The 144,179-nt window shown below is 43.3% G+C and overlaps 5 protein-coding genes and 1 pseudogene across 8 annotated transcripts in view; 3 read left to right on the forward strand and 3 right to left on the reverse strand.

Moving 5' to 3' along the window:
* The window catches only part of rpa2 (replication protein A2), a 17,639-nt gene extending 11,658 nt beyond the window's left edge, over window positions 1-5,981 (reverse strand). Inside the window, exons 1-3 of the mRNA XM_055656569.1 lie at window positions 5,850-5,981; window positions 751-869; window positions 176-277 (exon numbers count right to left, since the gene is read on the reverse strand). Coding sequence (XP_055512544.1) covers window positions 176-277; window positions 751-869; window positions 5,850-5,868 — 240 coding nt within the window. The 5' untranslated portion in view covers window positions 5,869-5,981. The remainder of the gene's footprint in view (window positions 1-175; window positions 278-750; window positions 870-5,849) is intronic.
* Window positions 5,982-8,281: 2,300 nt separating this feature from the next.
* On the forward strand, window positions 8,282-19,511 carry smpdl3b (sphingomyelin phosphodiesterase acid like 3B). The gene is made up of 8 exons (XM_055656574.1): window positions 8,282-8,884; window positions 10,476-10,686; window positions 11,530-11,627; window positions 12,410-12,553; window positions 15,026-15,195; window positions 16,909-17,089; window positions 17,953-18,086; window positions 18,480-19,511. Exons 1-8 carry the CDS (start codon window positions 8,824-8,826, stop codon window positions 18,837-18,839), a joined length of 1,359 nt encoding a protein of 452 aa, XP_055512549.1. The 5' UTR covers window positions 8,282-8,823; the 3' UTR covers window positions 18,840-19,511.
* Window positions 19,512-20,653: 1,142 nt separating this feature from the next.
* Window positions 20,654-28,382, forward strand: LOC129709894 (XK-related protein 8-like). The gene is made up of 3 exons (XM_055656576.1): window positions 20,654-21,320; window positions 22,371-22,561; window positions 25,373-28,382. Exons 1-3 carry the CDS (start codon window positions 20,992-20,994, stop codon window positions 26,092-26,094), a joined length of 1,242 nt encoding a protein of 413 aa, XP_055512551.1. The 5' UTR covers window positions 20,654-20,991; the 3' UTR covers window positions 26,095-28,382.
* Window positions 28,383-30,629: 2,247 nt separating this feature from the next.
* eya3 (EYA transcriptional coactivator and phosphatase 3) lies at window positions 30,630-70,051 on the reverse strand. Of its 4 annotated transcripts, none has more exons than XM_055656571.1 (19): window positions 69,761-70,051; window positions 58,773-58,879; window positions 57,387-57,436; window positions 53,933-54,048; window positions 52,634-52,711; window positions 50,864-50,930; window positions 49,483-49,619; window positions 44,826-44,948; window positions 43,870-43,949; window positions 43,586-43,766; window positions 42,176-42,321; window positions 40,248-40,331; window positions 37,555-37,644; window positions 36,831-36,889; window positions 36,174-36,334; window positions 35,954-36,068; window positions 33,776-33,894; window positions 33,479-33,579; window positions 30,630-32,864 (listed from the first exon to the last, which is right to left on the reverse strand). In XM_055656571.1, exons 2-19 carry the CDS (start codon window positions 58,803-58,805, stop codon window positions 32,784-32,786), a joined length of 1,821 nt encoding a protein of 606 aa, XP_055512546.1. In that variant the 5' UTR covers window positions 58,806-58,879; window positions 69,761-70,051; the 3' UTR covers window positions 30,630-32,783. The 4 variants fall into 4 exon arrangements, with proteins under 4 accessions (XP_055512546.1, XP_055512545.1, XP_055512547.1 ...); XM_055656570.1 differs by having other exon boundaries at window positions 33,776-33,897; XM_055656572.1 differs by lacking the exons at window positions 49,483-49,619; window positions 50,864-50,930 and having other exon boundaries at window positions 33,776-33,897.
* A 3,323-nt stretch (window positions 70,052-73,374) lies between these two features.
* Window positions 73,375-87,185, reverse strand: si:ch211-195b13.1 (STKc_SGK domain-containing protein). The gene is made up of 13 exons (XM_055656577.1): window positions 86,968-87,185; window positions 85,500-85,575; window positions 84,238-84,304; window positions 84,107-84,150; window positions 83,258-83,315; window positions 82,995-83,078; window positions 82,149-82,280; window positions 80,963-81,075; window positions 80,039-80,162; window positions 78,827-78,922; window positions 78,211-78,366; window positions 77,297-77,386; window positions 73,375-75,085 (listed from the first exon to the last, which is right to left on the reverse strand). Exons 1-13 carry the CDS (start codon window positions 87,035-87,037, stop codon window positions 74,921-74,923), a joined length of 1,275 nt encoding a protein of 424 aa, XP_055512552.1. The 5' UTR covers window positions 87,038-87,185; the 3' UTR covers window positions 73,375-74,920.
* Window positions 87,186-107,388: 20,203 nt separating this feature from the next.
* On the forward strand, window positions 107,389-107,494 carry LOC129709975 (U2 spliceosomal RNA; annotated as a pseudogene).
* Window positions 107,495-144,179: the final 36,685 nt, after the last annotated feature.

Genomic DNA, 144,179 nt, shown 5'->3' on the forward strand with positions numbered 1-144,179 from the left:
GATAATCTAGAAAGGCTCTGGAACGAAGGGTGCTGGAAAATCGGTGGTGGACCTGTATTTCAAAGCAACTGTTACTGCAAAGATTATGTATACTCACAAACTGAACGACATTCGAATAGTACTCTACGGATATCAAATCAGAGTATATTTAATTAAAGTTAAAGTTCTCATTCACCTGCGATAACTCCACTTCTCCAATTCTGAAAATATCCTCTGTTTGTATAGCCGACATCAGCTGTGACACGGTACATGGAACAATTTGCTGGGTCCGGGATCTCTATTAGAGTGAAAATAAAGTTAATGCTACAAGGTCTTGGCTCATCAGATCCATTATAACATTTTTTTTAGAGAAGGTAATCACGTTAAAAGATTACTATTCACAAACAGTTGTCCACGTAAAAGATGATGAATTTGGTGGGCAATAAGTGTGGAGGAATCCTTCGGCTGTCCGAACAAGGGTCCCAACCCGAGATCTGACCATTACTTACTCAGATGCTGCTTCACCCACCAAATTCCTCTAGCAATTTGTTTTGCTTAAATTTCCAGCACCAGCATGAACCATTTTTGATGCACAATATGTAAATGTAATAATTAAAACTGTGCATGCGCAGTTTAAGATTTTTTTTAAAGCCGACTGACTGCCTATGCTGAGTAATTACTGTTGTAAACCAAAGTTAATGCAGCACCTATGGCTGCCATTTAAACGAGAATTTCCATATTTTTAAAAAGTGCACCTTTTGATGAACTTACATTTTTTTTGTCACTCTGGCTACCTCCAGCCTGAGAACCAAATCCTCCAGGCGATTGCATGTATCCTCCTCCTCCTCCAGCACCATCTCCAGAATTTCCATAACCACCATCAAAAGTACCTAGTAAAACAGTTTTAGAAATCAGCCACAAAAGTAAAATAAAAGCCATCTCCTTATCTCCTTATTTTTCTTTCCAAAGAGAAATGTTATCCCCCCCAGATGATACTATCTCTGGGAAAGGCCAGTATATAAACCCTATCTCTAATTTTCCTGGAAGAGTAGCTGGCACTCCATAATGCTTCCAGGAAGAGTTCCAGGAAGTGGAGCCAGCAACAAAGAAATTATAATGTATTTTCATGCAAGGATGATGTGGAACTGGGAGGGAGGTGGTGACATTCCAACATCCTTGTCCTTGGTGGAGACTTTACTAGTTTTAGAGATGCTGTCAAGGCAACCTGGAAGTTTAATCACAGAGCATTTTATAGATGGTATACACTGCAGCCACTGTGCCCAGTGGCAGGTACGAGATGCTAATTAAGTGGACAACCTTCTTCTGCAAGATGTTGAACTATTTGAGTGACACCTGTAATGTTTGAGACCACGCAAGGCCCTGTTGTGACTAGCACAAGCAAAAGGAGAACACGTCCGACATCTTGTAAGTATGATTTATTCTGGCCCACCCAGGGACACTGCTCCAAGGTCACCTGCTCTCGATCACGAGGCAAAGCCCTTTATATTAAAGGGGCACAGGCATTTACATATTCATCACATCTCCCCCTTTACTTTAATTACAATTCTCCCCCTTCCCTTAAATTACCTTACATCCCCCCCCTTCAACGTTGGTCAAAATTAATAACTTGAACCTTAATGAATTTAATGTGGATAAAGTACCACAAATAACACAGTGCTCGTCATACTACAAAACTATTAAAAAAATTGCCCAACAATTTTACATAACAAGTCGAGTTGGGGGTTTTGACAATCGCCCACTTCTCGTGCAAGTCGTCTTTCCAACTCGTTCTGTGTCATATTTCTGTTCTGTGCGAGTGTGGCTTGGCTCGCTTTGAGCCGATTCCCCCACCACAGACCCTTGTGGTGCGGCCTGTGATAGTTCGCTTGAGTTTGGGAGACTAGCTCCTCCTGGGTGAGGGGTTCCTCCTTGTGGGAGAGTGTTCGCACTTGTCTGCTGCGTGCTGTCAGGGCATGGCTCAGCTGCTTCGTGCGCAGGTCGTATGTCCTTCCTGTTCCTGCGGAACTCTGTACCGCTCGGTGTAGAGATGACGTAGCTCCGAGGGGACAGGTTTTCTCTTGCAATACGGCCACGTTGCCACTCAGTTGGTTTGGCATGAAACCATACCTGTTGTTGTTGTTCCAGGCGCGGCAGCGGCTCGACGCTTGCCTTCGCATTGAAGTATGCTGCCTGTTTTTCTTGTCGGATGGCCAGTTGTGGTCCCATGGGAGGGACATGATGAGGCAGTAAGAGTGATAGAGGCGATGGCAATTTGCTTCTTAACAGTCTACTGTTCAGTAACTGTGAGGGGGCATAGCCGCCTGTCCCATCAAGTGGGGTGTTGCGGTATTCGAGGATGGCGTACATCGGGTCACGGCCGCTGCGTTTGGCTTTCCTCATGATACCTTTTATAGTTTGCACACAGCGCTCTATCTGCCCGTTGCTCTGTGGATATATGGGACTTGAGGTGACATGGGCAAATTCCCAGTCATCCTGGAACCTATGAAATTCAGCACAGACAAATTGTCTCGCGTTGTCAGTCATCACCAAGTCAGGAATGCCATTCCGGGCAAACATGCCCTTCATCTCACGTATCACCGAATGTGACGTCATGTCTATCAGTTGCGCTATTTCTGGGTACTTGGAGTAATAGTCCACTACAAGCAAATGGTCAACTCCATCCAGATGGAAGATGTCTACGCCGACCTTAGACCAAGGTCTGCTGGGGATGAAGTGTGGTTGGAGCGGCTCGCTTGCTTGTGCTTTCCTTGTCGCCTGGCATATCGAGCAATTTCCAACAGTGTCCTCAATCTGTGCGTTCATTCCTGGCCACGCAAATAAATTGCGGACTCGTTGTTTCAGTTTCACTACTCCCAGATGTGATTCATTTAGCGCGTTCAGCATCTGCCTCCGCATGCTTTGGGGGACTACGATTCGGTTTTCCCTCAAGACTAATCCGTCAACTTCAACCAGCTCGTCATGGTATGTATGAAACGGAGTCAAGTCCGAGGGCAGATCATGCCTGTTACTAGGCCAACCCTTCCTTATACACTCGCACAACAGTGTTAGGGTTCGATCTTTCTTTGTTTCAGCCTTGAACTGCGCAAGGCGCTCGTCTGACATGTGTAGGATGGCTTCTACAGCATGTATCACGTTCGGCAGTGCGGTGTACTCTTCCGCAGGTGTGTTTGCACTGGGCAGCCGGCTCAGGGCATCGGGGACAAACATTTCACGTCCCGGCTTCCACCGTATTTCCAGGTCGTACCGTAGCAGGTGCATTCGCATGCGTTGGAGCCTGGGGCTTAATTTGTGTAGTGGCTTGGCGAGCAAGCCTACTAATGGCTTGTGGTCAGTAAGAATTACTGTGCACTGACCAACAATGAAGTCATGAAACTTTCTGCATGCATACAGTATGGAGCACAGCTCCTTCTCTATAGTTGCATAGTTGCGCTCGGCCGTGTTCACACGTCGTGATGCGTATGCAACAGGTCTCTCGTCTTGCATCAGGACCGCTCCAAATCCGCTGTTGGAAGCATCTGTGGCAATTGACACGGGCGCGTTCACATCGTACAATTTGAGTATGGGTGGTGAAGTGAGAAGACATTTCAGCTTGTCTACTGCATGTCTGTGCTTCTGCTCAAAATGCCACGCTATTCCCTTTTCTGTTAGCTGTCTAAGTGGGGCGGTGATCTCTGAGAGGTTCGGAATAAACTTAGCCATGTATGTCACCATCCCCAAGAACGTTTGCACTTCAGCCTTGTTTGTCGGGTATGGCATTTGTAGCAGCCTTTTGGCTGATTCGCCGATCATATTGTCGGGGACGTGGGCGGCTGTTGGGCGCTCTATTTAACGGGCAGTCGGGGGATCTGGAAAGATGTCCAATCTCTCCGCAGGTATAACATCTCATGTACTGAGCAGGGCAGTAGTTGCCTTTATGCGCGCGGGTGCATGACCGGCAGACGGTATCCTTACCAGAATCACGGATTTCTGTCTGTGTTTGGCTGGGTCGCGAATCCCTGCCTCGGCCCCAAGGCCGACTGGTGCTGTCCCGTTTCACATACTCAACTGTCTCTTCGGTGTCGATGGCGGTTGGGGCAATCTGCTTCATCTGTTCGGCTGCTGCTTCAGCTATCAGACACACGTCACTGCATTTTTCTAGTGTTAAATCATCGCATTGTAGTAGTTTTTCCCGGAGCGGCTGGCTGGTGATGCCGCAGACAATTCTATCTCGTAGCAATGAGTCATGGATAATGCCAAACTCACAATCTTTGGCTAAAGACTTCACTGCAGTCAGGTAGCTGGAGAAGGTCTCCCCTCGCCGCTGATTACGTGTATTAAAGACATATCTTGAGACAGTTAAGTTCTTTTTTGGATCACAGTATGTCTGAAACTTATCCTTCAGGGGTTGTATTTTGTCAGTTTCCTCCTGGGTAAACTCAAAGGTCTCATAAATCTCCTGAGCTGCCGGCCCGGCTACGTGGAGGAATGTTGCACAGCGAATATTATCTGGTTTATTTGTTAGTTCTGTTGCCGCCTCGTACAGCTGGAATGCCCTTATCCAGTCCTTATAATTCTTGGCCACGTTTCCTTGCATGGAGAGTGGTCCCGGTGGGCTTGAGTCCTGCCATTCTTTTCTTTAGGTTTTTTTTTTTTACTTTGACACCATGTAATGTTTGAGACCACGTAAGGCCCTGTTGTGACTAGCACAAGCAAAAGGAGAACACGTCCGACATCTTGTAAGTATGATTTATTCTGCCCCACCCAGGGACACTGCTCCAAGGTCACCTGCTCTCGATCACGAGGCAAAGCCCTTTATATTAAAGGGGCACAGGCATTTACATATTCATCACAACACCTATGTTGTTCTCATACATGCAATTGCAGAGTCCAGTTAGGTAATCAGCCCCAGTATCCCCTCCACCATTTCTGTAATCAAGAGATTTGTCTTTCTTCCACCCAGGCCAGCATCCCTTCTTTACTCCAGAATGGTTAATTGTCATAAGTACCAAGAACAGAACAATGAAATTCTTATTTGCAGCAACATAACAGGCCAGTAAATGCAATGCACATGGATAATAAACTCCAAACGTGCAAAAAAAAAGCCCAAAAGTGTTTAGTGCAACTAAATACAATCCATAGTTCAAGTACACATCATGTCATGCTCAGTGGCCTGATTGCTGCCTCAGTTTTTAGATTCCAATACTTTCTTCCTGGAGTGAAATGTGAGCATGACCAGGCTAGTGTGGGCCTTTAATCACATTGGCTGCTTTTTTTTCTGAAGCAGTTCCTTCCTAAATAATGCATTTTTCACTCTGAATCCCCAGTTCGCTAGATGACTGTGTGTAGTCATACAGCGTGGAAACAGGCCATTCGGCCCGACTTGTCCACACCGGCCAACATACCCAACTACACGTCCCGCCTTTGGCCCATATCCCTAAACATGTCTTACCCATGTACCCGTCTAAAGGTTTCTTAAACGTTGTGATAGTACTAAATCATAAATTAAACTGAACCCATGTGTAGGAAGGAACTGCAGATGCTTACACCGAAGATAGACACAAAATGTTGGAATAACTCAGCGGGAGAAGGCAGCATCTCTGGCGAGAAGGAATGGGGGACATTTCTAGTCGAGACCCTTCTTCAGACTTCACAGCTCAGTGTGAAGAAGGGTCTCGACCCGAAACGTCCCATTCCTTATCTGCAGAGATACTGCCTGGCCCGCTGAGTTACTCCAGCATTTTGTGTCCATGCTCCACAAAATGCTGGAGTAGAGAGCATGGAAAATGTTAGCACAACACTTTAACGTTGGTAAAGACGGCAGGTCGATTGCGATGAGACAGACCCAAGCCGAGCCGGTGTGCCGCACTCACCCGCGCTGTTCCACATCATCCCTTAACCGAGCGCCCGGCGGACGAACACTGACCGCGGGGGCGCGCCCCGCCAGCAGAAAGCCCGCCAAACAGGCCTCGTCCACTCGCTCGCCTTCTTACTCAGAGCCCCCGGCCCCCCTTCAGCCAATCGGCGGCCAGGATGGCGAGAGGTGCTGTGACCACCCCCCACCGGGAGCGCGCACCTGCTGCCAGCAGTGAAGCATCTTTGGCCGCTGACATGTCTCATCCTGGCGGAGCCGCTGCCTCCCTTAAAGTGGCTTTAGTTTAGTTTAGGGGGTGGAAGATGGCAACCCTCACGTGGACCGCCCTGTTTCGACTAGTGCAATCAACTCGACGTGCACAAACGGAAGATCAAATAGAACAAGTTGCCCTACAACTGTAGGGTGTGCACGCCACACAAAATAAGAAGTTTAGAGATAGAAACATAGAAATTAGGTGCAGGAGTAGGCCATTCGGCCCTTCGAGCCTGCACCGCCATTCAATATGATCATGGCTGATCATCCAACTCGGTATCCCGTACCTGCCTTCTCTCCGTACCCCCTGATCCCCTTAGCCACAAGGGCCACATCTAACTCCCTCTTAAATATAATAATAATAATAATAATAACTTTATTTGTTAAGCACCTTAAAAACAACCAAAGCTGACCAAAGTGCTGTACAGAAAAAAGAAAACAAGCAAGACATCATAAAACAGGCAGAACAACAGAACATACAACTAACACGAGGCGCATAAATTACATACAAAAATCCAAACAATAAATTAAAAAACATAAAACACAAGTACAAACAACGCAGCAAAACCAAGCAAATAAAGTTAATAAACAATTCGACACCTCACTGTTCTACAAAGGCCATGGAGAATAGATATGTCTTCAGGAGTGATTTAAAAACAGCTAGAGAATATAGCCAATGAACTGGCCTCAACTACCCTCTGTGGCAGAGAGTTCCAGAGATTCACCACTCTCTGCGTGAATCTCTGGAACTCTAGATACAGCGCAGAAACAGGTCCTTCGGCCCACTGAGTCTTCACCGACCAGCGACCCCCAAAGATTAGCGCTACCCTACACACACACACACTTGATACAATTTACATTTATACAAAGCCAGACACGTCTTTGGAGAATGGGAGGAAACCGGAGCACCCGGAGAAAACCCACGAGGTTACTGGGAGAACGTACAAACTCCGTACATACAGCACCATTAGTCAGGATCGATCCCTTATCTCTAGCGCTGTAAGGCAGCAACTCTGCCACCGTGCTGGTTTGCTAACTTTTCCGATGCTCTGTGGAGAGTGCACATACATCTAACGAACTTGTGATGCAGTGTGAAAAATGCATAGAAATATTTAGGAAGGAACTGCAGATGCTGGTTTACATCGGAGACAGACACAAAATGCTGGTGTATCTAGCAAAATGCTGGAGCGTCTATGGGGAGAAGGAATAGGTGACATTTTCGGGTCGAGACCCTTCTTCAGACTCAGTTTGTAAACCTCCAAGCCAGGAATCAATCTTCGGATGTAGACAAAAAATGCTGGAGAAACTCAGTAGGTGAGGCAGCATCTATGGAGAGAAGGAATAGGTGACGTTTTGGGTTGAGACCCAAAACGTCGCCTATTCCTTCTCTCCATAGACACTGCCCCACCCGCTGAGTTTCTCCAGCATTTTTTGTCTACTTTAGATTTTTCCAGCATCTGCAGTTCCTTCTTAAACATCCATCTTGGGAACCTTTTTTGCATCCTTTTGTAAATAAATCCTTAGCTGGGGTAACCAGAACTGCACCCAATATTCCAGAAGAGGTTAAAGACCAGCCACAATCGTATTAAATGGTAGACCAAACATGAAACCATAAAATGATCTCCTCTTGCTTTTACGTTTTATGTTCTTGTGTTTTTTAATAAGAAGACATATGCTTAAATTAATTGGCAGAAACTCAGGGGATTTAAAAACATCACCCGACTGGTCACTGTCTCAAAGGGTGGTACAGGCAGAAATGCTCAACTGCACTTAAGAAAAATGTAAAAGCCAATACCTGCTGAAATTGGGATGAGCAAACAGTACTCTTTTCTAACTGGCATGGACCTCCTCTGCACCATAGATTTTTATGGTTTGTTGATTTTTTTCAGTTGATTTGTGTTCTGGATACAGAATCTTCATGAATTCACTGTCGTTCATGATAGTGAATACAAAAGCTTTCAATAGTTTTACTGTGGTGGAACTACTTATATTTTAATAGGAGATAGTACAGCATGGGAACATCTTTCAACCTGCTGGGTCCATATCGGACATCAGCTACACATTTATACTAATTTACATCAATCACATTTTTTTGTTTCCTCCACGTTTTTATTAACTCCCAGCAGATATCTAAGAGTGTTTCCAGTATTTTTCTATTGTGATTAAAGCCATAATAAAACTGCTAATTAACTGTGATCTTTATCAAAATATAAATATTGGCCAAGACATTGGTCCTGCTGATCTTTGATATATCATGAAAAGCGTAAATTCTGGCTGTGACACTGAAACTCTAGCACATTCTCCGCTGTGTGGTCAGATAACGTGTCAGTTTAACATCGGATCCAAATTTTGCCACCTCTAAAAATGCCACACCTTTGTTACAGTTTTGGATTCCAGTGTCAATTTTGTGTTGAAATCTCTGGACTGAGATGTACAACCTTTGGGCACAGAACCCAAAGTGTATCCACCCAGCAAGTAGTAACTAACAGTAAACTTTTAAAAGCCACTACATTATTCATTAATAGACAATAATCAGGGTGGAGGAAAACGAGATTAGTTTCTGCTGACAGTAAAATGAGCTTTATCTTGAAGTGCAATAAGACTTTCTTGACCTTTCAAAGAAGATATTGCCCAGGAGTCACAATAAAACTTAAAACTCTAGAACGTTGTTCATAATGCGGTCAAAAGATCAGTGCTATTGAAAAAGCTGCCACACAACAATGGGATTCCTGACCAATATTCTTTTCATTATGAACTGTGGAATAATTTTCAGTCAGCAAGGTAAGGGTATCTGATGTTTAATACAATTATTGTTGAAATCTCTTAATAATAATAATAATAATAATAACTTATTTGTCTAGCACTTTTCATACAATTGAATGCAACCCAAAGTGCTTTCCACATAGACACAGGTCTAAACAACAATACAATTTAAAACAGTAAGAATATAGGCATAAAAAGCACAGATTTATACAAAAATATAAAATGTAAACTTGAGAGTGTAAAAGGACATTGGAAGTAAAGTCAATTAAAAGCTTGATTAAAAAGATAACTTGCCGTTTAAAAATGTCAACTGAGTTGGCGTCCCTCGTAGCACTGGCTCGGGTATTCCACAGCTTGGGGGCGTCATTGAAAAAGGTTGCTTCACCAATTTTTTAATTGCTGCAGCATTGAGTGGCTAACAGGCCGGCATCCGCATACCTGAGTGCTCGAGTAGGGGCATAGGGAAGGAGGGACTCTGTAAAATATGCTGCTCCTCAGCCATTTAGGAATTTATAGACAAGAAAGAGGACCTTATAGTCTATCCTGGATCTCCCAGGGAGTCAATGAAGGGAATATAATACTGGGGATTATATATTCCCTTTTCTTGGTATTTGTTAAAAGCCGGGCTGTCGCATTTTGAATGAGCTGTAACTTGTTGATGGATTTTGAAGGCAGACCAGTAAATAAGCCATTACAATAATCAAGTCTGCTTGATATGAAAGCATGTATACGTTTTTTACAGTCATCTTTATCTACCCTTTCTTATTCATGTCAATGATGTTACCTGCAAACCCACATGCTTTGATTTTGTATCTAAATGAGACTTTATCACAGGCCTTCTGAAAAATCCAAATACATCATGTCCACTAGTTCTCCATTATTTAATCTACCAGTGATATATTTTTTAAAAAAAGCCTCAGTAGGTCATGAAATCCAATTTTGCTTTTATTAAATCCAGTTTGATTTTGTCTAATCCCATCAATCTTTTCTTAGTGTCTGAGTTAACGCAATCTTTACAATAGATCCAACCTTTACACTACTACTATTTTCCTGTTTACCCCTCAATTATTAAAAATAGTGCAGTAAAAAATATTTGCCACTTAAGAATTCCTCCAAATGTGGATTCCAAGCTGGGGTTTTCTTGTTTATAGGTGGTAAAACCAATAATATCCAAACAAATACTTTAAACTGCCCAATGATAGTATTTGGATTTTCTGATATGATTCTTACTTATTCTTTCAGGTGATGTTGGCATTACTGGTGAGACTAGCTTCATTGAGCGCCCATTATTGCCTTTGAACCAAGTGGCTTGGCCAGCTATTTCAAAGGATAGTTAAAGACTCTGATGTCACAAAAAATATCACAATTGCATCAAATTTGTTTAATCTATATGACATTCGAGAACTAAAAATATCATGGTCAATTGACATTGTTATTTTATTTGTATTCCTGATTTATTCAATTAATTGATTTTAAATTCCTTTATTGCAGTTGTGTGCATTGAGCTCCTATCTTTGGATTATTAGTCTAAGAACATTATTGTATATCGCAATCTGATTCATTCAGACTACATATATTCATTCAGACTGCATATATATTTTTTTGTCAGGTTACTTTTGGCATATCACAGACCTTCATTGGGATCCTGATTACAAAATGACAGATGACCCAAATGCTGTATGCCCTTCATCCTCGAAACCTGTACCAAACCCAGGGAAATGGGGCAGCTACCTTTGTGATTCTAACTGGGAACTTATTAACCTATCCATTTATACCATGAGAGACATTCACCCTCAACCAGACTTCATTCTTTGGACAGGGTAAGTATTTAACCATAGTAGAAATCAAAATTTAATAGCTAGATTGTGAAATCAATATAACTAAGATTGCCCTCATGATTACCAAAGGTTATGCTGATTAAACAGATGGTGTCAATGTGTAATAGTGGGCAGCAAACATACTTTGCATGTGGAAAAGGAAATAAGAACCCAAAAGGCTGTAAATACTCAGCAGACCAGGCAGCACATATGGACTAAGAAACAAGGTTAACAGTTCATGATGCTAAACTTTAATCATCATCTTATTACAGATTTCCAGCACCTGCTGGACTTTGTGTTTGTATATCATTGAACATGACTACATTTCTCCTGAATGCCATAATGAATTTATCAGTCACATTTTATGGCACCTAGTTTTAGCTTCCATTCAAGTGAAAACATTTCCCCGTCTTATTAAGACCTTCATAATTTTAAATACCTTCATCAGGGTTCCTCCTCTGTATTTTGTCTTTTTTTGCTTATGGAGACATGAAAAATGCACAGTACTCCAAATTACAAATCTATTTTGAATAAAGTTGATATACCTTTAACATGAATTTTCGGTTTTTAGTTCTATCCAAGAGGTATTTAAAATGGAATTGTGGAATGGAATGGTTCATTTTTGTTATTGGAGTTTGATACAGTGTGTATGCTATTGCAGTACATTTCTACTACTTTTTCTTAGTTCACAATCATCAAAGGGACCAAAATCTGCTCCTGCAACACTGCCTTACGAGAAATTAAGCTAATGTAGTCATAACCTTAAAGTTGTGGGGAGCACAAGTAAAGGGGAATGGATCTGCTGCTTCTGGTAATTAATCATGTTCTCCTTTATGGAACATTCAGTGATGACACCCCTCATGTTGCTGACAAGAACCTTGGTGAGGATACAGTGCTGAAAATAATTGGAAATTTAACCCATCTGATACAAGGGGTGTTTCCAGGTATGCGTCAAAACATAAAAAGTTAAATGAACATTAAATATAACTGTCTGAACTGTATTAGTGTGTGTGCATAGCCGGTGTGTAACAAATGGAACCATCTGGCAGAACAATTGTCATTTTCATTGTCCAAGGTACTCAACTCATCTTTGGATGTTGCTGGCAATGCTGGCATTTATTGTCCATCCCTCAGAGTTAATCACATTGTCAGGTCTGGAGTCACATATATATGTCAGACATTGATTCAGAATGGCAACTGCTAGGTCAGTCATTTAATCACGATGCTACCATATCACACTTACATAACATAGTACTGTATTTGCAGAGCAATTATTTTGTCACAACAAGTTGAAATCCACAGTTTACTCTCTGAACCTACTTTCTAAAGACGTTACTAATACCTTAGTAAAGGGCCTGGATAGACTGGATATGGGAGGATGTTTGCACTAGAGGGAGAGTAAAGTCTAGGACCAGAGGCCGTAGTTTCAGAATAAAAAGACATACCTTTAGAAAGGAAATGAGGAGGAATTTCTTTAGCCAGAGGGTGGTGAATCTGTGGAATTCATTGCCTCAGAAGGCAGTGGAAGTCAAGCCAATGGATATTTTTAAGGTGGAGATTGGTAAGTTCATGATTTGTACAGTTGTCAGTGGTTACAGGGAGATGGCAGAAGAATGGGGTTGAGAGGGAAAGATAGATCAGATAGAACTTATCTACTTTTTATAAGCTATTTTTTTCAATTTTAATTAAAGATATTTGTGATTGTAAACTGAGCATCTGTTCACAGGTACTAAAGTCTACTCTGCAATGGGAAATCATGACTTTCATCCAAAGAATCAATTTCCTGCTACCTATCATAGGATTTACAACAAAACAGCAGAACTCTGGACACCTTGGATGAACCCTCAGTCTATCCTCAGGTTTAAGAAAGGTATGGATGGTAGGTCAAGACCACTCTCTAGTTGGCGATAGTTCAGTTGCCTGATAATGGTTGGGAAGAAACTGTCCCTAAATCTGGAGGTATGCTTTTTCACACTTCTTTACCTCTTGCCTATTGTCTATTGGGGTACTGATTGGGGATGATCAGCCATGATCACATTGAATGGCGGTGCCGGCTCGAAGGGCCGAATGGCCTACTCCTGCTCTTATTGCCTATTGTCTATTGCCTGATAGAAGAGGGAAGAGAGGGGTGAGACTCATCCTTTATTATGCTGGTGGTTTTGCTGAGGCAGTGTGAAATTTCGATGGAGTCAATGGATGGGAGGTTGGTTGGTGGATGGGAGGTTGTGACCTTGCACTAAACATTGTTCCCTTACACTGTAAAGGGCTCGAATGTAATCATGTATTGTCTTTCTGCTGACTGGATCGTACGCAACAAGAGCTTTTCACTGTACCTTGGACCATAAACTAAACTGAACTGGCTTGTGTTATAGACTGGGCTCTGTGGTGTTCACTATCCTGGTCCATACTGCATGATCACAGGGCTGCCTTTTCTTTGGCCACAAAGAGTCCATTAGAATGGTAAGAGCCCACTGGTAAAAACACAAGAAACTGGATGCAATGCAAAATTAGAAAGAAACTAACAAAGGACGAGAACCACATTTCTAAATGGCCCTCTTAACTGAACCGACCCCCGACGCATGTGGCAAGGCATCCAGGCCATCACAGACTATAGACCCACCAACACCACCCCCACATCCAGTGACAAATCCTTCCTTGAGGAGCTTAACCACTTCTATGGCCGCTTCGACAGGGACAATCTAGAGACAGCCATCAAGGCTGTGCTCCCTTGTGATCACCAACCCCTCACACTCACCCCCTACGACGTGTACGTGGCACTGAGTAGGACTAATGCACGTAAGGCTGCTGGCCCTGACGGCATCCCCGGGCGCGTCCTCAGGGCCTGTGCTGCGCAGCTGACAGACGTCTGGACTGACATCTTCAACCTGTCACTTGCCCAAGCAGTTGTCCCCACGTGCCTTAAAACCACCTCCATCGTGCCAGTGCCAAAACACTCCACTGCGGCAAGCCTCAACGACTTCCGCCCAGTTGCACTTATCCCCATCATCACCAAGTGTTTCGAGAGGCTGGTCCTGGCACACCTCAAAGGCTGCCTACCCCCCACACTGGATCCCTATCAGTTTGCCTACCGCAAGAATAGGAGTACGGAGGATGCCATCTCAACGGCACTTCACTCCGCCCTCTCCCACCTCGACAACAAAGACACTTACGTAAGAATGCTGTTCATCGATTACAGCTCAGCATTCAACACCATTATACCATCAAAACTGATCACCAAACTCGGTAACCTGGGCATTGACCCCTCCCTCTGCAACTGGATACTGGAATTTCTAACCAACAGACCCCAGTCTGTTAGGTTAGACAAGCACACCTCTTCAACCCTCACCCTGAACACCGGCGTTCCACAGGGCTGTGTGCTGAGCCCCCTCCTCTACTCCCTCTTCACCTACGACTGCACACCTGTACATGGTACTAACACCATCATCAAGTATGCAGATGATACAACGGTGATTGGCCTCATCAGCAACAACGATGAGTCGGCCTATAGGGAGGAGATCCAGCACTTAGCAGCATGGTGCGCTGACAACAACCTGGCCCTTAACTCCAAGAAGACCAAGGAGCTCATTGTAGACTTCAGGAAGTCTAGGGGCGGCACGCACACCCCCATCGACATCAACGGGACGGAGGTGGAAGGTGTTTCCAGCTTCAGGTTCCTGGGGGTCAACATCTCCGATGACCTCTCTTGGACCCACAATACCTCAACTCTGGTCAAGAAGGCTCACCAGTGTCTCTTCTTCCTGAGGATACTGAAGAAGGTCCATCTGTCTCCTCAGATCCTGGTGAACTTCTACCGCTGCACCATCGAGAGCATCCTTACCAACTGTATCACAGTATGGTATGGCAACTGCTCTGTCTCCGACCGGAAAGCACTGCAGAGGGTGGTGAAAATTGCCCAACGCATCACCGGTTCCTCGCTCCCCTCCATTGAGTCTGTCCAAAGCAAGCGTTGTCTGCGAAGGGCGCTCAGCATCGCCAAGGACTTCTCTCACCCCAACCATGGACTGTTTACCCTCCTACCATCCGGGAGGCGCTACAGGTCTCTCCGTTGCCGGACCAGCAGGTCGAGGAACAGCTTCTTCCCTGCGGCTGTGACACTACTCAACAATGTACCTCGGTGACTGCCAATCACCCCCCCCGGACACTCCTCCCACAGGAAAAACACTATGACTGTATGCATGTAAATAGATTTATTTATTGAAATCAATAAATGTCGCTCTTCCAGGGAGATGCTAACTGCATTTCGTTGTCTCTCTACTGTATACTGACAATGACAATTAAAGTTGAATCTGAATCTGAATCTGAATCTTTTGATTGGCTTTAGGAGCTTTCTACACTGAGAAGCTGCTGAATCGAACAGACCAGCGTGTTATTGTCTTAAACACAAATCTGTACTACACCAGCAATAAGCTTCATCCTGGACTCCATGATCCCGCTGGTCAGCTCCAATGGCTTGATGAAATACTTTCAAAGGCAATAGCATCAAAAGAAAAAGTAAGTCATAGCTAATGTTTTGTTTCTGAGTTCAAATACCAAAGTGAATTATCTGTGTTTAAATGAATGAGTTGTCTCTTTAGCTCTCTTTCCTTTATTTTTTTTTAATCAAATCAAAATTAGTTATAAGGTCATGGTTAGTAATTTTGCCATAATGCGAGAGATCTCTAAAGGAATCTTATGGGAGGGTGGGTGTGGCAGCAGTTCGATTTTTCCAGCATCTGCAGTTCTTTCTTAAGCAGTATATTTTCAAGTCAGATTGGTGTGTGACTTGGAAGGCAATCCATAGATGATGGTGTTCCCATGTGCATGTTGCCCTTGTCCTTCTTAGTGATGGAGTGCCAGGTCTGTGTGATTCTGTTGATGGCTTAGGCAAATGATTACAGTGCATTTTGTAGATGGTACACATTGTAATAGGTGCTGGAGGGAATAAATGTTTAAGATGGTGGATGATGTTCCAATTAAGTGTTCAATGGTGTCATATTTCTTTCGTGCTGTTGGAGCTGCACTCATCCAGGCAAATTCGGAGTATTCCATCAGGCACTTAAGTTCTGCTTGTGGGGGCTGGACATACTTTGGGGTGTCAGAAGTCGAGTCACTCACTGCAAGATAGCTGCAGTACCAATGTAGATGATCTGCATGAGTTTCACTACACTGCGCGTTACTTGGGCAATGGGGCCAAACGTCCATGCACAAATGTTTGAATGCACGACACACTTTTTTAGTGTGATGAGGGCATTAGGTACCAGTCAGGGAAAGGAATAGTGGGATCCTGAAATCTTCCTAGGCTGACTATGACAGTTCCAGCATTGCCACAACTAAGAACGTCCGACTCATCAATGTGTTTCACAGGGGAAAACGGTATTCCGAGCATTTTCTATGTTGTGTTTGAGGTTTTGAGTGTCAGCAGAATTTTGCCTGGGTAAAGCTCAGCAAAGATGGTTTAATAGGATCCTCAGGGGCAGAGCAAGTTTATTTTGAGCCAATTTCCTCATATTCCAGGGACCTGGGTGATGTCTGTGTGTGATTAGCATATTCTCTTCAAGATCACATTGATTCCCTTCAGGTGCTTGGTTTTATCTCGCATCTCAAGATGTGCTGGTAGTCAGTTGTCTAAATACAGATAAAACCTTATTGTAGTCCTTTATTCTGTCCTGGGCCTCCTCCATTGTCAGAGTGAAGCCCAGTGCAAATTAGAGGAACAGCACCTCATATTTCACTTGGGTAGTTTACACCCCAGCGGTATGAACATTAACTTCAGATAGCCCTTGCTTTCTCTCTCCATCACCTCCCCTTTCCACTTCCCCCACTAGAATACTGTCTCCAACCATTCTATCTTTGTCCCGTCCCCTCCCCTGAGATCAGTCTGAAGAAGGGTCTTGACCCGAAATGTCACCCATTCCGTCTCTCCAGAGATGCTGCCTGTCCCGCTGAGTTACTCCAGCATTTTGTGTCTACCTTCGATTTAAACCAGCACCTGTAGATCTTTCCTGTACAAACTGTATTGTAGGTTATTCCTAAAAATAATCAAAATTATGTTGAAGGGCATGAATGAGAGAAAGTTGCAGGAAATAAGGAGATCGGCTTTTGGAAATTGGTGTGATTTGAATGGACTCATTCTTTGTCATTATGAGTATAACCTGTTAAACTACATATGAAATGGTAATGTTATTGAGACCAGCTGAATATTATCCATATGTTCTCTACATATAGGTTTATATTATTGGTCATATACCACCAGGCTTTTTTGAAAAGAGGAGAGGAGTATCCTGGTTTCAAGAGGACTTCAATGAAAGATACATCAAAATTGTTCAAAAGTATCACAGTGTGATAGCTGGTCAGTTCTTTGGACATCACCATACTGACAGCTTCAGGATGTTCTATAGCAATTCAGGTAGTGAAATGTATATTTGTATCCCTTTCTTTCCTATAAACAGGTACCAGAATCAATTGATTAACACATACTAATTGATCAGGTTTAATATTTAAAATGTTTAAGAAGGAACTGCAGATGCTGGAATATCGAAGGTACACAAAAATGCTGGAGAAACTCAGCGGGTGCAGCAGCATCTATGGAGCGAAGGAAATAGGCAACGTTTCGGGCCGAAACCCTTCTTCAGACTGATGGGGGGTGGGGGGCGGGGAGAAGAAAGGAAAAAGGAGGAGGAGGAGCCTGAGGGCTGATGGAGAGATAGGAAGGGGAGGAGACAGCAAGGGCTAACAAAATTGGGAGAATTCAATGTTCATGCCCCCAAGATGCAGACTCCTAAAATGTTCTACAATGCCATTCAGCAAAGGATCAAGAATGGAGAATTCGGAGAAGTAAAGACCCAGATGATAAGATGTTTTTTTGAGACAGTTCATACAGAATGATGTCAATGGTGTTCAGGGAGAACATTCCAAAGACTATAAACTTTGCCACTAGTAGTACGACAATGGAAATGAGGTGGGGAGGTTTGGTGATGCAGAGGTTAAGGGGGAGTGGGGAGGCCAGAGCTGCATAGTAAAGGACCTTGCTATTGAGAATATAGGAAACTACAGCTGTAAAGGAGTTTCAGAGATAGTAGTGAAAACATGTACATGCGTGAAGAGGAGTATAAGGAAAGGAGCAACGAGTAAAGGTTAAGAAATACAAATGTCCATTTCCTGACAAACAGTGTGATTTCACTTTTGAAAATCAAAGACGTTTGATAATGTGCCTTAAGTTTTGCAGCAGGTAAACGGAATGTGATACTAAAATGTACATGTTTCTCTCAGGTTCTCCTTTAGGAGTTATGTTTATTGCACCTGGCATTACTCCATGGAAGACAACGTTACCCGGTGTAAAGAACGGAGCTAACAATCCAGGGATGCGATTATTTCAATATGACACAAAAACTTTGGAAATTAAGGTAAGAGGGATCCACACATGCTGCAATACATTTGAGAAGGTTCATATACTTGTGAATACTACAAGATGTTTAGGTGACATATCTAGCTGATCACTCAGCAGCTAAAACTGCTCTACTTTCAATATCAAAACGGTCAGACCAGCAGGTTAAATCTCATTCACTGTCTATGTAGGGTAAACTGCGTGTGCTGCAAATAAACTAGAACCCACAGAATGGGTAAATAACACCAACAATGTGCGATTTTTCATTTGTGCTATAAACCGGAGGCATTGCACCACACTATGTTTTAGTGGAATTGCGCATAGATACTGGCAATGAAACATCGAGCAAACATTTTAGTTATTCTCACCAATATTTGACATAGACTCACTCTAGCTTTTGACTTTCCTTCAGAATATGATGACATATTACTTCAATTTAAGCTATGCCAACACTGTGACTCCACTCTGGAAACAGGAATACAATTTAACAGGGGCGTTTGGAGTTCCAGATGGTACATTTCAATCTATGCAAATGGCACTGGATAAGCTGTGCGATGATGATGAGTATCTGCAGAAATATTATAAATATAATTCTGTCAGTTATGATTTAAGCAAATGTGATGAGAACTGTAAAAATGATCAGATTTGTGCAATCAAAGCAGTTGACTTTGTTCAATATAAGGAGTGTGTTCGAGGTGAGAGTTCTAATTGTGCTGCTACTTTGTCTATCATTCCATTACTGCTTATTTCTGTGTTGCCTCTTCAATTCTAATCAAGTCAAGTCAAGTTTATTTGTCACATACACATACGAGATGTGCAGTGAAATGAAACTGGCAATGCTCGCGGACTTTTGTGCAAAAGACAAACAACAAAACAACCAAACAAATTATAAACACAGAACTTAGAAATAAGTTAAAAAGGAACATAAAAGTTAAAAACACACACAATTTTCGCGGAGCTGCCACAACGGCGACTGGACAGGGCCGCGCCATTTTTTTTAATTTTTTTTTTCCAGCAATACATATATTCACCTGAATAAGGATTATAAGAATGGTTGCCAACCAGCATAAGGGAAAACTAGCTTGTGGTAAAGCAATGGTATGGCCTATAAAGTAAGAAGGGATTACCAAAGGGATTTAGACAAATCATGAAACTGGCCATCTAGTTCTCATCATTTGAACATCGTCAGTCTCCTGGATGTGCCTCAGGATTTTAGCTGCAAGTAAAGGATCAAAATCATTCTGATGATTCAGGAGAAATTGTCAAATGCTTAAGTCACCAATCACCTTATTGTCAATGTTACTTGGATTCTCTTTATTGTATCTTTTTTTAAAAACCTGATGTACACCATGATGATATGGACACTAATTTCAACAGATTTTTTATTAAAAATTCTTTGATACTTCTTTTTGGTTTGTCGTGAATTGGATGAACAAAACAATTATATACACACAGCATGGTCAATTGGACCTATAAGCTAGAGACTGTGCCAACAATCAAACAACCATTTTCACTGATCTCATTTGATCCTTCTTACCTTACCTCCAAGTCTCTCCAAATTCCATCATTCACTTAAACTCAATGGTGCAATATACAGTGGCCAATTAATATACCAACTTGTACACCCTTGGGGTGTGTGAGGAAAACAGAACGTCTGGATGAATCCCACATATTCACAGGGAGAATACACAAAATCCATGCAGGCAGCACCGGAGATCAGGAATGAACCCAGGTTCGCAGAGCTGTGAAGCAGTGGATCTAGTAGTTATGCTACTATAGTTTACAGCTGATAGATGAGCTAATGAAAGAGAACCTGCACAGATTTATCAGAGATAACCCATGTATGACCACCAAATGAATTTTGTGGGGTCAAGGAAAGAGCGTTCTCATCGCGACCCTGTTTCCACCAATCTTTCCACCGCTATGCACAAAAAGCACAAGACACCATTGTACGCAGATGTCGAGCTCTGGCTGAACGATTTTTAATCTTGTGATGTCTCGACAAGAAGAATTGAATTTTGTGATAATGGCTTTGCAGTAAATGATGTCTACATTGGAAGTGCTTTATACAGTTAGATATAGATTCACACAAAAGTAAGGGGAAAGTTGCAAATCAAGGCCGCCACAGAAAATACAAAGCAAAATAAGAGAAGTGCACAATGTACAGAAAGGGACCAAGAAAAGAGTAGTAGGACATAGTGAAAAAGTTGATCCTGAGGTTCCTCTTAAATCTTTCCCCTCACACCTTAAGCCTGTGTCCTCTAGTTTTTAGAACCATCTGCCCTAAGAATAGGACAGTGAGCATTCACTTTATCCTTGTTTAATGCCCCCCCCTCCCCTCCCCTCTCTCTCTGTCATAGTAAAGGGTATTAATTATCATGGAAAGTTGCAACCAATTCATTGAAGGGTGGGGTAACATCCTTCCTTTCAACAACTGTGTGTACCAAACGGGAAACATTAATTTGTACTCCAACCGCAGGCAGCAATGTGTAGGGGGTGGGGTGAGTTTTAGAAGAATTCCATTGCTCTGTCTTTGAGCCGTTCGATTGAGAACATCATTGGAAAAACCCTGAACTAGCGAGTTAAGAGATAAATGTGGCATTAAAAGTCACTGAGACTCCGAGCAAGAGGTTTCTCATTAGGCGAGGCAAAGAACACTAGAGGGTGCCACTGAAGGGAGCACTGGCGATGTGTCCACTCTTGCCTGCTTGTGCGTTTTCTCTATAAATATTATACAATTAAAAGAGGGAAGTTCCTTGAAGACCACAGAGAGTAAAGTTAGACAAAATGTAGTGCGGGGCGGGGGGGGGGGACAAAAGTGAGCAGCAACGACGCAAAAACCAACCAACGTGTGCTGGGGAGGAGCAAATGTTTCAAAGAGAAGTGAGGGACCAGCGGCAACGTAAACTTTTTCCAGCACAAAGATGTTCCCGGCCGATGAGATCCGCTTCTCTGTCCTCGACTTGGTCTTTATCTGGCTGGGTCTGGGCACTTTCCTCCTGGACCTCGGGACAGATGCCTGGGTCGCATTCTCCTTCTACTGGTCTGGAGATTATTTTTGGGGCAGCGCCGTGTTGGTCTTGGTGTTTTTGTGCTCGGCGGTGGTGCAGCTGTTCAGCTGGTTTTGGTTTGCTGGCGATCGGCAGCAACTGGAGAGTTATTCCAACTCCGGACGCCTGCCAAAGTTGAAAGTCACCCCGGGAGACCGCGTCCTGGGCCTGTTGCACTGGCTACAGCTGGGATTCCTGGTCAGGTCAGTAAATGGTGAAGCTGGAGGCAGTGAAAAGTTGGGCGTCAACGCAACGGCACATGTGACAATTCAACACTGACAAACAAGCAGAAGTTTGAATTGTTGATTCAGAGTCAGAAGTTTGTGATCGATGGCAGAGAAATTCCATTAACGAACATTTTAGTAACATTATTAATGAGTGAGGTGGTTGATAAACCCAGCATGGCCGGTTCTTAACTCTCCTCTCAAGTTCATCAAAGATACAATGAATGTTGATCAACGATCTGTGAGATAATTAAACTAAAATCAAAATGTAAATAGAGACAGAAAAAAATGCACATTAATATATCCAAGGATACATTTCACGATGGTTGGCAACATTGTGGTTACATTTCCTTTGGCAGCTGATACTAATGTATCTATTCTACATTTTCCTTGAACATCATCTCTTTTGATGTCTCGTTCTCACAACTTAGCCTTCCTTATCTCTGTCTCCCTCTCCCCTGACTCTCAGTCTGAAGAAGGGTCTCGACCTGAAATATCACCCATTCTTTCCATCCAGAGATGCTGCCTGTCCCACTAAGTTAGTCCAGCATTTTGTGTCTATCTGTAGTGTAAACCAGCATCTGCAGTTCCTACACACACCACATATACATATAATGTATTATATAAATAATTTTTTTTTTCCACACAAACACACACATATAATATAATATATTATACAAATTATATATATTTATATATACACATACACATATATAATACACACATATATATACAGATAATATATATTTATACACACACATATAATATTATACAAATTATATATATTTATATATATACATATATACACACACATATAATATATTGTACAGATAATATATATTTATATACACACACACACACATAATATACATGCCACAACCTCCATGTAAGCTCTGAGCTACATAGAGCAGGCATTGGTTTTGTTAAGTCACACTATTATTCTTTGTGTGACCAAGGTGGCTTTCCTCATGTATATGCTTTATGAAACAATGTGTTGTTATTTTTAACATTTGTGTTTTGCTCCATCAGGTACATAACAGCGTTGGAGCTGGGCTTCCGTGTGTACAAAGAAAAAGAAACTATGGGCTTGCAGTACGCCATTTACCTGGCCTGTGATATCAGCATGTTACGACTTTTCGAGAGCATTTTTGAAAGTGCTCCACAACTCACACTGATGCTCTACATCATCATGCAGAAGAATCAAGTGGAGATTCACCAGTGTAAGTGCAGAGCTAGCTGGGTTATTTACCAGCAACAAACCACCTGCTGGAGGAACCCAGCCTGTCGGGCTTTGGTAAGGGTGTCAGAGTTTATGGGGAGATGGCAGGAGAATGGTGTTGAGATAGATCGAGATAGATTGAATGGACATGATGGGCCCAATGGCCTAATTCTGCTCCCATTACTTATAAGTGTCTGTGGATGGAAACAAAATGACAAAAAGAACTATTGACAACTGTATTTCGCTTATCCTTTACAAAGATAAAGTTAAGATTACAAAGGTCTCAGAGGCACTTCATATAATGAGAAGGGTCCTGACCCAACAAGTCACCTATCTATGTTCTCTAGGGATGCTGCCTGACCCGCTCAGTTACTCCAGCATGTTGTCTGTTTTTCCTTGGTAAACCAGCATCTGCAGTTACTTGTTTCTACTTCAAATGACGATATTCCCTTTGCCTATGGATTTTCAAAGGGGCCAGTGAACAAACTAATGGTAAACAAAGTGGTGAAGATAGAAAGCTTCTGTGAACCAATTTGTATTACAGAGACGGATAAAGTAGAAGATATTCCAATTGCATGGACCGGAATTTCTATCCACACTGGAAAGGAAGGAGGGTGAACGGCTTTTGACTTGGACCTCCATGCAGAGAGCTAAGCTTCTGAGGAGCGTCCTGTCTTCAAGAATCATTCAAAATCAGCTTGGTTCTGTAATGAAATATTTCAACAGCTGCTCCTCGACCTACGATGGGGTTACGTTCCGATAAACCCATCATAAATCGAAAATATCGTAAGTCGAAGCATCGTAAATCGGGGAGCATCTGTTTATCTTTCACAATAGAACTAATGTGGTTATTTTCTAGGGGCTGTCACAGTGGTTAGTTCTGTGGTGCCATTTCTTCGCTCAAGCGACTGACCTACACATGAATTCCTTGAAATATGCCCTGTCGGTCGTTTATTGACCTGTGACACATCACAGCAAAAGCCACTCTGCGCGCACATAGTTGCCAACCATCCAAGAGTCGCTGACTGATCATCTTCAGATAATTTTCAACCTTCCTCCATCAAAATGGAGAATTAAAAGACAAGTTTGTTAGCTAATTGGCTTGGCAGGATGGATTTATAAATGTGTGGGATAGTGTTTGTGTACATGTTGTTTTCTGGTCAGCACGGACCTGGCAGGCCGAAGGGCCTGTTTCCGCACTATAAACAAAATATTAAAAATATGCAATCTGCATATTTAGATCTTTTTTTCTTCCTTGACTGCTAGGAGCTGTCACAATAAATATCAAAACTAAATGTCACAAGAACTTGAATAAAATCTGTATCCAGTCACCTTTATTTATAGTATTTAAGAAGGATCTGCAGATGCTGGAAAATCGAGTACACAAAAAAGCTGGAGAAACTCAGCGGGTGCAAACACCTTTATTTATATCTGGGCTTCTTACAATAAAATTACTCATTACTGGATGGCCTGAGGATAATATGCAGAATGTCACAGAACTGCTCTGGGTGTAAGAATGTTGGCTTCAATGAGTTATCTTATGACTGTGAGTGGGACTATTTTTAGAAATCTGTGGAGACACACTAGACTGTAGCTGCTGGAATCTAGAACAAAAAAAAAAAAACAGACTTCTGGAAGAACTCAGTGGGTCAAGCAGCATCTGTGAATGGAAATACGCACACAACGCCTCGGGGACCCATCTTCAGACTGCTGGTTTAGACAGAAGAAAGCTGGTAAGAAGTAGTGTGAGGAAGAGATGGAGCAACACCTGGTAAGTGATGGGTGGATACAAGGATTGATTGGCAAATGCTAATCAAAGTTACATTTGCACCCTTTCTCTTACCACCCCAATCCTCATTACCATCTCGCCGACCTAATTCATCTGCCAGTCAACCCCTCCTTACCTGGATCCACCTATCACTTGCCAGCTCTTGCCTTGCCTGTTTCCCTCATCTCTTAATACCAGCTATCTGCGCCCCCTATTTCATCGGTTTGAAGAAAGGTTCCCATCCAAAACACCGTCTGTGCATTTACAAAACCTATCTAGGCTCTGTGGCAATTGAATATGTTTAACTTGCTTAAATGTTGTTAAGCTGGAAAGGGTACAGAGAAGATTTACAAGAATGTTGACGGGACTAGAGGGTCTGAGTTATAGGCAGAGGTTGAGTAGGCTGGGACTCTATTCCTTGGAGCACAGGAGGATGAGGAGTGATCTTATAGAGGTGTGTAACATCATGAGAGGAATAGATCGGGTAGATGCACAGAATCTCTTGCCCAGTGTAAGTGAATTGAGGACCAGAGGACATAGGTTTAAGGTGAAGGGGAAAAGATTAAATAGGAATCTGAGGGTTAACGTTTTCACACAAAGGGCGGTGGGTGTATGGAACAAGCTGCCAGAGGAGGTAGTTGAGGCTGGGACTATCCCAACATTCAAGAAACAGTTAGACAGGTACATGGATAGGACAGGTTTGGAGGGATATAGACCAAATTCTAGCAAGTGGGACTAGTGTAGCTGGGACACGTTGGCCGGTGTGGGCTGAAGAACCCGTTTCCATGCTGTATCACTCTCTGACTCTATAACGTACAACTGTTTGAAGCATCTTCTGCTTGGTCGCACTAGGGACTTTTGGATTTGTTGTTTTGTACTATATTGGGGTTTTTTTTCCGTTTGCTTATTGTGTTATCTATCGACTACTGTATTTACAAACCTGTCGTGCTGCTGCAAGTTGGAATTTCATTGTACTGTTTTGTTACATATGACGATGAAACATTCTTAACTGCCTCTTGGTCACTATTGATCCAATTTCCACAGATTTCTCCCTTGTGGCTTCTTTCCTCTCCATTGCTTGGGCTCTGCTGGACTTTCATCAGTCCCTGCGCACATCTCTTTCTGACAAGATGCGTCTTCGATTCAAGTCGACTGTGCCGTACTTCCTGTGCCACCTGCTGCTCATCTGGCCCAGGATCATCAGCATTGCCCTCTTTGCGACCGTATTCAAACAGTATATCTTCTTGCACCTGGCTATAATTTGGCTGCCGATGTTCTTCTGGGCATGGCAGCAGGACACAACCTTTATGAACAGCTTTCCGGAAGAGGTCTTCTACAGAGGTACTGTGGCAGTGATCTTGTACTTCACATGGCTTAATATCGCTGAAGGAAGAACATTCATCAGGCAGATTATCTACCACTCATTCATGGCAGTGGATTGTGCAATCCTGGTTGGCTTTTGGTGGCTCCACAGAGACCCAGATTTAACTGACCCCTACGCAATGCAGTTACTTATCGGAACATCATTATCTTATCTTATTGGTGTGGTTGTGAAATGTGTTTATTACAAGTATCTCCATCCCTTTGTTACGGCAGAGCACCTGCTCAGTACGGACGAAACGGACAGTTTACAGGAGGATGTATTTCGCTCAATCGGCGAGGACAGACCTTTGATGAACGAGAGAATGCAAACCTTTTCCAATAGTTTTTACTCTGTACCTGAGGAAGACAGTCACGTCAGTAAAATGGAGGAAACTAAAATCTAAATCTATAATATTTTCTTACAATGCCAGTTTACAGGAAGGGACCTCCTCTGCCGCTGAATACATATTTATTTCAGGGCAAAATGTGCCATGTGGGCACATTTCAGCCGGAGTGTGCAAAGTTGAAGCTGGTCCTTGTAATGTTATTTTTGTTCCAAATGCCATCTCTCGAGGGCCACAATGCTGCAATGGGAGTCTGTCTGCCAACAACTGTAATATAACAATAAGCAAGTTATAGGTTCTCACTGTGAACCTTCAGCTTTGGATGTGCAATGGGGCCCGTGTGTGGAGGTGCACTGAACGGCTACAAAGATAACCGGCTCGTGATGGATGTTGACAATATGTATGTGATGGTGACTCGACCCACTATATTCCTCATCTCAACCTCACCATCAGTTTTTAACTTTCAAACCCCTGACCTCACTGCGATGCCCAGATAAAGGGCAATGTGGAAATCTGGTGTACGTAAGGCTAGATATTCGATTGGAAGACTCAACTCATGATGTGACACCATCAGGAGAAAGGACACGTTCAAGTTAACTTGTACATTTGGAAAAATCAATGTGTTTACAACATTTCCTCTTTGTAGTAATTGTGAAGGCAATTGCATTATTGATTGACATTATTTATTCACCAAACAACGAGAATGTTCAACATTTGTTGTTGGGCTATTTAATAGCAAATTAATATCAGTATTAAGCCATGGGGAAACTGCTTTGATCACATTGCACTGTGATCATCAGTAAACCAGAAATTTGCAAATCACTCCGCCTGCATTCAGCGGAACAATGAGTGATTCTAAACCACTTCCCAAATTCCTTAATTCCTGTCATAGTCGTATAAAGAAAATGAGTTAATTATACATATTATATAAAAATATTTTCTTTAAATCTAGCCTAGTGCTCTCAAGTGACACTGACATACTTTACATTAATTGATGTAGATCTGGTACTATGCTTCAATTCTAAAATCAAGGAGATAAAAAAAGAACTAATATTGAAGTATACATTTACAGTGACTGAACATGATAATTTAGTTTGTGTCAGTGTTGGCCAAGGAAGAGTTATCCAGTCTTGCCTTGCGAGGATAATCTGGATGGATCATTAGCAAAGGACATCTCTCTATCGCGATATAGGGAAAAAGGAAACCAGCCTTTGGCTTCTTCGAATTAAACTGATCTCAAATGGGGAAAATACTAGCAGCAAATCAAGTGGCCATGACTGAAACACTTTGGAAACTGAAACACTGTAGAAATGTATGAATGGGATGATGCAACAGGTGAGGAAACAATCAAGCTGAGATATGGTCTGATTTTGTGTTTTGTGATAAATTGTGCAATTAATATAGTCTTTAAAATGACTGCAAATTGTGAAGTGCAGAACACTATATGTAGAAGTGAATATCAAATGGGAAGTATTGCTAAGATTGGATTTCACCCACTCAGGGCATAATAGACGTGCTCTCTGTATAGCATCAATGCTAAAGAGAAGCCGTGCAGATAAATGGGACCTATATTAATTTTTGTAAGGAGCTGTATTGACAGCCACTACTTGTCTGTCAGCTGATCACTGGGAATGGTGGCAGAGCTCAAAGAAACATGGCTTCTAGTGGGTTTTTTTTTTTTACCTCCTGTTCTATATTACACTCCAAATCTGTCCGTAAATGTGGAAACATGTTATGATAACTTGTGCTGTCTAGGGACAGTCAACATCGCAACAATGTCGGAAGCACTAAGGCAGATTCCGCACGGTTTGTAACCAAGCCAATTTCCTGAACGGCCAAACTACTTCTGAAAGTGACGGCCAGATCACATTTATTTTTGATTTCCATGTAGAAAATGGGTGATAACGATGTTTAAAGTTTCAGGATGCCTGTTGAAGTTTCTGTGTTGGTATTTCATTTAGAGAATGTGACAAAGGTGTGTGTGTGCAATGATTGGGAAAAACATGATCCAATTTACAAATCAATGTGGAAACGGTATTGAGTTGGGAATCGGGTTAATATTGATGTGCAAGTTCACATTGGTATAGTCGGGATGGGAAGCTGTTCATGCAGTGGAAAGCCATTCTCCAATTTCTTATGAATACTTGGTGCAGAAGAACGTACTGTGTGGATATGGACCATTCAAAGCAGATGTGTGTCTGGATATTTGAAGACCAATGTGTTTGTTATTTAGAGTAACACATTCTGTGATTGAAATGTTGAGTTACAACAATGTAACCTAATGGAAAATGTTCTGTTATTCCACTGGGCTAATTAGCCATCAAAATAAAATCAACAAGTTGTAGTGACTTATTTTAATTTGCTGATGCTTTTGGAAGTGTTAGTGCATACTGGCTTTAAATCTGTATATTCACTCAATCTTGATACCCATAGCAGTAGGGAGTGCTGCCTTACAGCGCCAAAGATCCGGATTCAACCCTGTAAAGAGGAGTCGTAACACACTGTGTCTTTACTACTGTTTATTCATGATACACATACGTTGCTGCCCTAGCTGTTCGTGGTCTGTCACCGGGACTAGAGAGAGATCAATGGGTGGGAAGGTTGTAATTATACTTGTGATGTGGGGAGTGGTTAGTAATGGTGAGGTCACTATGTTAAAGGTACATGCACATGTCATCTACAAACCCTGACCATGGGTACTGTCTGGATGGAGTATGTATGTTCCACCTGTGAGTGCGTGGGGTTTTCTTCGGGTTCACCAGTTCCCTCCCACACTCCCAAGACATATAGGTTTGTAGGTAATTGGCTTTGGTAAATGTGTAGGATAGTGTTAGTGTACGGGGATCACTGATCATCCCCAATCAGTACCCCGTTCCTGCCTTCTCCCCACATCCCGACTCCGTTATTTTTAAGAGCCCTATCTAGCTCTCTCGAAAGCATCCAGAGAACCTGCCTCTCTGAGGCAAAGAATTCCACAGACTCACAACTCTCTGTGAGAAAAAGTGTTTCCTCGTCTCCGTTCTAAATGGCTTACTCCTTATTCTTAAACTGTGGCCCCCTGGTTCTAGACTCCCCCAACATCGGGAACATGTTTCCTGCCTCTAGTGTGTCCAAGCCCTTAACAATCTTATATGTTTCTATGCTGTAAGTCTAAAGTCAACTAGCTTCATGTTCCATATTGAATACCTTAACATTTCCAGCCCTTCCCACTTCTATACGTACCATTTATTAACATTTTCAGATGTATTTATTCTCTAAAGCCACTCACCACAGTAGAGAGGTCCTTGTTAGCTCATGACAGCTGTTTTAATGCTGCACAAGTGCTGACTTGCTAGTAGATACTCTATAACCAGGCAGCTCTTCATGCAGATCAAGGCCATCACCTCAATCCCACCTGCAACAGTCCTCTGCCATTTCCAGATAATCACCCTTGGTTGCTAAGAGCTGCCAACTGCAAACTATCAGGGTTTAATGGGTCAGGGGATCAGGCAGAAGAAAGGGGTTAAGAGGGAAAGATACATCAGCCAATGTATAACACATTGTGGTGAGACTGCATTTAGAGTATTGTGTTCAGTTCTGGGCACCATGTTATAGGATATTGCCAAGCTTGAAAAGATTCAGAAAAGATTTACGAGGATGTTGCCAGGTCTAGAGGGTGTGAGCTATAGGGAGAGGTTGAGAAGGCTGGGTCTCTATTCCATGGAGCGCAGGAGGATGAGGGGAGATCTTATAGAGGTGTGCAAAATCATGAAAGGAATAGATGGGGTAAATCCACACACTCGCCACAATTTTACCAAGCCAATTAACCTACAAACTTGTAAATCTTTGGAGTGGGAGGAAACCGGAGCACCCGGAGAAAGACCACACAGGTCACGGGGAGAATGTACAAACTATACCCGTGAGGTCTCTGGCGCTGTAAGGCAGCATCTCTATCGCTCTGCCACCGTGCTGCCCATCTGTTCCAGACCCAAGTACACACTAAAGATCAGTTGGCACCACACCCATCACCACTCCCCGCAGGCAATCCAGCAACCGAACCAGATTGGCACAGACAAAAAATCTGCAAGTCTGAAAGTATCCGAGACAACCAGGGTGTCAAGATTGTTTGTGTTTTACACTAATTGTAGATTTGATGGACAGAAATTATCTCGTGTCTGCCTCAAGGAGTTGTGAATTAGACGAACTGCAGCAAATCAAGGCTGTGTTTAAATCTGCTCTCCCTGAAGATACATTGGATCACTGGCCAATTTTGAAGGAGAGAACACTGGCTGGGATGCAATAGATGGCCTTTCAATGAATTGCTAAACCAGTGAGTAATACACTGAGGAACTAATGCGGCGGGCTATACAGGGAAAAGGGATGTAATGTCAATATGCAGAAGTGACAGGTCATAGAGTGATATAGCGTGGAAACAGGCCCTTCGGCCCAACTTGCCCCAGCTACACTGGTCCCACCTGCCCGCGTTTGGGCCATATTTGGCTTATACGTACATGGTAGTAGTCATTATCCAATTGAAAAATACCCCAAACAAAAATGGAGAATCTAGAAAGGTGGCTTTGAACAACACCCCAATCAGCCAATCAAACTTGCAATCTTGAATTGACTGGTATTAATTTTTTATTAACATCTTTACCACTACAAATTGGACAATTGTTACTTCTTACATAATTGTATCCCATGTGGCCACATAGCTGCCTGTATTGTATGAAACAAGTATTTAAGCAGATCACTCAATTATAACCTAAACAATCGTCAGATGGACCACTCAATGTCTCAATTCATGTAAGAAAACCACAGCAATTCACACGGCAATTGCATTTGTATTATTGCGTTACGGGAAAGTATGGACAGTTCTGCTGTTGACATCCGTGTATTATGCTGTGGTTTGTACCCGTGGTACAAACATTATGGACATTGGGCAGGTAACGCAGAGTGAAAAAAACATACATACATTAGTTTACAAAGCATAGAAAGCTTAAGAGAATAATGTCAAGTGCATTACGGTGACTTTTGCCAAGATGTCATGATACTAAATATTTATATCACACTCCCAACTATTGAGGGGGAAAAAAGGCAAAATGGTCTTCACAGTTGCTTGCGATAGTTTTTGTTCAACTACTGGCAAGGTCGCGGGAGATGACAGAACGATGACCACAGCTGATCCAAGTTGATCCCAAGGTGTACTACCTTGAACTTAATTTGTCGCGTACAAATCATTCATCTTGGGAATGACACAGAAGATATTCATGTCACTATCTTTCAGATGATATTCAACACATTCTCTGCGTGAAGCATCATATCCAAACCTCCTATGAAATATTTCTGGTATATATTCCATAACTTGAACTCAATTTAATTTAAAACAATGGATCATGGTGCAAAATCCCAAATGCAAGGTAAGCACTGGATCAAAGAGAATTCAAACAAATTTTCAACATACAATTGCATTCCATATTTACGAATAAATAGTTCATAAATATTTTAAATAAACAGCAGTAGGTCCAGCAACTATTTGTTTTTCTGTGTCGGTTTATTTATTCAGAGATGAACTAATACATGTTATTATCCGCACCTCAGATACCAGAGTTGCTCAAATCAAATATTTTCTAGGTGGCATTTGACTAAAAAAGGGAAAATCCACTTGTAATCACATAAAAATATGCCTGAACATTGAGTACAGCCGTTAACAACAGAAAATCACTAATATAGTGACTCTGTTGTTGCCAGAGGATAGAATGAAGCATTTCAAATTTTGGAGGGAAAAACAGGATGAGGATCAGCATATTCCTTGTACCATTATATCAATTTATTGTCAAATTGTACAAAATATCAGAGACCTCCCTTTGATCTTTCCTCCTCCATCTCTCCCCAACCCCTCCAAACAAACCTCCCTGCTGCGTCAGTTTCATCTCTTAGCGTTTTCCAGTTTTGATGAAAGGCCCTTCACCTGAATCATTAACTCATTTCACAAATGCTACCTAACCTGGGTATTCCCACCATTTCATTTGCTTTTAGTCGAGGCCATCATCTTCATCCTCCTTAACCACCAGGTAGCGTTAAAAAGGAAAATTAGCTGCTGATTTTGAGATGCTATTTCATGCTCAGTCTACAGCCCTGCAACAGCACGGCAACATTCAGAATTACGTACAACCCAAGGAAAGCGTTTATTTTAAAAAATCTACCAGAATTAAAAGACCCCAATTAAAATGAAGTCATATTTAAAAAAAAGTAGATAGGTCTGCTCCTTCAAATTTGTCAAAAAAAAAAATCTCCAATGCATTTCTGCAACCAATTTCCCAATGTAACACTGCTGGATCCGACAATGCTTAAGTATAGATGTTGAGGAACATTTACACAGCAAGATTTCCAAAGAATGTCTTGCACACAGTCTCCTTATTAATAACAACAAAGGTTTCAGTGCATTTAAAAAGGAACAGGCACAGGCTTGACTACAGATCAATGCAAGATATGGTCTTATTTTAAAGATCCAATTCAAAGGATTTTTGCATTTGAGCACATTTTAAAAACAGGGCAGTAATTTCACCCTATAAAAAGCTCTTGCACCCCGTGCATGTCTGTACTTAAGTTAATGCCCAACATTAATAAGCAGATCACTCCGATATCTGGACTGCTCACTGCCCTAACAGTTTTTGTCCAGGGTTGACAAGAATCATTATGAACATAGTTAGTGGTCCACACTGAAGCAAGATGCAAGCCACATGGAGCTCAGCTTTGTGTTCCTTTCCAGTTCACAGATAGTCCAATTCCAGAGCTTGATGCAATGACATCAGGTCACCGTGATTCAATATCCTCCAAAATGGCATGTTGTGCTGGAATTGAAGAGGAACCCAAGTCATTGTCAAATTCCAAAATAAACTTCTGCAAGACAACTATGAATCTTATTAGCATGAAGACTACCTAGGAAAAACGGTTCACAATAATCAACCTGCTCAGCACTTCAACTCCCCCTCCCATTCCGAATCCGACATTTGTGTCCTGGGCCTCCTCCATGGCCAGAGTGAGGCCCACCGTAAATTGGAGGAACAGCACCTCATATTTCGCTTGGGTAGTTTCCACCTCAGGGGCATGAAAGGTGACTTGCAGATGCTGGTTTACATTGTAGACACAAAATGTTGGAGTAACTCAGCCGGTCAGGCAGCATCAACATTTTGTTATATTTCCAAAGACGGGTTTAGATATTACAACAAATCTTGCATGTCCTCTCCAAAAAAAATGTTGCTCTTTCAAGTGATGCTGCCCGACCCGCTGAGTTATTCCCGCATTTTGCGTCTATCTTCAATGTAAACTTGCATCTGCAGTTCCTTCCTACACTTAGGCAATGTTTTGTTGAGCTTCAGTGTTCCTATTGCTATTTATGATACTCCTCATCTGTGCCACAGAAGCACAATTACTTTCACTGTGAAACATCCCAAGTCACACTCACCTGTTTAGCTGCATACTCCTCATCCCGACCATCTCCAATGACGACATACGTAACCTTCTTTCCAAACCTGGACATAATGCGCTCAAAACAGCTTTCTTTACCTGTAAAGTCAGTGAAGAGAGAGTGTTTGTTTGCTTAGACTATGATATTGCCTCTATACAATGATACCACATCAATGTCTCTTTACATAGTGTCTCAAAGTAACCTCCCCAATGTGAGGTCTCAACATTTTCTAGTTAGCAGCAATACGATCAATTATCCAGTGGGAAATATCTGAAAAATAAACAGAATCCTTACCTATTTTTGTGGCACTATAAATGTTTTCAATAGGGAAAGTTTCACCTAATCCATACAGCAGCACCTTAGCCAGCGCTGGAACTAGTTGGGTTGTGGTGACCAGGATATTAATGCAATTTCTTCTGAAATAAAAGGAAAGACTTAAACTGGTGTCTTTCATGTTTTAAATATTCATTGCCCTTGTTAATCAAAGGGGAAACTACATAAGTTAATATTATATACAAGGTGGTCAAACCTTCATTTCGTCAAAATAAAGCAATTGGATTCAACATTAGACTCTCAGCAAAACAGCAGATAATCAGACTGAAAATGTTTTCACATCAACATGACCAGGAATCATTTTCACTTTTAATATTTTGTCACTTTTAATAACAACTGCGCAAATCTCCTACATTTCCGGCAGGAAAGAACTCCTGCGGGCATGAAATATTTTCTCTATAAAACGAACATGCAACAAGACAGACAGAATAGCAGGAAAGCAGTCGTGGCGATTTAGGAAAGTCACTCAGTGTATTTGTTTCTAGGGGAACAAACAGCTTAGATTACATAATCTGCAATATCACATAACAGGAAATGCCTAGCCTTTCAGGCTTCTAACCTGATGTTATCTGAATGGTGGCCGATTAGGAAAGGGGGAGATGCAACGAGACCTGGGTGTCATGGTACACCAGTCATTAAAAGTAGGCATGCAGGTGCAGCAGGCAGTGAAGAAGGCGAATGGTATGTTAGCATTCATAGCAAAAGGATTTGAGTATAGGAGCAGGGAGGTTCTACTGCAGTTGTACAGGGTCTTGGTGAGACCACACCTGGAGTATTGCGTACAGTTTTGGTCTCCTAATCTGAGGAAAGACATTCTTGCCATAGAGGGAGTACAGAGAAGGTTCACCAAACTGATTCCTGGGATGTCAGGACTTTCATATGAAGAAAGACTGGATAGACTCGGTTTGTACTCGCTAGAATTTAGAAGATTGAGGGGGGATCTTATAGAAACTTACAAAATTCTTAAGGGGTTGGACAGGCTTGATGCAGGAAGATTGTTCCCGATGTTGGGAAAGTCCAGAACAAGGGGTCACAGTTTAAGGATAAGGGGGAAATCTTTTAGGACCGAGATGAGGAAAACTTTTTTCACACAGAGAGTGGTGAATCTCTGGAATTCTCTCCCGCAGAAGGTAGTTGAGGCCTGATCATTGGCTATATTTAAGAGGGAGTTAGATGTGGCCCTTGTGGCTAAAGGGATCAGGGGGTATGGAGAGAAGGCAGGTACAGGATACGGAGTTGGATGATCAGCCATGATCATATTGAATGGCGGTGCAGGCTCGGAGGGCCGAATGGCCTGCTCCTGCACCTATTTTCTATGTGCAGACATTTCTGAGCATGTTGCTCACCATCAATAAAGCATTATGGTCTGATGAGATTTGTGCAAGAATAAGGGCGGCATGGCTGGAAGAGTTGCTGCCTCAACTTCAGGAACCTGGGTTCAATCCTGACTTCTGACACCATGTAGAGTTTGCACGTTCTCCCTGTGATCGCTTGGGTGTCCCCACTTGCTCTGGATCCTCCACTGGGTTTCCTCTCACAGTGGACGAGGTTAATTGGCCACTGTAAATGGCCTCTAGTGTTTTGGTGAGAGGTAGATTCCGGGGGTCATTGATAGAAATGCGAGAATAATAAAAAATATGACAAGTGAAGGTTTACACAAAGTGTCGGAGTCACTCAGAGGGTCAGGCAGCATCTCTGGAGAAAATGGATGGGTTGATATTTTGGGTTGGGACCCTTCTTCAGACTGAAGAAGATAGACACAAAATTGTGGAGCAACTCAGTGGGACAGGCAGCATTTCTGGATAGAAGGAATGGGTGACGTTTCAAGGCCGAGACTGAAGGAAGGCCCCGACCCGAAACGTCACCTATCCCTTTTCTCCAGAGATGTTGCCTGACCCGCTACATTACTCCCGCACTTTGTGTCTATCTTTGGTATAAACCAACATCTGCAGTTCCTTTCTACACAAGTGAAGGTTTAGCTGGGTTGATATGCAAGGACATAACGGGTTGAAGGACCTGTGTCAGTGCTGAACGATGATATGACTTAAACCTAATTCAATACCTAGATGTAGAAGGCAGCAGAATGATATCTTAACAAAATCCAAAAAAACATTTTAAATGTACATATTGATCAGCTACCTTGATTGAATTAGCATTAATGATTTCAACGCAGTTGCTAGCCAGGAGTCCGTCAATACCTCTATATCCGCTCTTAATTGTTGTAACGAATCCTTCTTGGCTGGGTTAAGGAGCTCTGTGAACAAAGAGCAGCATTTATTTCTTTGTTACTTTCTGTGCAGGTGGCTGTGCAGTCAACAAGAGCTCACAAAATAATTCCCAAATGTGGCATGTTGTTTACCTCCAACGTTTGTACTGTAGTTGTTGTAAATTTTTTTTACTTGTCGATATCGAAAGGCCAGCTTTCTCATCCAGTCAACACCTCCCTGGCCAATACCTCCCGAGGAATGGCTGGAGCCAGGCACTGATCCGTGAAACCCATCAGTAGCAAAGTCATAGTTACTGAAAACAGAATCAAAAATCATCACTTTAAAAAAAAAATGTTTTATTTTATTAGAAGCAATTGTACAAGAATAAAGCAATCGGCATAACAATTATACAATTTCCGTACAGCTTCATTTTTAACATTTTATAAATTGATACATGAAATGGAAAAAAAAAAGTTAAAAGGAAAGAATGAAGAAAAAGAAGATACAAAAAAGAGAAAAGAAAAGACCCCATAACTGTGAGAAGAGAAGAAAAAAAAAGAAACGAAAAAAAAAGAAGATGTCCCACTATCCTCCCACCCCCTGAAAATGAAGTTTTCATTTAACTTCAGACTCAACACCGTTTTGGGACAAGTCTACTAATCCTGCAATTGTTCACAATTCAAAAATGAACAGTTCACAATTCAAAAATAAAAGCATTAAACCCGAATTCCATGATTTATTTAATATATATTTTTGCAAATGTGTCGCAAAAGACTTTAAACTGAAAAGTAAAAATGATAGTTTGTTACGTTAAATCTTGTCCATTGTCCTCAGCTGCAACATCCTCCACGTGAACTTGATCACACTCCTGTTAAATAAGCCGGACAAAAGGCAAAGATATATATTTTTTTTAAGTCAAATTTTGGCATTCTACTAAAACCATTGTACAATTTACCTCTAACCATACTTGGAAATGTGTGTTGCAGAGATCACTAATCAGACTTTTGTTTTAAGTACTTCCCCCAATTATACATTTGTGGAATTCCTGCCACAGAGGGCAGTGGAGGACAAATCACTGGATGGATTTAAGAGAGAGTTAGATAGAGCTCTAGGGGCTAGTGGATTCAAGGGATATGGCGCAGACGGCAGGCACAGGTTATTGATTACGGACGATCAGCCATGATCACAATGAATGGCGGTGCTGGCTCGAAGGGCCGAATGGCCTCCTCCTGCACCTATTTTCTATGTTTCTATGTACATAGGATTAAAGCACTACCCCTTGCCTTCCAGCCACTGGAAACTAGTGTAAAAGCAGACTTAAAAAACTACAATAAATGACAATAATTTTTTTAAATAATTTGCATTTTTTTGTTTTGTACCAATATATAATTGGAATCCATCCAAAGTTAACTGATTCCAACACCAGTAAAGATTAGAACAGCATGACACACCCAACAGCAAAGTTTAAATGAAGAGACTTGAATGTCAGTATTTCTGGCACATGATATTATGCAGCTATCCAATAATCATTACCTCTAAGTCATTGAAGAATAAGTGAGTGTCAGCAAGATCAAAGATCATTTCTTCCATCTGCAACCCTAAGGTCAAAGCTGATGCCGGGTCCTGTAAATTAACAACTGATATAATGATATAAATCAGGCTCAAGTTTTATTTAACAACGGTTTAAACCCTAGTATAAAAATATTAGCTCCTACAATTCTCGACTGCCAATGGAGTGATTGAAATGTGTCAGAAAAATAAAACGGGATTTCTCGTCATTAATCATTCTGCAGTGACTGCTGCCGATCGATTCATTCAGTATCAGACAAGGCCAGGAATAGGCTCGACCACAACACTAGAGATCAGAATATAACATGTTCAAGAAGGAACTGCAGATGCTGGAAAATCGAAGGTAGACAAAATTGCTGGAGAAACTCAGAGGGATGCGGCAGCATCTATGGAGCGAAGGAAATAGGCAACGTTTCGGGACGAAACGTTGCCTATTTCCTTCGCTCCATAGATGCTGCCGCACCCGCTGAGTTTCTCCAGCAATTTTGTCTACCTCAGAATACAACACAAGTCAAGTTTATTCGTCACATACACATACGAGATGTGCAGTGAAATGAAAAGTGTCAATCCTCGCGGACTTTGTGCAAAATGACAAGCAAGCAAACAACCAAACAAACTACAAACAGAATGAAACTACAAACACCACAGTTAGATTAATGCAGGGAAAAATGGCAATGTCTGATTGGGACAGTTGAACCCAACAAACAGGATATGGTTTCAGGAGGGAAAGGAAAAATGCAAGAGTAGCATTTAAGATGATTACTTTTTCAATGGCAAATCATGTTCTTTCTGTTTTCCAACAGTTTCATCAGATACATTTCACAAAGGTTGTGCCATTTATGTTCTATGCCTGAGGCACATAAAAGGAAAGCTGTCAGTTGGTCATGTTTCTGTCATGTTGATACATTTTAACCTGATTTAAACTGATAAGGAATTACCTTTAAGCAACCATCTGGATATGCAGCAAACCAACAAGCTGGTGCACTAACTAGTCTTGTAGTTAATAAAATCTGAAATTGACTTGATGGGTTCAATGACCTCCAATGTCATAAGAACATTTAGTTTTGTTTATTGTCACGAGTACCGAGGTATGGTGAAAAGCTTTTTTGTTGCGTGCTAACCAGTCAATGGGTCTCGACATGAAACGTCACCCATTCCTTCTCTCCAGAGATGCTGCCTGTCCCGCTGAGTTACTCCAGCTTTTTGTGTCTATCAACAGAGAGACTATGACCAATGCTATAAAATACTCAGCAGATCTGGCAGTTTATGTGTAGAGGAACAGAACTAACATTTTAGACCCTTCATCGGAACTGGGCAAGAGAGCTTGTTGCAGAGTGGGTGGGGAAGTGAGAAATGGAGGGATCAAAGGGAATCTCTCTCGTAATTTCTTCAGTTTGTAGAGGTGACCCGGAGCTCCCCTTTGCTGCCACTTTAATTCTTTGTTCCACTCTGACCCATCCATCTGATGCCTCCTGCACTGTAATACTGAGATCCAAAACATAGCACCTTGTCTTCTGTCTAGGTACATTGCAGCCATCCGGACTCAGTAATGAAATTCACAACTTCAGCTAACTCAGTCTATGTTGAAGGTATACAAAAATGCTGGAGAAACTCAGCAGGTGCAGCAGCATCTATGAAGCGAAGGAAATAGGCGACGTTTCGGGAAGAAACCCTTCTTCAGTCTATGTTGATATTGGTTCAGTTTCTCCCTCTCCATTAGCACATGGCCTGCTGGGCACATCCGACACCCAGCCATGTTCCTTTGCATTCTCATTCTCCCAACAGCCCACATTCCGTCGCTTTTGTTCATTTTATCTCTTTAACTGCCCCTGTTAACCCATCAACCAGATCCCTGCAACTTATCCTCACAGCAACTCTGGCCTCCCCATTCCTCTCTCTCCTCCTCCCTCCCCCCCTCCCACATACACATCCCATTCTCTCTACAACTTAAAACTAAGCTGTTTTCTTTCCCACCTCTGCTGATGGGTCCTCAACCTGAAGCATTAACTGTTTCTCTTTCTACTTTTGTTCCAAGTCTAAGTGCTTTCGACACTTTGCTTTATAATAGATTTTCAGCACCTGTAGTTTTTTGATTCAAGGTTCTGTTGAAAGAGTATCGATCTGAAACATTAACTCTCCGTTAACCCTGTTTCGTGCAAATGACGGCCCAAGTGGGACAGGCCCTTTACCACTAGCATCAGTTCATCTTTGTATTAACATTGAATTTTAAATGTAATGGCATTCATTTCACTATGATTCTGTTTCTATTGCAAACTTACACAAATCTATTAAAGCTTATATATGAACAGATCGTTTTAGCAATGATCATAATAAGGAGAATGTCACAAATAAACACAATTTAATATGGATCATGTAATCTGATCTGTAAGTGCAGTTGTTTGACTTTTTCTGGTATTTAGCAGTTAGACTGGATTTTTAAAACAAGCCCAACATTAATAATTTCCTGTTAATGCATCTATATTTTGGTTAAAGAAATATTTTTTCTCTTAAAAGAAATTTCACTATTTCAAAAAAGTCATATCTAAAAGTACACATGCATTCTCAAAATTAACGACACATTTTTTTTAATGTTAGCTGTGTGCACTGCAGTTAACTATTCAACCAGCTTAACATTACTCTGTTTAATAATTCCCTACCTTTCCAAATTTTTGTGCGTATGACCCAGTCAGTAGCGAATGAAAGATGATAATGGTTTCATCCAAATCCCAAACAAATACACGCTGCAAAAGGAACATGTAAAAACCATTATATATTATTTTCCTATGTGAATCTGGGACAAGATGCCATCTCCAATCTTCTAAAGCATCCGGTAAAACATCTGACATAGCATATCTCTTTAACAGTTCCCCCATAGTGAAGATGGCAGTTCCATTATCACTGATTTTGGTCACCCTATTTCTATGCTTCCATCTCTAATAATTTCATATCAAGTTCACAATTTCTCGGAGCAGAATAAGGCCATTCGGCCCATCAAGTCTACTCTGCCGTTCAATCATGGCCGATCTATCTTTCCCTCTCAACCCCATTCCCCTGCCTTCACCCTGACACCCTTACTGATCAAAAATCTGTCAATCTCTGCCTTAAAAATATCCAGCTGACAAATCCAGTCGACAAATGCTTGTTCATGTCCTACCGATGTGACTTCGGGAACTAAGGAGAACCTGTCGTGGGATACTATGTAACCTAGTCGGCGCCCTTCATGGGGTGACTATTGCAATACCATGGGTATGCAAGCAAAGAAGTTCACTTCGACTTGTTGTCACATGTGACAAAGTATTCATTCATAAAGTTTTCGTACGTTCGTTCGTTCATTCATTCATTCATGCATTCATTCATTCATTCATGGATGAGAAAATACATTTTTGGGACTACTGTAGATGGGCCATCTCAGTTGACATGGACAAATTGGGCCCATTACATGCCGAGTAACTCTAAATTGCTTAAATTGCTCTTTCCTTGGAGTTTTGCTTTCATCAATTTAACCTAGTTTTAATGAATTTAGTTGATATTTAGTTTGGATGTGCATCGTAAAATTAAAGGAAAAGATTTTTTTTTTTTTAAATATAAGGTGACCCAGATGTTTAGAAACGTCACTGACATTCAATAGACAAATCACATTTTTACAGGCTACAAACTGGGGGAGAGAGGCTTTCCAGCTGTCAAAGTGATTCTAAGAATTTCGCTGTACCTAGGTACAGACAACCATAAAGTATAATTGAATCAAAGTCCACCAGCTGCTGATAGTGAAGCAGCCTGCATGCTGTGCTGTGACACAGTTCTGGTAATTAGGTCTCTAAAAAAGTTCCTCTTAGATCTAACAATACTTCTCAAATACCATTTGAAAATGGTAGTTGGTAAGGTAACTTGGTGTTTTCCAAGCAAATATGGCAGCTGCCTTCTATCTGGCAATGTGTCACACAAAGCAAATGCAGCTTGTTTTCATGCTATTAACATGGAGATGGTTTCAGGCCTTCAGTTAAGCCCCTGTCTCACTGTACGAGGTAATTCACAAGTTCTCCTGAGTATTCCCTTGATTCGAACTCGGAGAATGTCCGTAGTGGGACGGTAGGAGTATGTGGATGTCTCGTAGCGGCTCGTAATGCTAACGTTAGGTACTCGGGACATCCAGTAACTCGTGACGTATTTTCATCCCTGCAAAAAATGTCAACGAGTAAAAAAATACTCGTGATGAAAAAAATTGTTGCTTTTTATACCTACCATTAGCATTACGAGCCACTACGAGACATCCACAAACTCCGAAGGACATTCTCCGAATTCGAATCAGGGGAAAACCCGGGAGAACTCGTGAATTACCTCGTACAGTGGGACAGGGGCTTTATCATGCAACATTTCTGATCATTGATTCTAGTGCTGCAACAGTAACCTGCTGGTTTCTCAATTCACTGTAAGATAACCAATTTTAGTTAATAATATTCACATGTGTATTTTTTTAAAAACTGAAAATCAGAATCAGAAAGCAATTTCTCAAATCTATTGATATGCCACTATTGGCCAACTCCCAGCCCCATTCCACCATAAACGTTAGTTAAAAAACTGAGCATACCTCCAGTTCGTTGTCGGGTGGAGGTGATGAGCTACTCTTCTTTCCTTTCCCCCTAGATTTTCCACTTGGATTTTTCTGAGATTGTTCCTTAAGCTCCTTCACTCCTGCGGTTGACCGAGTCTGGCCTGCATCTGCATCCGGAGCTCCTGAACAAGAATAGAAATTAAGCCACAATATCTGATAATTACTACGTAATTTTAATATAAGCAATTTCTTCAAAGTGCTACAATTTTACATTTCATGCGGTTATAAAATCTCAGTTGCTGCCTTGCAAAGCTCTTCTGCTTTTTCTAAGTTCTGTTTAAAACTGAACATGTGTTACGAATAGCTGGATTGGTTTTCCATTTTTGTGCAGCCATACAGAGTTTTTACATTTTGAATACAGCACTTTCAACAATATTTCATTCGCAGTGGACTTATTGTGGTGGCCATTTGGCTTGTTTTGTTTGCCATTGACTATGGCAGGTGTCTTTAAATTTTAGACTGCTCGTTATACTGTGGGTGGGATTTACGACGTATTTTAGGGCTTGTTTGGAGCTACGTTTCTTGCGCAGAAGCTTAGTTTTTAGTTTAGTTTCGGACCAGCACGGGGAAGGTTTACCCTTTTGACCATGCGGAGTGTAACGGAGACACGAGGAGTTTTCTAACCTTTAAAGCGAAAAGCTGGAGTTCGATGAAGATCATAGTGTACGAGTCGGAAGAAGTTTGGATGTACCTTATTGTTTTTCCTCAACAATAAAAAATGTATTAATCAAAAGACTGTGTTATGAAGGTTTATCTGTGAAGAAGCTCTGATGGTCCCTTCCATTGAAATTCTTCTCTCAGGTTTGATGACTGGAACTACTTTTAAATTTTAATCCATGGAAGTTGCAACATTGGGAAGTAAACAGGATTATAAATCTACATTTAAGAAGGAACTGCAGATGCTGGAAAATCGAAGGTAGACAAAAGTGCTGGAGAAACTCAGCGGGTGCAGCAACATCTATGGAGCGAAGGAAATAGGCAACGTTTCTTCGCTCCATAGATGCTGCTGCACCCGCTGAATTTCTCCAGCACTTTTATCTACCGTATAAATTGACATTGGCTGGTGAATCTTAGAAATTCATTTCAACACTTAATTCAATTAATTTGTCATCAGTCTAAAGTGCAACAAGTATCACACCTCTCTCCCCAATTCTTGATAAATTACGAGCTTAAATCGAAGAGACACAAAATGTTGGGAGTAACTCAGCAGGTCAAGCAGCATCTCTGGAGAGAAGGAATAGGTGACGTTTCGGGTCAAGCCCCTTCATGAGACTAAGAATCTAAATCCTTGCTCAAAACTGTATGTGATTGGCATATTAAACGTAAAGCAATAACGTTGTACAACACCACAGCCTGGTTTTGAAAGGAACCACATTGCAACATTACCTGATTGAAAACCCTGATCCTTGGAACTGGACACTTCAGCTTCTGATTTTTGCAGTTGGTAGGTGACAGCAGTGGTGCTGCTGGCAGGCGGAGAGTTTGAAGACCCCGTCGATGCATAACTTGAACTGGGAAAATATGGCACATATTGGCTTTGTCCAAGTGATGTGTAGGAATGATACTCCTGTGTAAATGAAAATGAAAAAGGATAATTTAAGTTTAAAAAAAAAAAAGTGATTTCAAAAGTTAAAATGACGAACCTAAAAACAGAAACAAAAATCATATACCTGATTTGAACTGCTAGGAGCTGCAACATTGGCAACAACAGCTCCACCAGAATAAATACCAGTTCTTGGGAATCCTGCACCTGTCAACAAATAAAAATGACAGCAATTTCAAAATTATAAACAGTACAGTCATACTCTGATAATCCACTATCCATTATTGAGAGATTGGGATGGTTCGGCTGATGTCTCACCAAGTGATGCTTGCTGTGCACCCATTCCATTCAGTGGAGCATTGCTTCCCAACCCCCCTTTCAACTTAAGATAGGACTTAAGAGTGCTGGAGTAACTCAACGGGCCAGGCAGCATCCCTAGAGAACATGGATATGCAACGTTTTGGGTCGGACTTAAAGGGATGCTGTCTGAACTGCTTAGGTACTCGGGCAATTTGTGTCTGTCTTTGGCATAAATCTGCATCTGCAGTTTCTTGTCATTCCCTTTCAACTTACCTGGTTGACGGGAATATTTATCACACTGCGTAACATCCCGAAACCAAAAAGGTGAATTCGCAGAGTGTTGAGACATTAGTAACATAAGAGGAGCCTGGAAATCCAACAATTTAGCACCGTCAAAATCCGAGGGTGCTGGATTAAGTTTTACTGTTTAAGAAGGAACTGCAGATGCTGGAAAATTGAAAGTAGACAAAAGTGCTGGAGAAACTCAGCGAGTGCAGCAGCATCTATGGAGCGAAGGAGATAGGCAACAGCCGGAACCCTTCTTCAGACTGATAGGGGGTGGGGAGAGGCGGGGGGAAGAAAGGAAAATGGAGGAGGAGGAGCCCGAGGACTGAGGGAGAGGTAGGAAGGGGAGGAGACAGCAAGGGTCAACAGAATTGTGAGAATTCAATGTTCATGCCACCAAGAAGTATGGTAGTCCAAGTTTAATGCCATTGAAGCACCTGCATGCAGACACCCACACCAAACGCTCATTACAGTGGAGAGGTACGGAGAGACATTTACCTTGAACAGGATATGTATAATAAGCTGGACTGGTTTGGTCCGAGCTAAATCCCGTACTGTAACTGAGGTATCCAGGGTGACTGTGTGTGCCATCTTCAGTTTTCACACCAGGCCACAATGCATCTGAGATTAAAACGATGAATCCAAATATGTGTTACACACTTTTTACATTTCACAAGGTTACCAAAAATAATAAAATATTAAATCGCAGATTGGTCAGTACAAATGTCAAATCAAAGGTATAATCAACATTATGGGTTCTAAAGCAACCGGAACCATTTCAGATATCAGTCTTCACAATTGCATACTATTTCTATCCTATCAGAAATTGCAATAATGTGACCCCATTTAAAACAGAAACCAGTCAGCAGCAGCTGCATCTAGCTATGGCCTTGCTCTTTATTATAATCCCTAAACCAAGGGTTCCCAACCTAGGGTAAATTGTTTGGATCTGTTCATCATTAGTTGTTCATAAATAAGTGAAATAACATTGTGATCAGCCATGATCACAATGAATGGCGGTGCTGGCTTGAAGGGCCGAATGCCTTCTTCCTGCACCTATTTCCTATGTTTCTATGTTATGTGCTATTAAAGTTGCAAGGGGTAAACGGGACAAAAAAGGCGGTGAACCCTTGCCCTAAACACTCAAGTGTGGCAAATTCTGTAGTAACTTAATTTACAGTTTTTGGATGACACCACAGCAGCAGGCCGGATCTCGAACAATGACGAGACGTAATACGTGATAAACAGCTCAGTAGTATGATGTCAAGTTCCTTAATGTCAAAACAAAGGAACAAGTCATCGATTTCAGGAAGCAAGGTGGTGTTCAAGTGAAGATGGTTGGGAGCCTTACGTTCCTTAGTGTAAATATCACCAACAATTTAACCTGGCTCAACCACATTGTCGCCACAGCCAAGAAAGCACACCAATGCTTTTACTTGCTCAGATGATGATGGAAATCAGCATATTCTCAATGACCCTGAACAATTTCTACAGATGCACGGCAGAGAGCATATCGGGATGCATCATAGCTTGGTATGACATTTGCTATGCCCAAGGCCACAAGAAATCGTACAGGGTTGTAAAAGCAGCTCAGTCCATCACACAAACCAGCCTCCCACCTCCCCCATCCACTCCACCAACACTTCATACTGCCTCAGGCAAGCAACCGACAGAAACCAAGGACTTTCTCTCTTCTCCCCTCTCCTGCTGTTATCAGACTTTAAATTAAGGAGGTATTCCTGTTCTCCCAGTCTACCTTGATGCCCTTGCACTTTTTTTAAACCAATACTTTCTCTGTAACTATATTCTTCACTCCGTTTCTGTTCTCTGTCTGAGCTACCTGTTGTACCTATGTATGGTATGACTTTATTCATGTATGGTATCTGCCTGGATAGTGGGCAAAACAACGTTTTTCACTGAATCTCGGTACATGTGACAATAATAATAATAATCCAAAACCAGCACCAATCATGCCAATGCCCAAGTTTTAACAGAGCCCAATGTGCAATGTTTATCTCATCAACAGAAAAGTACCATGAAGAGAAAATGAAAATAAAAGATGAATTGGATAACAGGCCAATTAGTATACTAGTATTTCAATCTAAGATGGAGACACAAGAGACTGCAGATGCTGGAAACTTGAACAAAACTATCTAAACCCAGTCCAGACCCAAAGGATGCACACTTTCTCGCCCCAACAAACAGTCAGCCGAATTCTAGTGACTCGAAACAACTTTGTTCCTCATTGAAAAGATATTTCTCATGTCTGCATCCGTTCAGGTAGATCACAGATACAACAGACAGGAAGAATTAATGAAAATGTGCACAATTCTAAATAAAGTCGTAACATGGCCAGAATTAATATTTGGGTCTATGTTGTGCTCTGAACCTTGAGTTGAATACATGTAGTGCGTGGATTGTTTGCTTTCAGCCAAATTCTGTAGTGGAATCCAGGTTAATTAGTTGTGAGTATCATGTATATTGCTGGTTAGATACAGATTAGTGCAGCAACAGCCTCCTCTAGTGTAAACTGACTTGGAGGGAGATTTATTTTCAGTTTTACATGTCTGCCTCTAACTTGCAGAAGTTTCATCAAGAAAGCAGTGATCTAGCTGAATGAACTCAGGGTTTTTATTTGTCATATCCAAATAATCATCTGCTGATGAACATTATTGACCATAACAAAGCTGATTTAAAATCATGGGATAATAATCACAGAAGGCTCATCTACTGAAGATTAATCTACATGCTGGCTAGGATAGACAGGCAAATTATACTTCAAGGGTTAACGGTGGAGATGCAATGGCAAAGATTCATTTAAAGACGGCATGAATGAACTCCAAAAATTGTTCATCCCTGTCTGGCGAAAAAATATAACGGGGAAGGCGGCTCAACCGCGGCTAATGAGGGAAATCAAGGATAGTGTTAAATCCAAGGAAAAGACAGATAACTTGGGCAGAGGAAACCAGAGGACTGGGAGAAATTTAGAACTCAACAGAGGACAAAGGGGTTAATTAAGAGGAGGAAAAAGAGCATGAAAGAAAGCTTGTGGAATATACTGACCCTAAAAGCTTCTTTAGATATGTAAAAAGGAAAAGATTATTGAAGACAAATGTAGGTCCCTTACAATCAGAGACAGCTGCATTTATAATGGGACACAAAGAAATAGCAGAACAGTCAAACGAGTACTTTGGTTCTGTCTTCACTAAGGAAGACACAAACAATCTCCCAGAAATACTAGGGGACCGAGGACCTAGTGGGAGGGAGTAACTGAATGGAATCCACATTAGTCAGGAAATGGTGTTAGGTAAACTGTTGGGACTGAAGACAGATAAATCCCCAGGGCCCGACGGCCTGCATCCCAGAGTATTCAAGTAGGTGGCCCTAGAAATTGTGGATGCATTGGTGATCATTTTCCAATGTTCTCTCGACTCTGGATCAGTTCCTGTGGACTAGAGGGTAACCCCACTTTTTAAGAAATGTAACACCACTTTTTAAGAATGGAGGGAGAGAGAAAACGGGGAATTATACACTAGTTAGGCTTACATCGATAGTGGGGAAGATGCTCGAGTCGATTGTTAAAGATGTTACAGCATCGCATTTGGAAAGCAGTGACAGGATCGGTCAAAGTCAGCATGGAGTTATGAAGGGAAAATCATGCTTGACTAATCTTCTGGAATTGTTCTGAGGATGTAACAAGTAGAAAGGATAAGGGAGAGCCAGTGGATATGGTGTAACTGGATTTTTTAAAAGCCTTTGACAAGGTCCCACACAAGATATTAGTGTGCAAAATTAGAGCACATTGTATTGGAGGGCAGGGTATTGACATGGTTGGTAGACAGGAAGCAAAGAGTAGGAATTAACGGGTCCTTTTCAGAATGGCAGGTAGCGACTAGTGTCCCAATTCTCAATTTAGCCTCCAGTTTTTTATCAAGTATTCATTCGCATTTATTCAATTCCAAACCATAACCTAATTAGTTAAGTAGTGCTCATAGAGCTTTAGGTTCTTTTGCCAATTGGTGGGGACCCGGTGGAGAGTGATTTGCTGCCGGCTTTTCTTACCATCCACAGCAACTGCTTTCCACATAAAAATTAAGAGTTGAACTATACCTCTCTCAATACAGATTTTCACATAACAAAGGGCTTTTTTTCAGCAACCTAATCCCTTCAACCTGGGCCAATGTTGGACGTTCAGATCATGTTTCAAATCGCAACAAATTGAAAAACATTTTCACCCAGACAATATAAAATCTTTGAAACGTGTTACCAAAAGAACTGTGGAAACTCAGTTGCTGAGTCAGACTTTGATGGATTTTTTAGATATTTATGAATTAATTTTTTCAGTCGTTGAGTGTATTGGTCAGAGATTCGTGGATTTTTAGAAATTTATGAATTGATAAAGATATTCAGAGGATCAAGGGACGAGGTTATTGCATGAACGAAGTGATGTTGAGTTGTGTTGTGGTGCCTGGAATTGAGCTTCATGTTCCAAGAGCGAGAAAATGTATTTTATAGATTTAGAAATTTAAAACCATACTTAGAAAGCCAAAGATCCCATTTCTTTAAACTATTTGTTCACTTGTCCCAATGCTTCAAAAGATTTTATGCACAATTTAAATAGATTCTATCACTGCTGATAGTTAGTTTCAGTTCAGTTTATTGTCACGTGTACCGAGGTACAGTGAAAAGCTTTTGTTGCGTGCTAACCATTCAGCGGAAAGACAATACATGATTATAATCGAGCCATTCAGTGTACAGATACATGATAAGGGAATAACATTTAATGCAAGATAAAGCAGTAAAGTCCGATCAAAGGTAGTCCAAGGGTCTCCAATGAGGTAGTTAGTAGTTCAGAACTGCTCTCTAGTTGTGGTAGGATCTTTCAATTGCCTGATAACAGCTGGGAAGAAACTGTCCCTGAATCTGGAGGTGTGCAATTTCACAACGTGCTATGTGAGATATGTGCTGTAGTACAAAAACAATGTGTAAACTTTATATAAGCAGCCTTCTAGATCTAGAGCTTTGGAAAGGTTTTTAACCGTTTAATTTCAACTCAAGCCAAAATTAGAATAACTAGACAGCAAATGAATAAAGCATCTTAGAAAATAATTTGATACATTTTATGTACATGAAAAGGGATGGAAGGTCCCCTTACCAAATGGAGGTAGTCCGTAAGGCTGACTTGGTTGAGGATATGCAGTGTAAGATGCTGACTGCTGCATTGCTGAGTATCGTGCCTCTCCTATGTAAGAAGCTTGCACTATTGGTGGAGAGAAAAGGTGCGGATATGGCCTAAAAAGATTAAAGATTGACGAGTTCTGAAGTGCCTTTAAATCATTGCTTACAAGTCTGAAGTAAATTTTAAAGAGTTAAAAACTGTTCTTACTTAAAATTCGCAAATGTGTCAGTACCTTGACAAGTCAATAATCAACAATGATTGCAGGATAAATAGTACAAAGTACTAGATCATCATTAATTCTCTTCTTTTAAAAAAAACAAGAAATTGAACTAAGAATTTATTTCTTGTCAATGATGAAAAAGTATACTTTGTGGTGCCGAAATGGAATGTTAACACATCATACATGTCTGGCAAAATACTAAATGCTATTGCAAAAGAAATGTCCACAAATATTTAGTACTAAAGTCCTCCCTTTAGGGTGCAACCTCAAATAAACTCCAAAGGTGTTAAATGACAACACACTATCTACACAATCCCATTTAGATGGAATTTGAAAAAAAATGTATTCGTTTTTCAGAATGCAGACTTCGCTGGTAAGGCGAGCATTTATTGGCAAGGTCAGCCACCATTTTGAACCATTGGAGAACTTTGAAGAAGATGATTCTCGCATGAATGTTGGACAGGAAGTTCCTGGTCATTGACCATACAAGGAACAGCAATATATTTACAAGTCAGGATGGTTTACTACTGCAGTAAGTTGTGTTCCCATGTCATGTATACATTGGTGGTAAAGTCCACACAGTCAGCAAGATGTTGTAGCAGTAACATCTGCAGGCGACTAGGTGCATTTCGTAGATCAACCACACAATTCACAAACTTTCAGAAACATTATGATCTAGTTGTTAGGACAGCTCATACAGAAAATACAAGAGGATAAAGCAAAGGGAGTAGTATATAGGAGGTAAAACCAAACAAAAAAACAATTAACATAATTATTTTAGAAATCTATTATAAATATAATTGTTGTAATGACAGCACTAGGAATTTTCAACTTTTAACAATTTTTTTTGCTCACTCATCCACCAGGGTTAGAAAGAATGAAAAGTAAAGAGCAATAATCGCATGGCATGCATTAACACAGAAACATTTAAGATTTAAGAGACAACTAGAGGTGAGAAATTGAGGGATACAGAAGAGAGAGAGGATGGTTTGATCTTTTAAGTCAGTTGGGTCTTTCATTTTTTCTAGAAAATATTACATATGTTTATGTGGTCATGGTTTAAAATTATTGAATAACCAAAACTGAGAAAACCTTAGCAATTTCAGGCCAACATTGCATACTTAAACTGAAACTTACTTTGTAGGAAATAATAGGGCATTGTCTTGATTTGGCACTCGTGGATTATAACCCGTGCAGGTTATAACTGCAAAAAGAAGATATGTATTTCAATTATGTGGAGTAGATGCTAAAGATATGGAACCTCATTACTATATTGCTATGTCAAAGGTAGATGTATAAAATCTGTGTTTTTGCAAATCAAAACCACCAGCACTGAGTAAATGTTTTGTGATCGAGTCATTCTTGGTTCCAGCCCACTTCTTGCCTGCACAAACCTGTGAAAGGCCAATTCACACCTGGAAGGTGCCCAGCAAAATGCAAAGAGGCTTCAGTCAACTCATTAGCAAAATCCCACAGCCAGAACCACGTGACAGCTTTTAGCACGAAGCAAAGCAAGGAGGAAACCTTTGCCACGTGTCAATAGTGTAGTGGCACAGCTGGTACAACTGCTGCCTCACAGCACAAGAGACCCAAGTTCAACACTGACCTCGGATGCTGTCTGTGTGGAGTTTGCAGGTTCTCCCGCAAAATAGAAACATCTGAAGATTGCTTACTGACAATAGAAAATCAATTACCCCCTTAATTTCCGCAGTTCTGTGGCAAAAGTTCCAATTTGTAAGCTCCCCGCCACCCCAACCACAGTAAAAAAAACTCCATTAACTGTTTAGAAATCCTTCTAGTCCAGCATCTGCATCACTCAATGTCCAGAATGAGCCTGGGAGCGGGTGTCCAGAGTGCAAACACAATGTGTGACTACAGCCAGGGTGGGGATCTAGAACACGAGAGGTCAAGAAACACGAGTAGGTTTGTGGTTGGAGCCAGGGGTCGGATTGCTTATGTCCTGGAGTCATCCAGCATGGAAAAGGGCCATTCCACTCACTATTTCCTGATCGATTTATGTACATTTAATTCACCAGATATCATACTCTTCTGCAGGTATCAATCAAGGGAATCACACTACCATTCCGACAAATGGAGAGTTAAGAGATGCAATGCCTTGTAGAAATTTAACTTTGTCCTTCACATTTTCCATTTGAAAATGTGTTGTTTTTAAGCTGAAATATCCATGCCTCTGCTTCAATAGTTCTTAGTGTTTCCCCCCCCCCCCCCCCCCCCCCCCCCCCCCCCCCAATCTAAAACACACCTTTCAGATACAGATCCCTCATCTTTTACTCACTCGCGTCTTATTCTCCCAAAACATTGCCCTGCAAATTTCTGTGCACTGACCATGAAGTGACCCTTAGCCACCCAACAAATCCCTTCTGCAGGACACGCTATCTTTAGGGATAGGACCCCCAGGAAGAATAAGAGAAAACACACTCATAAAAGAAAGGACTTTGGAAGTATTTAGCCTAGATTTCAACGCGACACACTTGACTGAAAGCATTTAGAGTCAAAGAGATATTTAGCACGGCCTGACTCATCCAGGTCAATCAAGTTGCCTAATAGCTATTCCCACTCGCTTGCACATGGGCCCATACCCCCTCTGAACCATTCCTATCCATGCGGCTGTCCAAGCATCTTTTAAATGTTGTTATTGTACCCACCTCCTCTGGCAACTCATTCCACATCTGCAACATCCTCTGTGTGGAAAGAGCTGCCTCTCAGGACCCTTTGTAATCTTTCCCCTCTCACCTTAAACCTATGTCCTCTAGTTTCAGACTCCCCAACCCAAGTGATGGGTCTAACCTATGCCCCTCATTTCTCTCATCTTCAACCAACCTACAATCGGAGTCTTAACTTGTGTAAACAGCACATCTTTGCACAATAAAACTACAAAGGTCTTACCCGAGCCAGGAAATGTATCAATGGATCTGTTCCCTGTCGCAGTCTCAGATTCACTGCTCCGAGTCGCTTCACTTTTAACTACATAAAGAACAAATATTATTACAACCAATTTGGGTTCAAAGGAATTCTTTTTTTTTTTCCATTTTGACATAGTCACAATTCTCAAGAAATACTTCATATTAGGTGGCAAAACAGCAAAGGATTATTCCTCTGAAGTAGACAAAGGGAAACAATTTAATATAAATGCAAGAAGTTTAAATCTATTAGGCAGGAAGAGATAGATAAGAAATAGCTTGGGGGGTAATAATGCTATACAGAAAATGTATTGAAGAGAACTAGGAGATTAAGGGAAAAGTGGATCCACAAGTCAATAGAAGATGAAACTAGAGGCAGGCACAAAATGGTGGAGTAACTCAGCGGGCAGGCAACATCTCTGGAGAGAAGGAATGGGTGGCGTTTCGGGTCGAGACCCTCTTCAGACTGATGTCAGGGGAGTGGGCGGGATAGAGATAGAATGTAGTCGGAGACAGTAAGACTGGTGGGAGAACTGGGAAGGGGGAGGGAGGGAAAGCAAGGACTATTTGAAGTAAGAGGTCAATGTTCATACCGCTGGGGTGTAAGCTACCCAAGCGAAATATGAGGTGCTGTTCCTACAATTTGCACTGGGCCTCACTCTGACAATGGAAGAGGCCCAGGACAGAAAGGTCAGGATGGGAAGGGGAGGAGGAGTTAAAGTGCTGAGCAACCAGAGTACTATTCATTGTTTGAGCCATAGTGGTGACTGAACTATTTGCATTTGGAAAGTCAAATAAGGTAGAGAATATTTAATAAATGGTAGGGCACCAAGGAATATGGATGAACAGAGAGACCCCTAGGTGCACGGTTCCTTGAAACTGGCAACCCAGGTTGATAGTGGAGTGAAGAAAGCGTATCGCCTCCTTGCCTTTATAGAGTGAGTTTGATATCTGGAATATGCTGCCAGAGGAGGTGGAGGAATCAGATACAATTACTAAGTTTAAGTGGCATTTACTCAGACACTTAGAGGCAAGGATACAGTCCTAATGCAAGCAAACAGAATTAGTGCAACTGACTTACTAAGGGCCCATTTCTGTACTGTACAATTCAGACCACATGTGGTCCTTGTTTAGAAAGATTCAGTCTGAGAGAGAAAATAAGATAACTATCAGAATCTCCATTTCTAGCAACCCTATTTAAACTGTACGAGGAGATACCGGTCTTCAGGAGAATATAATAAATCAAGAGGCCATTGAATACTCAGTGATCATCAATTCAACTGACCTTCTGCTTCATTCAGCACAGTTAAATTAACAGCTTGACTACTATCCTCAAACTTTTGCTCATCAATTCTGTCAGGTTCACTCTGCAGTCTGATAAAGTTCTGTAGTTCCCTGGATCTGAAGAAAAGAAAAAAGTTATTCTTGGGAACTTACATTTATTATTCTTTAAAACTTTGATTTTAAGTAAGGTATAATTGAAAATGCCGCTGCCAGAGTCTTGACCAACACCAAGAAAATGGACCACATTACACCTGTCCTTAAATCTTTGCACTGGCTCCCTGTGTGTAAGAGGATAGATTTTAAAATTCTGTTACTGACCTACAAGGCACTGAATGGTCTAGGTCCAAAATACATCTCTGACCTACTTGTTGTAATATGAGGCGCCTAGACTCCTCAGGTCTTCAGGGATAGGTTTATTCTGTGTTCCCAGGGTCAGAACTAAAAAGGCTGAAGCAGCATTCGGTTTTTATGCTCCACACCTGTGGAACAAGCTCCCTGAACACCTGAGGTGTGCACAGACTGTAAGCGCATTTAAATCAGGCCTAAAAACACTGTTGTTCACTATAGCTTGTCCATAACCCGACATGCAGGTAATCTTAACCGTCTAATTTTAACCCTTTTATGTACTTTTTTAAATCGTTTTATTGTTTCATTGACGTTGTTTTATTATCCATATATTTGTCGTATTGCTTATTTTGCAATTTTTAATTATTGACTTTTTTTTTTCTTTCCTGTAAAGCACCTTGATTGCTGTTTGCACGAATGGTGCTATACAAATAAACTTGCCTGCCTGCCTGCCTGCCTGAAGAACCACCTCCACAACAAGAAATAACTGTGATTATTCTAGCTGATCTCCTTCCCCACTATTGAACAATTCAGTAACAATATAATTTAACTGCCAAGTAATCAAAAAGCTACAAACATTAGATCCTGGAAATCAATAGACAATAGGTGCCAGAGTAGGCCATTCGGCCCTACAAGCCAGCACAGCCATTCAATGTGATCATGGCTGATCATCCACAATCAGTACCCTGGATATATTGCATATATCAGGAGGTTAATGACCTGAAATGCAAACTTACACTCTTCACAGATGCGGTCTGACCTACTGACAATGACCAGGTTTTCTGATTTTGCCAACAATGGAGTAAGATCGTCCCGGCAACGAAAGGCTCAAGGCCCCCCGACCACGGGAGAACAAAGAAGGGAAGAGATTGAACTTTTTTTCACCTTCCATCACAGTGAGGAATGTGGAGTGAGTAATCATCAAGTATGCAGATGATACAACGGTGATTGGCCTCATCAGCAACAACGATGAGTCGGCCTATAGGGAGGAGGTCCAGCTCCTAGCAGCATGGTGCGCTGACAACAACCTGGCCCTTAACTCCAAGAAGACCAAGGAGCTCATTGTAGACTTCAGGAAGTCTAGGGGCAGCACACACACCCCCATCCACATCAACGGGACGGAGGTGGAACGTGTTTCCAGCGTCAGGTTCCTGGGGGCAACATCTCCGATGACCTCTCTTGGACCCACAATACCTCAACTCTGGTCAAGAAGGCTCACCAGCGTCTCTTCTTCCTGAGGAGACTGAAGAAGGTCCATCTGTCTCCTCAGATCCTGGTGAACTTCTACCGCTGCACCATCGAGAGCATCCTTACCAACTGTATCACAGTATGGTATGGCAACTGCTCTGTCTCCGACCGGAAAGCAATGCAGAGGGTGGTGAAAATTGCCCAACGCATCACCGGTTCCTCGCTCCCCTCCATTGAGTCTGTCCAAAGCAAGTATTTTGTGTGTTTTGTAGCTTTTTAATGATATGACCGAATGGCAAATCAAATTCCTTGTTTGTTGCAAAACATACCTGGCTAATAAAGTATGATTATGATTTTTTTTTTTCAATTATTGTGCAAAATGCTTACATTAACATTAAAAAAATTATTTGGAAATTTGCGCCAATTGCAGCCAATACAACATATCAGTGCACAGAACCTAAATGTAATTTCAGAAGCCCAATAAGCTCTTCGCAGACTTACTCAAAAAAGGTAGGCAAGAGACGGTGAAGCAATGCATTTTTGATAGTGGAGGGGGGAGGGGGGTTTCAAGGAGGTGCAGTGGATGAATCTGATATGGGGAGGGCATCTACTATAAATGGTGGGGTCCGAGGCAGTATTGAGCAATGAAAGAGATCTTGGTGTACAAGTCTAAAGATTCCAGAAGGTGGCAGTACAATGAACATGGTGAAGAACACATAAATGATGCTTGCCCTCATTAGGCAGAACATTAAATATAATGCAAGGACTTGATACAACTTTACTAAAAATTAGTTAGGACCAAGGTGAAATTGTATGCGCACTATAGGAATAATGTGGGGAGGGTGCAGGGAAGAGTCACCATAATGTTGCCAAGGATGAATCGTTCAGTTATGAGAAGAGGCAGAGAGGCTGGGGTTTTTCTTTGGAGCAGAGAAGATTGAGGAGTTCCTGAGAGAGGCATACAAGATTATGAGCAGCATAGGTAGGGTTTACTATTTCCTATGGCAACCTACCTAAGACCAGAGGGTATACGTTTAAGATGACAAGCAGGATATTCAGAGAGGATCCAAGGAAGATATTTTTTCACGATCAGGTTGGCAGCAATCTGCAAACATTGCTCACACAACACTGAAGAAGCATTTGGACAAAGATCTGAATTGCACGATAGGGCTGGCAACAGAAATTAAATAAATCTCGATGGGTAACTGATGATCCGCATTGACATGGTAATCAGAAAGGCTTCATCCCATCTTATCTACAAGATGTTTTGCTCTATCATGTTTCAATAACACAATTTGGATGAAACACAAGCGAGGAATTAAGGAACACTATTTGCATTACATGGGCCAAATTGGTTCATGTAATTTTGATTGGGAATGAGAGAGCCACTTTGATGTTATATTTTGAAATTGTCACGCAGACAAACAGTAAGAGGAACAAAATAAAACCTGTTCCCAATAACATCTCCACCTTAACAGATACCATTGTCTCTTAAGAGCACAGTTGTTACTTTAACCACCCCATGTCATTGAAATTGCAAACAATCGCTTCTAATGACACTTATGCAATAATACTCAATTACATAATGTAATATATACTCTTTGGAATTTTTAGCTTGCACTAATATAACACTAATATTATTTGCTCACTGAGACTATCTGGAGAGGAACCCGAGACTAGCCATTTGAGGCAAATCTGAGAGAATACAAGCATCAAACTGGGTTACTTTAAACCAGGGACTTCCACATAGACAAAAAAAACAACCCGACCTTGACGATTCACAAAATATTTGCAAAATATTGGCAGAGTGTTCAAAGACTAATTAAATAAATGGGCGAAGGCAAGCTTGCCAGCTAGATCACATGCCCTGCAGTACTGCAAAAAAACCAAAACAAAACACATGTATGAACTAATTTACACACCTTAAACTTTGCTCATCTGAGTTATCCACATCATGGCGAATTTTTTTCACCTGCAAAAATAAAGTTTATCATACAATGACAGGGTTTAACAGTTTTTAAAATAGGGGTATTTAAGATATACATGCATTGTAAGGCACGGGTTATATTCCCCCCATCACATTAAACAAAAGTTATTGAAAGTACAGAAAGCATACACAAAGCTGTCATTGTGTGATATATATTAGAATTAAAAAGGACAAGTATTACAGAAGGTTCAGCCGGTGCTACACCAGTGCATCCTCTCTTGCGTCTTTGTTGACACCACCGTCAACATGATTACTATTTTCTGCCTTGTGCTTCTCCTTAAATGTATCCACAACCATTCCCTATGGTACAGAGATACACTTCCTCATCACTCTGGTTAAAAACTTTCTTGTAAATCCCTTGTTGAATTAGAGTCATAGGTAACAGGCACTTCAATCAAACTTGTCCACACCGACCAAGATGCTCCATCTAAGCCAATCCCATTTGCCTGCGTTTGGCCTCTATATTCCTCCAAATCCTTTCTATCACTGTCCCTGTCCAAGCGTCTTTTAAATGCCACAATAATACCCGTCTCAACTAGCTCCTTTGGCAACTTGTTCCATATACCTACTACACCTTGAGGGAAAACGTTATCCCTCAGGTTCCATTTGATCTTGCTTCTCTCACCTTAAACTGGTGTCCACTGGTTCTTGAGTTCACTGTCTTGGGTAAAAGACACTGTGCATTCGCCCTATCTATTCCCCCCAGACTCCTGCGCTCTAAGGAACATGCCCTTCAGCCCACCGTGTCCGTGCCGACCAGCGATCTCCGCACACTACCACTATCCTACACACACACTAGGGACCCCCAATTAAGGGACAACTTAGAATTATACCAGGCTAATTAATCTACAAACCTATACTTTTTTGGAGTGTGGGAGGAAATCGGAGAAAACCTACGCAAGTCACGGGGAGAACGTACAAACTCCATACAGACTACTCCGTAGTCAAAATCGAACCCTGGTCTCTGGCGTTGTAAGGCAGCAAATCTACCGCTGCGCCACTGTGCGCAACCTCTCCCTATAACTCAGGCCTTTGAGTGCTGGCAACTTCCTTGTATATCTTTGCTGCACTCTTTCCTTGCTGAAACAGGTTTATCAAATTTCTTAGATCGGGCATTTCTTAGTCAAGGAGATAAAAGGTAGAGATGGAGGAGATAAGACTGTGAGCATGTTAGCTTAATTTATAGACACCAAAAACATACTTTAAAATTCTGAACACTAGTAGTACCCAATGAATAATATGTAACTTGTCTCACTCACCACCCCCATTGAACAAAACATATTAAAACATCTCAAAAATAATTGGTTATATTGACACTTACAGGTCGTTCCTGTGAGTCCTGAGGACCTTCCATTAAAGTGGAGGACTGGTGCTTTCTCCCCTTCGCAGATCAAGACAATGTCACTGGTTTGTCTTGAAAGGCAAGGTCTGTCAGAAAATTAGGAGTCTTATATAGTGTCATAGCAGTTATCTGTTACAGAATACACAAGCTGCAGATTTATTTCAATGTCAAATTGCATGTGATGCCGAACCAGCAGAGTAAAACGGTATTAACTGCCTGGAATGAAATTATTAAGTGTGCTTTATGGTTAAGCCTCGAAATATCCATTAACTAATTGCAGAGCATTATATGTTCCATGACCATGTGCACCAAGTGAAATATCAAGGTCAACTACAATGTGCAAGTCCAATTCTAGACAAACAATCCCCCAGACTTGAGATCAATTTACATGACTTGACTCATGCTTAATAGATAATCTAGTATCAAGTTAGCCACAGCACCATAAAATCCAATTTTCTAAGTACACGTGAGTTGTGACCCCCACAAATTCAGGTGATCTATATTAAGAGGGAATATTTTGTGAAGCAAGACATAAAGCAGTAACATACAAGCTGGTTAACCTCAAATTTCGGTGGGATTCCCACCAAATACTGACATGCATGCACATAAACTTTCCTCCAGCACTGTTAAAGAAGTCTGCTGAGAAGTGGGGGTTAAAGAGACACACCCTGTAATCTTCTAATCTAGCCTGGATATGGCAATGGTGCCAGCGAATGGCAAACATTATGCAGAAGTTCAAAAAACTAATGCAAGATCACGATCAAGAGAGTTTATTGTCATGCAAGGATAAATCCATCAACTAGTGGCCTGTGATTTTTTAATAAATGTTAAAAGGAGGGAAAACCTGTTAGTGTGAGAGATTATAATTAAAGGAAAGACGGTATAGATCAGCTGAAAGCAAATTAAATTTCACTAACTTGAATGCTTGTGATATGTAACTACGAAGGTAGAGAAGCGGGTGATATTTATTTTTAATGTTAGAAGCCCCCCAACAAGTCTTATTAGAAAACGTGACAAAATTGAGCGCATGAAGGAAAAGTATGCTCCCACACAACTCCTTAGCACGTCAGCGAAATGGCCTTCAAAATGCAAAAAAAATGAATACAGATGGCAAGAAGCAACAAGTGATTTGAAATGGTCATCCAGAATGGGCAAGATTCAGCCATGTACAGGTTTCGCGGGTCAACGAGAATGCAGGAACAAAGAGGTGTTGGTGCTACTTTGAAGATGCCTGGAAAGGTTAGACTTTAAAGATACAGCGTGGAAACAGGCCCTTCGACCCACAGAGTCTGTGCCAACCAGCGATCATGCAATACACTAGGACTACCCTGCAAACTAGGGACAATATACAATTTACAGAAGCCGACTAACCTCAAACCAGTATGTTTTTGGAGTCGTGCTTGTAGAATTCGGGAAAGAGATGCAAGCGGGCGGTGCAGAGCTGGGGAACTATATGGTTGAAGGCTGTGATGGGGAGATTGCCAGAGATGATGAGATCAGTAATGGTCTAGGTAGGGGTTGATGGCCTGGTGTGCACGTGTAGAGCCATGGTCAAGGGGTAACATGCTCTCCTTAACCACTCTTCCCACACTTCAAACCTTTAACTTTCTTGCTAAATCTGCTGCTCTGTCCTTTTCCTTCTCCGGCTTTTTCTTTGTTTTACAGCTCTTCATTGCTCTTTCATACACGTGTACACTTGCTGAGCTCCGCCACCCTTGCTTCCCACTTAATATGAAAGTTGAAACCTTAAGTGGAAGCAGTTAAGGTGTGTAATTAAATGGGCTCAGCTGTCAAGGGAACAGAATCTGCCTTCAAAAAGCAAGATATTTGAGCATTACTCTCTGCCCATTAGCTAATTTCGACTTGTTTACTGATTTAACAATATAGATCTGCAGATAATGTTGAGATTTTGCCTTTTAAGTTCATGTTGTACATAGCAATTGTGAACACAGAAACAAACACTTCTAATATACACAGCATAACATCGGCATACAACCTAATGGTATGAACATGAATTCTCCAATTTTAAGTAACTAACCTACAACACACCCTCCCCTCTCTTCCCTGTGCCCTACCTGTGCTCACACCCATTTCTTCCCTTCCATTGGCTTCACAATTCACACCACTTTTCACCTTTGTCTCACATGTTTTGCCTTTTCACCTCTGACCTTTGTCCAACCATTTGCTTATCAAAACTCCTCTCTCGTCTGCATCCATTAATCATTCACCAGGTATTGTTTTTAAAATTGATGCTTTGGACTCTTTCCATGGAATACAAAAGATGTACTTTGTAAAGAACTGGAAAGAGATTGATCATACCAAAAAACAGATGGATATTCCTAAAGAATTTGCACAATTTTCTTTGACTGCCTAGATTTTGCCAGTTGCAATAAAGCACAAAATGCTGGAGTAACTCCAGGCCAGGTTGCATCTCTAGAGAACATGGATAGGTGATGTTTCTGGTCGAGACCCTTCTTTAGATTTTCCGTCCAGAACTAGGCCTGGACTCAAGGGTGAGTTCATAAGTTATAGCAGGAGAATTAGGCTAGTTAGCGCGTTGTCTACTCCGCCATTCAATCTTGCCTGATCTATCTTTCCCTCTCAACCCAATTCTCCTGCCTTCTCCCCATAACCCCTGCCACCCGTACCAACCAAGAATTTATCAATCTCCACCTTAAAAATATCCATTAGACTTCTGTGCCAATGAGTTTCACAGATTTGCCACCCTCTCTGACTACAGAAATTCCTCCTCATCTCCTTTCTCAAAGTACGTCCTTTTATTCTGAGGCAGTGGCCTCTGGTCCTAGACTCTCCCACTAGTGGAAACAACCTCTCCACATCCATGGAGGTGGTTGACTGCCCCGACCTTCTGGCGGCTGGGGGAGAGGCGAGGATTGGTGGAGTCAATGATCGTGGCCCTCGGGCAGCTGGAGTGCAGGGAAGGGGCATGGCCTGGAAGCGGCTGCAGAGGCAAAAGGTCCAGCCTGGAAGCAGTGTGAGCCAGGGGGGCAGCCAGGGCTACATGTGGTTGGGGAGGTGGCAGGAGCCGTGGTTGGGTGGGGACTGCTGGGGAGGTGGTGCTAGCCGGGGATGGCGTCGGCAGCCATCAGTAGGTTCATCCACTATAACTGAAACTCATTATAAAGAGGTCCGTTAAAACAAGGGTTTACTGTACATATATTCACTCCCACAACCAACAGAACTAGTTTCCTCTTTCTCTCTCCATATTTTAAAAATGTTCTTTCGCTTTTGTGCTTTAGATACAATTCATTATAATACTGTGAAGCTATGGCCACCGTGATTTGTGTACTTTCTGACGCAGGGACCGAATCTATTTATGGTAAAAACAGAGCTCATTCATTACCAGAGGATGGCCAGTATTTAAATTTCAGAATACAAGAGAACTCACACAGCCTCAGCTGAGAGCTACCAAAAACAACTGTCCCCACCCCCATCTGAAGTTCTAAATAGTGAGTACAAACAGAACATATCCACTTGTTGATATTCCAGTATCACAGTAAAACAATATGTTCATTTTCAAACTAATGAGGTACAAAGAGGATGCTCTATTTTCCTAAACAGACCATTATCTCTGGACAATAACCCTTCTACCACCACCCTCTGTTTCCTACCTTCAAGCCAATTCTTTAACCACTTCGCTCACTCACTCTGGATCCTATTTGAAGCAACCTACCAGACCAGACTACCAGCTTGTCAAAGGCCTTGCTTAAGACCAGACAAAGTCTACCATACTACTCTCATCATTCTGCTTGCTCACCTCTTCATAAAACAAATTGGCAAAACATGAATACCTATGCACAAAGCTATGCTGAGTATCCCCATTGAGTCCTTGCATTTCCAAATGCATACAATCACTCCCACCACTGATACAAGAGGGTGAGGCAGCATCTATGGAGCGAAGGAATAGGTGACTTTTGTCTGAAGCAGGGTCTCGACCCGAAAGGTCACCTATTCCTTCGCTCCATAGATGCTGCCTCACCCGCCGAGTTTCTCCAGCATTTTTATCTACCTTCGATTTTTCCAGCATCTGCAGTTCCTTCTTAAACACTGATACAAGAGTACTTCTTGTTCCCAGGCTTTACCTTACAGCCTTTCTTAAATACAGGCACAACTTTAGTCACATTCCAGTCTTCCGGCACCTCACCCATGACTATCAGTGATATAAATATCCCTGCTAGTGGTCCTGCAATTTCTTAATTTGCTTCAGGGATTTATCTACCTCCAGCACTTCCTCTACTGTAATGTGGACTCCCTTTAAGAGATGACTATTAATTTCCCCGTTCCCGAGCGTCCAAGTTAAACCATGGAAGGACATATACAGTAAATGGCATGGTTCATGGAGTGTTGTTCAACAGAGAAACTTAAGGGCATATGTATGTAGCTCCCTGAAAGTGGCAACATTGAGTAGTGAAGGTGCATGGCATGCTTGCCTTAATCAATCAAACCTTTCACCCCATCAGCTGTCGCACATAATCCTCCAAAATTTCCGCCACCTCCAACAGGATTCCACCTCTAACCATATTTTCCCATCTCCACCCCTTGCCGCCTTCCGCAGAGACCGTTCCCTCCGCAACTCCCTGATTAACTCATCCCATCTCACCCAAACCACCAGGTACCTTCCCCTGTAACCGCAGAAGATGCAACACCTGTCGCTATACCTCCTCCCTTGACTGTCCAGGGACCCCGACAGTCCTTTCAGGTTCACTTGCACCTTCTCCAACCTCATCTACTGTATCCGTTGATCAAGATGTACACTCTTATACATCGGTGAGACCAAGTGCAGACTGGGCGATCGTTCCACGGAATACCTTCACTCAGCCTGTGTGAACCAACCTGATCTCCCAGTTGCTGGACACTTTAATTCTCCTTCACATTCCTATACAGACCTTTCTATCCTCGGTCTCCTCCATTGTCAGAGTGAGGCTAAACACAAATTGGAGGAACAACATCTCATATTTTGCTTGGGCAGTTTACAGCCCATGGTATGAATATTGATTTCTCTCACTTCAGATAGCCCCGCAATTCCCTCTCCATCCCTCCCCCACCCAATTCGCACTAGCTTCTCATTTTCACCCTACAAACAGCTTTCCTTTATAATCGTTACTTTTTTGCATATCGTTCATTCATTGTTCTTTATCTCTCCACATCACCGTCTATATCTCCTATTCCCCTTATCCCTAACCAGTCTGAAGAAGGGTCTCGATCTGAAACGTCACCCATTCCTTCTCTCCAGAGATGCTGCCTGTCCTGCCGAGTTACTCCGGCTTTTTGTGTCTGTCTTCGGTTTAAACCAGCATCTGTAGTTTAAACCAGCATCTGCAGTTCCTTCTAACACAAAGCATTAAATATAATAGTTGGGGCATCAAATTACAGTTGTACAATAAGTTGATTAGGTCACCCTTAGAATATTGTATGTAATTCTGGTTGCCAGACTACAGAAAGATGTGATTAAGTGAGAGAGGGCACAGAAAAGATTTACAAGGATGTTGCCTGAATTGCAGGGCTTAAGTTACTGGGACTGTTTCACTGGACAAATGGCCTGTTTCTAGTTTAGTAGCAGTAGATTTTTTCACAAGATTAATGTGGCATTGCACACTTCTGAAAGGACAACAGGTTTGATTTCCAACATTGCTAAATGGTTGACAACTTCAGGATGGGTAATCCAATTGAACTGCATGATTCGTTTAGACTGAGCAAGACGATAGAGGAAAGTGGAGTCATTGCAGAGAGAGATAGCTCCCAAAACTTAAGATCATTGCAGTTGAAGAAAATGTGGGTATTTCCACTTAAATATCTTCAATTAATTCTACTTTCTACTTCTATACAAAGAATGGCAACAGCAGTTTAAATAAATACTGAAATACTGAATATTCCTTGTATGTGAATACTTGGCCAATAAACGTATTCATTCATTCAACTTTCCCATGGTTGGTGTACTTGTTCTTGCTTTCTGTTGAAAGAGCTTTGAGATAAGCTGAAGGGAAACAAAATGCTTATTTTCTTTGCAGTTAATTTTCAAGACCTGAACATAATGGCAGATTTATAATCCACAAAGTGAGCTTTTACAAGAACTCCCAAATCCACCAATTCAACCCCCACGAACGACAAACAAAGCTGGTGCACAAGACCACTACCTGTAAAATAACGCCTCCAAATCTCCCACCATTCTAACTCAAAAATATAACTACAACTCCTTATTGCTGGGTTAATCTTGGAAATCCCCAACACAATTGCAGAAGTCATTTGTCCACAAAGTTACCAATGGTTGAAGACAATTCTTCAATGACTACTGGGTGGAAAATTAAAGCAAGACCACACAGGCAATGCTCATTTTTGTTGGAAAGGAAAGAATTATAATTTCATCGTAACTAAAATTCTGTCAGAGATAATCAGATCCAAATGCTTTATCAGCACGTACATTATGTGGCACCCATCCCCTTTCTTCTATAATTCCTCAAATTTCCTTAATATGCAGTGAAACACATACCTGTACAAAAAAAGGTGTTCTGGAGAAATTCGTACATGAAGTATCAAGTATGTTGCAGGAAAGGACTGCTAATCTACATTCATTATTGTAAATAAAACAGATAAGCCAGGTTTGCACATTTGATTTGCTAAAACCAGCAGAAGATCTAAAGCACTTGGTTACATCTATCGCAGTCGCTGCCTCAAAAAGGCTGCCAACATCATCAAGGACCAACACCATCCTGGCCACATACTCATCTCCCCGCTGCCATCAGGTAGAATGTACAGAAGCCTGAAAAATCTGGTACATCCAGGTTCAGGAACAGCTTCTTCCCCACAGCATCAAGCTATTAAACACAACATCAAACAAACTCTGAACTATAACAGCCTATTGCACTTTATCTGTTTATTTATGTGTATATATATGGTCTATGGTATATAGACACACTGAACTGTTCTGTACTTATGCCTACAATATTCTGTTGGGCTGCAGCAAGCAAGGATTTCATAGTCCTATCTGGGACACATGACAATAAACTCTCTTGACGCTCGACTTGATTTGTCTTAAAATGTTATAAACCGAGAAAAAGAACCATGATTTTTTATCTGGGGAAGATGCTGTTTTAGCCATGTACAAAATGTACATGGCTAAAACAGCTTTTTACTCCCTGGACGATCCCGCCTCCTTCTCTATGCCTTATATACTCATGACGGTGCAGCCACGTATCAAAAATGTATTAATTTGCAGACAACGCCACCGTACTTGGTCGGATATCATATAATAACGAGACAAGAGTTCAAGAGTGAGACTGAGAGCCTCGTAACCTGGTGCCAAGACAACAACCTCTCCCTCAATGTCAGCAAGACAAAGGAGACTGTGATTTATTTCAGGGAGCGGAGCGGTATACACACACACCGGAATACATTGATGGCACCAAAGTAGTGATTGTTGAAAGCTTCAAGTTCTTAGATATAAATATCACCAGAAATTTGTCCTGGACCAGCCACATTGAAGCAAATGGGCAAGAAAGCACACCAATTCCTTTACTTCCTTTGAAGGCTTAGGGAATTCAACATGTCCCCAACAACCCTCACCAACTTCTACAGATGTGCTGTAGAAAGTTCATTACAGCCTGGATTGAGAGCAGCTCCATCCAAGACCACAAGAAAGTTGTGGTCACTGCCCAGAGCATCATGCTAACCTCCCTTTGACTCCATCTAGATTTCATGTTGCCTAGAGAACCCGATGGAAATCCACACACTCCCAGAAAGAACATGAAATTACCACACAGGAAGCAATGGAGTTGAGAATCAATCACAGGTTGCTGGAATTGTGAGACAGCTGAAATACCCAAAACACATTACTGCCTAAATCCTTCGCATCCACACTATCACCATTTATAAAAATTTGAAAAACATATTTAATACTTCCTTCATCACTTCATTTCCTATAGAATTGCATTTTTCAATTATAAATTGACAGAAATCTTTTAACTTTTTTTCCTAATAGAGAAACAAGAGCCGTTAAACTATAAACCTTTAAACTTAGCATTATACTGTGGTGAAATAGCGTCAGCATGTGTAGAAACAAGGAACTGCAGATACAGGTTTACCAAGGAAAGACAAAATGGTCCAGTAACTCAGCAGGCGAGGCAGCAGCTTTGAAGAACAGGAATGTTCTCCGGGAATACTGTCTGACCCACTGAGTTACACCAGCATTTCGTGTTTATCCTATACAGTCATTCTTTTTCCCAGATTGGAAATGTCAAGCACTAGATAGCATAGATTTAAGGTGAGAGAAGGAAAGTTTAAAGGTTTATGAGATATTTATTTCGCACGGGTGCGTTCTGCCAGCGGAATATTAAGAGGCATTAGACGCATGAGCAGACAGGGAATCAACAGATCCCGACCATGTGCAGGCAGATGGGGATTGGCTGGAATAGCATCATGGTGGGCACTGACATTGTGGGCCAGAGTTTATGTTCCTGTGCTGTTTGTGTGTTCATATGATCAAGAAAAGCTTCATACTACAGTCTATTCAGGATGATTTTTGAGGAAGTTACAGGAATGTCTGTATACTTTGAAAATATTTCCATTTAATTTACTAACACAAAGAACAATATTATTAGCCCATTACCAAAATACTATGAACAAATTTCAGCCAAAAGTTTCAGCTGAAAAACACTGATTTATTTACAGCCAATGTTTTCGAAAGACGTGCTTTAAGAAATTCCTGGAGAACATCTCTGGAGAACATGGAGAGATGACATTTCAGGTCAGGATTCTTCTTGTTGTCATGATTTTCTTAACTATTCAAACAGCTTTTATAGCTTTTGATAACACCGCATCTTAAATACGCAAAGGCTGAAGTTAGATTTACATGACTACTGTGTAAAAGCTACCCATGTTGCAATGTTCGTAGCATGGTGGATTTTTAAAGACACAGGTTACAAACAACCTTATGAATATATGTGTGAATATGTCCCACATCTCCTGTTGGCCCTAGTTAACAATGCCTCCTTCACTCCAACCCCACACCAGCATTCTACTCTGACCTTTCCATTATTCGTGTTCAACATTCTTTCAAATAAACAAAAATGTTTCAGGAACAGCATGCCAGCCCTCCTCTAGGCTATGCATATCTTTCTCAAATATTGATGTGCTTCAGTTAAAAATCAAGCCATACCAAATAAGGCATTGTTAACATGGTTATTAACTAGTTATTAAATGGAGAGATATGGATACGGACTACATGCCAGGACATATGTGTCTGAAAGAACTGCAGATGCTGGTTTAAACCTAAGGAAGACTCAAAAAGTTGGAGTAACTCAACGAGACAGGCAGGAGGAATCACAGATGGGGAGCAGCAAGAGAAGATGTTGCAGAACTCTTGTCAGAGAGAGAACTTCCTCAAAGTAGATATACCTTGAGGAGATTTCACAGTGGAGCAGATGAAATGTGTAGGAAGAAACGGCAGATGCTGGTTTAAACCGAAGATAGACTCAAATAGCTGGAGTAACTCAGCGGGACAGGCAGCATGTCTGGAGAGAAGGGATGGGTGACGTTCTGTGTCAGACCCTTCTTCTTTGCAAGTGCTACAGTTAGTTTAGGTTTACGTTAATTATTGTCACGTTTATTAAGGTACATAGGAACATAGAAATTAGGTGCAGGAGTAGGCCATTCGGCCCTTCGAGCCTGCACCGCCATTCAATATGATCATGGCTGATCATCCAACTCAGTATCCTGTACCTGCCTTCTCTCCATACCCCCTGATCCCCTTAGCCACAAGTACAGTGAAAAGCTTTCTTTTGCATGCCATCCAATCGGATCAGATAATAGTTTAGTTTAGTTCAGACTGAAGAAGGGTCTCGACCCAAAACATCATCCATTCCCTTTCGCCAGACATACATAGAAACATAGAAAATAGGTGGAGGAGGCCATTCGAGTCAGCACCGCTATTCATTGTGATCATGGCTGATCGTCCTCTATCAATAACCTGTGCCTGCCTTCTTCCCATATCCCTTGTTTCCACTAGCCCCTAGAGCTCTATCTAACTCTCTCTTAAATCCATCCAGTGACTTGGCCTTCACTGCCCTCTGTGGCAGGGAATTCCATAAATTCACAACTCTCTGGGTGAAAAAGTTTTTTTCTCACCTCAGTCTTAAATGACCTCCCCATTATTCTAAGATGCAGCGTAACAAAAAATTAAAACGCTAGGATAAAGCATGGATGTTCCTTTCCTCCCTGTAAATCGCAAACACCCTGTCTGAATCATCCTGCCACAACCAGAGAGCAGTCCAGAACTACTATTTAGAAGTCTGAAGAAGGATTTCGGCCCGGAACGTTACCTATTTCCTTCGCTCCATAGATGCTGCTGCACCGGCTGAGTTTCTCCAGCATTTTTGTCTACCTTCGATTTTCCAGCATCTGCAGTTCCTTCTTGAACACTACTATTTACCTCACTGGTGACCCTCAGACGATCTTCGATCGGACTTTACCTTCAGGAGGTAAGTTCATCAAGATTGTTCCCGATGTTAGGGAAGTCCAGGACAAGGGGTCACAGCTTAAGGATAAGGGGGAAATCCTTTAAAACCGAGATGAGAAGAACTTTTTTCACGCAGAGTGGTGAATCTCTGGAACTCTCTGCCACAGAGGGTAGTTGAGGCCACTTCATTGGCTATATTTAAGAGGGAGTTAGATGTGGCCCTTGTGGCTAAGGGGATCAGGGGGTATGGAGAGAAGGCAGGTACGGGATACTGAGTTGGATGATCAGCCATGATCATATTGAATGGCAGTGCAGGCTCGAAGGGCCGAATGGCCTCTACTCCTGCACACCTAATTTCTATGTTTCATTGGCAGTCTTTCGTTTGAACTTTATATGAGGTTCAAATGACAAATAAACGGTATTGTATTGTCAGTGTGGATGGAGCAGTATTTAGCAGGAAGCGGCGCCCCCTACATAGGCGGCGGTGGGTACTCACTATTTGGCAGGGCGCACTCGGGCCCTGCGTCCTCGCTGCCCCATCGAGCCCGCTGGCCCCGCGCTGAAACTCCGTCCGTCCGCCCGCTCCTATCGCTTCAGCGTCGCATGGAAGGGAAGCGGACAGCGTGCTCAGCGGCGCCGGCGGTCAGAAGCGGAGAGGACGAGCGCAAATGAAGACACACCAAGCGGCCCCGTGATCGCAGCCTCGTCCATCACGCCGTTGGCGGCGGGGCCCGACCGTCGCTGGCCGCCATTGCAGCGCCGCACTGCCCGCCGGGACTTCCGCTCCCCCCCCTCCCTCCCTCCTCGCCGGCCGTGAATGGGAACCACGTGGTCCCAGCGCCGCTTCCCGCCAACGCCGGCCGTAAATGGGAACCACGTGGTCCCAGCGCCGCTTCCCGCCAAGAAAGGCAACAGCATGGGGGCTGGAAGTTGCATTGCTGTTACGCCCAAAGATTATATCCTCTAGTATCTTTAGTTACATAGACAATAGGTGCAGGAGTAGGCCATTCGGCCCTTCGAGCCTGCACCGCAATATTGAATTCAATATGATAGAAACATAGAAATTAGGTGCAGGAATAGGCCATTCGGCCCTTCGAGCCTGCACCGCCATTCAATATGATAGAAACATAGAAATTAGGTGCAGGAGTAGGCCATTCGGCCCTTCGAGCCTGCACCATTCTCCATTCAATATGATCATGGCTGATCATCCAACTCAGTATCCCATCCCTGCCTTCTCTCCATACCCCCTGATCCCTTTAGCCACAAGGGCCACATCTAACTCCCTCTTAAATATAGCCAATGAACTGTGGCCTCAACTACCTTCTGTGGCAGAGAATTCCAGAGATTCAACACTCTGTGTAAAAAATGTTTTTCTCATCTCCGTCCTAAAAGACTTCCCCCTTATCCTTAAACTGTGACCCTTTGTTCTGGACTTCCCCAGCATCAGGACCAATCTTCCTGCATGTAGCCTGTCCTACCCCTTAGTTACACCAGCTACTTTTGCACCCCCCCACCACTCCCCTGAACTAGTTTTGTTTGTAACATAGTCACCGATGCAAAGTTGATAAACGTCGTCAACAATTTGCACATGATTCAAGAATGCTTAATTGTCATATTTACCCACAAGTTCTTTATTATTACAGATAATTAGTTGTAGAAGCATAACTGGACTCTAAAGAAATACACATAGGCAGTATATAACACAAGAAAAATCATGATCAAATTGTTAAAAAATTATGTTTTTAAGAAGGAACTGCAGATGCTGGAAAATCGAAGGTACACAAAAACGCTGGAGAAACTCATAGCGCAGGTGCAGCGAAGGAAAAAGGCAGCGTTTCGGGCCGAAACCCTTCTTCAGACATGGCCCCATACAAATATAGCAGTGCAGTATTAGAGTTCCTGCCTTACAGCGTCAAGGATCTGGGTTCAATCCCGACTAAGAGTTTGTACATTCTCCCTTTGACCGTGTGTTTGGTTTCCTCCGGGTGCTCCAGTTTCCTGCCACATTTGAAAGACATGCAGGTTTATTGGCTTCTGTAATTTGCCCCTAGTGTGTTGAAAGCCAAACCCTAGAAGGGCTTCGGCCCGAAACGTTGCCTATTTCGCTCCATAGATGCTGCTGCACCCGCCGAGTTTCTCCAGCACTTTTGTCTACCTTCGATTTTCCAGCATCTGCAGTTCCTTCTTAAACACTTGATGTCAGGAGAGGTGATCTGGTGTTCCTTTGCCGAGATAGGATCAGGATTATGCAAGTTGGTTCAGGAATCTTCTGGTTGTAGAAAAGGTGATATTCCTGAACTTGGTGGTTTGGGAACATCGAGGAAACACCAGAGAACTCAATACCATCCTGAAAGCTCTTCCTCCACTGTTCCTGAACTCAGCGGTTTGGGACTTCAAGCAAGAATTCAAGGAGGTGCTCACGGCATGCTTGAAGGAACACAATATGGCCACAGTCACAGAGGAATTGTTGGCCTTTGACTGCTCAAAATGCAGGGAAGAGCTTTCAGGATGGTATTGAGAACTATAATGTCCATTAATGGGATCACACGGAAGCCTGTTGCACGCAACAGAGGCTTAGCTGTAGAGGTGATGCCTCACTGTGCCAGAGATCTGGGTTTGATCCTGACTATGGGTGCCATCTGTACAGTTTGTACATGTTTCATATGACTGCATCAGTTTCCTCCCACATTCCCAAAACATGAAGTTTTGTAGATCGATTGGCTTCTGCAAATTGTTCCCACTGTGCAGGATATAACTAATGTATGGGTGATCATTAGTTAGCACAGATGAGGTTGACCAAATGATCAGTTTAGGCAATATCTCTAAACTAAAAAGACAGCAGGCATGGATTGTCATACACAACCCACTGCCAGCTCCATCAGACACAACCTGCAGCGGAAGAGTCTATTGGCCCCTCATTGAACTTGGAACCAGAGTGGAAGCAGGTTATCCTCGATCCCAAGGGCCGTCTGAGGAAGGAGGAGGATGCGATTTCAAATCTAATTGGTTTGATGCTTTTCACATGAAATGAATCCATCGAACCACTTAAAATTCTGGAATACATTACCCCTGACACCCTGACTAACCAAAATTATTTGACTAGTTACTTTAATTTATTGCTCATAATTATGTCGCTCTTCCAGGGAGATGCTAACTGCATTTCATTGCCTCTGTACTGTACACTGCACAATGACAATAAAGTTCGAATCTAAATCTGAATGGTGAATGATTATTGACATTGATTTTATGAAGCAATTTATTTCTAGCCCTGTGTTTCTGGGCCCCTCACCTCTGAAGAAAACTAATCCCAGCCCATCCATTCTCTCTACTAGACAGAATATTGTCTATCTCCATCCACTCCACCTTTCCCTATGTTCACATTGCTTTGATACTGGCCATTAGTATGTTCTAAATAGATCAAAATCTGCACCTCAAGTAACTTTCCCCATTTTTGGAACAGGTTCAGAGACAGACCGTTTTGAAATTAAAAAAAACAAAAAACAGCTCATGGTTATTGAAATAGATTGTTTATTGTCAAGTCAAAATTTTATATTAAATTTAGAAATAAGTTTCAGTTATCAGTAAACTCTATAATAAATAGTCCAATCTTGCACTGTGAATATTAGTCGGTCAAATTGAACAAGGCTTCACAAACTTGTGTAAAACAACCTAAATGGGCTTCTAATTTAGAACAAGGAAGAGCTATGCCGTGCAAAGCCTTTGAACAAATTTACAATTAATTCTATCAATACAAGCAGATAGCTCTGCCTAATTGGCCGATACTTCCATACCAGGCCATGGACTTAAATTGGTAAATCCTACACTCTGAAGATAGACACAAAATGCTGGAGTAACTCACAAGTCAGGCAGCATCTCTGGAGAAAAGGAATAGGTGATGTTTCGGGACAAGACACTTCATCTAATTGAGAGCTACTCCAGCATTTTATGTCTATCTTCGATATAAAACAACATCTGCAGTTCCTTATTACACAAATCCTATACACTGTTGGGTTAGGGACAAATGAGAGGATGGCTCAATCCTCTGAATTCATTACCTCCAACAGAAATACTTAAGCCCAATGTTAAGTGATGATGATCCACACTCCAAAAGGCTTCATCGATATTCTTTAATAAGTCATGCATATTACTGCATGAACAAAATTCCAGCTATAACTGAAACCATTCTTAAACTTTCCACTTTGTAACACATTGACAATGTAACTGAAGCAGCATGTGACATTTACTGTACATTCCTGTCAAATTCAGTACATCTGAGATTACAAAATAGTTTTTTTTTTAAAACTAAAGATCTGCACCGTGCCCTTTAAACATCCGTCTAAAATGTGTAAATAGAAATACAATCTTCCAAATATGAAAGAAATATCAATTCAGTTATCTAACATTGTGCACTGAATTTTCTAACCGAGCAGTATTGGCTGATATGCCTGTAGATGCCTGGGATAATATCACTTCTATCTCACACAGGAGTGTATCAACTGGTACTAAATACACATTTCATTTTATCACATTTAGTGGCTTCTGATGGAACAAGACTTCAATTTCACTGTATATCAGATGCTGCCTAACCTGATTAATTCTGAGCAGTTTTTAATAAAAAACTCAATTTCCAGCATCTTCAATACCTCTGCCCTTCACTATGCAAAGAACTATCCAACCCCAAAATGCTGACTTGCTCCAGTTCAAAGTTCCAAGTGAAGAAAATGCAATAACCATCCAAGTCTTTCCTCCCAGAAACATAACCAGCCATTCCGATCAATCAAACCGTTGTCAGTCATGCAGTTAAAGCCTCTACATCATACTTGGCCTTCAAATTTTAATTTAAAATTAATTGACGACAATTCATTCACAATATCTCATCTGAAGAACAGGTGCGTTCAACTTTGATGCAGAAACTAATTGGTCTGGGACTAAGAACTCACATTGAAAGCTGGGTTGGAAATCCATTTATTTGCTCGGTTAAAATGAAGACAAACATCTTCAGTTAATACTATGCCACAATAGGAAAATATATTCAGAAACTAACTGCTGGAAAAAAGATTCATGTCCCTAATGGTCCCAACTGTATGACCCTTAATCACTGGAGACCTTGACAGTTCAGACCTTGCATGGAATGTAGTACTTTGGCAATTTCAGATATTTGAAGATTTGATCTGTATCGGGCAGATGTCCGAATCACCTCCAAGTTCTTGATAAATAGCAGCATAGTTTACTCTCCATGCCAGAAATCACTTCACAGGAGCAACATCTCAACTATTGATGTACATGTTTGTTTTCATAGAAATTTGTTCTTAAAACCAGAGTTGTTAAAACTGAGTAGAGTTGCTGGAGATTGTTTAATACAGTCAGGATTGGCTCTGAAGAACGAGGTCGAGGTTTAGTTGGTTAACATTAGATTTGAGTCTGCCACAAGACCTTACTGAAAAGTATGGAAAAGCCGACAAACAAAAATTAACATTTTAGAGTCGACCTGGATCTTTAGATGTTCTCTCGCAACTTCCAGGGGAATGTGCCTTCCTCATAAGAAGATCTCATCATGGATGGAGCAACTTGTGCATGAAGAATAAGGTGCACCAATGTGCAGGCTGGAACCTCAGCTGTCCAGTGTTGTTTGAATAGAGTACAAAATTGTATGGCATTATATACAAGTATCAGGGGGTGCATATGAGAAGCCAAGGAAAGCTTCAGCAGCCTCTTGTATACTGGCTGTAATTGGAAAATCTTCAGGGGAGTTTGCAACAGAGTTTGGAACTGGTTGCTGAGTAAACTCAGTGTCGAAGTGTCGCAGGTCAGTGGGTCCAGTCTGAAAGAAATGTAGATCAGAAACCAGTCAATTTTGTAACACTCGTGGGTATTAATATACAGCATACATTCATACAGAATTCTTTAAAGAATTCAAGTGCAGAGTAGTCCAACAGTATCAAACCTGCTCCATCTTTCCACAAGATCTTGCAATATTCAAGCATCAACTACAGAGCAGCCCTGACCAACCATCTACCCGATTGGAGACCCTCGGACTATCGTTAATCAGAATTTACCTTAAACCAAATGTTATTCCCTTTACCCTGTATATGTATACTGGACAGCTCAATTGTAATCATGTATAGTCTTTCTGCTGACTGGATAGCACGCAACAAATGCTTTTCACTATAACTTGGCTCAAACCAAACTTTGGCTCATCTCATTTTCATATCTTGCCCACAGCCCTCAGTCCCCCATTTGTTTCACCTCTACCCCATTGTAGACATTGGACTTCGTCTATGGAACTGATGTGCTAGTGCTGTGAACTATATTCGGCACTATCTTCCCCTTTGGAAGATAGTTATCTATACTCCCAAGCCTTTCCTGAGCGAGGGCTATATGTATATATGTATGTAGTTTGTTTGTTTATACTATTCTTATAACAAATGTAAAGCACTTTGGCCAACGAGAGTTGTTTTTTTAAATGTGCTATATAAATAAATGTGACTTGACTTGACTTTGCTCTATCTATTGTACTAGAGTTCAACTTAATTTTATATGTATAGCACTTTCCGATTAATGAGACATTATGCAAAACAAAGCTTTTCACTGTACAAGTAACAATAAATCTAAACCAAAATATCAACCGGGAATACATAATCTGCACCTACAGCTCTGGAATACAATGTTAACACACTTCATCCATTAATAGGCCATATTTTCTTGGGAAAATCCACATTCAACTTTTGTCCATCTCCTTCAGAATCAGTCAATATTTTCTTTAAAAAAAAAAGCAGAGTGTGGAGTAACAGTGGGTCGCGCAAAATCTCTGGAAAAGATGGTCAGGTGACACTGCTTATACATGTTTTCCAGAGATGCTACCTGATCCCATTGAGTTATTCCAGCGCTGCCCTTTTTGCAGTTCCTTGTTCTCACTATTCACTTTACTGAATACAGGCAAGTGCTCAGTTCCTTTCTGCCAAGAATGAGCTAGTGAACACTTCCTGTACTGTTTTCAATGCAAGTATATTTCTCCATCATTATGACGACAAACTTTGTCCCCCACTCTGGGTGCACTAACTTTTTACCTCTACATTTGATGCAAAGTTCAACATTTTTGGCTTCATAATCCCTGTACTTCCATACCAAATCTTCATTTCATGTGCAAGAAGCAAGATGTTTATCCCACTACATTACTCTCCTTAAATGATAGCGACCATTGAAAAAAGCAAATTGTAATATTGAATGTTAATTTTGTTAAACACTTGGGGTTAAAGCTGAACTATCAAATAGTCAAACCAGTGAAGGTCACAGTTCCTAGAACAATCAGCACTATTCTCACTAAGGGCATGGCAAGAGCATACTTATCAGGGATCTGCAGACAATTCACGTTCCCTGGAGACTGACGAGTGACAAGCTGAAAGCCCCAAGATTGTTCTAAGAAAGTACGTCAACTGGCCAATTTACACTATCAGGATCCTACTGTTGTTTCTCAGCAGCGGGCTGCTGATCTTTAAATGCTCATTCAAAGTTCTTTTTTTTTTTGGATGACTGGGATGGCCAGGTCATTCGTACTCTGTGCCTCTTAAAATGCAAACGTTTTACACAAGTGTAACGTACCATTAATGTCATAACTCATAACACAAAGTGTTGGAAGAACTCAATCAGCAGATGTGAAGGGACCCGGTCCAAAACGTTGCCAGTCCATTCCCTCCTGATCTGCCAAATTTCTCCAGCACTTTGAATTTTCTTGTGTATAGCACGAAGGTCCTGGTTTCTCTTGCACTTCACAACTACACAATTAGAAGTGGGGTCTCCATTCCACTGCAACATCTCCTCCAAGTAGGTCTACCTCTCTCCAACAGGACCTCTCTCAGACCCCCTCTCATTTCTGCCATCTAACCTGCTGAGTTATTCCAGCACTTTGTCTTACACAATTAGAATCAAGTATCTTCTGAGGAAATAGCAATCGCAGAATTGTTTACATTAGAGCAAAAAGAGTAGCCTTTGAAAGGTCCCAATTGAACATTTTGTCAAAGTTTATAATACTCACCACTGTTGGTACAAATGGAGGAGAGATCTTCCTGGCCATGAGATCGTCCCAGTTAATTGTTGAAAAGAACGAATGGAACTTCAACTCCAGCTGTGGAGGCAAAGATGGAAAAAGTTAAAATCCAGTTGGAACTTGATAGGGTTACCCAACCATTGACCAGTTAGCTGGCTGACCCCAGGATAGGAAGCAAGTGTGGAATTCCCCTTCACCATTCAGCAATCAATCTGTAATGCACCACTATGTGTAGGTAGTGAAAAGGAAATGTAGATGCTGATTTATACCAAAGAGCTGATTTAACTCAGTGAGTCGGGCAGCATATCTGGAGAAAAAAAGAGAGTCAGGCAGCATATCTGGAGAAAAAAGTGGCTCTGAAGGCTGAGAATACATGAATGGAAACTGGAGATGATAAACTTGAAAGTAATTGGAGATAAACTGGATGATGCCACAATGCAAATTTAATATAGTGCAGGCACATGGGATAATTGAATTGCTCAGTTACTGAACTAATACCTAAACTAGGATCCATCGGGTAGGGAGAACCCAATAGTAGGCACCACTGTCCTGGGCCCAGCACATAGATGCAAGTAGACAGCATGATAGCACCTCTAGAAAGGAGAAAGTGCAGATGTTGGCTTGCAAAAAAGTGCTGGAGTAATTCAGCACGTCAGACAGCATCTCTGGATAACATGGATATGTGATTTTTGAGGTTGGGAGCCCAAGGAAAGATAACACATCCTGTTCTGGTCAGACCCACAGACCTTCACCTGCCTCCAGTTTGCTTGGGGAAATTCTGAATCAATAAACAGCTGTCTTGCCCAAAGATGGTGTACCAATGAATGGTGGCTGCTATGAAAAATATATTGAAAGGTTTGGGCAGGTGAGCAAGTGGCAATCTCCTTTAAAGAAGCACTTACAAAGTCATCCTTGGCCCCCAGTCGTTGTAGCCGGTCCTTTTGCAGCAGACCCTGCAGGAGATCTTGGGCAGAGTTCGACACGTTGGGTTTCAGGACCAGTGGCTTGTGCAGGATGTTGTTATACATTTCAGCCATGTTCCGACTGTAAAATGGAGGCTGAGAGAGAGAGAAAGGACCAGATTACCAACACACCAAAACCATAACCAACTCGATTTGGAACACAAACAAAGCACGTTGCAGTATAACAACGCAAGGAGGAATATTTCCAAAATGCCATAAGAATAAGAATAAGGGGCAAGCCATTTAGAACAGAGACGAGGAAACGCTTTTTCTCACAGAGTTGTGAATCTGTGGAATTTACTGCTTCTGAGGGTGGTGGAGGCAGTTTCTCTGGATACTTTCAAGAGAGAGCTAGATAGGGCTCTTAAAGATTGCAGGGTCAGGGGATATGGGGAGGGCAGGAACGGGGTGCTGATTGGGGATGATCAGCCATGATCACATTGAATGGCGGTGCTGGCTCATAGGGCCTACTGCTGCACCTATTGTCTATTGCCACATTACATGCAAAGCTGGGCTTTCAACACACCCCATTGTAGGATTTAAGACAGATACCTACCAGTCCATTCAACATTTCATAGAGCACAGATCCCAGGCACCACCAATCAACTGCCCGATCATACGCTTGCTTCTGTAATACTTCAGGAGCCAAATACTAAAAAAAAAAGCATTGATTAAATATATTTGAAAGCAGCCTGACCATGTACAAAGTGATTTTAAAGTGAATAGATTTTTTACTTAATTACCACTTTCATGGTTTATAATGTTCCAATACATTTCTATAAGCAGTGCATACAATGCGATTTGAGAAACTATATTTTGTACCAAGATTGTTCCCTTCCCTCATGTTAGGCTTGATTGTCTTTATGTTTCGTATTATCCCCAGTTTGATTGGGTAACACAAAAGCTTAGCACCATCTCAGTAGATGTGACAATAATAACGCTGCTCGGAGGCTGTCTGTGAGGAGTTTGCACGTTCTCCTTGTGACTGCTTGGGTTTCCTCTGGGTGCCCCCGGTAAATTGTCCCGTGTGTAGGGGAGTGGATGAGAAAGTGGGATGGGAGAATCGGTCTGAACGGGTGATCGCTGGTTGGCGTGGACTCTGGGCAAAAAGAGTCGTTCCATGTTGGATCGCTCGTTCCATGTTGGATCGCTCGTTCAAGTAGAAAAGCTCATAAGTGATAGGAGCAGAATCAGGCCATTCGGCCAATCAAGTCTACTCCGCCATTCAATCATGGCTGATCTATCTTTCCCTCTTAACCTCATTCTCCTGCCTACGCCTCATAACCCCTTCTTGATTATTCTGTATCTTCTCTCTTTCTATTTTTTTTTTCTTTAAGTCAAGTCAAGTTTATTTGTCACATACACATACGAGATGTGCAGTGAAATGAAAGTGGCAATGCTCGCGGACTTTTGTGCAAAAGACAAACAACAAAACAACCAAACAAATTATAAACACAATCATAACACACATATGTACAACTACTACGGACTGACACAAAACTGCATTTCGTTGTACTCATACTTGTATTTGTGCGATGACATTAAAGTTGAATTGAATTGAATTGAATAACCCCCCGACACCTGTACTAATCAACGGAATAAGGGGAAGACAGTCCAAGAGGAAACAATTGCATCCTGTTCTCCCCCAACATTATTTTTAATAACTGGTGCAAGGGAACTAATCTTGGTCCAATTTTTCCAAAGCTGGCCAGATGCGAGGCTGTTCCCTAGCCGAAGGTCACAACTCAACATCCATCGTCTCGCTTACCTCCGGCGTGCCACAAAAGGTGGAGGTGGTCCCGTCTGGTTTCACCCCTTCTTTGCAGAGCCCGAAGTCCGTTAGCACAATGTGGCCTTGAGAATCCAGCAGAATGTTCTCGGGTTTCAAGTCTCTGTGTTAAGGACATAAATACCAGTTAATGCAAGATGGACTATCTATACAACTTGAGGAAAAAAAACAATCATCTTGAGCGGTAGAAACAAAGAACTGCAGATGCTGATTTATACCAATGAACCTTCTGAATTTTGTAGTCGGCAGGGCAGTACTTCACATATCACCAACTTGGACCATTTTACATTTTATCAAGCCAATTAACCTACAAACCTGTACGGCTTTGGAGTGCGAAGGAAACCGAAGATCTCGGAGAAAACCCACGCAGATCACGGGGAGAACGTACAAACTCCATATAGACAGCACCCGTAGTCGGGATCGAACCCGGGTCCCTGGCGTTGCATTTTGCCGTTATGCCCCTGTCCCACTTAGGAAACCTGAACGGAAACCTGTGGAGACTTTGCGCCCCACCCAAGGTTTCCGTGCGGTTCCCGGAGGTTTTTGTCAGTCTCCCTACATGCTTCCACTACCTGCAACCTCCGGGAACCGCACGGAAACTATGGGTGGGGCGCAAAGTCTCCAGAGGTTTTCTAAGTGGGACAGGGGCAGGCAGCAACTATCACTGAGCCACCGGGACAATGATATGGGTGATGTTTTGGGTCGGAAAGTAGGGGGTGATAACTAGAAGCAAAAGACCAGGACTAATCTTATCTTTTCTCATCTCCAATCTTCACCAGCCCTCCCTAGACTAGGCCAGGCTACATCTGTGGGTACCAACCCCAATCTGAATCATTAACTGTCCCGACCCACAGAAGGGGCCTGGACAGTGTTGCAAGCTAGCATTATTGGTTGCACACTCACCTGTAAACAATGTGCAAGGCATGCAGATAACCCAGGGCACTGGCAATCTCAGCAGCATAGAACCTAGCTCGAGGCTCCAGGAACACGCGCTCCCGCTGAAGGTGGTAAAACAACTGAGGGAGTAAAAAAACAAAAACCAGATTTATTTTAACTGGTTGCTTCAGTTATTGGTACTACAAAGACCACACCTTGAATTGTGTGGAGCCCATTCTATCAATGCTAGCCAGCAAATTTGCAGGTTGGAGGTTAAACAGGAACTGGCGGCATGTTTGTAGAATGCCAGAGACTGGGAAACAATGGCAGAAGTTCCAACCAGCTGGAAAATCCAACAGTTAGTTTACACAATGTATTCCCTTTAACTGCAAGTGACAAAAGTAGCAGAAACCCCATTTGCCCAGGAGAATTTGCAATGAATTGACACCAATTTGGAAGTGATGTCCACATCCAGATCCTATGCTGATTGATACAGCAAGGAAACAGGCCCTTCAGCCCACATCAACTGGTGATCACCCATTCACATAGTTCCATGTTATCCCACTTTCTCATCCATTTCCCACATGTTAGGAGCAGTTTACAGAAGGCCATTAACCTGCAACCCCAAACATTTTTGGGGGATGTGATGGGAACCTAGAACTAGAGCATCCAGGGGAAATACATGCACACTCCACACTACCAGCACTAGAGGTCAGGATCAAACCAGTGTCTCGGGTGTTGTGAGTTTAACTTCTAAATATATCCCCTTGCAGCTCAGTTCAAATGAGTTTTATTCAATCAATTCAACCGAGAATCATGGCTTCTTCAAAGCAAGAGGGGCAAGATTTAACAGGAACCAGAGGGTGCTGGGTACATCGAATGAGCTGCCAGAGGAGATGGTCGAATTAGAGACTAAAATAGCATTTGAGCAGTTACATTTTGTAGGAAACGTTTAGAGGAATATGGGCCAAATGCTGGCAAACAGAACTAGCTTAGATTGGGCATCTTGGTCGGCGTGAACAAGTTGGGCCAAATAGCAAGTTTCAGAGCTGTACGACCGACTTGCCAGTAGTGCTCTGTGTACTAGCAACAGTAACAAAGGGAGTTGAAATCACGATCAGCCCCAACTCTGCACACAGAGCCCAGAGAATGGACCACTAATAATTAATCAATTTTTAAATTTCAGCGAATGTTGCAATGAAATGTTACTTACTTCCCCGCCGTTCACATAGTCCAGGACAAAGAAGAGCTTGTCTGTGGTCTGGAAGGAGTAGTGAAGCCCCACCAGGAAAGGGTGCTTGATGTTTTTCAAGAGTACACTGCGCTCTGCCATGATATGCTTTTGCTGAAAAAGAAGACAAACACTTAGCCCAGCACTAGACCAGTGCAAGGGCAGCCTTGCCCATGGTGCCCACATCCTGTGAGGCAACAAAATATTTCCAACTGCAAGTTAAAGTTTCATTGTTAGTTGATTTTGTCGTCACATGTACCGAGGTACAGCGAGAAGCTTCTTTGTTGCGCGCTATCCAGTTAGCGGGGGGGGGGGGGCGCTCGGGGAGGTGGAGCTCTTCTCCATCAGAAGCTACAGAAGCTTGATGGATGCACCACCAGACTCAGGAACAGCTTCCTCTGTTATCACACTTCTGAATGGACCTTCCATAACCCAGGGCACTGTCCAATTCACCTCCACCCTATTGTGGACATTGAGTTTTGTCAATGGAACTGATGCGCTACAATGTCGAGAATTATACTCTGCTCCCTATCTTTCCCGTTGCTCCATCTATTGTACTAGAATTTGACTTGATAGTATTCATGTACAGTATGTGATCCGTTTAGACATCATGCAAAACAAAGCTTTTCACTGTACCTCAGTACACATGACAATAAATCTACACCCGACTGAAATGAGTCACCAAGAAGATTGTACTGCTTTAACTGTGACCCAGCGACCAAGACTTTTCTAAACTTCTTATACACAGGGGAACAAAGTTCATTGCTCGGTTAAATTTCCCTTCAACGTGCATCATTTTTTCTGCATGCCAATAAAAATTAAGCTTACCTCCTTTTTCTTCAGGATCATCTTCTTCTGCAGAACCTTTACAGCAAAATAGTTTTCTGTTTCTTTATGCTTGGCAAGAAGGACCTGAAATAAATAATGGCCATACTCAAAACCCACAGTACAGTGCCACTTCCCCATCACTACGACAGATTCAATGATGGAAGCCGAGTGCTAGTGGTAGCCACTAGGGAGGTAGGTAGAACATAAAATTAACCAATATCATTAAATTCCATGATTGGAATGAATCAAAAGGCTGCACTAACCTTTCCAAAACTTCCTTTCCCAATTATTTGAAGGTAGTCAAAGTCTGATGGTTTCGCACTGTTTGTACAAAATTAAAAAAGTTATTTTACATTGGGAAGAGAATAGAGGAAAAAAAAATGCTGGAGTAACTCAGCAGGCCAGGCAGAATCTCCAGAGGATATGGATAGGTCATGACCCAAAATGCCACCTGGCCATGTCCTCCAGAGATGCTGCCTAGCCCGCTGAGTTACGACATGAATGTTTCCTTTATAAACCAGCAGCTGCTGTTCCTCGATTCCCCAAGAATAGAGCAAAGTATAACTGACCCCCACCATCATAATTCAAGTTTAACCCCTACTTGACAAGCAGTAAAGCTTTCAGAAACTCAGTGCATACTCCATGAAGCTTCACTTGAAATGATCCCACTAGTGCTTGCTTGATGCAGAATAAGGATCTCCCACAGAAATAACTCCATGACATCTTTCCTTGTTATCAATAGTATAGATCAGTGCTTCTCAAACTATTTCAGTGTCATTCACCCTCAAGTCTTTATCACAAAATTTCATTCACCCTCAACTAAATTTTCTTATGTTTTTTTGTAATTCATCTTATTCTCCATCGTGTATCATTTTATAGATAATTCATTTTGTCACATGAGCGACAACACATAAATTAACTAATTTACTCCAAAATCATTTCATTCACCAATTTATGAAGCACTGGTCTAGATTACAAGCTCAAACCCCGAGCCGGACCCAAGCCTAAATAATCTGACCTACATACAGTAGACCAGCAAAGTAGATGGAGTCAAGCTGGCCCTGCCTGGCTAAGTGACAATCATTCTGGAGTCGTACAAATATTGCTCTTACCTGTTTGATGTAGGAAGGTCAAATTCTGCTGAATCAATATTTGACTGGAAAGGAGAGAAGACAATACTGTTAGAATTTGTAATTAGTCATCATGAACTGTGCACCTCTGCAAATGTCAATAATGTACTCACATCTGAATAGGTTTCAGTTTCCTGTGGTTGGTTTTGGTCAATTTGCAAGAAAACACAAACATCTGGGCTGAAAAACAAAACATTTATTTTAATTTAATAACAGCCGTGCGATGGAATTGATATTATGATCATTTTAGCATTTGGAATGAAAAAAATGAGCTATTAAGGTTCATTTAATGTCGCATACAGCAATTGGTGTAGTGAAATTCACTGGCCAGGGCAGTCAGACAAAGCTTTTTAAACACACTTTCCACATGCTTATTTTCAGAAACCAAACACTAAAAAGTGCATTTTTAAGAATGAACATCCCCTGGCTGGAAGTGAACACGCACACACACGGTGGGGGAAAAAAATTAAAGCTACCACCAGATGGCACCCTTACGCCATCTTGTACCAGAATCATTCAACCACAGAGCAAACTGGTATTGTATAATATTGTCAGGTGCACGGAGAAGATATAACACGTGTTGTCCAGGCAGATTGTTCCACACATGAATGCAATAATGTAATGTAACCATTCAGGAGTATGACAGGTGGTTCAAAAAAGTGGAAACTGAGCGCAGGACATCGTGTCACAGCTACGGGGAAATTTCAAAATTACCACCAGATGACATCCTAGTGTCATCACCTCATTGTATTTTGGGTTAGTCAAGCTTAACATCATTAATAATGCATCAGTTAGAAAGAATGAGGCTTTGCAGAGGGTGCAGAAGAGCATCACCAGGATGTTAAAGGAACTTCTGGAGTAACTCAGCAGGCCAGACAGCATCTCTGGAGAACATGGATAGGTGGCGTTTTGGTCGGGACCCTACTCCTCCCTCCTCCCAGGGGAGGGGGTGGACAATCTTGGATTGTTTTCTCCAAAGTACTAGAAGCAGAGAGAAGACAACAGACTTTTATAAAGTTAAAAGAAGCCTAGATGGGAAAATGCCGGCAGAGATGGTGGTGGAGACAGAATCTAGTTGTGTTTAAGCTTTTAGGTATTCATACAAATATACAGGGTACAGTGGGATATGTAGAAAATGCACACAAGGGGGGGGGGGGGGGGGGGGGGGGGGGGGGGGGGGGGGGGGGGGGGGGGGGGGGGGGGGGGGGGGGGGGGGGGTTTTATTCAGCATCATGTCCAGCTCAGACAAATTGGGGCACACCGCTTGTACTCCATACCAAATATGCAGAGGTAACTCATCTCAATCCACAACTGTTAATAAAATCAACCAAATGTACTTCATTCTCAACTGTAAATTATAATAAAATGTACTTACTGCTGGCAGATCTGAGGGTTGGATACCAACTTCTGAATGAAGTCATTCAAGCCCATTTTCCGTTGTTTTATGAAAGCTAAAAGTAAACAGAACACCCTTTAAATTATGATTTAAACTTGTACTGTTGTGGGGGGTCCTTTTAAGTAGCACTCTACTACAGATGGAATGTTTCTCTTCATCTCCCAGTCTCCACACAATAAAATCTTGTGCACAGAGGGAACTTTACAACACAGTATTACATTACACTATAACATTGTCTAATCATGCGTCACATAATTTACCAGGTAACTTATGCAAACCTGCATGCTAATGGTATAACCAGTTTTATATTCGGGGTGATTAAGAAATAACTGCATTCCCAAATTAAGCAACTGTTAGTCATTCCCTTCTTTACAGAGAAGCTGCCTGACTCGCTGAGTTACTCCAGCATTTTGTGTTTATCTTCAATGTAAACCAGCACCTGCAGTTACCTCATACACATTAAAATCTACAAACCAGGAAATGTCAAATTTTAACCTTTTTCATAACATTATGGCTGATACGCACACAAACTTCAGAAGAATCTGAAGAGGTTGAGTATGTTGGGCCAAAGGGCCTGTTACCACATAGTGTGGCTACATCCAAGTCGAGTTTAGTGTCATATACAGAAGTAGGGAGAGGTACAGGTACAAAGAAAATCTTGTTTGCAGCAGGATCAGGGACATTGCCATCAACATTCACACTTGCATTAAAACAAACACCTCAAATATCAACCGCAGAGAATGGTTGGCATTTCCAGACTCATTCAAAGGTGCAATGTTGCTAATCATTTAAATAACGGCACTCATTTAAAACACAAGAACGGATGCGTTAGTGACATTGTCCGTTGAACCGTTGGGGACGAGTCGCCCCATTGACCACAAGGGTGGTACTCCACTGATTAATTTCAAATTTAATCAGATAAATACAATATGCTAACATTAATACACTCAAACCAAAAGAGTACAAAAGGAAGAGCAAAGAGAAAGATACTGCAGTGCAGAGGTAGATATCAGAGGGTAGAACATAGTTTCTGCCAAATATAGCAACGCATAATATTAGTTGCGCCTCAACGCTAATAAATTCTGCAATGCAACACGGCGTATTTGACACGAGCGTTGTGCAAGGCACAAAATGCTGGAGTAACTCAGCGGGACAGGCAGCATCTCTGGAGAGAATGGCCGTTGTGCTGCTACCGGGAAGTGGGGCTGCAAACTGAGGACCCATGTGCTCCCTCGGCTGAAGACTTCTTTATGAGAGCAATGAATATCTATCTGCCTGGAGTCCCAGTCAACATCACCACCACTCATCACGCAAGGTTTCGGTACCAGAGCCTGACAACTTTGCCTTACCCACCCAGACAAGGATTTCCCAACACACTAAAGGCAGTGAGTGGGACACCGAGAAGGGGCTGCAGGGGAAACGCGAGCCCAGATGCAGTGGAACATACCAGACAGGAAGACCACGATGCCTCTCATCTTGGAGTAAGTGAAGTCGGTTGGGGTTTCAGTCATGGCCATGGTGGTATCAATCCACGGGAGCAACAAGGCGGGAGGGTCAATGGATAGTGCGGAATTAATTACTGGTGTTAATAATGAGCTTTTAACCCTCTCTGGCCGCGCTGTTGTTGTTCTTGCTGCTGCTGCTGCTGCTGGACCCGGGAGCGGCGGTCTGAACACCCGGCGTTTCCCCCGGCTGCCGCTTATATACCGCGGCCGCGGCCCGCCCCCATGTCCCGCCCCCCTCCGTGCGTCACAATCGTCGCCCGGGCAACCGCACTCTATGACGCGGAGGCCGGAGGGAGTCCCCGAGCTTGATTGGTTCCAGACCCTGTCACTCAAGGCAAAGATGTAGCAGAGCAGTGTAGCAATTTCCGTCACCCATTCCTTCCCTCCACAGATACTGCCCGACCCTCTGAGTTACTCCAGCCTGTCTGAAGAAGGGTTTCGGCCCGAAACGTTGCCTATTTCCTTCGCTCCATAGATGCTGCTGCACCCGCTGAGTTTCTCCAGCTTTTCTGTGTAACCTTCGATTCTCCAGCATCTGCAGTTCCCTCTTTAACACGAGTTACTCCAGCCTTTTGTGTCTAACTTCTATTAGCAATTACCGAGTCTGCCCGCGCCCCGGGGGACGGGAGCCTGGCGCCTGGACTCGTGGTTGCATTTCTACGTATTTGTTTAAAAAACACTAGGCTGTGATTATAGAACTGGTCGAAGAAAAACATTTGTTAACCCCTGCACAGGGTATAACATCAACATTCTTAAATGTGTAGGAAGGATCTCTGTGCCTCCCTCTCCCCTGAAGACGCTCAGTCTGAAGAAGGGTCTCGACAAAAAACGTCACCCATGATTCCTTCTATCCAGAGATGCTGCCTAACCCAAAGCTATAGGATCTTTGGCCTAACCTGCTGAGTTACTCCAGCATTTTGTGTCTATCTTAGCAGAAGGAGTGATGTGAACACCAAGCCACTGAAAGTAATGGCCAAGCAACCAGAATCATGAGGGGCAGAGATAAGGTTGATGGTCGAGAGATGCTGGCAGTCCCGCTGAGTTACTCCTGCATTTTGTGTCCATGAAAGAATTGCAAATGCTGGTTTACACCAAAGATAGACACAAAATGCTGGAGTAACTCAACAGGTAAACAGCATCTCTGGATAGAAGGAATGGGTGATGTTTCAGGTCGGGTGAAAAAAAAACAATAGTTCATAGTGATAGGAGCAGAATTAGGCCATTTGGCCCATCAAGTCTACTCTGTCTTTTAACAATGGCTGATCTATCTTCCCGCTTAACCCCATCCCCATGTTGGGGAAGTCCAGGACAAGGGGTCACAGCTTAAGGATAAGGGGGAAATCCTTTAAAACCGAGATGAGAAGAACTTTTTTCACACAGAGAATGGTGAATCTCTGGAACTCTCTGCCACAGAGGGTAGTTGAGGCCAGTTCATTGGCTATATTTAAGAGGGAGTTAGATGTGGCCCTTGTGGCTAAGGGGATCAGGGGGTATGGAGAGAAGGCAGGTACGGGATACTGAGTTGGATGATCAGCCATGATCATATTGAATGGCGGTGCAGGCTCGAAGGGCCGAATGGCCTTCTCCTGCACCTAATTTCTATGTTTCTATGTTCTATGTTTCTCCTGCTTTCTCGCCATTAACCCCATCACCCGTACTAATCGATAGGTCACATTCATATATTAAAAATAATTGAGACAGGTACACTTTATAATCTTGTTAATGCAGTTCTTGAAAACACCACAGCCACACTGCCACAAACATAACGAGTGCAAAAATGGGTGACGTTTCGGGTCGAGACCCTTCTTCAGACTGAGAGTCAGGGGAAAAGGAAATGAGATACAGAGAGTTATAGAACAAATGAATGAAATATGCAAAAAAAAGTAACGATGATAAAGGAAACAGTGCACAATTCTCATCGGAGAGAGGTCTCTTTCTTCTATGCTGTCCAGTTTTCTGGAAGACAATATGCAGAAGGGCCCATTGCCACATGCACAGTTTTGAGGAATTATAAGAAGAACAGATGTTGCAATTCCTAACATCAAAACCTGTGGGCAAAGTTCACATAAACTCTGGCAGTGGCTTCTATTAAGGGAAATGTGTTCAAGGTCTGTGGAATGGAAATTTACTGGAGTACTGAGTAATCCAAAACGAGGCAAAATAAAAGCCTTTGAGAAGGTCAATTCTCGATCAGCCAGAAGAATTATGCAATACTGCCAAAGGAGCCAGCGTTTGCATCTAATTTTACTTCTTCATTGATACTTTTCCTGAATCAATGTATTGTCCCCTGTCTATTTTTGTTGAAAGCAGCTTGCATTTAAATCAAATATCTCATTAGGATAACTTAAGTAATCCTGTAGAAACCAGCAGCATAATCTCTGCCTAGTATATCTCAACACTCTACTGTATTCTAACTCATGAATAAAAACATTTCCAACTACTTTGACTACTGCGAATGTGTAATACTGCGTTGAGTGTAATCAGCCCACGTCGAAACAAAACATCAGGAACCTGAGTTTGTCTTTCACGTTTGACAAATTCTTCTTCTTGCGATCACAAAGAGCACCAAATAATTCACAGACACAAAACAGAGTAAGACCGCCTTTAAAAGTAACACAAAGTACTGGAGTAACTCAATGGGTCAGGCAGCATCTCTGTGATTTTCCATGGATGCTGTCTGACCCGCTATGTTACTCCAGTACTTTGTATCTTTTTTTGTGTGAACTGGCATCTGCAGTTCCTTGTTTCTGGCCTTTAAAAGTGATTGCTCATTTTATTTTATTATGTTCTTTAAATATATCTGTGCAAAAGCCAACGTGTCAGAAATATGTAAATCCCAATGCAAAATAACCGAAGGATGATTTTATACTAACTGGTTTCATGATACTTTCCAACTGCTCTGTCTGGGTTATTTCCTGCGTTTTAACCAGTTGTACGGAGCAAATTGTTCCGTTTCATGTTTTGCCGGCCTGTCCCTGTTATTAGCATGGACTGACTAAGTAGCTCTTTAAAAAAGACCAGTTGCAACGTGGTTGTTAAATACAAAATAGGAATTAGCAGAAAAATCCATGCTGATTCATATGCCAAATCTATCTATTTTTATTATGGAACTGGGTGGACATTTGAAAACGAATGAGAATGTAGGTTAACAGACAACAACAAGTGTGAACATCCGGTTGATCGATGGTTGGCATGGACTTGTTGAGCCGAAGGGCCTATTTCCGTGCTGTATCTCTTAATAAAAAATAAAATAAGCAACATTTTGAAAAGAACAGGAGTGAGGAAAATAATTGCAAAGAAAGAAAGACTTGTGTTTGCAAAGCACTTCACAAACCTTCAGATGTTCCACAGGACTTTATGGTCAATTAAGTATGTTTTGAAGTGTAGTCATTGCTGTAGTGTAGAATATGGCAGAAAATTTATCGTTGTCATCTCTTATAAACAGCAGTGTGAATGCAGTAAGGTGACCTTTAGTTTGTGAAAAATGGACACAAAGTGCTGGAGTAATTCAACGGGTGAGACAGCATCTCTGGACAACATGGATAGGTGATGATGAAACATCATCTATCCATGTTATTCAGGGATGCTGCTTGACATGTCGAGCACTTTGTCTTTCAGTTCCTTGTGTAGATCGTTATCGAACACTGGGTATAAGAGTTTGGCCAGGATAAATCCCCTGCTCTTGGTCATAGAGTCATACAGCATGGAAACAGGTCACCCGGCGCTACTCGCCTAGACCGACCAACATGCCCCATCTACACTAATCCCTGCTTTTGGCCCATATCCCTCTAAACCTACCCTATCCATGTACCTGTCTAAATGTTTCTAAAACGTTGTGATAGGGTGGCATGGTGGTGCAGCGGTAGAGTTGCTGCCTTACAGCACTTGCAGCACCAGAGACCCGGGTTCAATCCCAACTACGGGTGCTGTCTGTATGGAGTTTGTACGTTCTCTCCATAACCATGTGGGTTTTCTCCGAGATCATCATTTTCTTCCCACACTCCAAAGACGTACATGTTTGTAGGTTAATTGGCTTAGTATAAGTGTAAATAGCCCCTAGCATGTGTGTAGGGGGGTAGTGCTAATGTGCGGGAATCGCTGGTCGGTGTGGACTCAGTTCCGGTTCCGGTTCCGTACTGTATCTCTAAACTAAATTAAAAACCAAAGTACCTGCCTCAACTACCTCCTCTGGTAGCTTGTTCCATAGAGCCACCACCCTTTGTGTAAAATGTTACCCCTCAGTTTTCCATGCTCCTCTTCATAGTGCCGTGCGACCATCACCTAATGAGGCTGATAGATGGGCTGAGTGGCCTCCTTTGGGTGGTATGCTTTTGCCTGTCAGCCCTTGACGGATCAGCCCTGGCAACTGAATGTAAAATGAAAATACCGCAGATGCTGAAAATCTGAAATAAAAACCAACTCCTGGTTTTACTCAGCAAGTCGTGTCAGCAGCCGTGAAGGGGTGAGCCAGAGATGGCATTTCAGTTTGACAAACAGTTGGAAAAGAAATAGTTTTTATGTGGCAAAGAAATAGTGAGCAGGGCTGCCGAGAGGGACTGTGAAGGGGATCGCTGATGACTGCAGAAAGGTTTTGACTAAATCACTTCCCAGTGTTATCCACTTACATCTGATTCAGTGCAGCTTCAAGTCGATGCTGAGGGGCAACAGGAAACATTGTAGGCGGGCCATGGAGTGCTGAGGTCCCTGTCACACGCTGGGACCGAGATAATGAAATGATAAGAGCAGGTTGGAGAGGCCAGGGGTGGATTCTCCTGAGCCCAGGATATTAAAGGTAGAACTAATCGAAGCATTTAAGATGATTAAGGGATTTCGTAGAATGGATAAACCAAGACCATTTCCTCTGATGTAGGAGAATAAAACAGACAGCCATTAGAGAATTAGTGTTCAGGGGTTTGTCAGTAAGTACGTCTTCACACACAGGAGAGTCGATGTTGAGAACTCTGAGCCCTGAATAAGATCGGGCAAGAATTTTTAATTTCAATATTGAGTTTGTTAGATTTTTGCTGGGCTATGCCTTCCCCTCTGTTCAAGTCAAGTGTTTTATTGTCAGTAGACAAAAGTGCTGGAGAAACTCAGCGGGTGCAGCAGCATCTATGGAGCGAAGGAAATAGGCAACGTTTCTGGCCGAAACCCTTCTTCAGACTGATGTAGGGTGGGGGGAGGGGAGAAGAAAGGAAAAAGGAAGAGGAGGGGCCAGCGGACAGAGGGAGAACTGAGAAGGGGAGGAGACAGCATGGGCTGCCAGAAATTGGAGAAGTCAATGTTTATGCCGCTAGGGTGCAGGCTGCCCAAGTGGAATATGAAGTGCTGCTCCTCCAATTTCCGGTGGTGCTCGCTCTGGCCATGGAGGAGGCCCAGGACAGAAAGGTCGGATTGGGAATGGGAGGGGGAGTTGAAGTGCTGAGCCACCTGGAGATCAGGTTGGTTAATGCGGACCGAGCGGAGGTGTTCGGCGAAACGATCGCCAAGCCTACACTTGGTCTCACCGATGTAGATCAGCTGACATCTAGAGCAGCGGTTGCAATAGATGAGGTTGGTGGAGATGCAGGTGAACCTCTGTCGCACCTGGAACGACTAGAAAATGGCTTTATTGTCATATGATAACAGACTCCATAAGCTAAGATACTGTCTGATTCACCTCCACCTCATTGCGGACATTGGACTTTGTCGATGGAACTGGTGCGTTGCAATGCTAAGAACTGTATTCTGCACTGTGTATCTAACCCCTTTGCTCTACCTATTGCTAGAGTTAGAGGAACATGGAACCAAAGGAGTTGAAAGCAAAGAAGAACTTGTGGGAGAGTCCAGATCCATCGAGCATGGTCTCAGAGTATTGGGGTGATGGTGCCCATGTCAGACTGAGATGATGGAAACTGCTTCTCTCAGAGAGCTCTGAGTCTTTACAAAGTCTTGCCCTAGAGAGCAGAGAGCAGAGTCCTTGGGTATATTTAAGGCTGATATCGGTATCTGGTGGGAAATCATAGGTTGGAGGGGACGGGCAAGAGAGAGGACTAGGAATGTTGGATGAACCCTGACCTTCGGGGTGATGGAGGAGAGATGAGAGACTCAATGTGCTGCTCCTGTTTCTATCTCTTATTGGTCTATGGTCTTGTGACTTTAGATCATGTTTCCTACTCTCCTGAGAAGCGTGCAAGATCAGTTACTGACAGGGTTGGCAACACCATCAGAGGCCCCGCACCCATGCTCGCATTGGCAGCAATTCCATCCATGGCTTCATTTGGTCCGAGAGCGCTGCGAGTGGGAATATTTTTTAAACTGAAGTTTTGCTAGTGTTTTGCCAGCTGCGTGGCACTCAGATCTGCCATTACCCCATCAGATGGCACTGCCACCACATGCTGCTTGTTGGGTGGTTACAAAGGCGAGGGTCTTGGTCAACACAGTGTGGAGCTAGTGCAGCTGCCTCACACTTCCAGGGACATGGGTTCGATCCTGACCTCAGCTTGTGCTTGTACCCTAGTTACATGTTTTCTCTCTGGCCCTTGTTGACTTCCTCTGGGTGCTCCAGTTTCCCCCAACATCCCAAGGCAGCACAGCTACATTAACTTGTTGTCTTGGTGCAGGCTTTTCGTGAGAAGAACGAAAGGAGAGTTGAGGGTGGCATGGTGGTGCAACAATAGGTTGCTGCCTCACAGCGCCAGAGAGCCAGGTTCAATCCTGACAACGGGCGCTGTCTGTACGGAGTTTGTACATTCTCCACGTGACCTACATGGGTTTTCCCCCGGGAACTCCAGTTTTCTCCCACACTCCAAATACATACATAGAGGTTTGTAGATTAATTGGCTTCTATAAAAATTGCAAAGTGTCCCCAGTGTGTAGGATAGTGCTGGTGTAGAGGAATCAATGGTCGGCGCAGACTCGGTGGGCCGAAGGGCCTGTTCCCATGCAGTATCTCTAAACTAAATTAAACTAGACTAAACTGATGGGTACATGGGGGAAAGATTAAATTACATTGTACCGGAATATCAGGCGGGGGAAATGGGATTCAGGGGATTGCTTCCTTGGTTGCTAGTATGGAAATGTTGGGCTGAAGGGCCTTCTCCTGTTGCTATGTGCAATCTAGTGAGGCCAGCCAGATACTAACCTTTCAAATGTAACTTTATAAGGAGGCCGATGTAAATATCTGAGGTCATGTTCATTTCTGGCTGTCCATCTGAATATGGAAACACTCGACAGGGCAGACCCCCCTCTGTAGTTTCCTCTTCCTTACCTATGTTTTGGTTTATATTTAGTTATGGTTTTGTAATCTCACAGCAAGCTACAGTGAAAGCTTTGTTATCCAATTAAATCAGATAATATTACACACAGATGCAACTAAGTACAATCGAGTAAAGGGAAAGGTACAAAGTGCAGAATATACTTGGAGCATCTTCTATGCCAGAGTCCAATGTATGCAGTGGGTAGAGATGAATCAGACAGTACCTTATCTAATGGAAGGAAGGTTCAGAAGCCAGATAACAGAGGGGAAGAAGCTGTTCCTGAGTCTGGTGGTGCGCACTTTCAAGCAAAGATCCTACAGCGAGCAAGATAGTCCACTCGACGAAAAAGACATAGTACGGTCATGGGCAGATTCATGGGTAATTTTCGACCCCATTTCCGTAACCGGCTTCCGTCTCGGCACCAAAGATCCCGTAGGATACTAGTGCAGAGACGGAAGCCGGTTACGGAAACATCCTCGTAAAAATAAAAGTTACTTGGGAAAGATCGTCTCCTCATTTTCAAAATTATAATTTATTAACACAAACTGTTCCCCCGCAACGTTGATTACACTGCTGATTATGCTGATTACACGTATACTTAGGTTGTTTAAAAATTTTAGCCTTTTCTTAAGAAATGTTAATGCTGTTCAGTGTTTTTTTTTCTTTACATTTTAAACAGATGTCTCCGAAGAAGAAATGCAAAATTGTCAATCCAAATGCCCAGCAACAGAGACTGATTTAGACAGCATTCGCAGAGATTATCCGAATTTGGACTACTCCAAATGTGATGATCTACAGGACATTCTTAATGGGAAAGTAGTGGGCAGAAAGGCATGTCACGCGTGTTTTGAAAAACAAAAACTTGTAGTTTACAATGCCAAAATTGAAAAGTTGAAGAAAAACAAGGTGTACAGAGTTGCTTATTGGTTACACTCTGAGGAGTATGATGATTGCAACTGATTATGATATGCCAATGTACCAGCTAGATCTTCTCCATAAAGACTTGGTCTTTTGCTAGAAATTGTAATTTCTTTACCTGTCCGTTACAGACTTACAACATATAATACAATAATATTAAAGTTCTGATCTTGAGAATATCACATTTTTGAATTTTCAAGGCAGTCTGGGTGTTTATGACTATTTCCGTCACAACGGTCAATTTTGTAATTAGCTACAATTAGGTAACTAACTAATTATATGCTTTAATTTCAGGTCGTCCAAGTAAGATGTTTCATATTTGTTTCAGAATGCTTCATTCTATAACAAATTTCATTCAATTCTCTTAATTTTTAAGAAAGTTATGGGCTTTCGACTGTCCTCGATCACAGCTTTTGTGTTAAGTCAATGGAAAAGCAATAGGGAACAAGATGCTAATTTCCGAGTATGAAAATTACCATAACCTTTTTAATATTGAAGATATGAAAGTGAATTAGGTATCAAATTAAAGTTCTTTTTATGCTTTATCTGATGGGATAAATTACAGGCTTGATTTTTAAAATCTCAAAACTCCGTAACATTCCGACTTAAAGTGAATGTGTTGGGGTTAGGGTTAGTTTTCACTTGTCTTCCTTCTAACTTGCTGCCTGTTGATGTTTTCAAACGTTTCTTCCCACATCTGCCTTCCTGTTCCTTCTTGACTGTCTTATGAGTCAACCCATTGTGTCGCCTGCAGCTGCTGAGGTGGCCAAGAGGCACGGGATGGTTGTTTGTCTTTGTAAATGGATAATGGATGTTACACATAAAAAAGGAGTTGGCTCAGGGTGCATGACTGAGTATTATCTGTGTTGTTGAGGTCAAGCATGTTTAAAGCTGACCCGGGTGGAAGGAATGTGGTTGATTCATGTGTCTTATGTTGGTGGTTAATGTCCGACCCTCCTTGCTCCATGGAACTGCAGGATGTTTTCAAACCCATCTTGGTGAAGCTACCCACTGAAGGGAGATTATACTGTATTCATGAATTGAGAGTCAACCTTCAGATGTCACATTAGAATATAGAACAACTTTCTGTCGTGGGGTAGACTGACTCCCCTTCCCCCTCCTACCTCTCCCCAATCTTTGCGCATCCCCAATCCTGGTCATTCCACTCGTCATTTTAATTTCATCTTTCATGTAGCTTGTGTTTTATGACTATATTGGCAGACCAATTTCCCTCCTGGGATTAATAAGGTTCTATTGTATTGTATCATATCGTATCGTAAAACACCGCACAGGAACAGGCCCTTCAGCCCATAATGTTTGTTCCTATCTAAAACCATGCCCCATCCATGCAACCTTGCTTCTCTCACCTCAACTTTGCAATAAAATCCTTTTTCCCTGGGTGGAAATGTCAAAGTCTAGAGAGCATAGCCTTAACGATATGATATGACAGAACTTTATGTATCCAAGATCAATTTCCCTGGTATAAGAAAGAACTGTAGATGCTGGAAAAATCGAAGGTAGACTAAAACGCTGGAGGAGCTCAGCGGGTGAGGCAGCATCTATGTAGAGAAACTCCTCCTCCCATTCCAAATCTGACTTTTCTGTCCTAGGCCTCCTCCATTGCCAGAGTGAGGCCCAGCGCAAATTGGAGGAACAGCACCTCACATTTCACTTAGGAAGTTTACATCCCAGCGGTATGAACATTGACTTCTCTAATTTCAGATAGCCCTTGCTTTCTCCTTCCTTCCCATCTCCCCCTTCCCAGCTCTCCCACAAGCCTACTGTCTCCGCCTCTCCCTTTCTTCCCCCCACTGACATCTGTCTGAAGAAGGGTCTCGACCCGAAACATAGGTACAAAATGCTGGAGCAACTCAGCGAGTCAGGCAGCATCTCTGGAATATAAGGAATGGGTGATGTTTCGGGTCAAGACCGCCTTTCAGACTGAGCTGTGAAGTCTGAAGAAGGGTCTCCACCAAAAACGTCGCCTATTCCTTCTCTCCATAGATGCTGCCTCACCCGCTGAGCTCCCCCAGTATTTTTGTCTCCCTCCTGGTATAAACAAAGTGCTATTGTATCGTATCATTAAGTCTCTGCTCTCTAGACTTTGACATTTCCACCCAGGGAAAAAATGAGTTTCTCAATTTGGAACAATATTGCCCAGGAACAGGCCCTTCAGCCCACAGCGTTCGTGCCTATGTCAAAAAATGATACTATCGAATCTGCCTCCACTGCCACCCTTGGCAGCGCTTTCCTTCCATTTGGCATATAAATTCATGACAAGGTTAGGTTTAAAAATCATGCTATATTATGAATTCTTGTGTGAATGGGATCAGTTTGTTCTTTGTTACTTGGATACTTAGGTTGGTTAAAAAATATTAGCCTTTTCTTAAGAAATGGATGAATGTTTAGATCTCGTAATTGGATTTAGATGAATTTAATTGATTAGATGAATTTAATTGATTTGATGAATTTAATTGATTTGATGAAACTGATGAATATGAATTTTTGGCTGTGTAAGAAAAACCATGCCCCCCCCCCACATGCAGCTTTGCCCCTCTCACCTTCAGGCTTTGCACTCTAGTATTTCCACCCTGGGAGAAAAGGGTGTTATTGCACTTTGTGAGTTTCCCAACGCTAATACCAGAAGGGTGAGTCTAATGTTCACCCCAATGAACAGTGGGTGAGCTATTATGTAACTCTCAGCTCGGAGCTAAGAACATTCCACAGATTATTTAATCTGGTGATCACACGAATAGCAAAAGAATCGGAATAATCGCCAGTTACACTATTCATGTGATCACCAGATTAAATAATCTGTGGAATGTTCTTTAATCCAATATCTTCCAAATATGTCAACAGCGACACACTGCAAAGTAAAAACATTATTTCTGCTGCGGTAATAATTCTTTTAATTGAAGGAAATGATAGATGAAGAAAACTCACCCACTCATTATCCCATTCAATGACCTTTGTGCGTGTCTAGTTTGCTGAGTCGGCACCAAAATTATGGAACGATCTGCCTCTCCACATTAAACAGGCCTCTTCACTCTCTGTTTTTAAGTCACTTCTAAAAACCCATCTCTTCTCCGTGGCCTTTGATACACAGTAAGAAGTCGACTTTATTTACTTGATTTAATTTCTTTTTTGATTGCTTTATTGCGTGGTTATTATTTTTACTCACGTTTTATGTCTTTTCATTTATTGTTGTATTTTTGCGCTTCATGTGAGCTGTTATGTTACGTTCTGTTATGTTGTCTGTTTATGATGTCTTGTTTATTCCACCGTACAGCACTCTGTTCAACATTGGTTGTCTTAAAGTGCTTAACAAATAAAGTTGGATTGGATTGGATTAGTTTTGTTTTCACGCATTCATGAATAAATATTTCTCCTCTCCTTGGCACAATTTGCCCTTTAGTTCTGCTTTTTTGTTTAAAACCATCTTTCATTTCCATACAGCAGTGAAAATTGCTGTGGGGGCCACGTCAGTGGATATTTTTAAGGCAGAGATAGACAAATTCTTGATTAGTGCGGGTGTCAGAGGTTATGGGGAGAAGGCAGGAGGATGGGGTTAGGAGGTGGAGATAGATCAGCCCTGATCTATGTCCGCACCGCCCAGCGATCACCCGACAGTGGTTCTATCCTGCACACTTCACAGACAATTTACAGAAGCCAATTAACCTTGAAGAGCCGAATGGCCTAATTCTACTCCTACTCCTTATGATCTGATGACCTGATGAAAATTGACAGCCAACCACAAATATTCTTCTTTTAGCAGTTCCTTGAGATCCAGGGTGGAACATAAAACACAACCATGTAAGTCCGTTGGCCCATCATGTGCTAAATTAAAGTAATCCCCTCTGCCTGCATATGAACCATATCATTCCATTCCATGCACATTCATGCGCTCTTAAACTATCACTTTCATATCTGCCTCCGTGACTTGCTTCCTCTGAGAGTTAGGATATCTAAGGGTTACCTGGGGCAGGGTAGGTATATTTGTAACACAGACAGTATTTGCTACCTAGAATGTCCTGCCAGGGGAGGTGGTGGAATTGAATACAATTTCTACATCTAAGGGGCATTTAGACAGAGTCTGAAATCGACAAGGTGTGGAAGGGCTAGAAAATAGGTGCAGTTGGAGGCCATTCGGCCCATCGAGCCAGCACCGCCATTGATTGTGATCATGGCTGATCGTCTGCAATCAATAACCCGTGCCTGCCTTCTCCCCATATCCCTTGACTCCACTAGCCCCTAGAGCTCTATCTAACTCTCTCTTAAATCCATCCAGTGACTTGGCCTCCACTGCCCACTGTGGCAGGGAATTCCACAAATTCACAACTCTCTGGGTGAATTTTTTTTTCCTCACCTCAGTCTTAAATGGCCTCCCCTTTATTCTAAGACTGTGGCCCCCTGGTTCTGGACTCGCCCAACATTGGGAACATTTTTCCTGCATCTAGCTTGTCCAGTCCTTTTATAATTTTACATGTTTCTATAAGATCTCCCCTCATCCTTCTAAACTCTAGTGAATGCAGAATTAGAATGGAAAAAAACCCACTGGCATGGACACGATGGCCAGTTTCTGTGCTGTGTTGTGCCTCTATATTCACATGACATCAAGTACAGGGAGATCAACAAACGGCTTGGAGATTAAGGACAGATAAACTGGTGAATAAGAGGGCAGAGGGCAGGGGTAATTGGACTCCAATACAATCTAATAATAGACCACACAGGACGAGATGCTAATTAACAGCCAGCATTGCTGAAATGTTTTACAGATCCTTGTCCATTAACTGATGAACTTCCTGTTATTGCAGAATGAGGTTTCATCTAAGGTAATGATTTTTATAAATAAACAACCCAGTCATCTTATGGGAGATAGACACCAAATGCTGGAGTATCTCAGCGGGACAGGCAGCATCTCTGGAGAGAAGGAATGGGTGACGTTTGGGTCAAGCCACTTTTTCAAAAGAAGGGTCTTGACCCATTCCTTCTCTCCAGAGATGTTGCTTGTCCCGCTGAGTTACTTCAGCATTTTGTGCATATCTTCGAAGTGAACCAGCCTCTGCAGTTCCTTCCCACACATATGATGGAGGGAACTGAGAGAAAAGATAGTTACTATATGGCGGCGCGGCTCTCGTCAGCAGCGGCCTCTGCAGCCCGTCCGCGTTTTTATTATTTTTTGTCTATGTTTCTGTGTAGTTTTTGTTATTTTTTGTTGGGGTGTGTGTGTGTGGGGGAGGGAGGGGGTAACTTTTAAATCTCTCCCTGCACGGGAGACCCGACCTTTTCTTGTCGGGTCTCCGTTATCGTTGGGGCTGCAACGAGGAGCGGCCTCCAACAGGAGAAGACCGGGGACTCTGGTGCCGACGACTCACCGTCACCGTCGCGGAGCTGGCCGAGTCCGGAGCGGGTGGAGCGGTGGAGGAGCGCTGCTGCTGCTGTGGCCCGACCTCCGGAGATTCGGAGGCTGCAACTGTGGGTCTGGCGGACGGCGGCACCGGGAGCCCGCGGGTCCCTGGAGGGAGACCGCTTTTCAGGGCTCTCGCAACGGCGACTTCTCCCCCGCCCGAGTTGCGGGGTCGAAGAGCTCCTCGAGCGGGGCCTGACATCACCGCCCCGCGCGGCTTGGAATGGCCGCGGGACTCTGCGAGCGCACGCCGGGGGCTCCAACACCAAGACCCGGTGTGCGACCTTGCACCTCCCGGCGTGGCTTTAATGGCCGCGGGACAATCGCCATCGCCAGCCGGGGGCTTTGACTTTGACTCTGACATCGGGGGGGGGGAGAGTGCAGTGGAGAGATAATAAGTTTTTTTGGCCTTCCATCACAGCGATGTGATGGATGTTTATGTAAATTATGTTGTGTCTTGGGTCTATTTGTTTGTAATGTATGGCTGCAGAAACGGCATTTCGTTTGGACCTCAAGGGGTCCAAATGACAATTAAATTGAAACTTGAATCTTGTATCTTGGCTGTCGACAGCAAATAAAAAAATCTGACTGTGGGTGCTGTCCGGACGGTGTTTGCATGTTCTCCCTGGGACCGCGTGGGTTTTCTCTGGGTGCTCCGGTTTCCTCCCATATTCCAAAGACACGTAGGTTAATTGGCTTCTGTAAATGGTCCCTTTTATGCCCCTGTCCCACTTAGGAAACCTGAACAGAAACCTCTGGAGACTTTGCGCCCCACCCAAGGTTTCCGTGCGGTTCCCGGAGGTTGCAGGTGGTTGCCGGAGGTTGCAGGTAGTGGAAGCGGGGAGGGAGAGTGACAAAAACCTCCGGGAACCGCACGGAAACCTTGAGAAGGAAGGAGAGAAGGAATAGGTGGGAAATTTAGGGTGTGGTAGAGGGCTCTGTCGATTATTGTAAGTGGGAAGCCACTGCCAAGAAGAAAGGGAGCCATTTCAATAGGCACCTGTATGAGGCGTCTTGTCCTTTGAACAATAGTAACGGAGACAAAGGAACTGAGTGAAGCCATGGAAACCTTACATGATGCAGGCTGGGTGGGGTAGAGTCAAGAGAGTTATGAGATCCTGTGGCCTCATGAAGGAGTGCCCACCTTCTGAATATTGGACTTTGGAACTAGCTGTGTGAACTAGCTGTGTTGGACTCGCCCATGTACACCACTGGGAGCATGTCGTCGATAAGATATATTTATGATACACCTCTCTCTCGTTGAAACATGTCTGTTCTTGCAGTTCTGGCTCGTGTATTACGTAGGTTCTGCTCCAAGGGTTCCTCAAGAACAATGAATGCCAATTTTCCCATGATTAATTCTTCATCGCAGTGATGAGTCAGAAGAGTTTGGCAGCGTCATTTGCTAAAGGGAAAGGAGTTCTTTGCTGAGGCTGAGAGATACATCGTCGCATTTATTGGCAGTGTTCCAGTTTCAAATGGCCACGGGGTCTAATTAACGTAAGTAAGGGAAAGGAAACAGGTGAGATAACTGCACCCCCACGCGACTCCTGTGTTTTCCAAGTTGCCACCTGTGTAACCACTTCAGCAGTTGTATCAATTCAGAGTGAAATACCTTTCAGTGAACTAAAGTAGAACTTGCTTCATGGATGGTACTTTGCAAGGTCATTGTCATTGAGGGAGAGTGAAAGGTAAAGAGAGGGGAAAGAAGAGAGGACACCTCAAAGAATGTCTCTAATTGTTTTGTGAAACTTGATATAAAAACTGTTTCCCGGACAATTCCACCACCCCCCCACTCTGCACCCCTTCATGCGTGTCCTACTTGCTCTTATTTTATTTGTTATAGAAAACAAATTGAGTTTTATTTTACATCTTGAAGAATTAAGATAATTAAGACTACACAGCTCAGTTAACAACTGGAGTTTTGTACTGGAGTTTCAATGCCAGCGTGTGGAGATGGGGGCTCCCTCCGCCAGAGCCCAGCCCCTGATAGCGGAGCAGAACAACAGACAGCCAACCATGTCATCTCTGGGTGCCCGCTCTTCCACCCACCAAATGGAGCTCAGGGCCTGGCAGACATTGACGCCAACAGAGACAACAACCTGGCTGCTCAACAACGGCTTGAGATCTAACTATTCCTTTGTGTGTTTTTTTGGGTTTTTTAAAATAATTTTATTTAATAGAAGTAAGTACAATACAGTAGTACCTTTTTACAGGTACCCAAAATTATGTTACCATAGAAACATAGAAACATAGAAATTAGGTGCAGGAGTAGGCCATTCGGCCCTTTGAGCCTGCACCGCCATTCAATATGATCATGGCTGATCATCCAACTCAGTATCCTGTACCTGTCTTCTCTCCATACCCTCTGATCCCCTTAGCCACAAGGGCCACATCTAACTCCCTCTTAAATATAGCCAATGAACTGGCCTCGACTACCCTCTGTGGCAGAGAGTTCCAGAGATTCACCACTCTCTGTACCATATTACATTCTCTGTATGACTTCCTTTTTTTTATTTTTAAAGAAAAAGTAAGAAGAGGGGAAAAAGGAAAAATAAGTTGTAGAACGTGTTAGTGAGCTTGAGTGAAAGGAAGATGAAGAAAGTAGTGAGGAAAAGAATGTGAAGAGGGAGAGCAGGAGGGAGTTTATTCAATCGCCACAAGGAGATGAATTTTTTTATATTCTAGATCATCTTTCACCCATACCTGAAACTTTTGATTTTCACGATACTATGGCACCACATGAATCCAAGAACTCTATCAATGGGGACCAACTCATTCGGAACTGGTCTTGTTTATCTATCAGGAGACTATTCCTTTGGTTTATGTTTCATTCGCAAGAAGAAGAAGCAGTTAACAACGAGACAGACGTGGATTTTAATAATAATAATTAATTAATAATAATAATAATAATAACTTTATTTATAAAGCACTTTAAACAACTGCAGTTGCCACAAAGTGCTGTACATGAGAACTCATGGACAAGAAGTTATTACAAACCATTAAAAACCGTAAAACAAAGGACTATAAAACAGTAAAAATTAAAAGACATTAAAAGCACTAAAAACAGGAGCAATGTCTCAGCCAGTGTCGAAAGCCAGAGAATAAAAATGAGTTTTTAGGGTGGATTTGAAGATGGACAGTGAGGGGGCCTGTCTGATGTGCAACGGCAAGGTGTTCCAGAGTGCCGGAGCAGCAACAGAAAAGGCTCTATCCCCTCTGAGCTTCCGCTTAGACCTTTGTTTGTTGTCAGTTCCACACAAAACTGTCAGACTGTTAATCCATCTTGAAGAGAAGCCACGAGGAAGTGGGTGCGAAGGAGGGTGAGTGTGAACAGGGAGGCTGGAAAAAAAGACAAAGGGGTGAAGAGAGGGCAGCGAGACGGGAGGGGAGAGAGGGATGAAGAAAAAGATGAAGTGAGAGACGGGAAAGGGAGGTCGGTGGTGATTCGTACTTTAATACACCAGAGCCAGGGTATAGAAACATAGAAACATAGAAAGTAGGTGCAGGAGTAGGCCATTCGGCCCTTCGAGCCTGCACCGCCATTCAATATGATCATGGCTGATCATCCAACTCAGTATCCCATCCCTGCCTTCTCTCCATACCCCCCTGATTCCTTTAGCCACAAGGGCCACATCTAACTCCCTCTTAAATATAGCCAATGAACTGTGGCCTCAACTACCTTCTGTGGCAGAGAATTCCACAGATTCACCACTCTGTGTGTAAAAAATGATTTTCTCATCTCGGTCCTAAAAGACTTCCCTCTTATCCTTAAACTGTGACTCCTAGTTCTGGACTTCCCCAACATCGGGAATACTCTTCCTGCATCTAGCCTGTCCGACCCCTTAAGAATTTTGTAAGCTTTAATACACCAGAGCCAGGGTATCTGTTATTAAAGCTTACAAAATACACCAGAGCCAGGGTATCTGTGAAAAATGTTTTCCCCCAGTTGATACCTTCGAAGGCTTTACACAATCCCCCCCGAATTTGTTTATGTTGTTAACTTTAGTTAAATTATTACATACATTTAAACCTCGAATTATTATAATATTCCTGGAATAATACTACATTTAAGTTAGATTCTATTTCATTTGCAACGATTTGTTATAAAACCTGATTGGATGGAAATAGTTGCAAAGATCATGATTGCCAGCACAGTGACCACAGTAGTTCACTGAGATCAAAACCTAGGCTTGTTCCACATCTCCAGCCTGTGATGTTAAGGGTGAAAGGTAAGAGAGTGCGCTTAGATGGACAAAAAGCTGGAGTAACTCAGCAGGACAGGCAGCATCACTGGAGAGAAGGAATGGGTGATGTTTCGGGTCGAGACCTTTCGGTCTCGACCCGAAACGTCACCCATTCCTTCTCTCCATTGATGCTGCCTGTCCCGCTGAGTTACTCCAGCTTTTTGTGTCTATCTTTGGTTTAAACCAGCATCTGCAGTTCCTTCCCAAAGACAGTAAGCTTAAGAAGGAACTGTAGATGCTGGAAAATCGAAGGCACACAAAATTGCTGGAGAAACTCAGCGGGTGCAGCAGCGTCTATGGAGCGAAGGATGTCTCCGGAGGGAGGAGGAGGAGAACTTCTTCAAAGTAGAGGGGATTTCGCAGTGGAGTCTGAAGAAGGGTTTCTGAGGAAGGACATTATTGCCATAGAGGGAGTGCAGAGACGGTTCACCAGACTGATTCCTGGGATGTCAGGACTGTCTTATGAAGAAAGACTGGATAGACTTGGTTTATACTCTCTAGAATTTAGGAGATTGAGAGGGGATCTTATAGAAACTTACAAAATTCTTAAGGGGTTGGACAGGCTAGATGCAGGAAGATTGTTCCCGATGTTAGGGAAGTCCAGGACAAGGGGTCACAGCTTAAGGATAAGGGGGAAATCCTTTAAAACCGAGATGAGAAGAACTTTTTTCACACAGAGAGTGGTGAATCTCTGGAACTCTCTGCCACAGAGGGTAGTTGAGGCCAGTTCATTGGCTATATTTAAGAGGGAGTTAGATGTGGCCCTTGTGGCTAAGGGGATCAGGGGGTATGGAGAGAAGGCAGGTACGGGATACTGAGTTGGATGATCAGCCATGATCATATTGAATGGCGGTGCAGGCTCGAAGGGCCGAATGGCCTACTCCTGCACCTAATTTCTATGTTTCTATGTTTCTATGTTTCTATGTTTCGACCTATTTCCTTCGCTCCATAGATGCTGCTGCACCCGCTGAGTTTCTCCAGCATTTTTGTCTACCAGAGAGAGTAAACTTGGTCACTGAGCTGGGTCAACTAAGCCTCAGGCAAACAAGGAATAGATGGATGTTGACATCTTATGACGCAGTGTGGGTGAAGGTGGGGTTGGTTACGTCGCAGTCACCACACGGTGCAGTGCAAAGAAGCATGAACACTGTTTGACCAAAGTCTACGATAAGGGCCCAGCTGACTTGCCAATCTTGTGCAGCTGCAACAAGAACCCAATGACATTCTATTGGAACAGGAAATTTAAAAAAACTTCCTATCGTACGAAGCAATTGCCACTTGTATTAGATCTGGAGAAAGAAGAGTTTGAAATGATAAGGCACCCTTGACACAGACAACTGGTGGCCTGAACGTTGACTTCTACAATTTCCGGTAGCCCTTGCTGTCTCCTCCCCTTCTCAGCTCTCCCTCAGCCCTACTCTTCCTTTCTTCTTCTCTCCCCACCCCCCCTCCCCCCTCCCCCCCCCACTCCTTCAACTAGAACATTTAACATTTTACTTCGGAGTCACGTGAGTGACTACGTGAAGAAGCCCGCTTCCACGCATGCGTGTCATATCGCTACACGCATTGCAACGAGTCACACAGGGGGAACGGCGTTCCCCAAGCGGGAGATTTGAAAGTCGGGAACAGCAGGTAAGAGACTCTGCGTTCCTTTTTACTACTTACTTTTAGGAGGCTGCTGCGGAAAGCTGGTGGGGAGACCCGTGGAGGGCGAGCAGCCAGCAGCAGCAACAGCACGAGTTTCCCTGGAGGGGAACAACCTGAGCCCGACTTTGCTCCCGCACCGGCAAAATTCACCTCTCGGCCGGGCGGGAAGCAAAGTAAAAAAGGTCCCTATGCCAGTCTCAAACGAGACTGGCTTGGGACCAGTCGCTAGCAGCCAGCACAGAGGCTGCGGGACAGCTCGGACCAGCGGTACCGGGGCTCGAAACGCTCAGCGAGTGCAGCGGCACTTATGGAGTCGGAACGGGACGTTCGGGCTGAAAACCTTGTTCACAAGGTAAGCACCAGGGTCCAGGGGATCTATAGGAACAGCCGGGGTTACCGGCTGCGGAACTGCCGCGAAGGACCAGGCCCGTGAACACCGGGGTCGGTCCAAGCGGCTCGAACCCGACACAGGGAACGACGGTCACCGGCGGGAGAAGGAAAGTCGGGAACAGCAGGTAAGAGACCCTGCGTTTCCTTCAACTTACCTTTCTAGGTGCAGACATGGACCAGGTCCATGTAAGGTGCAGAAGGCCGGCGGGAGAACCGCGGAGGAGCGGCAGTAGCAGCAGCAGCGGCAGCGGCAGCAGCAGTGGCAGCCGGCAGTTGCAGTAGCACAGACAGCAGCAGTGGCAGCTGGCACTTCGTGAGGAGCTGGCAACGGCAGGAGCAGCATGGGCACATCGATTCCCGGAGGGGGAAAAACACCTGTGCCCAACTTCGCTCCAGCATGGTGAGAAAGTTCATTTCTCGGCAGCAAAGGACTTTGCAGTTGACTGGCTGCAATCTACTACAAGGGACCAGTATGTGAGTACCAGGATCGGTCCCAGCGGGGTTTTAGTTACAATAATCGCTTCTCGGCTTTTTGGCTAAGATCAAGTGTAGTATCTGTTCTTATCAGTTTAATATCTGATACACCCCTTATCTAGGGACTATATATTATATAAAAACTATAGTAGCTGTTATCATCAGTTTTAATGTCTTATATGTCCCTTATCTAAGGACCATATAAGTAGGAGTGCCCAGAATTGAGGGCATTAGAGTGGGGTTGACCGGCTGCAACGACCATAAGGGACCAGTACCGTCAGTACGGGGGTGGGTCCCAGGGGTCTAAGATAAAGGAGCAGCCAGGAGTGCTGAGAGCGTTGAAGTCAGGTTAAAGGAATAGATGGAAGCAGCTGTGCCAGTTATCCTCCACACCGGCCATATCCACTTCACGGAAGGAAGGACAAAACTGGAGAAGGAGGACCATGGAACAGCGGGCAGCCAGCAGCAGCCAGCGGCACTTGGATCAACCGTAGTGGGATCAGCTGTGCCCGATGTCGGCCCCGCACCGGCCAGATCCATGTGACCGAGCGGTAGGCTAGACACAAATCAAACAAGGTAGTGGACTCGGAAGGGTCCGACTTTGCATAAAACCGCCGGCAACCAGTGCCCGAGAGGGCTGGAGCGGGAAGCAGCGGTGTATGGAGCCTTGCTCCAACGTGATAAAACCACAGCAGTACCTCTTTGAGGGCTGCACAGTGCTTCTACCCCATCAGAGGGGAGCACTGTGGGTCAGTTCTGGGCTGACCTGCAAGAGGGGTCCGCAGAACAAAAGACAAGTGGGCAGCAGTTAAGCCCCACATGGGTACCCCGTGTGGGACCCTAGAGATCTCTAACTCTATAAAAAAGAGTAGGCAGGACCCTGATGGGCCAGAGCCTGGTAATACAGCGTCCCATGATCCTAACACAGCAGGGACTCTGCTGGACATGGTGGCCGATTACTTTAGCCAAGTCAAACATGGGTAGACTTGGATCCAGGATGGCAATAGTATTACTATATGTCTGGCCACAAACGCCAACAAGAAAAATTTACAAACACTGGCCAGACATCTGCCACCTGGCAACGGTGAGGCATTACAGGTGCCCAGTGTAAACCAATGCATTTGGCAGCATATGGACGAACATCAGGAACCAGGACCTCAAGATCCAGAGAACCTTCAAGGGATTGACGGAAGGCATCATAGCACACACCAGCACCCTGGACTAAACGTAGGTAACCAAAGACCATCAAGACGCACTAGATCTGTTTAATAATATGCAATATAACCTGAACTACACGTGGAAGGCGGCCATTCAGCCAGCACTAGGACCCCAAAAATGCTACCATTTGCAAATAAAAACCGTGTGTGGACTAAGCCAAGACACTGGGGCTCATCAAGGCCAGCGCAAGGGCCTATTTTGGAGCATGATACCAGCCACAGGCAAGGCCATAAAAAATGTGGCTCATACCAGTAGCAGGGTCAGAAATCAATATAACCTGCAGGATCCGTTTTAGGGTATGGCCAGGGCGGCCACCCTGGAAGATGCGGAAGCCTCAACCTCCCACACAACCCCGAACAAGAAATATTAAACCAGAACCTTATTTTCAAAAAACCAAGGAAATAACAAAACCACCGGTAACCAGGGAGGTAGGTGGGTGGGGTTTTCTTCTGTTAAAATAGGGACCTACGAGGGTAGGGGAGGTTGCAACACTACAGTTATGTATGGTATATAATCACTACAGATTCATATAATCTCAGCAGTATTCAGGGTTATCTGATAGGGTTTTTCTCATCCCATTAACCACAGTACATCATACACCAGAAGGGCATTTTGTCCTTACATAAACCAAACAATCTAAAACCCACATGGTGCTACAAGAATTGTACACAAAAGATGGGATTGAACATATTTATTAAATATAAGATAGAGTAGGGTTGCAGGATTATCATTGATTTTAACCCTAAACACATTTGTTTTAGATATTCATTTTAAGATGGATGCTCTTATTATTGATATAGACTTGGTGTCAGTTGCGGGTTTCTATATGGCAGGCATTGACTCAATAGAGGAACTTTGGCAATATAGAGCTTACATAAGGGGCAATCATTAGCCCCATTATTATGTACTAAAATTCGTAAACCAGCTTGGCATTGTTATGTAAATAAGCCATAGGGTGATGTTTTCCCCCGTTCGGACCCATCATTGGGGTACTAGGGATAATTCAACCACACTCGGCATCTGGAATTTTCAGAGTACCCGACTGACCTTCTCAATCATGGTATTTCAGTCTTACAGGGGATGGTGTTAGAACCATGTTCCCTATGAACATTGCCAAAAAATTATTGATTTATCCAGTGACTGGAGGCAGTCATCCATGCCATAACACTATGGATTTATTGATTTGTAGAGTCTAACAGACCCACTACACTGTCAGACAGGACGATGAATCTCATCTCATCTGCACTAAGACTGTCAACACGGAAGCAGTACCTTGGACACATCAAGAAATGGGGCATATACTGCTTGGACAACAATCTCGACCAAAAGGCCAAGAACATTCTGGCCGTATTGGAATTTTTACAAGCCTCCATTAGGATAATCGATGGAGCTACAGTGCCTTCAATAGTGCCACAAGTGCACTCTCCAATTACCTATCACAAGGAACGGAGCGGCACGCGGTGGAAACGCACCCCTGGTAAGAAAACCAGGTACTCCGAAATCTGGGACGTGGGTGTCGTTTCTCAACATGCTGAGGAGCCTGTAGCTCATAACAGCGTTGTCACTTCAGTAACAGTCCAGGAAGATGGTTATGCTCATGGTGTTATTTACCGCACAACAAGTCCAGCCATTAAGCAAACTGAGCCTGGACTCCCTGATCATCTCACCGAGAAACTGGTGTTGTCATACAGGATTTAATAAAAGAAAACAGATCGGGTTCCTCGGGTCAAGTGTTTGAATTTATGGTACACCCATATGGCAAACGACTGTATAGCAAGACACATCTAACAATACATAGAATATACTAAGAACATTCGAGGTCAGAGAATGGAGTTGTTTATCTCTTACAAGAAACCGCATGAAAGGGTCATGACTCAAACTATATCAAGGTGGCTCAAATAGTTCCTAAAAATGGCAGAAATAGACACTAATGTTTTAACTCTCATTCCACCAGGGCTGCAGCAACATCCGCAGCAAAAATTGTACAGGTACCCACAGACCAAATCCTCAGAATGGCAGGATGGTCATTAAAAAAGGGTTTTCCACAGGTTTTATAATAAACCAGTTATTTTTTGGAGCCATCATTGTATTAAGAAAAACATTTTATGTTCAACAAAATAATTTGCCCGAAAGGTTACAGGGCTATGATTCTCAAATTTTTAAAACATGTTATATATTTTTTTTCGTTATACCACACAACTCTTTGTATAATTGTGTTTAAAATTACTAATGATGCTCTCTCCCAATACCCAAGGCAGTTTGTGAAGCATGGACTCGTTCCACGGCATGAGGTCACAGAGCTTTGAAATCTTCACGTAGTCACTCACGTGACTCCGAAGTAAAATAGTAAGATTAAACGAGAACTTACCAGTTTGAAGTTTGATCTGTATTTTATGAGGAGTTACGATGAGGGATTACGTGCCCTCCGCTCCCACCCCCTCGTATGATCATATCAAAAACTGGTATCTCTTTGGTAATCTTACTATGTTAGATCATTATAGGTTCCTGTGACCTCACACCGCTGCTTTGAAGTATGACACGCATGCGTGGAAGCGGGCTTCTTCACGTAATCCCTCATCGTAACTCCTCATAAAATACAGATCAAACTTCAAACTGGTAAGTTCTCGTTTAATCTTACTATTTTTCTGCATTCACCTACCTATCGATATCTTTCACATCTTAGAATCTTAGGGGCCACTGTCTTAGAATAAAGGGGAGGCCATTTAAGACTGAGGTGTGAAAAAACTTTTTCACCCAGTGAGTTGTGAATTTGTGGAATTCCCTGCCACAGAGGGCAGTGGAGGCCAAATCACTGGATGGATTTAAGAGAGAGTTAGATAGAGCTCTCGGGGCTAGTGGAGTCAAGGGATATGGGGAGAAGGCAGGCACGGGGCATTGATTGGGAACGATCAGCCATGATGACAATGAACGGCAGTGCCGGCTAGAAGGGCCGAATGGCCTCCTCCTGCACTTATTTTCTATGTTTCTATGACGTTTCAGCTTTGGACCCTTCTCCAGACTGCTGTTTGAAGTTGTCCTGATGTCTAGCTGGGCTAATGGTGGAGGAGGTGGAGGAGTTCAAGTGAAGGAACCTCAGGCAACCCAGAGGTCGGTCGAAGGAGGGTCAGGGCCTCCATAATGGAAATAAGCTATTAATGGATGCTGACTCTTCAGAACAAAATCTCTGTCTGGCGAATGATCAGCTGTGACACACCAAGGGCTGAGCTGTCCAATCTCTCTTCCGCTTATTAGGTTCTTACAGAAAGTCCCCAATCAGAGCCCTTATTTATATTTGTGACCTCTTTCACCATGCTCCCGATGAACAGTAAAAGTGAGTTTAATGTCGAGGTGGGAGTGGAGAGAGAAGACTGTTTTCCGCAAGTTAAATTACAGCCATACCTGCTGAAACGTGAGCTGCCAGCCAGGTGGCATATCGACTGGCTGAGCTGCAACTTGCCCCCTTCTACACACCGTTCAAACTGCCCACAAGGAAATGATCCCAATTATCCCAAGGTAGCCCTGATGGGCTACTGGAGTAACAAGGAACTGCAGATGCTGGTTTATACTGGACAAGGACACAAAATGCCAAGCCTCATTTCCACCCACTCCCCCAGCTGAACCCCACTCCAACATCATCCACAGTCCCTGCAAGGGTCCACAGGCACATCATTGTCAAATCCTCCACACACAACAACCTCCAAATAGACTCCAAACTATGTTGGCTGGGGGGCTTAGTTTATGACTTTGCGTTATCATTGCTTGTTTATATATTTATCTCCCTCTCGCCTGACTCTCAGTTTGATGAAGGGTCTTGATCAAAAAGGTCACCCATTGCTGCCCAGAGATGCTGCCTGACCCACTGAGTTACTCCATTATTTTGTGTCTATTTTTATATATGTGTGTGTGTGTGTGTGTGTGTGTGTGTGTGTGTGTGTGTGTGTGTGTGTGTGTGTGTGTGTGTGTGTGTGTGTGTGTGTGTATGTGCTTGTATGTGTGCGTGTATGTGTTTGTGCGTGTGTGCGTGCGTGTATGTGCTTGTATGTGTGCGTGTATGTGTTTGTGCGTGTGTGTGCGTGTGTGTGCGTGTGTGTATGTGTGCGTGTATGTGTGTGTGTATGTGCTTGTATGTGTGCGTGTATGTGTTTGTGCGTGTGTGTGCGTGTGTGCGTGTGTGTGCGTGTATATGTGTGTGTGTGTGTGTTTGTATATATAGCAATATATGTGTATATATATATATATAAACATATATATATATAAACAAAAGCAGTATATATATATATACTGAACTACTCCCACTACTACTCCTGCACCTATTGTCTATTGTCTATTGTCCATTGGCCATGCAGGCCATTTGGGGATTTAAACCAAAATTTTTGACACTAATCAATATTTAGTTGTAAATTAGTGCGTCCTGGATCTACTGACCTGGTGTCAGGGGTTATGGGGAGAAGGCAGGAGTTCAGCCATGATTGAATGCTAGACCTGTTGGGCCGAATGGCCTAATTCTGCTCCTATCACTTATGACCTTATGACCTTTATGACTTTTTCGAATGGATGGATGAAGGTTTGCACATTTCTGAAAACATGACCATATATTCTGTCCAACTGTCTGACAAAATGTAAAGGAATTTGCTTCAGTGAATAATTCAGCTGTTTCCCGGATGTTTTATATTCCAACAGGGTCATTGTAATACAAAGGATTTTATGAATTGGCAATTTTTATTTAGCTCTGTTACTGCCAGATTTATGGGCCCAAAGCACAAGTGAATTGTGATAATTGGTAGTAATGCACCTTGATTTATTTCCTCTGCTTGTCTCACATATCTGCATTCATGTCTATCCTCTCAGATATCAAGACTGGGGCTCGAGGATCCCGAATGTCAGTCATCAAGCATGCTTATATTTCAGTGCCTGGCTAGTTTCTTAAATTTGCCAGTACAACAGGTCAAAGCTTTTAAATTAAAGCTCCATCTACACTTCACACTGCCTCAAGTGGCCTTGATCAAGGACGAGTCTCACCCTGGACACATCCTCTTCTCCCACCTGGCAAGAGGTACAGAAGTGTGAAAACTCACACCTCCATATGAGTTTAGTTTAGTTTAGTTTAGAGATACAGCACAGAAGCAGGGCCTTCGACCCACTGAACCCGCACTGAATCCCCGAACACTAGGCACTATCCCCACACAGTTCAGGAACTGTTTCTTCCCAGCTGTTATCAGGCAACTGAACCATCCCATTGCCAGCTCGAGACCGGTCTTGACCTATCATCTACCTCATCGGAGGCCGTTGGACTATCTTTAATGGACTTTATCTTGCATTAAACGTTATCTCCTTTGTCCTGTATCTGTACACTGTGGACAGCTTGATTGCAATCATGTACAATCAGTCTTTCCTTGGACTGTTTAGCATGCAACCAAAAGACTTTTCACTGTACCTGTGACTTCTTCTTCTTGCGCATGGCGTGCACAGCCTAAAGTTGTGGGTCAACTTGTTCTATTTGATCTTTTGTTTGTGCACGTTCTGTTGATTGCATTAGTCGAAACAGGGTGGACCACGTGAAGGTTGCAATCTCCCGTCCCCGCTGTATCTGTGTGAAGTGCAGTTAGATGGTAAATTTCCAGGTCCAAGTTCTAGTTTGTACACGTGACACTAAAACTAAACTAAACTAAGATCAGACTCTCTGACGCACGCTTCAATGGAATCCCCGCTTAGAAACAAGAGACTGAGATATATGTTCATAATGTGAGGCCAAACTCCCTAAAACTCACCAGCAGTGCTGTAAATGTCAGTTCGGTTTTGTTTATTGTCACGTGTACCGAGGTACAGTGAAAAGCATTTGTCACATGCTGACCAGTCAGCAATCGAGCCGTTTACAGTGTACAGATACATGATAAAGGGAATAACGTTTAGTGCAAGGTAAAGCCAGCAAAGTCCGATCAAGGGTAGTCCAAGTGTCACCAATAAGGTAGATAGTAGTTCAGTACTGCTCTCTGGTTGTGGTAGGATGATTCAGTTGCCCGATAACAGCTGGGAAGAAACTGTTTCTGAATCGGGGGGGGGGGGGGCGGGGGGGGGGGGGGGGGGGGGGGGGGGGGAGGATGCGTTTTCACACACTTCTGTACCTTTTGTCTGATGGGAGAGAAGGGAGTGGTCATGGGCTTGTCGTCTACTAGAAACCGTCCCTGAATCTAGTGGTGTGCGTTTACCGACAGATCAGAATGTCTCAGATGGGTGCAGACCAGCGGCTGTGAAAACCTGTCACTGTTCAAAACCCCAGGGGTTTCGGCCCGAAACGTTGCCTGAAATGAAGCCTTGTAGAGCATAGACCATTCCTTCGCACAGTAGATGCTGCTGCACCCGCTGAGTTTCGGCCCACAATTGTCCACCTGGAATTTGTTCACGTATGCATGTTAAAAATCCTCCAACCATCTCTACTGTAAGGTTGCTTTAACAACAAAGCTAGAACTGCAGATGCTGGAAAAACTCCTTGCTGGAGAAACTCTAACGGCACTTCAGCAACATCTATGAGAGCGAAGGAAAAATCTTAGGCAGCAGGTAGGGCAAAAAACCATTCCGGGTTTCGGCCCGAAACGTTACCTATTTCCTTCCTGAACGGAGATGAGAAGAACGTTTTTTTCACGCAGATTTCCTGGTGCTCCATGGATGCTGCTGCCACCCGAGGGTAGTTGAGGCCAGCACTTGGCTATATTACCTGGCATTTGATGTGGCCGTTGTGGCTAAGGGGAAAAGGGGGTATCCAGAGAATTTAAGGGCATACTGACTGTAATGATCAGCCACTTTATACTGAAAAGCGGTGCACTCGAAGGGCTGAATGGCCTACTTCTGCAAAATTCTAACTTTCACTTCACCTAGAGTCTCTGATGAGAAAGGATGGGTCAGGCAGCATCTCTGTCAGCAGGTAGAAACAAAGAACTGCAGATGCTGGTTACTGCACAAAAGGACACAAAGTGCTGGAGTAACTCAGCGGGTCAGGCAGCATCTCTGGAGAACATGGATAGATGACGTTTCGGGTCAAGGTCCTTCAGATTTCAGACTTCAGCGTCTGAAGAAGGGTCTCGACCTGAAACACCACCTTGTCAACAAGTACTGGGCCACTATTAACAACTAGTAAGTTTTCCCTGTGATCGGGTGAGTTTTCCCCGGGTGCTCCGGTTTCCTCCCGCATCCCAAAGACGAGTAGGTTTGTAGCTTAAATGGCTTCGGCAAAATATCCCTAGTGTGTAGGATAGAACGAGTATACTGGTCGGTGTGGACTTGATGGGCTGAAGGGCCTTTAGACTTTAGAGATACAGAGTGGAAACTACGCCACTGTAACCCCGGGCCTGTTTCCATGCCGTATCTCTAAGCAAAACTGCACTAATTAAAAAGGATTTTGTTATTGATAATGTATACTTTGCTGGGCCTAGGCTTGGTTGAATGAACCCATGTGTTGAAACAAAAGCTGTGGCAGTGGCGATAATGCAGAGCCAAGCATCACTCAGCGGTGTGTGAAGCGTAACCTCTTGATTTCTCATCTACTTGGATCAATTAGTGAGCGTTCAACATCGAGAGCTTAGTTCCCCCTCTGACATCTGCAGCAAGGACATGGGGCAAATGGTGTTCCTGCCACTTATTTTGCTCTTCACTGATCAGTCCAGATCGCATATCGCCTGTTGGGTGAAGATAGGATTAAGCTGGGCTGGTACGGTGCGCTGAGATGTAATTCCATTCCCTCCTCACAACACGTCTGCCATTTAACCTCTCATGATAAGCAGCGGCTACTTCAATAAATACTAGCGTGACGTTTATAATGAGGGAATGGAGAAGCGTGCAGAAATGCCGTAGCTTAGAGTTAGAGCCCAGCTCATAGAAACATAGACAATAGGTGCAGGAGTAGAGGCCATTCGGCCCTTCGAGCCTGCACCATTCGCCATTCAAAATGATCATGGCTGATCATTCAACTCAGTATCCCATCCCTGCCTTCTCTCCATACCCCCTGATCCCTTTCGCCACAAGGGCCACATCTAACTCCCTCTTAAATATAGCCAATGAACTAGCCTCAACTACCTTCTGTGGCAGAGAATTCCACAGATTCACCACTCTCTGTGTAAAAAATGATTTTCTCATCTTGGTCCTAAAATACTTCCCCCTTATCCTTAAACTGTGACCCCTAGTTCTGGATTTCCCCAACATCGGGAACAATCTTCCTGCGTCTAGCCTGTCCAACCCCGTAAGAATTTTGTAAGTTTCTATAGGATCCCCCCTCAATCTTCTAAATTCTAGGGTGTACAAGCCGAGTCTATCCAGTCTTTCTTCATAAGACAGTCCTGCCATCCCAGTAATCAGTCTAGTGAACCTTCTCTGTACTCCCTCTATGGCAAGAATGTCTTTCCTCAGATTAGGAGAGCACAACTGTACGCAATACTCCAGGTGTGGTCTCACCAAGACCCTGCACAACTGCAGAAGAACCTCCCTGCTCTTATACACAAATCCTTTTGCTATGAATGTCGGGCACTTGAAGTGCAAAAGGTCCACTGATAATACAATACAATACCATTTATTTTCATTTGAACCTCCAATGAAGTTCAAACGAAATTTGATTTCTGCAGTCATACAACACGAAAACAAACAAGACACACAATTCACACAAACATCCATACATATTTAACACTAACATTATACCATTATCTGATTGTTTTAGTAATTGTAGGTAGAAGCAGCGGAGAGAGAAGAGGGAGAGAGAGAGAGAGGGGAGAGAGGCTGAAATGGTTTTTCAATGTGATTGTCGAAAATGGCAAGAATAAATCTTCGACTTCTCCAAAATGATACCATAGAATCTTTTATGTTGACGTAAAAGGAATAGAGAAAGCTTGAAAGCGAGATCCCTGCAGCTTCTTCTCCTTTGTTAGTCAGAGAGTCTTACAATACGGAAACAGACCCTTCGGCCCAACTTGCCCATGCCGTCCAAGAAGCCCCATCTACACTAGTCCCATCTGCTTGCATTTGGCCCATATTCCCTTAAACCTTTGCTATCCATGTGCCTGACCAAATATATTTTAAAAGTTATCAAGCTTCTGAATAGCCCTTCCATAAGCTAGGGATTTTCCTCGACCTCATTGCGGACATTGGACTTTGTCTCCGGAACTGGTGCACTTTATTGCTGAGAGCTATGTTGTGCACACTGTATCTTTCCATTCATTTTACCTCTTGTACTTGAGAGTTTGGTTTGATTGTAGATATATTATATGATATGACTGGATAGAACCAAGCTTTTCACTGTACATTGTTACACATGACAATAATAAACCTAACTTGGCGCAGCGCTAGAGTTGCTGCCTTACAGCGCTTGCAACGCCGGAGACCCGGGTTCGACCCGGACTACGGGTGCTGTCTGTACGGAGTTTGCATGTTCTCCCCGTGACCGCGTGGGTTTTCTCAGAGATCTTCGGTTTCCTCCCACACTCCAAAGACATACAGGTAGGTGGGTAAATTGGCTTGGTGTATGTGTAAATTGTCGCTAGTGTGTGCAGGATAGTGTTAATGTGGAGGGATCGTTGGTCGGCGCGGACTCGGTGGGCCGAAAGGCCTGTTTCCCAGCTGTATCTCTAAAACAAAAAAAAAATCAGTTTAATCTTAACCGAAGGACAGAACGTTTGTTGGTGCAGAACTCCCTCAGAGTTACTGGCCGACTTCGATTTTTATGTTCAAGTTACTGGAATCAGGCTCTGCTTCTAACTCAGAGACACTGAGCCTGAAGAAGGGTCCCGACCCGAAACGTCACCCATCCGTTTTCTCCAGGGATGCTGCCTGACCCGCTAAGTCACTCCAGCACTTTGTGTCTGTCATTGGTACAAACCGGCATCTGCAGTGTTTTGTTTCGACATTCTCAGAGGCATTGACTCAGCTACCCGATTAAATCAAATGCTCGGGGACTAATGGGAACAAACAGCATCGATTCGGCTGATTACTGAACTTTATGGCCGTCATAGCTTAATTAGTAAAGGAAATGAGAGGGAGAAAACTCAGATAGAAATAGTGCAATATTTCAACAGCAATACAGTATTACCAAATTATTATTTTTTACGACGAATAGCTAGTTACATTACAACAGGGAAATGTGTGGTGTTGCCAGCTAATGTCAATGACCTGTGGTCAGGGGTTTGGCGATTAAAAAATGCTGAAAATGACAACAGAGTCCAAGAAATTAATGAAGGGGCACTTCCGTCTGATATTCCCCCCCCACATACAAGTCAAGTCAAGTCAAGTTTATTCATCACATGCACATACGAGATGTGCAGTGAAATGAAAAGTGGCAATGCTCGCGGACTTTGTGCAAAAAAACAAAACAAACTACAAACAGAATGGAACAGAATCACATATTCACATATTACATGTTATGGGAGGAAAGAAAAAGGAAAAAAACAGCAATTAAAAAAAAACAGTGGAAATGTTCAGTAAAGTTAGTCCCTGGTGAGATAGGAGTTTACAGTCCTAATGGCCTCTCGGAAGAAACTCCTTCTCAACCTCTCCGTTCTCACAGCATGGCAACGGAGGCGTTTGCCTTCAATACTATCAGATTCAGATTCAGATTCAATTTTAATTGTCATTGTCAGTGTACAGTACAGAGACAACAAAATGCATTTAGCATCTCCATGGAAGAGCGACATAGCAAATTATTTGAATAAATAATAATAAGTGTCCAGGGGGGGTGGTGATTGGCAGTCACCGAGGTACGTTGTTGAGTAGAGTGACAGCCGCCGGGAAGAAGCTGTTCCTGGACTTGCTGGTTCGGCAACGGAGAGACTTGTAGCGCCTCCCGGATGGTAGGAGGGTAAACAGTCCATGGTTGGGGTGAGAGCAGTCCTTGGCGATGCTGAGCGCCCTCCGCAGACAGCGCTTGCTTTGGGCAGACTCAATGGAGGGGAGCGAGGAACCGGTGATGCATTGGGCAATTTTCACCACCCTCTGCAATGCCTTCCGGTCGGAGACAGAGCAGTTGCCATACCATACTGTGATGCAGTTGGTAAGGATGCTCTCGATGGTGCAGCAGTAGAAGTTCACCAGGATCTGAGGAGACAGATGGACCTTTTTCAGTCTCCTCAGGAAGAAGAGACGCTGGTGAGCCTTTGTGATTGAAGAAGCTGAATCACTTCTCAGGACCATACGCCAATGACTAAAATGTATTCAAGAGAGAGTTAGATTTAGCTCTTAGGGCTAATGGAATTAAGGGATATGGGGAAAGAGCAGGAACAGGGCACTGCATCTGGATGATCAGCCATGACCATATTGAATGGCGGTGCTGGCACGTACTTTCTATGTTTCCATGAGATAGGAGCAGAATTAGGCCATTCAGCCCATCGCGTCTGCTCTACTATTCGATCATTCGTTTTAGTTTTAATTTAGTTTTTAGAGATACAGCGTGGAAACAGGCCCTTCGGCCCGCCGAGTCCGTGCCTGTACACTAGTTCCACCCTACACAGTAGGGCCGTTTTACACACAAGCCAATTAACCTACAAACCAGCACGTCCTTGGAATGTGGGAGGAAACCAGAGCACCCGGAGAAAGCCCACAAGGTCACAGGGAGAACGTGCAAACTCTGTACAGGCAGCACCCGTGGTCAGGATCGAACGTGGGTCTCTGGCGCTGTGAGGCAGCAGCTCTACCGCTGCGTGACTGTTTCACCTCATGGCTGATCTACTTTCCCCTCTCACCCCCATTCTCCTGCCTCGGGTAAGTCGGGCCGAAGGGCCTGTTCCCACACTGTGTGACTCCCATAACTGTAATCGGGATAGTTCTGTAAACCAGCAGAGACTTGATAGATTGAAATGACCTCCTAGAGCATAGAACATTCAACAGCACAGTACAGCACAGTACAGATGGGTGCAGACCAGCGGCTGTGAAAACCTGTTACTGTTCAAAACCCCAGGGTTTCGGCCCGAAACGTTGCCTGAAATGGCCTTGTAGAGCATAGAACATTCAACAGCACAGTACAGCCTGGGAAAAGACCCTTTGGCCCACAATGTCCATGCCGAACATGACGTTAAGTTAAAATAATCTCTACTGCTTGCTTAAGAAGGAACTGCAGATGCTGGAAAATCGAAGGGAGACAAAAGTGCTGGAGAAACTCAGCGGGTGCAGCAGCAACTATGGAGCGAAGGAAATAGGCAACGTTTCGGGCCGAAACCCTTCCGGGTTTCGGCCCGAAACGTTACCTATTTCCTTCCTGAAGGGTTTCGGCCCGAAACGTTGCCTATTTCCTTCCTGAAGGGTTTCGGCCCGAAACGTTACCTATTTCCTTCCTGAAGGGTTTCGGCCCGAAACGTTACCTATTTCCTTCCTGAAGGGTTTCGGCCCGAAACGTTGCCTATTTCCTTCGCTCCACATATGCTGCTGCACCCGCTGAGTTTCTCCAGCACTTTTGTCTACCTTCTACTGCGTGCTTGTTTAACTTGGCATCATGTTTTGACTCCGACATTATAAGCCGAATGGCCTGTTTGTTTTTTTTTTATTGCTCTACTGGACTATTCGATGTTAAAAAAAAACCCCATCATGATTGCTCACCAAGCCAATGTAGAATTATTTTTGGGCAATTCTTAAAAGTATTTTTGCAATGGCCCACCTTGATATTAATGCCAAGCTCAGTGCCCAGTCAATGCACCACAAAATGGTGAATACCAATGTCTTGCCAGTCATAAGATCCTGTGACAGGAGCAGAAAAACAGGCCACTCGGCCCATCAGGTCTACTCCGCCATTCAATCATGGCTGATCTATCTCTCCCTCCTGAACCCCATTCTCCTGCCTTCTCCACAATATGTCGTCCAAAAGGGTGAAAATGCCTTGACCTTGACACACTTTAGGGACGATGTCATTGTACAGTACTAGAGACTACACACGAAATGCATTTTTACAATCTCCCTTGAAGAGACACAGGGAGAAGAAATGTGCCCGCGTAGTGCCGCCTGACATTTTTTTTTTTTTTTAATTAAAAAATGTATTGCCCAAGGACAAAAAATAATATGCACTCCAACAATTTGAACAAGCCACCTTCCCGCCAGCCGAAATCTTAGCCCATTGTGCTATCTGTCGCCTCCTAACCCCATTCTCCTGCCTTCTCCACAATATGTCGTCCAAAAGGGTGAACAAAGCCTCCACATTGGACACACTGGAGGGACGATGCGTTTGGTCTCTTCTATGTTCTACACATTTTGTGATTCACTACAATCAAATTGAAGATAGAGAGAAGAAATAACACGGGTAGTTCGATTCTGACCTTGGGTGCTGCCGGTGTGGAGTTTGCACGTTCTCCCTGCGACCTCGTGGGTCTCCTCCAGGCGCTCTACTTTCCCCTCACATCCCAAAGACTTGCGGGTTGTGGGATCATTGGTTTCTATAAAATTGTGCTGAATTGGCCTGTTTCAATTTCGTAATCTTTCGATTCATTCAATCAATCAATTATCTAAGAGGTTTCAACATTCACGGGAACTGCAGCTTGGAAAATTACAGCTCACAAGTTGCAATTTTCCATCCATTGAAACCAATGGATAGAATTTTTACAGGACAGAGCTTTATTTCATGGCGCTCTTCAACTTGAAATCGCGGAGATTTGTCCCAATTATCACCATGAAGATACTTTCAAAACCTCTCTCTTTCTCAGTTTGTGTTTAGTAGCAGTCAGGCAACAGAGGGTTAGTGTGAGGGAGAATGTTTGTCTAGGTCTGGCTCTGTGTGTTTTGCTGATCAGTGGCTGAGGTTAAACAGACCATCAGCGGCCAATCTAAACTCCAATTGCAGTAAGTGAAGATACAAACAGAAACAATGCACCATGGATCACTCACACTGCATTGGGGAAGCTTCACGTTTGATTTGGGATGAAGCCAATGGAAGGGAATGTTTCAAGTTTGGTGACTTTCGCAGTTGGCGTCAGCTGGTCTAAAAGTTAAGGACAGTAAAGTGGCCTTGAATTTAGGAAGATGAGTTAATATTGGCCACACCTCCCTACACACCCACATCACCGCCCAATGGCTTCTGTTGCGACATGCGTGCCCACCTCTGGAGTCGCAAATTGGATCCCTTCAACCAACGTCAAGTCAAGTCAAGTCTATTTGTCACATACACATACGAGATGTGCAGTGGAATGCAAGTGGCAATGCTCGCGGACTTTTGTGCAAAAAGACAAACAACCTATAAACACAATCATAACACACATATACCTTTATATAATAAATAATGGAAGGAAAAACGTTCAGTAGAGTTAGTCCCTGGTGAGATGGGCATTTACAGTCCGAATGGCCTCTGGGAAGAAACTCCTTCTCAACCTCTCTGTTCTCACCGCATGGCAACGGAGGCGTTTGCCTGACTGTAGCAGCTGGAACAGTCCGTTGCAGGGGTGTCCGTTGCAACAACCACACAAAGTATTAAGGGCCTGTCCCACTGTACGAGGTAATTCAAAAGTTCTCCCGAGTTTCCTCAGATTCGAACTCGGAGAATTACGGTAATAGCCGCTTGTAGGTACACGGGGCTCTCGTGGATATTTTTCAACATGTTGAAAAAACTTCACGAGCTTACCGCGTTTCCCGATTACCGTTGGCGTTACGATCCGCTAAGAGACGTCCCGAGCTCCGATGTACCCTCTACGTACATTCTACCTACTTACCAGGAGTTTGATTTTTTTTTTTAAACTCGGGAGAACTCTTGGGTAAACTCGTGTAGTGGGACAGGCCCTTAAGAGTGTCAAAGTTGGCGTGGACTTGGTGGGCCGAAGGGCCTGTTTCCATGCAGTATCTCCAAACAAAACACAGCTAGACTCAGCTACACTAAAATAACCTTTAAAAAATTAGTAGGGCACAATTCAGGAGCTTGAGTGATTACAATGGACGTGAACTTCAGTGATGAATAGAAATTGAATGAATGATATTTATCCAGGCAAATTCAAGCATCATTAATCTACTATTATCAGTAGGAGGATAGAAATATAGAAACATAAAAAATAGGTGCAGGAGGAGGCCATTTGGCCCTTCGAGCCAGCACCGCCATTCATTGTGATCATGGCTGATCGTCCCTTATCAATAACCCGTGCCTGCCTTCTTCCCATATCCCTTCGTATGGGGAGAATGAGGGGTGTTCTTCTACAGGTGTATAAGGTTATGAGAGATATAAGTAGGCACCCGAGAAGTGGAATCAAGAACCAGAGGACATAGGTTTTATCTCCCAATTCTCCCAATTTTGTTAGTCCTTGCTGTCTCCTCCCCTTCCTCAGCCCCCCTGCTGTCTCCTCCCATCCCCCAGCCTTCGGGCTACTCCTCCTTTTCCCTTTCTTGTCCCCACCCACCCCCGCCCCCGATCAGTCTGAAGAAGGGTTTCGGCCCGAAACGTTGCCTATTTCCTTCGCTCCATAGGTGCTGCTGCACCCGCTGAGTTTCTCCAGCTTTTTTGTGTAAACTTCGATTCTCCAGCATCTGCAATTCCCTCTTAGACATAGGTTTTAAGGTGAGGAGGGGTGGGGGAAGATGTAATAGGTACCTGAGGGGAAACTTTATCTTACTAAAGGTGGTAGTTATATGGAACAAGCTGCCGGAGGAGGTAGTCGAAGCAGATACTATCATGACGTTTAAACGACATTTTGATAAGTACAGTAAGTAGATAGGTTGAGAGGGATGTGGGCCAAATGTGGGACTAGTGTAGATGGGGCACGTTGGTCGGAGTGGGCACGTTGAGCCGAAGGGCCTGTCTGTTTCCATGCTGTATGTCTCTCTATGACTACATGATACTTCACAATATAAAGTTTGATGACCCTGGCTGGGTTGTTGTCATCGGCAACGGTTTTCACACCAGCTTTTGCCCGGAGTGTTTGAGGTGGAGGTGGAGGTGGGTCGATGTGAAGCAGAGACTTGGCCTCTCATCACAGCTGTGCCTTGTCCATGTCTCACACATCAGCACGCATTCAGAATGCCTTACCTGAAACAGACACGTCCCTTTGGGTCACATATTATCATTCAAGCTATCCAGAACATTTATTGTGACTCCATAAATCATTGCAATTATAGCGTTAATGAACATCTCTGTAGAATATTTGAAATTGAGTTTAATTTAAGAAATTACCATTCATTATATAATTGCCATCCAATTATGTTTATAATCTAACCTTGTAAACAAAGATACCTAGAAATGAGATTCTGCTTGTTTCTGTGTAATACTAACATTATACACTGGACATGTTCTGTGTTTAATGCTACCCATCCCACTTGCTACAAACATCATACAGTGAACATATGCTTTGATTAGTTTGAATTGATTGATACAGCACAGAAACAGACCCACTGAGTCCACACCAACTATCAATCACTCACTTACACTAGTCTCATGTTATTCCACATTCGCATCCATTCCCCCTGCATCAGGGGACAATTTTGCAGAGGTCAATCAACCCACAGACTCGCATGTCTTCAGCCGTGTTGCTGCACCACTGTACCGCCCAAAATCTATACTGGGGAAAAAAAAAATCACTTTTATGCCAAAGTTGTGTCGGGGGAAAAAGACCTCTAATAGACCTCTCCGCTCAGTTCTCTCCAATACCGATGACGCAGTCAGTATTGATTCTGTAAATAATAACGGAAAGAGAAATGGCTTACCCCTTTTCTCAGCAAATGAATAAATAGCAAGGGATTTTTACCTTCTGGTATCTATCTCCTCAGTGTCTTTCATACCCTGGTGCTTTGAACCACCATTGCAGAGCTAAGATGAGGGGAGAACTGACAACAGTGGTTCCTACACCCCGTGGCTACAAAGCAAAGTCCACAGCCAGCAACAGCTTTGCTGAATGCTGAATATTATTTGAAGGGGAAGCTTGATTGTCCAACAATGTGGCGTTGAGGGGCCCAAGAGAGGATTTTGGATGTTTAGTTTGGCCAAAGAACAGGTCAATAACGAAATAATCATGCTTTCCTGGCTCTCAATGTTTTCACCTTTGAATGGAACATTCAGTGGGAACTTGGTACATTTTGAGAGGAACTTGTTCTTTCATTGTGCTTCCATTGTTATTAGGTGCTGTGGATGAGAGGGGGGGGGGGGGGGGGGGGGGGGGGGGGGGGGGGGGTACAAGGGGAATGTGAAGAGTTTAAGCAGCTAATTATAAACCAACCCCAACCTAACTGCAGTTGCTAGTTTAGACACAAAGTGCTGGAGTAACTCAGCTGATCTGACAGCATTCCTGGAGAACATGGATAGGTGACTTTTTGGGTCTGGACCCTTCTTCAGCCAACAATGCTGCCTGACCCGGAGTTAGTTCGGCATTTTGTGTCTTTCCTCGGTAAACCACCGTCTGCAGTTTCTTGTTTCTACATTCTGACTGTCCTGCTGCAAAATCTACTCGTGGTCGACTTTGAAGAAGAAGTTCCCCTGCAATCTGAAGAAGGAACGACACCATCTAACCATATAATAACAATTACAGCACAGAAACAGGCCATCTCGAACCTTCTAGTCCGTGCCGAACACATATTCTCCCCTAGTCCCATATACCTGCGCTCAGACCATAACCTTCCATTCCCTTCCCGTCCATATAACTATCCAATTTTTTTTTAAATGATAAAAACGAACCTGCCTCCACCACCTTCACTGGAAGCTCATTCCACACAGCCACCACTCTCTGAGTAAAGAAGTTCCCCCTCATGTTACCCCTAAACTTCAGTCCCTTAATTCTCAAGTCATGTCCCCTTGTTTGAATCTTCCCTACTCTCAGTGGGGAAAAGCTTTTCCATGTCAACTCTGTCTATCCCTCTAATCATTTTAAAAACCTTTATCAAGTCCCCCCTTAAACTTCTGTGCTCCAAAGAATAAAGCCCTAACTTGTTCAACCTTTCACTGTAACTTAGTTGCTGAAACCCAGGCAACATTCTAGTAAATCTCCTCTGTACTCTCTCAATTTTGTTGACATTCTCTCTATTTTGTTGACACCTATCAAATGTTCTCCATGGACGCTGACTGAGTTGCTCCAGCATTTTGTGTCTTTCCTTGGTAAACCGGGAAACCTGCAGTTCCTTGATCCTACCCTATAGGTGTTAGATTATTATCAGTGTTCTACTTCCTCATCTTGTGTATGGCGTGCACAGCCTAAAGTTGTAAGACAAACTTGTTCTGTTTCATGTTTAAGAAGGAACTGCAGATGCTGGAAAATCGAAGGTACGCAAAAAAAAGCTGAAGAAACTCAGCGGGTGAGGCAGCATCTATGGAGCAAAGGAAATAGGCAACGTTTCGGGCCGAAACCCTTCCGGGTTTCGGCCCGAAACGTTACCTCTTTCCTTCCTGAATGTTTTCGGCCCGAAACGTTGCCTATTTCCTTCGCTCCATAGATGCTGCCTCACCCGCTGAGTTCCTCCAGATTTTTTTTGCGTAACTTTCTTCTGTTTGATCTTCTGTTTGTGCACGCCAGGTTGATTGCATTCGTCGAAACAGGGTGGACCGCGTGAAGGTTGCAATCTCCCACCCCATGGCCTCTGTTAATAAACGTCCTCTCAAGCAGAGAAGTACTGTATCTTAGGAATACCTCCATGGAGAATTTTCCCACTGAAAAACTGGTCAGAATGTCACCCATAAAAGGTTGCTGGACTAAGATGCCGCAAAGTGACGCGGGCCACATTAAGACTAAGCTACAGTCTTCTTTAATCAACTCCCTGGAACATAGATGACTAGAATGAAGTCTTGGCATTTGAGTCATAATCTGACAAGGTTGATCGCAGGTCACACGAAGGCTTAAAGATAAAAATACAGGGTGAACATACCCAGACCTGCATGCTGACTTTTGTTAATTAATTTGGACAGCTTTGCATCCTCAAGGACTTCATTGATTAACAAACCAGATCAGCAAAAAAAAAAAAACAAAAGCTGATTTTAAGAGCATTATACTATTTATTTCTGGAGAATATCTCGCTGACTGGTGAAATGGTCTTGGCTGTACAAGGTCATCTTTTTTTAACTGGCCACTTGGCCTTGTTATGGAAGAGGCAATGCCATTGGTTTAGACGAGACACTTTTGACAGCGGAGAGACTTTCTGAGGACGTTGATGAAGTGAGGAATTTATTCCCTGTTCATGCTGCATCTTTCCCCTTGTTTCCTGACATCTTCCGGCCCAAAAAGGTCTGATACCTTGTGGGATTTGGTTTCTTGAGGTCTATTTTCCTTGCCCAGGCGCCCATAATGCCCAACGCCAAAATCTCCTCAAAGCATGGCTGAGTTACTCCAGCACTTTGTGTTTTACTCGAGGTTCCTGCATCTGCAGTTCCATTTTGCTGGCTTTTGATTGAATTGATTGAAGCACACGGCATGGACACAGGCCCTTCGGCCCACCAAGTCCATGCCAACCATTGATCATCCGTCCACACTAGTTCTATTTCACATCCACTTTCAACACACTAGTGGCAATTTACAGAGGCCAGTTATCCCACAAATACGCACGTCTTTGGGACGTGGGAGGAAACCGGAGCACCCGGAGGAAACCCACGCGGTCACAGGGAGAACGTGCAAACTCCACACATTTGTCGGCGCCTTATATGTAATGACTCTTTGTGGACCTTGTGCATGCAAAACAAAGTATCTCACCGTGACATGTCGCATGTGATAATAAAGTATAATTCATTCATTCAGACGGCACCCGAGGTCAGGATCGAACCCAGGTTTAGTTTAGTTTAGGTAAGTTTAGGGATACAGTGTAGAAACAGGCCCTTGAGCCCACCGAGTCCGCACCGACCAGTGATCCCCACACATTAACACAACCCTACACACACCAGGGACAATTTTACATTGATAACCAAGCCAATTAACCTACAAACCCGTACGTCTTTGGAGTGTGGGAGGAAACCGAAGATCTTGGAGCAAACCCACGCAGATCACGGGGAGAGCGTGCAAACTCCGTACAGACAGCACCCGTAGTCGGGATCGAACCTGGGTCTCTACTGTTGTAAGGCAGCAGCTCTACCCCCACCTGTGTATGGCTGCCTAGCCAGCAGCTGTCTGTCTTTTTCACTTTTAGTGTTTTGGTTTTAGGAGGTCTAGACTTTTTTATGTGGGGGGAAGGGGGAAACATCTTTCTAGGGTCTCTACCTGGTCGGAGAGGCGGCTTTTCTCCGGGCTGCACCGTCGATCTGTCCTCACGGCCTACCAGTGGGCCTGGAGCGGTGTTTTCCTGTCGGGGACCGCCCAGAACCTCGGCTTCGGCGGCGGCACAGCGCTGGAGCGCTATCGCGGAGCGGAGCGGGCGATGCCCTGCCCGGGTCGCCGTGCTGGAGCTCCGGTGAACTAAAGAACTGCTGAGAAAAAACATTGCGGAGCTGCGGGACTGTGGAGCGGCCAGCCGCAGGCAGCGGCGCCGAACTTTACACCGGGAGCCTGGGATCTCGCGATGAGATCGCCAGTGGAAATGCTCCAACCGGCGCGGCCTTGTTGGCTTCGGAAGCTGCGGTCTCCGGTAAGGAGGCGGTCGTTCCAGGTGTCCCAAGCCGCTGAGAGGACTCTCCCGACGCCGAAGCACCATCATCTAGCTAGAACGGCCTCCGTAGAGGCAACTGTGGAGGCCTCAATGGGCCCGACTATGGGTGAACTGGGGATGGGGACTGGACATTGTGCCTTCCCTCATAATGGGAACCATTGTGGGGGGATGTTTTTACGTTAAAGATCTTTATTATTGTTATGTTTTAGCTGAAAGGACGCTGCACGGAGATGACGCTGCACGGAGACGACGCTGGCGCTGTTTGTTCGCTGCTTCTCCATCTGCTATTGCCTCTTGTGTTCTTGTTTGTGTTCTGTTTTTTGTTTTGTATTGTTTTTGTTTTTGATTTTGTTTTTGTTTTTTGTTTGCCTTGCCTTGTGAAGCGGCTTTGAGTCCTTGAAAAGCGCAATATAAATTCAATTTATTATTATTATTAATTTTATTACCACTGTACCACTGTGCCACCAGGTCTCTTGTGCTGTGAGGCAGTAGCTTTACCAGCTCCACCACTGTGGCCAAAAGTCAGAAGACTGTCTAATCGGGGTGGCACCACCGCCAAAGCTGGTTACCATCTCAGTGAAACCTTGCACACAAGTGCTGGGAAACAAACACGCTTTTATTTCAAGCACATTAAAAAAAAAAATTTTAAGCAAAAAACTGTAAGCAGTTCCCTCATGGCAAAGAATGAATGATGATCATGAGATGGACCACGGCAGGAAATGAATAAACAAACTATTGTTATTATTATTATTATGGGTGCAATTTAAACTACTAATACATGATGGACATTATTGCCATAGAGGGAGTGCAGAGAAGGTTCACCAGACTGATTCCTGGGATGTCAGGTCTGTCTTATGAAGAAAGACTGGATAGACTTGGTTTATACTCTCTAGAATTTAGGAGATTGAGAGGGGATCTTATAGAAACTTACAAAATTCTTAAGGGGTTGGACAGGCTAGATGCAGGAAGATTGTTCCCGATGTTGGGGAAGTCCAGGACAAGGGGGTCACAGCTTAAGGATTAGGGGGAAATCCTTTAAAACCGAGATGAGGGAGAACTTTTTTCACACAGAGAGTGGTGAATCTCTGGAACTCTCTGCCACAGAGGGTAGTTGAGGCCAGTTCATTGGCTATATTTAAGAGGGAGTTAGATGTGGCCCTTGTGGCCAAGGGGATCAGAGGGTATGGAGAGAAGGCAGGTACGGGATACTGAATTGGATGATCAGCCATGATCATATTGAATGGCGGTGCAGGCTCGAAGGGCCGAATGGCCTACTCCTGCACCTAATTTCTATGTTTCTATGTTTCTATGTGACCAGAGCCGTATTTACTGGCTAGTATCCGACGAGAAGTGAGCTGAAGAAATCCACTTTGAGGACTAAAGAGTAAGATCTTTGCTTGCCTGCCTGGTCCAAAAAAATTGATCGATCTGACAGCTGCAGACACCATTTAATCCAAGTCATTTTAGGAATAACTGTATCTTGTTGGACGACAGGAGGAGATAAGGGTTTTTTCATGGGGTGACCTCATCTAATGTAAATTATATGGAGACATAGAACAGTGCAGCACAGAAACAGGTCCTTTGTTTCAACATCGTTTCAGCGTTTTCGTCCATTGACTTGTCTAAACCTGTTCTGAACAGATGATTTCCAAATTATTGACACTTAAGTACATGAAACCATTCCTTAAAGGGTCTCATTGGAAAATTAAGACTGTTACCCTTGTTCCTCGACCTGCTCAATTAACAGAAGTAGTTTCTCTCTGTGTTTAAGAAGGAACTGCAGATGCTGGAAAATCGAAGGTAGACAAAAATGCTGGAGAAACTCAGCGGGTGCAGCAGCATCTATGGAACGAAGGAAATAGGCAAAGTTTCAGGCCGAAACCCTGAAGGGTTTCGGCCCGAAACGTTATTTACTTCTATTTCCTTACCTGTTTCCTCCCTGAAGGGTTTCGGCCCGAAACGTTACCAATTTCCTTCGCTCCATAGATGCTGCTGCACCCGCTGAGTTTCTCCAGCATTTTTGTGAACCTTCTAGTTTCTCTCTATCTGTTCCAATAGTTCCGTTAAATACCATAAAAATGTTTGACTTCTCTGGAACTTCTCTGGAATTCTCTGCCACAGAATGTAGTTGAGGCCACAGTTCATTGGCTATATTTAAGAGGGGTTTAGATGTGGCCCTTGTGGCTAAAGGGATCAGGGGGTATGGAGAGAAGGCAGGTATGGGATACTGAGTTGGATGATAAGCCATGATCATATTGAATGGCGGTGCAGGCTCGAAGGGCCGAATGGCCTCTACTCCTGCACCTAGTTTCTATGTTTCTATTTTCCTACATTTCCATTTCCCCTGTTGTGTAATGAACTATATAATGTTTACAGAACAGGATGCCATTAGGGGAAAGACTGATTTCAACATTGATAATGGCTGAATACTCTGCTTCCTCTGACCATGGCAACTGTGTACATAATCCATTCTTCTAAATCCAAAGGCAGAAAAGATCATACGATCATAAGAGATAGGAGCAGAATTAGGTCATTCGGCCCATCGAGTCTACTCCGCCATTTGATCATGGCTGATCTATCTCTCCCTCCTAATCCCACTGCAGATTGCAGATGCTGGAATCAATTGAGCAAAGCACAAAGTGCTGGAGTAACTCAGTGATTCAGGTAGCATCCACAGAGGAAATGGATCCGTGGTGAAGATGGGACTCATCTTCACATGGGACCCTTCTTGAGTCCAACGAAGGATCCTGACCCGAATCATCGCCTATCCGTTTCCTCTACGGACGTTGCCTGGCCCGCTGAGTTACCTCAGCATTTTGTGTTTTGCTTTTAAATCCAAAGTGTGTTCAAATTAAATTTTCCAAGTTACTGTGGAGAAGAAACAATAGCATAGTTCGGAGCTGAGAATCAAAAGGTGATCTATTATTTCCTGGTGCTTAAGGATGCATGTTAGTGCTTAGAATAAGAGCTGGAATGTCTGGAGAAGAGATTTAGTATTAGAGCTTAAGACTGCCAGGGGGATTAAGGGTCTACAGTATGAATGGATATGAAATAAGGCATAAATCCTTTAGCCAGCGCTTATTAAGCATTTATATCAACTGTTGTCTTCAGGCTGAAGCAGTAAAAAGAACGGCACGGTGGCGCAGCGGTAGAGTTGCTGCCTTACAAAGATCTGGGTTCGATCCTAACTACGGGTGCTGTCTGTGTGGGGAGTTTGCACATTTCTCCCCGTGACCTGGGTGGGTTTTCTCCTGGTGCTCCAGTTTCCTCCCATATTCCAAAGACTCTGCAACATACTCCAGCACTTTGTGGGGTTTTTTTCTCCCGTAAACAAGCATCTGCAGTTCCCTAAGTCTCAAGATCAAATGGAAAGTTAGGCAGAGTGCTTGCAGATGGGAATTCAATCAGGACAGATGCGAGATGGTGCACTTTGGCAAGTCAGGTAGGGGTAGAACATACACAATAAGTGGAAAGGTGCTGAAGAATGTTGATAACCAGATGGGCCTTGGCTTCAAGTTCATAGTTCCCTGGAAGTTGCCACAGACAGATTGGTGAAGGAGGCCTTCATAAGATGAAGCGTAGAACATAACATTTGGTATGAAGATTGATGTTAAATACTGGAGTAACTCAGCGGGACAAGCAACATCTTTGGGGAACAGGAGTATGTCACGTTTTGGGTCGAGATGTTTCTTCAGAATACAGACATGTCTGAAGAAGCATCACAACCTGAAACACCACCTACTCATTTTCTCCAGAGAATAATAATAATAATAATAATAATATTTATTTGTATAGCACTTTTAAACAAAATCACTTTGAACCAAAGTGCTTTACAGAGATTGATCAAATTAATTGAATAGGTTCAATGTCACAAATTCATACAAAATAAAAAAAGAAAAAGAAAAAAAAACAAAAAAAACTGCATAACACGCTGAGTCACTCCAGCATTTTGTGTCTATCTTCAGTGTAAACCAGCATCTGCAGTTCCTTCCTACACATAAAAGTTGGGATGCTACATTGCAGTTTTACAAACCATCGGTTGGACTGCTCTTGAAGCTCTGTGTGAAGGTCTGATTGCCGTGTCGTGTTATCTCACCTGCATCCACTCCCCACAGGCGATGGGCATTATACAGAGGGCCAATGAACCCGCACGCCTGTGGGATGTGGGAGGAAACTGGAACACCCGGAGGAAAACCCACGCGGTCACGGGGAGAAAAACGTGCAAACTGCACACAGACAGCACCTGAGGCCAGGATCGAACCCGGGTCTCTGGCGCTGTGAGGCAGCAACTCTACCCGCTGCTCTACGGTGCCACCTGTGGGAAGGATGTGGTTACGCTGGAGAGAGTGCTTGCTTTTCCCGGAACAAAGGAGGCGGAGGAGAATCGTGACAGATGTATCATCTTGCTCCTGTGGCAGTGGTGCAAAAAACTCAAGGGTTTAAGGTGAGAGGAAGATGTTTCGAGGGGGTTCTGAGGAGAAAGATGTTTTTTTTTCACAGAGATTGGTTGATGTCTGGAACTCACTGCCAGAGAAGGTGGTGAAATCAAATACAATTATTGATCATTTAAGAGACATTTCGTCAAGGCTTAGTAATATATGGATGAATGTAGATGGGTTAAATGGTCAGCATGGATGTGGTGGGCCGAAGGGCCCGTTTCTGAGCTCTAGTGTTCTACGATTCAATGAAATGGAAAAGCTGAAGGTATAGAGTTTAGAATTTAGAGATACAGCATGGAAGCAGGAACTTCAACACTGCCCATGTCCACCAGCGACCATCCGTTGTCCACTAGTTCTATACTATCCCATCCTACACACTAGGGGCAATTTACAGAAGCCATTTAACCTACAAACCTGCATGTGGAATGTTGTAGGAAACTGGGGCACCCAGAGGAAACCCACGTGGTCACAGAGAGAACGTACAAAAACGCTGCACAGACTGCACCTGTGGTCGGAATCGAACCCTCGTCTGTGGCGCTGAAAGGCAGCAACTCTACTGCTGCGCCACCGTGCCATAATGTTACATTTATATTATATTGCAAGAGTTCAGGAAGTTGCAGGAAGATTGTCCCCGATGTTGGGGAAGTCCAGAACAAGGGGTCACAGTTTAAGGATAAGGGGGAAATCTTTTAGGACCGAGATGAGACAAACATTTTTCACACAGAGAGTGGTGAATCTCTGGAATTCTCTGCCACAGAAGGTAGTTGAGGCCAGCTCATTGGCTATATTTAAGAGGGAGTTAGATGTGGCCCTTGTGGCTAAGGGGATCAGGGGGTACGGAGAGAAGGCAGGTACGGGATACTGAGTTGGATGATCAGCCATGATCATATTGAATGGCGGTGCAGGCTCGAAGGGCCGAATGGCCTACTCCTGCACCTATTTTCAATGTTTCTATGTTTCTATGTTTCAGTGAATGCAGCAGAAAATGGGAGAGAGGCTGTGATTGTCTAATGAATGATAGGAGATACCACAATCTACTTCTTTGGTGACCGTTGGACTATCTTTGATCGGACGTTGCTGGCTTTACCTTGCACAAAACGTTATTCCCCTATCATGTATCGGCACACTGTAAATGGATCGATTGTAATCATATATTGTCTTTCTGCTGACTGGTTAGCGCGCAACAACAGCTTTTCTCTGTACCTCGGTACACGTGACAATAAACTAAACTGAAACTGAATCCATTAATGAGGACCAACCATACTGCCTCAAAAAATGAAAGCACTTCCATTTCTGAGGCACCTTCCACATCCCCAAGTCCATTCATTGTGCTTTACAGGAAGAAAGCACTTGTGATGGTCAGGCACGGTTGTACACTATACAACACAGGACAAGATCCCACAGTCAGGTCTGTTAAAGGACTAGACAATCTGATGTCCAGCAGCATCTATGGAGCGAAGGAAATAGGCAACGTTTCGGGCCGAAACACTTCAGGAAGGAAATAGGCAATGTTTCAGGTCGAAACCCTTCAGTTAGGAAATAGGCAACGTTTCGGGCCGAAACACTTCAGGAAGGAAATAGGTAACGTTTCGGGCCGAAACCCTTCAGGAAGGAAATAGGCAACGTTTCAGGCCGAAACCCTTCAGGAAGGAAATAGGTAACGTTTCGGGCCGAAACCCTTCAGGAAGGAAATAGGTAACGTTTCAGGTCGAAACCCTTCAGGAAGGAAATAGGCAACGTTTCAGGTCGAAACCCTTCAGTTAGGAAATAGGCAACGTTTCGGGCCAAAACCCTTCAGAAAGGAAATAGGTAACGTTTCAGGTCGAAACCCTTCAGGAAGGAAATAGGTAACGTTTCGGGCCGAAACCCTTCAGGAAGGAAATAGGCAACGTTTCGGGCAGGAAGGAAATAGGCGTTTCGGGCCGAAACCCTTCAGGAAGGAAATAGGCAACGTTTCGGGCCGAAACCCTTCAGGAAGGAAATAGGTAACGTTTCGGGCCGAAACCCTTCAGGAAGGAAATAGGCAACGTTTCGGGCCGAAACCCTTCAGGAAGGAAATAGGTAACGTTTCGGGCTGAAACCCTTCCGGAAGGAAATAGGCAACGTTTCGGGCCGAAACCCTTCAGGAAGGAAATAGGCAACGTTTCGGGCCGAAACCCTTCAGGAAGAAAATAGGCAATGTTTTGGGTCGAAACCCTTCAGGAAGGAAATAGGTAACGTTTCGGGCCGAAACCCTTTCAGGTCGAGGAAGGAAATAGGTAACGTTTCGGGCCGAAACCCTTCAGGAAGGAAATAGGTAACGTTTCGGGCCGAAACCCTTCAGGAAGGAAATAGGTAACGTTTCAGGAAGGAAATAGGTAACGTTTCGGGCCGAAACCCTTCAGGAAGGAAATAGGTAACGTTTCGGGCCGAAACCCTTCAGGAAGGAAATAGGCAACGTTTCAGGTCGAAACCCTTCAGGAAGGAAATAGGAAGGAAATAGGTAACGTTTCGGGCCGAAACCCTTCAGGAAGGAAATAGGCAACGTTTCGGGTCGAAACCCTTCAGGAAGGAAATAGGCAACGTTTCGGGCCGAAACCCTTCAGGAAGGAAATAGGAAATAGGCAATGTTTCGGGTCGGAAACAACCAGGTTCAGGAAGGAAATAGGCAACGTTTCAGGTCGAAACCCTTCAGGAAGGAAATAGGTAACGTTTCAGGTCGAAACCCTTCAGGAAGGAAATAGGCAACGTTTCGGGTCGAAACCCTTCAGGAAGGAAATAGGCAACGTTTCAGGTCGAAACCCTTCAGGAAGGAAATAGGCAACGTTTCAGGTCGAAACCCTTCAGGAAGGAAATAGGCAACGTTTCAGGTCGAAACCCTTAAGGACCCTTCAGGAAGGAAATAGGTAACGTTTCGGGCCGAAACCCTTCAGGAAGGAAATAGGCAACGTTTCGGGTCGAAACCCTTCAGGAAGGAAATAGGCAACGTTTCAGGTCGAAACCCTTCAGGAAGGAAATAGGCAACGTTTCGGGCCGAAACCCTTCAGGAAGGAAATAGGTAACGTTTCAGGTCGAAACCCTTCAGGAAGGAAATAGGCAACGTTTCAGGTCGAAACCCTTCAGGAAGGAAATAGGCAACGTTTCAGGTCGAAACCCTTCAGGAAGGAAATAGGTAACATTTCGGGCCGAAACCCTTCCGGGTTTCGACCCGAAATGTTGCCTATTTCCTTCACTCCATAGATGCTGCTGCATCCGCTGAGTTTCTCCAGCATTTCTGTCTACCTTCGATTTCCAGCATCTGCAGTTCCTTCTTAAACAGACAATCTGATGTAGTGCGTTCTGATGAGTTTGCTGAGTAATAACTATCGGACACGGGACCAGGAAGTAGTCACCCCCTCCTTGTCAGACTAGTACTTTAGGCATCCTTCATATCTACTTGGGGTTAGAGAGGGCCTGAGTTTTAACATGAAATGGTGGATACTGTGTTCAACGGGAAGCACAGAGTTAACAGTTCAGGTTGCAGATTCTTCATCGGAATTAAGTTTAGTGTCTCATTCAAGAGACGGCATCTGAGACAACAGCACTCAAGTCGTGAAGTTAAAACCCACAAGCTTCTGACTCAGAGCTGAGAGTGCAGCCTTAATGAGCCAAAAGAATCTGCTGATTCATGCACCAGCCTTGGCAACATTTATAATATGTTTTTTTTTTAGTTTAGTTTAGTTGAGAGATAGAGCGCGGAAACACAGAGTCTGCACCGACCAGCGATCCCCGCGCACACTAGCGCCAATTTTACATTTACTCCAAGCCAATTAACCTAGAAAACCTGTACATCTTGAGTGTGGGAGGAAACCGACTCAGGTCACGGGAAGAGCGTACAAACTCCACATAGACAGCACCCGTAGTCGGGATCGAACCCTGGTCTCCGGCGCTGTAAGGCAGCAACTCGACCCGCTGCGCCACCGTGCCGCCATTCTTGTTGTGAGTGCGGTGCAGGAAACATAGAAACATAGAAACATAGAAATTAGGTGCAGGAGTAGGCCATTCGGCCCTTCGAGCCTGCACTGCCATTCAATATGATCATGGCTGATCATCCAACTCAGTATCCCGTACCTGCCCGTACCTGCCTTCTCTCCATACCCCTCTGATCCCCTTAGCCACAAGGGCCACATCTAACTCCCTCTTAAATATAGCCAATGAACTGGCCTCAACTACCCTCTGTGGCAGAGAGTTCCAGAGCTTCACCACTCTCTGTGTGGAAAAAGTTCTCCTCATCTCGGTTTTAAAGGATTTCCTTGTGGGTCTTGCCTCTTCCCACTACCCCACTCAATGGACCATGTCACAGATACGCCATCACAAACCGAAACATCGTCTATCCATCCCTTCCACAGATGCAGCCTGACGCGTTGAGATTCTCCAGCATCTCCAAGATTGCAGTTTTGTGCAACAGAAAGTGAGCTGAAGTTGAGCAGCAGCGATACTTTCCACTGAAAACAGGGAACTCAGCACTAACCAGATTCAATACAGAATGTGTACATATAAGTATCTATTCTTGCCATAGAGGGAGTACAGAGAAGATTCACCAGACTGATTCCTGGGATGCCAGGACTTTCATATGAAGAAAGACTGGATAGACTTGGCTTGTACTCGCTAGAATTTAAAAGATTGAGGGGGGATCTTATAGAAACTTACAAAATCTTTAAGGGGTTGGACAGGCTAGATGCAGGAAGATTGTTCCCGATGTTGGCGAAGTCCAGAACTAGGGGTCACAGTTTAAGGATAAGGGGGAAATCTTTTAGGACCGAGATGAGAAAATCATTTTTTTCACAGAGAGTGGTGAATCTGTGGAATTCTCTGCCACAGAAGATAGTTGAGGCCAGTTCATTAGCTATATTTAAGAGGGAGTTAGATGTGGCCCTTGTGGCTAAGGGGATCAGGGGGTATGGAGAGAAGGCAGGTACGGGATACTGAGTTGGATGATCAGCCTTGATCATATTGAATGGCGGTGCAGGCTCGAAGGGCCGAATGGCCTACTCCTGCACCTATTGTCTATGTTTCTATGTTTCTAATGTTCACACATAAACGTAGGAGGCTTATGCTACTTTCTCAAGAGGATATACATTGTGAGGATTGGTAGGCAATGTTGAATTAGGTCCGAGTAGTTAGATTCAGACGGAAAAATTAATTTGCTATTTTTGCTGAAGAAACTACGACAATGTCCGCCATAACTGAATCAACCTAATTCAATTTTTACTTCATGAGTGATCTCAGAATTTGACATCTGTTTTATAATCTGTGATCTCATCTGTTTTTCTCTGTGGATGGAACAGATCAAGACTTGCTAACGTTTGAACATTGGACTTTGAATCATCGCGGCTTCAAGATCAAAAACAGGCCCCCGGTCCATCGAGTCCTCAACCTGCTAACTCTCCGTAGACAGGTTTCGAGGGTGCAATGGTCTCAACATGAACCACAGGCTTGGAAATACTGAATTTTCCCAGTGTATTTAACGATGGTCGGATTGAATGGATTTGAATAACTTTGGTGTTTGTCCCCTTTCTCACAGATCTGCTCATTTCTCAAAGTGAGGCAACGACAATATTTGAACACAAGTAAAAGAATACAGGCTTGGAAATATATTTCGGATTTAATGATCGGATTGAATGGACATAACTTTGGTGTTTGTCCCCTCTCACAGATCTGCTTTTTGTTATTACAGCTCATATCATACATCCTCTCCAGCTGTGAGGTTACGGTTGAGCAGTGACCAGGCATTTACCAAGTCCTTCAATAAGTTTACTGATCAAAAATATAACGATCTCAGCTCTCGCCAACTAGAGAGCGTTCCTGACCTCCCATCTACCTCGTTGGAGACTTCGAACTATCTGAAATCAGACTTCCTTTCAGTTCACAAAATTGCTGGAGAAACTCAGCGGGTGCAGCAGCATCTATGGAGCGAAGTTCAGTTCAGTTTAGTTTATTGTCAGGTGTATCTGTGAAAAGGTTTTGTTGTTAACCAGTCAGCGGAAAGACAATACATAATCGAGCCATTCGCAGTGTACAGATACATGCAAAGGGAATAATGTGGATAACGTTCCATGCAAGGTGAAGTCCAGTAAAGTCTGATCAAGGATAGGGTCACAGTTTAAGGATAAGAGGGAAATCTTTTAGGACCGAGATGAGAAAATTATTTTTTTACACAGAGAGTGGTGAATCTCTGGAATTCTCTGCCACGGAAGGTAGTTGAGGCCAATTCATTGGCTATATTTAAGAGGGAGTTAGATGTGGCCCTTGTGGCTAAAGGGATCAGGGGGTGTGGAGAGAAGGCAGGTACGCGATATTGATTTGGATGATCAGCCATGATCATATAGAATGGCGGTGCAGGCTCGAAGGGCCGAATGGCCTACTCCTGCAGTTATTTTCTATGTTTCTATGTTAGTCCAAGTATCCCCAACGAGGTAGATAAGAATTGGTGTTGGCATCATGTTCGGCATGGACATTATGGGCCGAAGGGCCTGTTACTGTGTTGTACTATTCGACGTTCTATGGGACTCCAGCACTTTGTATTTAGTTCCTGCAGACGTGGCTCCAAGATGTTACACCTTGACTCTTGGTCCTAGATTCCCCAAACAGGGAACGTTTCTTTCTATTGACTCTCCCAACTCTCCTAAATGTCTTAAGGACGTCCAACAAATGATCCGTTAACCTTCTAAATTCCAGGAGCACACCGGTCATCTCTTCCGGCAACACACGTTTGCAACCTTCCATCCACAATCATCAGGTGATATCCTTCCTTTTCTGCAATCCATTAAACAAGGCAAAACTACTTACATGTTGCAAACACATTCGCTGCAGGCAAAAGTATCGCAAGGTTTGTGTAACCAAATAACCTCATTCATACGTGTTCAAGAAGGAACTGCAGATGCTGGAAGATCGAAGGTACACAAAAATGCTGGAGAAACTCAGCGGGTGCAGCAGCATCTATGGAGCGAAGGAAATAGGCGACGTTTCGGGCCGGACCTCATTCATACGTTACTGCGAATATTCCAAACACACAGAAACATCACTTTGAGGCCAATCGCTCAAAAGACAAAAAAGCGCAGATGCTGGAAATCTGAAATAAAAACTGAAAATGGTGGTGAACCTCAGCAGGTCGGACAGCATATGTGGAGAGAGAGGTAGAGTCCCAGCCCAATACGATGTCTATCCATATATGCTCCAGAGATGCTGCTTGACTCACTGAGTCACTCCCATCACTTTGTGTCCTATGCAAGATTCTGCATCTACAGTTTCTTGTGTCTCCACCTAATATTTCTGTTTGAATATCTTTTGCCAGGGCTGGAGAAGTGAGGAAGCAAGTATGGGAAGCTGCTGCAGAGAAGGGAAGGGGTGGGGAGATCAAAGAGAATGGGTTGGAAATCAAAATGCTTCACAGAACTGTGGGTGAATGCGTGTCGGCCGCAGTTGATGGGCCTGAGGGAGTTGTACAGAGGAGTTGAACGAGGCCAGTCAGACAGGGGAAAAAAACAAGTAGGATTGTGTGATGCAGAGAATAGGAATTGTCCTGAGATCTAATGTGGGAGAAAGCGGCTGATTAGACATCTGCGGAGTGGGACAAGCTGAGTCATGTCAACAGGCGATGATTGCATAAGACCGATCACTCGGCTGGCAGTGAGTGTTCCCTTGACAATGGAATGGTGGAGCAAGCGGTTAGAGCTGCTGCCTCGCAACTCCAGGGACCCGGGTTCAATCCTGACCTCGGGTGCTCTCTGTGTCGGGTTTGCCGTAGTCAGGATCGAACTTGGGTCTCCGGCGCTGTGAGGCAGCAACTCTACCGCCGTGCCGACGTGCCGGTGGCCTTTGGTGAAGTAAGGTGATGTCAACCATGCATGGCAGTGTGGGGTGGAGGGGCATGTGCCAATAGGCAATAGACAATAGGTGCAGGAGTAGGCCATTCTGCCCTTCGAGCCAGCACCGCCATTCAATGTGATCATCCCCAATCAGTACCCCGTTCCTGCCTTCTCCCCATGTCCCCTAGATGCCCTGTGCACAGGCAGGGAGGAGAGGTCAGAGAATATTGGGAAAACTCCCAGATTAGACGCATCAGGTCGGTATCAACATTAACTGTTAGTCCTTGGGTTGGGCTGGGGTTGGATTTGATTTTAAAATGTCTGAAGGGTTTTTGCATGGTATTCCGTTTTATATATATTTTTAATTCCGAATAAAGTGTATTTTTGGAAAAAACAAATGGGTAAATCATTTTATGAATGGGTAAATCCATCATAAGTCCCCCCCCCCCCCCCCCCCCCCCCCCATCCTCCTCCTTTGCTCCTGAACCCTATACGTCAGGCCTGTGTGCAGAGCAATCTGTTCTAACCGGATGATCCGCAGGGTAGCAGCCTGCTTTGTGAAGGACAGTCTGCTGCTGGATTAGAGTCAGAGCTGATGAATTATCAGCCAACCGGTCAGGCGGAGATGTGGGGGGGAGTGAGATGGCTTCAATCATATCAGGGGATTGACGTGGACTGGTCGGGGATTACCGAAGCTGCGTTCACAGCCCCCTGGCTGTGCGTTATATCTCACTTCCCTACATAGATGCAAGTTAAAGGAGCAATGCGCACACTTCCTGCCGTTAATTTACTCGACTTTAGTTACAGTAAATTGCGCTCAGATCATTCTCGGTAACCTGTCTGATTGAATTAAACCGTACAAGGAACGGGTTTCCACACATAACCCAAAGACGTGCAGGTTAGTAGGTTAATTGGCCTCAGTAAATTATCCCTCGTGTGTAGGATAGAACGAGCGTATGTGTAATTGAGGTCGGTGTGGACTCGGTGGGGCGTAGGGCCTGTTTCCACGTTGTATCTCTAAATTAAACTAAACTAAAGGCGGCCAATATGGTCAGAGACCCACACCACCCTGGCCATCATCTGATTTCACTCTAATGGCCCTGTCCCACGGTACAAGTTCATTCCAAGAGCTCTCCCGTGTTTAAAAAAAAATCGAACTCATGGTAAGCACGGAGAATGAACGTAGCGGGTACGTCGGAGCTCGGGGACGTCTCTTAGCGGCTCGTAACGCTAACGGCAGGTACTCTGGAAGACTCGCTAACGGCAGGTAAGCACGGGAAGACGCGTGAAGATTTTTCAACATGTTGAAAAATGTCCACGAGAGCCCCGAGTACCGACGAGCGGCCGTTACCGTAAATCTCCGAGTTCGAATCGGGGCAAACTCCGGAGAACTCTTGGAATGAACTGGTACAGTGGGGCAGGGGTTTAACCATCAGGAGTCTGAAAACCATGACCACCAGGTTCAATAGTTGGTTCTTCCACACACAACCAACAGGTACTTGAACACTACACAACAGTAACCTCAACAATGAACTTCTAAGGACTGTCTTTGGTGGCACGAAGGACTTTAGGCTTTTCTGCACAGGTGCACAGAACAAGAGTCAAGAGTGCTTCATTGTCATATGTACCAACAATGGAACAATGACTTTACTACATGCAGGAGCATACAAGGCCGGTGAACACAATAAATCAGAGATAATATGTAATAAAGAAAAAAATCAATAAATTAATAACCAAGACAAGTTCAAAACCTTAACTCTAAAGTCCAAATATTTCCCCTTTACCAATTTCATATAAGCGATTCAGAAGATAAAGTTACTCAGTGGGACAGGCAGCATCTCTGGATAGAAGGAATGGGTGACATTTCGGATCGAGACCCTTCTTCAGACTGAGAGCCAGGGTAGAGAGAGACAAAGAGATAAGGTGTGAAAACTGAGACATCAAAAGAGATGGCGATCGAGGTAAATGTGGGGTGGAAGATTGCAACCTTCACGTGGCCCGCCCTGTTTGGACTAATGCAATCAACTCGACGTGCACAAACGGAGGATCAAATAGAACAAGTTGTCCTACAACTTTAGGCTGTGCACGCCACACGAAAGAAGAAGGTAAATGTAGAATAGATCACTGTTAGCTTGGGGAAGGTGACAGCAAAGCAAACAGAGATAAAATGTAATCGGGGGCAGTCAGACTGGTGGGAGAACTGGGAAGGACTCAGGAACTGCAGACTCCGGCAGCGGGAGGCGGCTGATCAGGAGGTCCGGGCCGCTGAGGAGGAGGATGCTCACCGTCGGGGTTCGGCGTCGGCGTTCCACCAGCCCGGCGTGAGGGCCTGAACATCGGGACTGCGGGTGCTCGGAAGGCCCCGACCACGGATGAACATGGAGGGGAGGCTGGCTGGACTATGGTGCCATCCTCACCTTGGTGCCATTTATGTTATGTTGTGTCGTGGACTTTCTGTGTTTGTGCTTTTTTTTTTTTTTATTATTTTTTATTTCATTTTTTTAATTCAATTTCAATTTTATTTTTAATATGTTTTATTATTTATTTATTATTTATTTATTTTTTGGTGATTTTTTTTAATGATACTGCCTGTAAGGGAAATTCATTTCGTTGTCTCAAATTGAAAAAATGACAATAAATTTGAATACAATACAAAGGGGGAAGGGATGGAGAGAGAGGGAAAGCAAGGGTTACTTGAAGTTAGAGAAGTCAATATTCATATCGCTGGGGTGTAAGCTGCTCAAGCAAAATACGAGTTGCTGTTCGTCCAATAAGTTATTTCCTAACAATTATATTACAAGGAAGTTTTACCTTATGAAACCATATTTCTCTTTTATTTCTGCTCGGTGCTGCCACAGATATTATTGTGCTT

Source organism: Leucoraja erinacea, chromosome 26 (genome assembly GCF_028641065.1).
Source record: "Leucoraja erinacea ecotype New England chromosome 26, Leri_hhj_1, whole genome shotgun sequence".
Taxonomy (NCBI): domain Eukaryota; kingdom Metazoa; phylum Chordata; class Chondrichthyes; order Rajiformes; family Rajidae; genus Leucoraja; species Leucoraja erinaceus.

Excerpts from the sequence above, each read along its gene's own strand:
- smpdl3b (XM_055656574.1), top strand. The coding sequence starts at position 8,824 with ATGGGATTCCTGACCAATATTCTTTTCATTATGAACTGTGGAATAATT. Across the intron at positions 10,687-11,529 it reads GACTTCATTCTTTGGACAGG|TGATGACACCCCTCATGTTG; the intron begins GTAAGTATTTAA and ends TGGAACATTCAG. Across the intron at positions 12,554-15,025 it reads TATCCTCAGGTTTAAGAAAG|GAGCTTTCTACACTGAGAAG; the intron begins GTATGGATGGTA and ends GATTGGCTTTAG.
- LOC129709894 (XM_055656576.1), top strand. The coding sequence starts at position 20,992 with ATGTTCCCGGCCGATGAGATCCGCTTCTCTGTCCTCGACTTGGTCTTT. Across the intron at positions 21,321-22,370 it reads CAGCTGGGATTCCTGGTCAG|GTACATAACAGCGTTGGAGC; the intron begins GTCAGTAAATGG and ends TTGCTCCATCAG. Across the intron at positions 22,562-25,372 it reads TCAAGTGGAGATTCACCAGT|ATTTCTCCCTTGTGGCTTCT; the intron begins GTAAGTGCAGAG and ends CAATTTCCACAG.
- eya3 (XM_055656570.1), bottom strand. The coding sequence starts at position 58,805 with ATGGAAGGTCCTCAGGACTCACAGGAACGACCT. Across the intron at positions 42,322-43,585 it reads GGATCAGGGTTTTCAATCAG|GAGCTCCGGATGCAGATGCA; the intron begins GTAATGTTGCAA and ends ATTCTTGTTCAG. Across the intron at positions 36,890-37,554 it reads TATTCTTCAATGACTTAGAG|GAGTGTGATCAAGTTCACGT; the intron begins GTAATGATTATT and ends CTTATTTAACAG.
- si:ch211-195b13.1 (XM_055656577.1), bottom strand. The coding sequence starts at position 87,037 with ATGGCCATGACTGAAACCCCAACCGACTTCACTTACTCCAAGATGAGA. Across the intron at positions 84,305-85,499 it reads AACCCTCAGATCTGCCAGCA|CCCAGATGTTTGTGTTTTCT; the intron begins GTAAGTACATTT and ends TTTGTTTTTCAG. Across the intron at positions 83,316-84,106 it reads GACCTTCCTACATCAAACAG|TGCGAAACCATCAGACTTTG; the intron begins GTAAGAGCAATA and ends TTGTACAAACAG.